This window comes from Puma concolor, chromosome B1, assembly GCF_028749965.1.
Source record: "Puma concolor isolate L17-30 chromosome B1, mPumCon1.1.hap2, whole genome shotgun sequence".
NCBI lineage: Eukaryota > Metazoa > Chordata > Mammalia > Carnivora > Felidae > Puma > Puma concolor.
The window spans coordinates 100,863,311-101,007,489 of record NC_141670.1 but is presented as its reverse complement, the minus strand read 5'-3'; the positions used below and the strand labels follow the sequence as shown (position 1 = coordinate 101,007,489).

General features: G+C 37.0%; 1 protein-coding gene and 1 long non-coding RNA gene across 4 annotated transcripts; one reads left to right on the top strand and one right to left on the bottom strand.

Annotated features, from left to right (window-relative positions):
* Positions 1-32,780: 32,780 nt before the first annotated feature.
* LOC147581773 (uncharacterized) lies at positions 32,781-100,589 on the top strand. Of its 2 annotated transcripts, XR_015249759.1 has the most exons (4): positions 32,781-32,990; positions 33,483-33,667; positions 34,590-34,634; positions 99,825-100,589. It is a non-coding gene; the product is annotated as an uncharacterized LOC147581773 (long non-coding RNA). The 2 variants fall into 2 exon arrangements; XR_015249758.1 differs by lacking the exon at positions 99,825-100,589 and having other exon boundaries at positions 34,590-34,882.
* Positions 100,590-107,003: 6,414 nt separating this feature from the next.
* Positions 107,004-140,108, bottom strand: ANKRD50 (ankyrin repeat domain 50). 2 transcript variants are annotated; one of them, XM_025921804.2, is made up of 5 exons: positions 139,973-140,108; positions 137,513-138,459; positions 117,183-117,412; positions 111,731-115,281; positions 107,004-110,129 (listed from the first exon to the last, which is right to left on the bottom strand). In XM_025921804.2, the coding sequence occupies exons 2-4, from the start codon at positions 138,022-138,024 to the stop codon at positions 111,734-111,736; spliced, it is 4,290 nt and encodes a 1,429-aa protein (XP_025777589.1). In that variant the 5' UTR covers positions 138,025-138,459; positions 139,973-140,108; the 3' UTR covers positions 107,004-110,129; positions 111,731-111,733. The 2 variants fall into 2 exon arrangements, with proteins under 2 accessions (XP_025777589.1, XP_086560390.1); XM_086704264.1 differs by lacking the exons at positions 137,513-138,459; positions 139,973-140,108 and adding an exon at positions 118,697-120,224.
* Positions 140,109-144,179: the final 4,071 nt, after the last annotated feature.

The following is a 144,179-nucleotide window of genomic DNA, read 5'->3' as shown; positions in this document are numbered from 1 at the left end:
GGCCCTATTCCAAGCAGTCTATACTCATTTACTCACTTAGTCCTCATAATCACCTAAGGAGTAGGAACGATTATTATCCCAATTTTACAGATAATGAATCTGAGTTGCAAGCGGTTAAAAAAAATCTGCCCGTGGTCAGACAAGAAACAACATTTGGAACCATATTTGAACCCAAGAAGTTCAGTTTCAGAGTTTGTGCTTTTGATCATAGCCTGTTCTGGAATCTAAAACCACATTGAATGTAGTTTATATTAGCATCCGTTGTGTGCACACGGGGAAAGGGCATGACAAACAAGAAATATGTAGAAGCTGGTGACAGAGTGCCATATTTCACTCTATTCCTCTTTGAAGTGGGAAACGAGGTCATCTTCCTCAGGTGGGAGAGGTGGGGAAATAGAGAACTGTTGAACTTGAGCAAGTACTTCAAGCAGTAAGAATAGCCACAGCATTGTATGCAGAAAGAACTACTTAGAAATACAGCTAAAATTTTAAACCTTACATTTCCAGTAGTCTAAGTCCATATTGTTATTGCTTGTTTCCCAGCAGATCTCAGAAATTGAGATACTAGAAAATATTTGTTTTGGTCCAGGGTTAACAATAAAATAGGATTTTACGATATTTTTGAAGGAGTGGCTAAAATTGTGGACTTTGTAGTATAGACTGATTAGCAAAAGAAAAATCCTGACAGAGAAAAAACAGAGCTCTGCTATTATATTTCTACCTTTTCTACCTATGAGAAATAGTCTGGAAATAGCAGAATAGTGTGATTAAGAAAGATCCTGAAGCCCTAGATTAATGGGAAGATGGTTATGAATGAATAGAGTTTCCATATGAATGTATGTTGCCTGTTCCAGAAAGTAAGACAAAATGAGAATCAGTTCATATCTGGAGTCTGACTGCTTGTGTTGAAATGCCAGTTCTTAGGAAAGTGGGAAAATTATTTTAACTCTCTGTGCCTGTGCTTCGCTATCCATAAAGTAAGGATGATAAGTGTAATCTATATGAGAATGTTACAAGAATTAACTGAGTTAAACCATGAAATGAACAGATGCCTTCCCAGAGTAAGTACTTAAATGCCCACTCCTACTACTAATATTGGTATTGTTATTATTATCATACCCTAATGTAGCAAAGATACAGAGTGTCTGGATGAAGAGTTCACTATACAAACAAAATCCTTAGTTTTGTTTCTTAAAAATATTTATTCAGAATCTGAATCCTTTAATATATTTTAAATACATTACTCAGGATTCCTGATTTCTGGGATCTTATAATTTGGAGTTGGAGAGGAACATACTTTATAATTTCGCTGAGTGAGTTTGTATGAGTAAATTTTAATCTTATATGTAATTTGTTGGTTGTGTCCCCAAATAGAAATACCAGTATATATTGCTGTAATTTTCAAAGTGTATAAAGTTTTTTTTTTTTTTTTTAAACAATCAGAAAGCACAGTGATCAGGTACCAAGTCTGATGAGACTGCCCAAGCAAATCTAATCCGAGTATTCTGGAATCTCTGTTCCATAACCACCAAAATGCCCTATGTCCTGAGAACTTTACCTGACTAATCCCCTCTTATCCTGGCCTTAACTAAAATCTGGGACTACCCAGATTTGTCAGAAACTTAATTAACCCCCAGGACAATTATGAAGACATGTATTAATGTGCAGTCTAGTAATGTTTGTGTTTGTTCATCCAAATTCCATAATATTAGTAGAATAGACAAATTCTTTATCTATTTGGCTGACTTTGTTTAAGTTGTGTAAAATAGTTAATGCTTATAATTGCAGAGTGGCTAAGACAGAAACCTGAAAGTGAATAGTAACAACAAAACCCATTATTGAATGTTTACAGTGTACCAGGTATTATTCAAAGTAATTTATATGTGTTGCCACCTATTAGTAAGCAGGTGTTACCCATTTTTCTCACCTTAAAAATGAGAAAGCTGAATCTGATAGAGAGTGTATAACCATCTATGGGCACACATCTAGGTAGAGGAAAGTGTGAGGATTCTAAAATGTGATTATAGTTACATCCCTTGGGGTAATCTTGTAGCATAAATTCCTGCTATTAAAATGGAACCCAAGCTATGATGTATTTTTGGTTTTACATTAAAATATGGGCGGTATAAAATCTGAACAAAAATTAATAACTTCTATTTTTTAATGACCTCACAAGTATCCCAACACAAAAAGTTTACTGCCTTTTGCTTTTGACAGACTTCTTACTATACCATAAATGACCTAAACCTTTTTTTCTTTGGATCAGATCATTAGGGTACATTCCACATGGAGTGTTTAAGACACAATCGGTTACCAAAATCTACCCATTTGCAGACTGTTTTTAAGGAGATATTTTGTAGGCAAATATTAAATGTCATCACTTTATCAGTCCTATCACTCTGGCAGAATTCTGGTCTATCAGTAGCCTAATCAGTAGGCTAACTCACTCCTCTCACGTGACAGACTTTTCTACATAGTCCTTACTAGAGGAGAATCAGTCCATCCTTAGTTAGAAGTAAAACTGTGCTCTCAGCAGCTACATGGATCCAAACTTAATTCTCTCTCACCCTATGGGTCCCTGACAGAATTATTTTATTATTTTATTAAACTTTCTGACTCTGTTTCGATAAATTATCTTCAGGAGCAGTTTTTCGTTTCCAAATTTAGCTGGTGTTGCAATGATTGCAAAGAGAAGCCTCCTTACTGAATTCTACAGTGCTTCAACCTTCATAAAACCAGACTACTTTTAAAAATCTAGGTTTCCATATCAATGCGTTGCCCTCCAGAAAATCGAGTTGCCAGTAAAACCAGATAAGCCAAATATCTTTATATCTGTGGTCATATATAGACCGTATTCCTGAATAGCAAGTTTCTTCTGTTTATTATGTAAAGTCAACACTTTAATCTTTATTTATTTATTTATTTATTTTGAGACAGAGAGATTGAGCCAGGGAGAGGGGCAGAGGGAAAGAGAGAGAGAGAGAGAGAGAGAGAGAGAGAGAGAGAGAGCAGAGAGAGGGAGAGGGAGAATCTTAAGCAAGCTCCATGCTCAGCCTGGAGCCTGACGCAGGGCTCCATCCCATGACCCTGGGATTGTGACTTGAGCCGATATCAAGAGTCATATGCTCAGCCAACGAAGCCACCCAGGCGTACCAAAACTCAACACTTTAAATAGTCATTAGAGGGGTGCTTGGGTGGCTCAGTCGATTGGACGTCCGACTTCAGCTCAGGTCATGATCTCGCGGTCCGTGAGTTCGAGACCCGCGTCGGGCTCTGGGCTGATGGCTCAGAGCCTGGAGCCTGCTTCCGATTCTGTGTCTCCCTCTCTCTCTGCCCCTCCCCCGTTCATGCTCTGTCTCCCTCTGTCTCAAAAATAAACGTTAAAAAAAATTTAAAATAAATAAATAAATAAATAGTCATTAGATTTCCTAAATGTGGTAAGTAAGCCTGTGACTGTTTAGGAGTTTCTCACGAATATCTAGACTTTAAACAAACAAGTTGAAGTAAATAAGCCAACTTTCAAACTTATACAATCTTTCTTACCGCTAATATCTGATGACATATGGGGAAATTGTTCATTCATTTGTAGGATCTTCATCCTTTTAAATAATAATTGGAAACATTTTTTATTTCCCTTTCTTGAGTTTTATTCTGTATTTGTTGATATGATAAAATTAATGGAGAATCCAAACCATAATAGTAATTAATGACTAAAATATAACGTGTATGAAAAGTTAGAATTAAAGTTCAACTGTCTTCCACTTTTTTTTAATTTTGTAAATGTTTATTCATTTTTGAGAGAGCACAAGTGGGGGTAGGAACAGAGAGAGAGGAGACACAGAACCCAAAGCAAGCTCCAGGCTCTGAGCTGTGGGCACAGAGCCCAATGCAGGGCTGGAACCCATGAACCATGACATCATGACCTGAGCCAAAGTCAGATGCTTAACTGACTGAGCCACCCAGGCGCCCCTACCTTTTGACAAAGTATAAATCCTCAAACCTCTCCTTTTTGACAAAATAGAAATTATCTTTATAAATATAATTTTATATTATAAAATATTTTAATATAAAATATATTATAAATAGAATAATATAAAACATGTTATAAAATATAATTTACATTATAAATATACTATGGGATATTATATTCAATAATAACCTAATAACCAATAGAAACAATTTGATATTGGATGCTATGAGTGTGAAATTTGGAAAAACTGCAATCAAGAATCTTTCTGTGTTTACTTATTTTTCAATAGAATTGACTTTGAGCCTGGAAAATACAATTCCTATGTACAGCTAATGAATATCAAATTAGCAGATGTTAGCATAGTGTGAAGAGGATGGGCAGTATACAATTGTTATTCCCATTATTGCTTTCTATAAAACTAGGAATCCAGTGATTCATAAAAGAAACAATTAATATGCTTATTAAATTATCAAAATAAAGAATTTTGTTTGAAAAACCTTTTAAGACGATAAAAAGATAACAACAACCTCTTCAATAAGTAATGGTAGGGAAACTGAACAGCTATATGCAAAAGAGGGACATTGAACCCCTTTCTTACACATAGACAAAAATAAACTCAAAATGAATTAAAGACCTAAATGTGAGACCTGAAACCACAAGACTCCTAGAAGGAAACACGCCGTCATTTCTCCTATATCTGCCAAAGCAACATTTCTCTAGATATGTTTCCTGAGGCAAGGGAAACAAAAGCAAAAATAAACTACTACACAAATAAAAGCTTTTGCAATTTGCAGTAAACCACTAATAAAACCAAAGAGAACCTACTGAATGGAAGAAGATATTTATAAATGATATACCCAATAAGGGGTTATTACCCAAAATATATTAAAAAGGTACACAACTTCAAAGCACACAAATAGTTCAATTAAAAATGGGCAGAGGACCTGAAGAGACATTTTTGCAAAGAAGACATACAGATGGCCAACAGAAACATGAAAAGATGCTCAACATCACTCATCATCAGAGAAACGTAAATCAAAACCACAAGGACGTATCACCTCCCACCTGTTAGAATAGCTGGAATCGAAAAGACAAGAACTGAATAGTGTTGGTGAGTATGCAGAGAAAAGGAATCTTCATGAACTGTTGATGGGAATGTAAATTAGCGTGGCCACTGTGGAAAACCTATGCAACTTACACAAAAAATTAAAACTAGAGACACCACATGATCCAGTAATTCCACTACTGAGTTATTTACCCCTCAAAAGTGAAAATGCTAATTCAAAAAGATATATGCATCCTTATGTTTGTTACACCATTATTTACAATAGCCAAGGTATGAAAGCAACCCAAGTGTCCATCGATCAATGAATGGATAAAGAAGATCAATGAATGGGTAAAGAAGATATCACATATCTATGTGTGTGTGTGAGTGTGTGTGTGTGTGTGTGTGTGTGTGTGAGTGTGAGAGAGAGAGAAAGAGGCTCTGCACTGACAGCACAGAGGTGACTTGGGATTCTCTCTCTGCTCTTCCCTTACTCTCTCTCTGTCTCTCTAAATAAATAAACTTTAAGCAATAAAATAAAAATTAAAAATTACAGAAGAAAAAGTGCAGGCCACAGGGTGGGAAAAAATATGTGAATCATTTATCCGATAAAGAATTTGTACCCAGAATAAAAAAAAAAAAGAGCCCTCAAATCTCAATAATGAGAGCAAAACAACAGAAACGTATAAAAATGGGTATAAAATTTGAAAGTCACTTCTCTAAGATTTGTCAATGGCAAATAGGCACATGAAAAGATCTGTAGCATTATTAGTCATTGAAGACATAAGTGAAAAACACAAGAAGATACCACTTATTAGAATGACGTGTGTGTGTGTGTGTGTGTGTGTTTGTGTGTGTGAAAAGGAAAGAAAGACACTGACAATACTAAATGTATTGGAAAAGATGAAAATGAAAAGATGAAAATCATTTCATTGTCGTTTGGAATTCAAAATGGTACAACCACTTTGGCAGTTTCTTTTAAAATTATCAAATTTTACCATTATCAAATGACCCAGTAATATTATTCTTCATTGTTTACTCAGTGAAATCAAAACTGATGTTCACAGTTTTGTATGTGAAAGTTTGTAGCAGATTTGTTCACAATTTCCCCACACTAGGAACAACCCAAATGTTCTTCAACTTGTGAGTGAATGAACAACCTCTGATACATCCATATCATGCCATGTCACTCAGCGGTAAAAAGGAACAAACTATGAATACATGCAACAGCATGGATGAATCTCAAATGCATACACTGAGGGAAAGAAGCCAAATTCAAAGGCTCCATGCTGTTTGAAAGCCTTTATATGACATTCTGGAAAAGGCCAACCTCTAATGACACAAAACTGATCACTAGTTGCCAGGGTCTGAAGGTAGGTGGCGGAGTCAGAGGGAAATTGTGGAGTGAACAGAATAATTCTTGTGTGCCTTGATTTTGGTGATGGTTACATGACTGTATGTATTTATCAAAACTCATGGAACTATACACTAAAAGGGTGATTTTAGTATATGTAAATTATACCTCAGTTTTTAAAAGTCAAATAAGACACCAGAATCACAACTACCAAACTCTCTAACACATTGGACAGTCTAAATAAATTTACAGAGTGCAATTTTTTTATTATCAAAATCTATTATTCCATTGCCTTCTATTATTTAAAACTAAAGAACATGCTTTGGTGAATCAAAACCAAAACCTTAGTCCTTTTTAAGGTGCTGAGACAAAAGCTGTTAATTTGCTTTAAATACTATTAATGTGATTATAAAAATGTTAATGAAATGTTATAAAAATGTTAAATAAATCTTTCATTGGATATAGTTTTTTTCATAATAAAACCTTTCAAAGGTTTACCTTTTGGGGGGTGCCTGGGTGACTAGGTCAGTTAAGCATTCGACTCTTGATCTTGGCTCAGATCATGATATCATAGTTCCTGGGATTCGAGCCCTGCATGGGGCTCTGTGTGGAGCCTGCTTTGGATTCCCTCCCTCTCTTGCTCTCTGCCTCTCCCCTGCTCATGCTCTGTCTCTCTTTCAAAATATATAAATAAATTTTTAAAAAGGTTTGCCTTTTTTAAAGTTTTGACTTAAATTCCAGTTAGTTGACATACGACGTTATATTAGTTTCAGGTGTACAATATACTGATTCAGCGCTTCCATACATCACCAATGCTCATCACAACAAATGCACTGTTTCACTCCCACCACCTAGTTCACCCATCCCCCCCACCTCCTGTCTGGTATCAAAAGTTTACCTTTTAAGGTAAAATTGACCCCCTGCCTAGAACCATTCCAAGCACAGGTTAGATGACACTTTGTTGGGATCCATTTTAGAGACCTGTCATCTCATAACAGTATGTAAACTAGATTTTCTTCCCCCAGTTCTCTTCTATACTTTTTTGGGATGATCCAAGCCAATGGCTATCTCAACCTGATGATCAAAGAGTTTCTTTAGAAATTTTTTAAAAAGGTATCTTTTCTTATACCAATAAAACCCACATTCTTTTGTGTTGCCTATTGTTTCACTGTGTGATGAAAATATCACAAAATGGCATTTGTATCACTTCTTTTAGTTAAAATAATTTAGACATGTAGAACTTTAATTATGTGGGGATAAAAATGGAGAAATTGAAGCAATATTTCAGATTAGACCTTTACTGAAACTTGGCATTTCTTTTCTATCCAGCACAAGTGACACTTCTAACCAATAGCCTTCACGTTTTTGTTTTTGTTTTTTTTTTTAACTTCTTACCAAGTATTCTGGTGTTGTTTAGACATAATGTAATTTAAAAAAATTAATAGATCATTTTCTGTAAACTTAGTGGAGAAAGTAATGCTTAATACAATTTCACTTATCTTTATGATCAAGATGGATTTCTCATGAAGAAGGTCAAGAAATTATGCTGTAGAATAAGAACTAGGTTTATGACCTTAGTTTCATCCTTTATCTATATTGAAAAAGGTGCTCAAGATCTGAGTCATGGGGCTTTCTCTCATTCCTAATAAACTTGAGCAGTGTTGTGAAAGGTATCAGTTGAATAGCCAGAAGAAAGCTGAGCCTGACAACTTTTTGTTTAGAAAAAAATAGCTCTTTTATGAATTACAGGAGAAATCTCACACACGTGTGCATGCACACACACACACACACACACACACACACACACCTCTTACAGAAAACTTCTGAGAGTTGAGTTGGGATGGCAATAAAGTACATTGGATATTTGGATCGATATTTTTTTCAGCTTTAAAATAGTACCAAATAACATCTATCCTTACACCTGCCAGCTTCAGGAGGAAAAAAAATGTGCATGCACAAGGCATATTTCTTGGGAGGAAAGAAAAAGCACAGCCCATGATTTGGATGCATAAAGGACCTTGTATGATGCATCATTCACTGAGAAAAATGGTGCACCCTCTATCCAGAGATTTCAAATAACCAAGCAGAAATTTAAGAGGACTGAAAAATAAAATGCCAGCTTAATGAAAATGGATAGGTAGATAAGTAAGTAGGTAGGTAGGTAGAGAAGAGGTAGGTTGATTGATTGATTGATTGATTGATTGTTAGATGACAGGAAAAGTAATTTGAGCCTATACATGTAAGTTTAAAATGTCTCATAAGTGATAGTTTTTCTTAAACAGCCAATTAACAACTGATACATATCAGAATAAAGTTGCTTCTGTGGTATCAGAAAGAATTTCTAGCTTTCTTCTTTTCTATAAGTTTCTTACACAGTATAAGCCAAAGAAAATTATACTGTTATTCTAGATACTAACCCAGCGTCTAAATAGCTCCATTCTCACAGCCTAAAGAACAGCAGGGAATACCTTAATGGAACATGGACTGCTTCCATGTATTCTGTCCTTTCTCTGAATCAAATCCTCTGTTTCATAATAAATAAGAGAATTTGTATGGCCATTGGTATGAAGAAATATTTTTGTTTGTGTTAGTCACAAGTATTTTTCCCTGAAGGAGAACTATCTCAAATAATCTCCTCTTTTTCCCTTGTTCAATGCTATATTCTCTTAATCTTTTCTGTTATTTTCATTGTTATAAAGACAGCAGAAGATGAAAAACCACTTCTGTAGAATCTATAGGATATATAGGAGACAAGGAATCTGGCTAACTCATCTTCAGTATTTCCTAAAGATATTCACCAAAAGTCTTGGAAATCTAATAGAAGTAGTAATCCTTGTACATTTATTTACATACATATATATATATTTGCTGGAATTACATCAACTCAGAATGGCTGTCCTGAGGATAGAAAACTAGATTGACAGTAAAGAAAAAAAAGTTTTTGAAAAAGAAAAATGAGGAAACTAAGTTTAATCAAGTAAAGGCATTTTATTAGATAGACCAGATCTTTCAACACATGGAGTATGTATGGGAAAACAAAATAATAAGGCAATCATTGATGGTAAAAAGTTTGGGAACCATGATTTAGAGGCAGGCCATCTTCCTCTTCCACAGAGGAAGTGTTAAGAGATGGTGTTTACAATGTTGAATAGAGATAAGAAATAGAACTTGAATCATCTACGCCTTTAAATCAACAGCTTTATGGAAAACTTTAGACTGTAGTATTATATTTTTAAAGGCTTATTGAAACATTACCTCAAATTTGATAATTTCAGCAAAGGGCTTAATTATTTTAGTTATTTCTAAAAAGTTTGAGGCTTTTGGGTATTTCAGTTGGTTGTACATGATACATTCAATACCATTTTGAAAGTTTTAGATAAGTTGGAAATGTCAATAATCAAATTATCTAAACTGTATTTTATGGAAAGTAAAATATGACATATTTGTATACATTTTATTCAGAAGTCTTGGATATATAGCCAGGATTCATACATCATATATTTTCTTTTACCTTCAAAAATAAATGCAATTAATATGCATAATTTCTTTGACAGTCAGGCTTTTTATTTTTTTAATTTTCTCAAACAAAAGCTATATCATATGATAGTAATATTTGTTAACGTCTTTATTGAGGTAACATTTACTTTCAATAAACTATTCATATTTAAAGTATAAACTATAAGTTTTGCTATATGTATGCCCTTGTGAAATTACCCCCACAATCAAAATAACAACTACACCCTACCATTCCCAAAGGTTTTCTCTTATGTTTTTGAAATCCCTCCCTCCCACTATTCCTTGTGCCCCATCATTCCTGAGCAACCATTGTTTGACTTAAGGGACAGATACATAATTTGCAAGACCCAATGCAAAATGAAAATATGAGATCCCTTATTTGAAAAGCAGAGAGAATTTTATTTTAAAGGTACAAAATTACAAAGCTTTTTCTTTTCATCCGTAATCTCTCTCATAGCTAGTCATGGTGTTTTTCATTTGCTATTTAATGGCTTTCTAAATAAAGAAAAAATAAACTTTAAAATTATTAGCATGAATTTTGCCATTTATCTTTATGTTATTCAAAGCCAATTCTAAATACAAATATATGAGCATTTAAATGATATACAAAATTATTACAATTACACCATTCATATTTAGTAGCTCATACATGCATATATATCTTGTTCCTACCAGAAGAGTGGAAATGGGGCACAAAATTTGCAGAATTATTTTTATCTCATGTCTTGATACATGAATGTTCTACCAGCATTGTTGACCTTCAGGTAAGGTTTGGTAAGGAAGGATTAAAAGGAAATGGAACTATGGGTTGCCTTGTCTTTCCTTTTCCTTCTGTGTCATCATTTTCTCCATAGTGTTGGCTAATATAAGAAAGTAATAGGAATAATAAAGGATATGATAGGGTTCCTTGATTGCTTGTGTTTCTTAGAATGTCATTGCCTGCTTTTTGCCTCTGGTCTTTTTTACAGTTTCTGTTTATCTTTTAAATATATTTAATTTTTTCTAGCTCCTTAAACATATAGAATATAATAATAATAGCTTTACTTTCCTTGTATATTTATTTTATCTTTTGTGTCATGTCTGAATCACTGTTGACGAATTGGTTTTCCTGTTCATTATAGATTGTGTTCCTCTAATACTTTGCATGCCAAGTGATTTTGATTGGATACCAGGCATCGTGAATTTCACCTTTTTAGGTGCAGGGTATTCTTGTATTTCTACAAATATTTTTTATATTTCTTGAGCTTTGTGGTGAGACCCAGTTATTTTAAAAGTCCGATCTCTTTGAGTCTTGCTTTTAAGTTTTGTTAGGTAAGGCGAGAGCTGAATTTATCCTAAGATTGAATTATCCCACTACTGAGGCAAGACCCTTCTTTGTACCAGAAGTGATATCTCTGAATTTTAAAGTCTGCTGCTCTGGCCCTGGCTGTTAGAACAGCCCTGGGAGAACTGCAGCTCCTGTTTCTGATCTCTGAGGTTCTGTCTTCATGAACTGTGTCCTGTCTGGTGTTCTGCCCTACAAACTCTAGGTAAAAGGGATCTATCTCCATTTGTCTTCAAATAAGGAGAACACCGAGCTCCTCCTGGGGTTTTCCTTCCTGAGCCTTGGTCTGGAAATTTGGTAGAAAGTTAGGACAATCATTTGTTTTCCAGCTCTCAGAAATCATTGCCCTTGTCTAACTGCTTAAATATCATTGTTTCATATATTTTTTTTCTGGATTTTTAGTTATTTCAGACAGAAGGTAAATCAAGTCCCTGCTACCTCATCTTGGCTAAAAGCAGAAGTTCAGGCAAATTTGACTGTTTACTTTATAGATACACTTTTTTGTTGTTTCTTAATTTCCTAATAAATATATGACTGTGAAAAATTATAGCTATTATGTCTTAAGCTTGTAGAAATTAACTGATTTATAACATCTTGAAATTTCAAGTTTATCATTTTTATTCTGTGTCTTGCTCTTCTTTGTTCAAAGTCCCCTAAGACCTTATTACTCCATATTATGTCCTGACTAAAAGCCTTGGGATTACTAGAGAACATGTGAGAAAGGCAAAATCTCAGCCTTTACTAATACCTACTGAATAAAAATCTTCATTTGAACAAGATCCTTAGGTTAAACATGTTGAATTTTAAGAAGCACTGCATTAATGGGGTACCTCTTCAGAAGGCACATAAATCTCATTTTTAGTTCCTTGATAAAGGAGTTCCTAGTCAAGGTTAAAGACTTTAACCTTGTACAACAGGGAACCCCTGTTGGAATCCAACCATTATGCATTTGCACTCCAGCTCTGACAATTTCTAGATGTGTACATTTGGATAAGGTAATTTATAGTCTCAGCTTCTTTATCCACAATGCAGAACTAATAACACCTACTTTATAGGAATACTATAAAATCAAATTAGATATTACATCTAATATCTGGCATATAATAACTTCCAAACAAATGGTAATTATGATTATTCTTAGATCATTATCCTGGAAGTTTCTGGAATGAAAGGGTCATGTCAAATTTTACTGAATTTCTCACAACACCTAAGAGAGTAGATACTTAATAAAGGTTGACTGATTGTAATGACATTTGAATATTTCTCTAGGTAATTAAGAGAAGAAATAGAAGTTAATTAAACTGCTTCTAATGAGTAGATTATATGCTTCACTGAGCAGTCATAATCATTGAAGGAGAAAATAGACTCTCTCTACTTCATTCATGTTTTAAGATAGAGTGTGTTCAACCTATTGATTTTCAATGTTCATCAAAACAACTTCACATGAATTTCTACCTATTTCTTATTCCATTTTAAGCAGCAAAGTCACCCTGCCTTAATAAAATGTTTTATTAAATACTCCAGCCAAACTTTAATTGAATGTGCAGTGACCTGCATTGTAGTGCCATAATTCACCTTGATTATATTGTCCGAGTGATTTTTTTGAAGGAAATGACCATCTAAATAAGAGAGAAAAAAAATTCACCCAAACACAGCATGATTCACTGTGCTGCTTTTTAAATACAAAGGTGAGGGCGCCTGGGTGGCTCAGTCGGTTGAGTGTCCAACTTCGGCTCAGGTCATGATCTCACAGTTGGTGAGTTCCAGCCCCCCACTGGCTCTGTGCTGACATCTCGGAGCCTGGAGCCTGCTTCGGATTCTGTGTCTCCCTCTCTCTCTGCCCCTCCCCCTCTCATGCTCTCTCTCTCTCTCTCTGTCTCTCTTAAAAATAAATATTCAAAAAAAAACTTTTAATAAAAAATAAATAAATACAAAGGTGATGTGACTGTCCTGAAATCTCTACAACATTAATTTAAAGACTTTTTTTCCCTAAACTTCCCCTCCATAACCAAATTTTGATAAAATATTAGAACTAATCTACCAGCACTCTGTCAGGTTGTCCCTCTTTTATGATATGTGAGACGCATTTTTGAAAGCTTATGAAAAATATGGTGTCATTAGACCACAGTGGACTGAAATGGTATTGCAACCACTTTAAGAGAATAATCTAACAAATGACCATTTTAGGTCAGTGGGGGGGGGGGGGAAAAACCTTCCTAAACATGATTCAAAAGCCATGTACAAAATAACATACAAGAAATAAAAATGATTTTGTAAATTAATTTAATCTTTAAAGACAAACACCATTATAAAACTACTTTAAGGTTATGACATACTTGTTTAATTGATATGTTATAAATAAAAATTATATCTTAGAATTGATGTTGAGAGTGTTTTCCTTCATCTGACAAGTTATAGGCTTTGAAAAGAAGATATGATATAGAATTTATTGACTTTAAAAGAATCAGTTGGCAAAATAATTAGTAACTACAGGTATACCTTGGAGATATCATAGGTTTGGTTCCGGACTACCACAATACAGCGAAAATTGCAATAAAGCGAGTCAAATGATTTTTTTGGTTTCCCCTGTCATATAAAAGTTATGTTTACATGCTATTAAATACAATAGCATTATGTCTAAGAAACAATGTACCCCCCTTAATTAAAAAATGTTTTATTGCCAAAAAATGCTAATCATCATCTGAGCTTTCAGTGAGTCATAATCTCTTTGATGGTGGAGTCTTGCCGCCATGTTAATGGCTGCTGACTGATCAGGGGAGTTGGTGGCCAAACCCTGGAGTGGCCATGGCAATGTCTTAAAATAAGACAACAATGAAGTTTGCTGCATTGGTTGACTCTTTTCATGAACAATTTCTTTATAACATGTGATACTGTTTGATAGCATTTTACCCACGGTAGAACTTCCTTCAAAATTCTCAAACCCTGTAGCTACTTTATCAGCTAAGTTTATGTAATATTCTAAATCTTTTGTTGTCATTTCAACAATTTTCAAGGCATCTTCCCCAGGAGTAGATTTCATCTCAAAAAATGACCCATGGATCATGTGACCCAAATGATTAAAATAAATAAGATTTTAGAGAAATAAATGTTGTTTGTATATAGCTCGTTGGATAAAAACATGGACCCAGAAGCCAGACTTCTCAGAGTTAATTCTGATACCTCTACCAATAAGCTTTTGGACCCAGGGCATTTTTAAAAAATTTTTCTGTGCCTTAGTTTGCTCATTTATAAAAACTGTGGTAATAGTAAGAGTACTTTTTTAATTTGGTGATGATTAGCAAAAGTACTTTGAACAATGTCTGAAACATAGCACATACCAGATAAATATTAGTGAATACTATTATTACAAATATTAAATTCTGCCTGAACTGAAAAAGATCACTGTTTTATTTCTAAGGACATACCTATGCTCCTTATGGTAATATCCATTAATGTTCCAATTGATAGTCTTAACTCTCAGTCATATATCAAAATATTTAACAATGCAATTAGAAATGAGGAAAGAATAATATAAAAGGTAGGCAGTTTGGTGGTGATTAAAAACACAGCTTTGGAAGTCTGACAGATTGTGAAATCGGGTCTATCATTCATTAGCATAATAGCTTTGGTCAATCTGTACTTCACTTTGTGAGCGTCAGTTCCCAAATTCAGAAAATGAAATTATTGGTAATTATCACAAAGAACTATTATGAAGATTTAGTTACAGAAATTTAGGCTTTTTGATACATAAAATCCAGAGTGTATTTAATTTCAGTTATATTTAGAATATAAATATTTGTTGGATTTGCCTTTTGTCCTCACAAGAAAATTCAACTATATTGTGTGAAGAATATATATACCCTAAAAATATCCAAGATTGCAAAGCAGCTTATATATAATGATAAATAAGTAGCACAGCCAAAAATGACACTTAGAAAAGTAGTTTATTTTGGCCTCAAAGGCTTTTATCTTGTTCATTTCTCTTCTTCCAGGTTCCCAGGTGCAGTAGTCCTCCCTTATCCACAGGGGGATATGTTCCAAGGCCCTCAGTGGATGCCTGAAACTATAGATAATCCCAAATCCTGCATGCACTGTTTTTTCATATATATATATATATATATATATATATATATATATATATATATATGACTGATCAGATATATATATATCTCCATGATAGAGTGCAATTTATAAATTAGACATAGTAAGAGATTAATAATAGCTGATAGTAAAATGGGAAAATTATAGTAATATGCTGCAATAAAAGCTGTGTGAATGTGGTCTCTCTCTCTCTCAAAATATCTTACTGTACTGTTCTCATCCTAATTCTTGTGATGATGTAAGAATGATGACATGAAGGAGGTGAGTGACCCAAATATGGTGATGTAGCATTAGGCTACTCTTGACCTTCTCAAGGTCAGGAGGAGGGACATATGCATCCAGACTATGGTAGACCATAGATAACTGATAACTGAGACCTTGGAAAATGAAACCACGGATAAGGGGGCGAGGAGGACTACTGTACTTCTTGGCCATCACTAGGAGATGGGAAGAGAATTTAGAAACACATACAGAAGAGAAAATCATCTGCAGTCCAGATTGCTCATTCTAATTATGTTTCTCCTTTACTGAAAGTTAAGTTCCCAACTACAAATAAGACACATAAGGTGTTGGTGTTAAAACTAAAAATTTTTAGGGGCGCCTGGGTGGCGCAGTCGGTTGAGCGTCCGACTTCAGCCGGGTCACGATCTAGCGGTCCGTGAGTTCGAGCCCCGCGTCAGGCTCTGGGCTGATGGCTCGGAGCCTGGAGTCTGTTTCCGATTCTGTGTCTCCCTCTCTCTCTGCCCCTCCCCCGTTCATGCTCTGTCTCTCTCTGTCCCAAAAATAAATAAACGTTGAAAAAAAAAAAACTAAAAATTTTTAAATACCGCATTACACTGCAGATAGATTCTTATAACAAGCAAACACAGAAAAGTCTTCGAGGGAGGATTGGGATACACGGCCACCTGAATGCAGATCCCTTTCCCTGTACTCCCAATTTCTCTGCATCGCCAAAGTCAGAATGCTGTTAGGGCCTATGGACTGTTGAGAAATAGGAGACTCTGAATTGGAAAGAGTTCTCCAGATGATAATTAGTAACTAGTATGGTGCTTTTGCCTTTATGGATGATTGAGACCTTATAGACCAGTTTTACAGGGATCCTAGACAGATACCAGAAAGAAGCACATCCTGAGAAGATCCAAGCTTTCTTGTCCCTTGTCCTGAGAGAGTATTAGAAGCCTGGGGAAGAATGATCCTTCTTCTAAGTAACCTAGCAGTAGCACTGGCAAGCTTCCGGCCCATACACTTCCGGCCCAAGATGGACTTATTTCAAATACCTGTGGGGCTCGTGCCATTAGAGTCTTCCAATAACCAGCCCTCATATTCGGTGGGTTAACAAAGGAAAAAACCCAGCCATTTAAGGAATCCCAGCAAACAGAATGATCACTCAGGGTTCAGTTAAGATATAGTCATCACATCAATTATTTTAACAGAAAATGTAAAATAAAGAATGGTTAATGATATGTAAAATCAATATGAATTAGGAAAGTGAAAGGCAAAGGTGATCAGGGAGGTAGCAACTACAGAGAGCAGGTGTTACCCTCAAGGCTGGGGGAGCAAAGGAAAGAACTTAGAAATATTGACACTTGGGACGCCTGGGTGGCTGAGTCCCTTAAGCCTCGGACTTGGACTCAGGTCATGATCTTGCCGTTGGTGGGTTTGAGGCCCGCAGCAGGCTCTGTGCTGACAGCTGAGAGCCTGGAGCCTACTTCAGATTCTGTGTCTCTGCCTCTCTCTCTGTCTCTCTCTCAAAAATAAATAACATTTAAAAAGTTTTTAAAAAGAAAAAAGAAATATTGACACTTGGAAGAGAGGCCCCATAGAGCTAAATTCAGCCCTCTGAGGGAGAAGCCCTGCTGGGTTAGTAGCGACATCTTTGAGGTGGAGCAGGTGTCACATGGGGCAGGGGCCCAGACTCCTGCGGAAGGCTGGCAGCTGTCTGCTGCTGGTGAATCTGAGCCATGGTGATAAGGCTGGTCTTGTCAGAGCTGGAAGACTACAAACAAGATCCAGCCACTGCTGTGGGTGAGCACAGCTGCTGTCAGGGTGAAGAAGCATTGCTAGGGCGGCACAGGAAAAAGAAACCCAGAAGGCAGCAGGAAGCCCACAGGAAGTAAACAGAAAATAACAAGTCTCTTCAACGCCAACTGCCTGTAGCCTCTCCCTCCCTCTCTCTTTCTCCCTCTCCCCCTTCTTACCCGCCCAGGAGTCACTGGGCAGTGGAGTCACCGTCCCTGCATCACAAAGCCAAAAGTAGAAGGGTAGTTTTCTTAGCTGCAATAACTTAATAACTGGCACAGTCTGACAAAAAATTGAAAACACACAAAAATAAAGTAGCAGGGAGAGACAAGTGGAGGTGGAAAATAATGGAAACAATAAGTCGATTCAAGGATAGGAAAATAAAATATCTTTCTAGAGATTGAAGAAATAATGAAAACACATGATTTTCTAACCAAATTAACAGGTGAGTTGAAAGGGAGCAGTCGCCACTGGGATCTAAATCAAATGAAATAAGTACCACAAAGCATAAAACACAGTAAAATAGATTGATATATGACCAAAACAAAGGAAACGTAAGAGATGTAAAGTAGAGATCCAAGAGAGCTAATGAAATAGGAATGTTAGGAGATTGTTAGGAGGAATAATAGGAGAAGAAATAATTAGACAAATAATAAAAGAAGGCGTACTTGATCTGAGGAACTCAGTTCTGCACACTCCAAGTTTCATTTAGTTCCATAGTCCACTGATAGTAAAACCCAGGGAGAAAAGTACTAAACTTAAGAAAAAAGGGGTCCCGGGTGGCTCAGTTGGTTAAGCATCCGACTTCAGCTCAGGTCATGATCTTGAGGTTTGTGAGTTCAAGCCCCACATCGGACTCTCTGCTGTCAGCTTGGAGCCCATTTCGGATCCTCTGCCTCCCTCTCTCTGCCCCTCCCCCACTCATTCATTTTCTCTCTCTCTCTCTCTCTCAAAAATAAACATTAAAAAAAAGAAAAATCTTACAAGTTTCCAGACCTATAGAAAAATTACCATCAAGAGAAAAAGAATGGGGAGGGGAGGAGGAGAGAGCGAGAGAGAGAAAGCGTGTGCATGCACTGGACTGGCATCAGAGTTCTCATCCAAAATATAGGAAGATGGAAGCTAGGAAGAGTAAGATCCTATCCGTTAATTATGAAGGAAAAGGACTGTAACTGAAATCAAATCAAATAATTGAAAAGTTAATATAAGCTCATTTCTTCATAATAAAAAATCTATGACAGATATAAACAAATTTATATAGATATAAATAAATATAAATATAAATATATATTATGCTTCAGCATCAAAAGCGTAAATAAACAAGATACAGTTATCTAACAGTAAATTATTTTAACTAAGGTGGATTCTCACAGACTAGTTGGAATTCAATTTTTCATAAGATAAGGAGTAAGAGAAAATCTAAGAAGGAAAACAAAAGCACGAATTATACCACAAAGGCTAGTGTTATATATTCTTAGTGTCTTCAGTGTATTAATATCACAAATGTTAAGAAAGGAAATCCTAGAATTTATAAAAATTAATGTTTATCAGAAATGGGTGAATCTTTTAATAACAGAAACTCTGAATTTAGAAAAATGTAGACAAACACTCTTACGTGAATATCTTCTTTTTAAATAAGAAATGGAAAACAATGCATATAGAGTCCCCATTTGGATGTAGAGCTATTTATATAAGCCTTTTTACAGCAAATATTCTCAGACTTAAAACCTCAGGATTAATCTCTAAATAAGCAAAATTTGAAGAGCATAAAATGAATCCTAGCATGTTTGACTCTTGCAAGGCCTTTTATGAGAAAACAGATTATCTTTGTCATCTGTTGTTTCCAGTTAATTTACAAGCTAAGTAGAAACCCTAACTGCTAATTCATCCTAAACAATTCTGGAATAAAAGCATGCCATTTGTATATAGTAGAACAATCATGAATCCAGGCCAAAAGATCTTCCTAGCAATGAAGACATAAATATAACTAATCACGGACAATGCAGAAGAACGAACCAAGCCATTTTTAAGAATGTGCCGAGATTGTGAACTTTATTTCAGATGCAAGATCTGCACCTCCCATGCCTTGCATTGTAGGTGCTCGTTAAAAGTTTGTTGCTGATAATAGGTTCTGGTTTTTTTTTCCCTTTTGTACTTGAGGACTTTGGTTAGCATCACATTCACTAGCTACAATATATTACCATTGAATATTTATCAAATTATTGAATGGAGGAAACAAGGATTCCAAAACCAAAATGATTGACTGACAATAAGAATCATGATTATTTTATGATTATGGATTATTAGGTGTCACTTTATGTTTTTATCTTGAGCCAGAAAAAATCAGATTTGTGTGTGTGTTTTCACTTTTCCCTTTGAATAATGACACCGAGCCCCAACCTCAGCTGTTGTTGTTGTTGTTGTTGTTGTTGTTGTGTTGTCGTCATCATCGTTATTGTTTCCTTCCCAGGTCTGTGAATGTTTTTAAGTAAGTTACTATTCTGTTTTACATTTTCCAATGTCTTTCTTATTTTGTTCACAATTGTTCAGTTGTCTAAACATGTGTAGAAACAGGAACCTGGGAACTAGGTTTTCCTGCTGTATTCAGGAACGTAAATACTTGGAAGGAAGAGACTATTCATTGACAATTGCTCGTTGCTGACTCCAGTATGCCAAGGAAAACATTGTCACTTTGTTTTTTGAAACGTTCTTGTATGAGGTTTGTTTGTTTTGTTATAAATGGTAAGGGATGCCTGTTTACTTAGAAAGATTGTGCACACACCCACAAAAATAATTCACAATTTTATTAATACAAAACTCAAGAAATTATATTTTTTCTTTAGATATTTTGTTTTTTTCAATAAAGAAAAAAAGCGTTACAAGTGGAGTTGAAAACTTTTGCATGCCTCACCTGCTTCCATTACCTTCCCTCCCTTCCAGAGTTTACCACAACCCCAAGATTCATGTGTCCCAATCCCATGCTTGTTTCTGTTAATTGTATGTTTTTCTGCATGAGGTTGTTTTTATTTGAGTATAGTTGATACAATATGTTACATTAGTTTTAAGTGTACAACTTAGTGATTTGATAAGTTTATATATTAAGTTATGTTCACCACAGGTGTAGCTACCATCTGTCCCATTGCATCACTATCACAGTTTCATTGACTGTATTTCTTGTGTTGTGCCTTTTATTCCTGTGACTTATTCATTCCATAACTGGAATCCTGTATCTCCCTCTCCCTCTCCCCTTCACACATTTTGTCCATCCCCAGATCCCCTCCCCCTGGCAACCATGAGTTTGATAGGTCTGATTCTGCTTCATTTGTTTATTCATTTTTGTAGATTCCATTCATGTGTAGAATTACATTGTATTTGTCTTTCTCCATATGACTTATTTTTGCTTAACATAATACCCTTTAGGTATATCCATGTTGCCTCAAATGGCACAGCCTCATCCTTTTTATGGCTGCATAATATTCCTCTGTGTGTGTGTGTGTGTGTGTGTGTGTGTGTGTGTGTGTAACACATTTTCCTTATCCATTGATCTATTGATGGATATTTAGGTTGCTTCCATACCTTGGCTACTGTAAATAATGCTGTGGTAAGCATGGGGTGCATAAATCTTTTCAAATTAGTGTTTCTGCTTTCTTTGGGTAAATACCCAGTAGTTGAATTATTGGATTATATGGTATTTCTATTTTTAACTTTTTGAGGGATCTCTATAATGTTTTCCACCATGACTATACCAATTTACATTCCCACCAACAGCGCATGAGACTTCCTTTTTCTCCTACTTGCCACTTGTTATTTCTTGTCATTTTGATTTTAGCCATTTTGACAGGTGTAAGATAGTATCTGATTGTTATTTTGATATGCATTTCCCTGATGATTAGTGATGCTGAGCATCTTTTCATGTTTCTGTGGGTCATCTGTAGGTCTTCCTTGTAAAAATGTCAATTCAGGTCCTCTGCCCATAGATTTTAAGTTAGGTTGTTTGTGCGTTTTTTGGTGTTCAGTTGTAGAAGTATCCAATATTTTGGATATTAATCCCTCATCAGATATACCATTTGCAAATATTTTCTCCCATTCAGTAGGTTGTCTCTTTGTTTTGTTGATGGTTTCCTTTGCTGTGCAAGAGCTTTTTATTTTGATGTAGTCCCAACAGTTTTTGTTCTTACCTTTGTTTCCCTTCCCTCAGGAGACATACCTAGTAACATTTTTCTAGGGCAATGTCAAAGAAATTACTGCCTATGTTTCCTTCTAGGAGTGTTATGGTTTTGTGTTTCACATTTAGGTCTTTAATCCATTTTGAGTTTATTTTTAAATTTGATATAAGAAGGTGGTTCAGGTTTATTCTTTTGCATGTCTCTGTCCAGTTTCCCCAGTACCATTTATTAAAGATACCGTCTTTTCTCCATTGTATATTCTTGCCTCCTTTGTCATAGGTTAATTGACCATATAATCGTGGGTTTATTTCTAGGGTCTCTATTCTTCTCCATTGATCTATTTGTCTATTTTTGTGCCAGTGCCATACGTTTTTGATTACTACAGATTTATAGTACATCTTGAAATATGGTATTGTGATACCTCCAGCTTTGTTCTCCTTTGTCGGGATTGTTTTTGCTATTCAGGGTCTTCTGTGGTTCCATATAAATTGTAGTACCATTTGCTCTAGATTTGTGAAAAATGCAGTTGGTATTTGGATAGAGATTGTATGGACTGTGTAAATTCCTTTGGGTAATATGAACACTTTAACAATATGAGCCCTTCCAGTTCATGAGTATGGAATATCTTTCCATTTTTTTGTGTCATCTTTAATTCCTTTCACCAGGGTTTTATAGTTTTTGGAACTGTTTTTAAATTATATGTGAAGTTTGGGGGAAAATAAATGAAAGACTAAGTAGCAAAGAGCTCTAATGCGAAAGCCATAGTTTCACTGAGCAGCTAAGCTGCATGTGTTATTTATAAGGTGCCCCGGGGCAAAATTGTGACAAGGAATTCCGTCTTTTCATTCTGTCTTTGTCTATTAGTTTCTTTTCTACATAGATTATATGTACCTACATGCTACCTGGAACAAGCCAAAGCAGTCAATAAAAATAAATCTTGATTACTAGATAATCCACCATTGTGAACAGTCTACCACTCGTATCTATCTTGGCCTGTAGCCTTGATATTCTTTTTACAGCTCTAGATCAGTGGAGGCTTCAGGCACATGGGATATGTGCTCGCTAGGCTTTTATTTGAATTTTTGCATGTATCGCCTTCATTTTTAAGACAATGAGAAAATACAAATAAGTGCAAATAATAAAATGAACAATAATTATACTTTGTTAATGTTACAAAATATGTCATTCCAGACTTATTTTTAAGGCCATGTATATACATACATGAATGAAGTATGAATAAATGATTAAATAAGAAATGAATGAATGAATAAATAACAAAGTGAGAATGTGTGTGTATGTGTGTGTGTGTGTGTGTGTGTGTGTGTGTACACACACCCCACCCCCTCACCTCTCCAGATGTTCACTCAAATGCCACATTATTAGTGAGGTGCTCTCTGGCTGCCATGCACACATACATGCACACAAACACTTTGTATCTCCTTTCTTGCTTTAGTTTTCTTCTTTGCACTCAAATCAGTATTTTTTCGAGGTGTCCATCTACCCCCCTCACCGCCACCAGATTTAAAGCTCCGTGAGTACAGGATTCTCATCTGTTTATTCAACCGCTATGCCCCAAAACTTAAACCAATGTATGGCATACAATGATTGTTCAGTTGTATAGTGAATGAGGGAATATAAAAGTCTGGTTGATTCACAACTAACCTTGAGTGCCAAGCATACTGAATTTAAAGTTCAAAGGAATTTTGTGTCTGTTTCCCTTAATGGTCTAAGAAAGAGTTGCGTTTGAAGCGAGTGTTTATTTATATATCTGAAAGGTGAGGGAAAGAGGAGTGAGGATCTCTGCCTTGAGGCAGATGTGCCTGCAGCGTTTGGGGGAAGACCCAGGTGGCCAGAGCTGCTCCAGCAGGGTTAGAAGGTGGTGGTAAGAGATGGAGGCAGAAGACAATAGGAGGCCCAGTCATGGAAGGCCTTAATGCACTGATAGAGATTTATTTAATGTGTGTGTGTATATATATATATATATATATGTGTGTATATATATAGTATATATATATATATGTGTATATATATAGTATATATATATATATATATATATATAGTATATATATATATATATATATATATGTATATATATATGTATAATATTTAGGAAAATTCTCCAATGTCAACTATTCCTTGCTTAAAAATACTTGAAACACTAAAGATTATAGAATGGCAAGTTCATTCTGAATCCCAAATAAACTTAAATTCTTGAACACAGACACATAGTCATTAAGAAGACTGTTACCTGTGAAGTAAAAGAACTTGTTCCTTAATTTTTGAAGCTATATTTCTGTAGATCTAATATTAAAGATGGATTTGAGTGGCATAGGATCTAAAACTTAGATTTGGAAAGTACTTTCCTAAAATGCGAACCTAAAACATTCTAACAATCCCAATACCACTTGGCATTTTGGGATGAAGGACAGGGAGGAGTCCTAGAGAAATCACCCTACAATCTTATGTCCTCAGTATTTTGCCACACTTAATTTTGAAGGCATTTTCTGGCATCCCTTTCAGATTCTTCCACATGCCATATTTACATTAACTACACTAAGAGACATAATTATAAGTCGTGGCTAATTTGTTTTTAAAAAGAAGAGAAAGAACCCACAACAAGAAGCATGTTAAAAATAACACTGAAAATATAATTTATGTATTAGACTTAAACCAGTTAGTGTCAAAATACAAGCTTCCATTCCTAAGCAAGTTTAAATCTACATCATTACAGTATGATATGATGTGTCTGAATAATAAAAGACTAAGCTTTCATAAGAAGTGACCCTTAAAAAATATATCTGTTTTTCTATGTGTGTTTTATTTAAGGAAAATGGTTAACTGCACTTGACCACTTTCTATCTATATGCAATTGCACTTACAAAAAAGATTCATCATTGATTATGCTCATTCTTAAATAAACCAGTCAATAGCGGGCCTGAAATTGACAGATGAATTTTCAGATATGGAAACAGAATAGTTTTACACCAGCGATACAAAACAAAAATACCCTAGCCATTAATGTTTGGAAAGTTGTTTGAGGTTTTGAAGTGTTTTTTTTTAATATCCTTCTTTTTTGTTTTATCATTTTTTAATGTTTCTTTATTTTTGAGACAGAGAGAGAGAGAGAGAGAGAGAGAGAGAGAGAGAGAATGCGTGGGGGAGGAGCAGAGAGAGAGAGACACACACAGAATCCGAAGCAGGCTCCAGGCTCTGAGCTTTCAGCACAGACCCCGACCCAGGGATCGAATTCACAAACTGTGAGATCAAGACCTGAGCCGAAGTCGAGCGCTAAACCTACTGAGCCACCCAGATGCCCCCGACTGCTTCTAAAATTATAGTGATGTCTATATGTGCGCACTTAATCAATGGAATCCCTGAAAAGTCTGGCTAACTGAAATTAGCTTATTATCAAAATGGGCCGATGAAACAATAATTATAACACTATCATGATTTTTTTTTATTCTTACATTAGATAATATAGAGTGTAGTTTTAGCCTCAGGAGTAGAATCCAGTGATTCATCTCTGACGTACAACACCCAGTGCTCATCCCAACAAGTGCCTTCCATCAACCATCTTCCCCACCTCCATCAACCCTCAGTTTGTTCTTTGTATTTAAAAATCTGCGGGCGCCTGGGTGGCGCAGTCGGTTAAACGTCCGACTTCAGCCAGGTCACGATCTCGCGCTCCGTGAGTTCGAGCCCCGCGTCGGGCTCTGGGCTGATGGCTCAGAGCCTGGAGCCTGTTTCCGATTCTGTGTCTCCCTCTCTCTCTGCCCCTCCCCCGTTCATGCTCTGTCTCTCCTTGTCCCAAAAATAAATAAACGTTGAAAAAAAAATAAAAATAAAAAAAATAAAAATCTCTTACGGTTTGCCCCCCTCTCTATTTTTATCTTATTTTTCTTTCTTTTCCACTATGATCATCTAAGTTTCTCATATTCCATATATGAGTGAAATCATGGGATATCTGTCTTTCATCTTTCTCCAGACTGACTTTTTTCACTTAGCATAATACTCTCCAGCTCCATCCATGTTGCTGCAAATGGCAAGATTTCATTCTTTTTCATCATTGAGTAGTATTCCAGTGTGTGTGTGTGTGTGTGTGTGTGTGTGTGTGTGTGAATACACATCTTCTTAATGCATTCAGCAGTTGATGGACATTTGTGCTCTTTCCAAAGTAGCTCTTTGGAGCTACTGTTGATAGCACTGCTATAAACATTAGGGTGCATGTTCTTCTTGAAATCAGCACTCCTGTTTCTTTTGGATAAATTCCTAGTAGAGCAGTTCCTGGGTCATAAGGTAGCTCTATTTTTAATTTTTTGAGGAACCTCCGTACTGTTTTCCAGAACAGTTGCACCAGTTTGCATTCCCACAAAAAGTGCAAGAGGGTTCCACTTTCTTTGCATCTTTGCCAACATCTGTTGTTTCCTGAGTTGTTAATTTTAGCCATTCTGACAGGAGTGAGGTGGTATCTCAGTGTGGTTTTGATTTGTATTTCCCTGATGATGAGCGAAGTTAAAGCATCTTTTCATGTGTCTGTTTGTGATCTGGATGTCTTCTTTGGAAAGTGTCTATTCATGTCTTCTGCCCATTTCTTCACTGGATCATTTGTTTCTGGGGTGTTGATTTTGATAAGTTCTTTATAAATTTTGGATACTAACCCTTTATCCAATATGTCATTTGCAAATATCTTCTCCCATTCCATCGTCTGCATTTTAGTTTTGTTGATTGTTTCCTTTGCTGTGTAGAAGCTTTTTATCTTGATGAGGTCCCAATAGTTCATTTTTTGCTTTTATTTCTCTTGCCTTCAGAGACATGTCAAGAAAGAAGTTGCTGCAGCTGAGATCAAAGAGGTTGCTACCTGTTTGCTCCTGTAGGATTTTGATGCTTTCCTTCTCACATTTAGATCTTTCATCCATTTGAATTTTTTTTGTGTGTGTGTATGATGTAGAAAGTGGTCCAGTTTCACTCTTCTGCATGGTACTGTCCCATTATCCCAGCACCATTTGCTAAAGAGACTGTCTTTTTTTCTATTGGATACTCTTTCCTGCTTTGTCGAAGATTAGTTGACCATATATTTGTGGGTCCATTTCTGTGTTCTCTATTCTATTCCATTGGTCTATGTGTCTGTTTTGTGCCAATACCATACTGTCTTGATGATTACAGCTTTGTAATACAGGTTCTGCTTTGGTTTTATTTTTCAACATTACTTTGGCTATTAGGAGTCTTTTGTGGTTCCATACAAATTTTAGGATTGTTTTTTCTAGCTCTGTGAAGAATGCTGGTGCTATTTTGATTGGGATTGCATTGAACGTGTAGATTGCTTTGGGAAGTATCAACATTTTAACAAAATTTGTTCTTCCAATCCATGAGCATGGAATGTTTTTCCATTTCTTTGTGTCTTCCTCAATATCTTTAATAAGCTTTCTATAGTTTTCAGTGTACAGATCTTTTACTTCTTTGGTTAGGTTCATTTGTAGGGATTTTAAGTTTTTTGATTCAACTGTGAATGGGATCAGTTCCCTGATATCTCTTTCTGTTGCTTCATTATTGGTGTATAGAAATGTGACCAAGTTTTGTACATTGATTTTATATCCTGTGACTTTACTGAATTCCTGTATTAGCTTGAGCAGTTTTTTGGTGGAGTCTTTGGGTACTCCATTTAGAGTACTATGTCATCTGGAAAGAGTGGAAGTTTGGCTTCTTATTTGCCAATTTGGATTCTATTTATGCCTTTATTTCATTTTTTTGTCTGATTGCTGAGGCTAGCACTTCCAACACTATGTTAAACAACAGTGGTGAGAGTGGACATCCCTGTCATGTTCCTGATCTCAGGGGGAAAGCTCTCAGTTTTTCCCCATTGAGGATGATATTAGCTGTGGGACTTTCATATATGGCTTTTATGATGTTAAGGTGTGTTCCTTCTATCCTAACTTTCTTGAAGGTTTTTATTAAGAAAGGATGCTGTATTTTGTCAAATGCCTTTTCTGCTTCTATTGACAGGATCATATGATTTTGATCCTTTCTTCTATTAATGTGATGTATTATGTTGATTGACTTGTGAATATTGAACCAGCCCTGCAGCCCAGGAATGAATCGCACTTGATCATGGTGAAAGTAATTCTTTTGATGTACTGTTGAATTCAGTTTGTTAATATCTTGCTGAGAATTTTTTCATCCATGTTCATCAGGGATATTGGTCTATAACTCTCCTTTTTAGTGGGGTCTTTAGTTTGGAAATCGAGGTAATGCTGGCTTCATAGAAAAAGTCTGGAAGCTTTCCTTCCATTTCTATTTTTTGGAACAGTTTGAGAAGAATAGATGTTAACTCTGCTTTAAATGTCTGGTAGAATTCCCCTGGGAAAACACCTGGCCCAGGACTCTTATTTGTCAGGAGATTTTTGATAACTGATTCAATTTCTTCACTGGTATTGAGTCTGCTCAAATTTTCTATTTCTTCCCATTTGAATTTTGGTAGTATGTGAGTGTCTAGTAATTTGTTCATTTCTTCCATACTGTCCAGTTTGTTGGCATATAATTTTTCATAGTATTCTATAATAATTGTTTGTATTTCTGTGGTGTTGGTTGTGATCTCTCTTCTTTAATTTGTGATTTTATCTATTTGTGACTTCTCCCTTTTCTTTTTGAGAAGTCTGGCTAGGGGGTTATCAATTTTGGTTATTCTTTCAAAACACCAGCTCTTGGATACATTGATCTGTTCTACTGATTTGTTGTTTGTTTGTTTTTGGATTCTATAGTGTTTATTTCTGCTGTAATCTTTATTATTTTTCTTCCATCTTTGGGCTTTCTTTGCTGCTATTTTTCTAGGTCCTTTAGGTGTGAGGTTTGGTTGTATATTTGGGACTTTTCTTACTTCTTGAGATAGGCCTGAATTGCAATGTATTTTCCTCTTAGGACTGCCTTTGCTGCATCCCAAAGGGTTTGGACTGTCATGTTTTCATTTGCATTTGTTGTCATATATTTTTTTTATTTTCTTCTTTAATTTCCTGGTTGAACCATTCATTCTTTAGTAGGATATTCTTTAACCTCCACATATTTGGGACTTTCCAGAATTTTTCTTGTGGTTGATTTCAAGTTTCATAGCATTGTGATCTGAAAATATGCATGGTATGGTCTCAATATTTTTATACTTGTTGCAGGATGTTTTGTGACCCAGTATGTGATCTGTTTGGAGAATGATTCACGTGCACTCGAGAAGAATGTGTTCTGCTGTATTAACATGAAAAATTATAAGTATATCTGTTAAATCCATCTGGTCCAATGTATCATTCAGAGCTGTTGTTTCCTTATTTATTTTCTGCCTAGATGGTCTGTGCATTGATGTAAGTGGAATATTAAAGTCCCATACAATCATGGCATTATTATCAATAAGTTTGCTTATGTTTGTGATTCATTGGTGTATATATATATATATATATATATATATATATACACACACATTTGGGTTCTTCCATGTTGGGGGCATAAACATTTACAATTGTTAGCTCTTCTTGATGGATAAACCCCTTAATTATGATATAATACCCTTTTCCCTCTTGTTACAGTCTTTGTTTTAAAATTGAGTTTGTGTGATATAATATGGCTACTCCAGCTTTCTTTTGACGTCTATTAGCATGATAGATGGTTCTCTATCCCCTCACTTTCAATCTGCAGGTGTCTTCTGGTCTAAAATGAGTCTCTTATAGGCTGCATATAGATGGATCTTGGGTTTTTATCTATTCTGATACCCTATATCTTTTGATTGGGGCATTAGTCCATTTACAATCAGAGTGATTATTGAAAGATACGAATTTAGTGTCATGGTGTTATCTGTAGGTTTTGTGCTTATGGTGACCTCTCTGGCCCTTTGTTGTCTTTGCTGCTTTCCAATCACAGAATCCCTTTTAGGATATCCTGCAGGGCTGGTTTAGTGGTCATGAACTCCTTTAGTTTTTATTTGTCTGGGAAAGCCTTTATCTCTCCTATTCTGAATGACAGCTTTGGTGGATAAAGGATTCTTGGCTGCATAATTTTCCTATTTAGCACATTGAATATTTCCTGCCATTCCCTTCTGGCCTGCCAAGTTTCAGTGGACAGGTCTGCTACTACCCTTATGTGTCTGCCTTTGTAGGTTATGGCCCATTTTTCCCTAGCTGCTTTCAGAATTCTTTTTTTTTTTTTTTTTTTTTTTTTTGCCAGTTTCACTATGACATGGCACGGTGTTGACCTGTTTTTTGTTGATTTTGAAGAGAGTTCTTTATTCCTCTTGGACTTGGATGCCTGTTTCCTTCCCTAGATTAAGGAAGTTCTCAGCTATAATTTGTTCAAATAAACCTTCTGCCCCTTCTCTTGCTTTTCTACTTCTGGATCTCCAATGATACAGATATTGTTTCATTTTATGGAATCACTTAGCTCTCTAATTCTCCCTTCATGGTCTAATATTTCCTTCCCCTATTTTTTTCCAGCTTCATCAGTTTCCATAATTATATCTTCTATTTTGCCTATTCTTTCCTCTGTTTCTTCCATCCTCATTGTCACTGTACCTAGTTTATTGTGCATCTCATTTATAACATATCTTACCTCATTGTGACTATTTCTTAGGACTTTCATCTCTGCAGCAATAGATTCTCTGCTGTCTTCTATGCTTTTTTCAAGCCCAGCTATTAGTCTCACCACTGTTATTCTAAATTCTTGTTCAGATATATTGTTTGAATCTGTTTTGAGCAATTCTCTGGCTGTCATTTCTTCCTGGAATTTCTTTTGAGGAGAATTCTTCCATTTTGTCATTTTGGCTAGGTTTCTGTCTCTTGCATGTTTTAAAAGCTTGTTATGTGTCCTGAACCTGTGGGTACTACTATATTAAAAAAGGGTCATACACTGTCCCAGGCCTGGCATTTCAGGAAGTGTTTTTGGAATGTGTTGCGTGCACTCTGTTGTTGCGTTTTGGCTGCTCTATCCCACTGGTCCGTCCTCTGCAAGGCTTCTCCTTGCTTGTTGTGGCGGAGTGTTTGGACCTTCCACCAGGTTGCTTTGATTTGTTCATTGATATAACCCTGGAAAAAAGGAAAGGGCAGGAGGGCAGCCTGATCTCATACAGGAGAAAAATGAAAGGGGAGAAAAGAAGACCAAGCAGAGAATCAAAAGAACTATACAGTTAGTACAGAGAGAGAGAAAGGAAAATAAAGAAGATACAGAAAAGATGTAAAAAGAATAGAGTAAAAATGCTTGCTTAAACAAACAAAGCAGAAAAAAAATATGTTTACCAAAAACAAATCAGAAACTATGAGCCTGATTCCAAAGGAAAAAAAGAACATAGAAAGAGAAAAGAAAAGGGAACAGAAGAGAAGAAGAGAAGAACAAAGAGACAAATAGACAAACAGAGGAACACAAAAACAGTTGTCTGTTGGTGCCTGGGACTGGTGGCAGCACTGGTCTGGAGGAGAGGCTGACTGCATTTTATCAGTCAGTCTCACTCCAGTAAACAAGCAGTTACCAGGCATGGAAGGGTGCGGTTTGGTGTAAGCAGGTCTCACCTCCACTGGGGCCTCCATCCTGTTCTCTGAAGCCCCACCATGTTGTTGTTGGGGAGAAAAATGGAGACACTCCAATCTCTCCTCCCAGACTGGGTGTCTCAAACCACACTGTTCATGCAGCCCTCAGAGAGTAGTGCAGGCAGTCAGCCTGCCCTACTCCACAGTCTCCTGCACCTTCTAGACACTTGGCTGGGATTCAAAACCCTATGTCTTAAGGGGCCTGCACCCTGTGGACCCTGTCCTGGTGTAGTGCCCCTCAGCCCTGCTGATAAAAAGCCTTTGGCTGGCTCCTGCAGGGTCATTTCTCCTTGAAGAGGCAATAAACCCTCTTCCCACAGTGCTCAAGGAAGGGGACTGTTCTCTCCCAGTGTGTCCCTGAGATTGCTACAGTGCCTCGGGGCAGAACCCTCCCCCACAGGCACACATGCAGGGCCAGCTCAGGTTAGAAGAAAGTCATGCACTTTGGGACCTCTGAGCTTCAGCTCCTAAGGCTGTTTGCAAAATAGAAACTGATACTGTCCATATTTCTTGTTCCATGGTCCAGAGTGGTTTTGCTTGATACTGAAGCCCTCTGTCTTTCTATTCCTTTTGCCTCTCCACAGAAGGGGTTCCCTCCCCTCCATGCCTACGCCATTTTCTCTCCCCCAGTTCACATACACGAAACCTCCATCCTGCCAAACTGTTCCCCTCCACCTGTGGAGATCTTTCTGCCACTCTGCAGATTGATTTCCTGGATGTTCCAAGTGATCTGACCTCAAAACACCTGGGTTTGAGGGACAAAGAAAATCCCAGTCCCCCTACTTCTCTGTTATTTTAACTCCTTCAACACTATCATGGTTTTTAAACAGCTGTACATAGTGCAGCATAAAGATGCATGTAGTTGTATGTAGTGAAAATGCATGTAAATTGTGTAGACAGCACAAGTGTCTTCTCCTTAAAAGAAATTAAAGTTCAGGGTTCTGAGTTCTTACAAGAAAACTAAAAATAACTTCATCTTTATCTTTAAAAAGAATTTAAGTAGGCCCCTTTTATTGTTTTCTCAGATCCATAATAAGGAACTCAGGGTATCAAATGATCAGTGAAAATGACCATTACATTAGTTAAAAGTTGGTATGTATTGGGGCGCCTGGGTGACTCAGTTGGTTAAGCGTCTGACTCTTGATTTCAGCTCAGGTTATGACCTCACAGTTTGTGATTTTGAGCCCTAACGGTACAGATCCTGCTTGGGATTCTCTCTCTCCTTGTCTCTCTGCCCCTCCCCTGCTCTCTCTCTCTCCCTCAAAATAAATAAATACACTTTTTAAAAAAAGTTGGTATGTGTAAAAATTTATAGACCATATGAAGGAAATTTTTAAGACAAACTAAATATTCTTAAGTGAAATGTAATGTCAATAAAGGCACGTGGCTGGAATTAAAATCTTTCAGGTTAAAAAGTAAAATGAAATTCAACTAAATAAAAGTGAAAGGCTCTTTCTTACCAGGACCCTCAAATGGATGGATGAGAACATTTTGTGTAAAAAGAAGCATTCTTAAAATTGTACATTTAGGAAGGCTGCTCTGTATGGATGTTGGGGCGACATAAGGCAGTAGCTCATGTTGAGCCAGGCCCCTCCCCCTCCGTATCCATCTGCACATCACCCACTGAGTAGTTGATATGGTGTTTGAATAATTTATATCAGCTCAAGAGTTAAACTTGACTGCTCTAAGGATAAATGTATTCCCTCACACACCCATCATTGATTCATTTAGGTATGAAAATGTGTACCAATTCTGACCAAAGAGATGTGAGGAAAAGTTTCCTGCAGATTTCTGGAAAGATTTTCCTCAAAGATAAAAATGGGAAGCTCCGCCCTTTCTCCACCGTCCACAAAGAATGAAGCCTAAACTCCAGTGCCACTGTTGACAATAACCATGAGGTCATTCAACCTTAGGAGAAAACCACATTGCTGGTAACCAAGTGAAAAGGTAAGAAGAGAATCCAGAATTGTTTATATTTGAGCTCCACAATGAACTAATCCTAAAGCCAGGCCTACTCCTGGAATACTAGTCATATGAGTTAAGAAGTGCCTTTTACTGTTTAAATCCATTTGATTTGCATATTTCTTGCATTTTCAGGCATGGTAACGGATAAAGGACTCAGTATATATTTGGCTCCAGGGTAGAACTAAGCATGAGCTGCCAGTACTACAACCCATAAGAAAGAAAGTCATAGTCATAGTTAAAAAAAAAAAATATATATATATATACATATATATATATATATATATATATATATATATATATATAGAATCTTTCAAATGAAGAATGTGAAGGCATATTTTCATTCTTCTCTGTAGACAGTCTTAGAAAGCCACTTAAAATGGCAGCTGCCATTTGATCCTTAAGTGACTAGGACCTCTGTGAGTACCTCCTACCTGGGATTTGGTATGCAGATTCAACCTCTAATCTGGATTACAGGGAGAATTTCACAGTGCGAATTTTGAACTCTGCTTGGGAACCTCTTTGAAGATCAGCCAGAAGATGATGGAAGTGCAAATAACATGCAGAAGCTCACGGCTGTCCTTTTGTAGTTCATGCTGAGCCGGCAGTCATTCTCCCAACGTGACAGAAGTCAGATTACCCTGAGCATCAGCCTTTTACAGGTTATTATGTTCTCATCTTCAGAATGCACTAATCCCCCCCTCTATTTTTTTCTGAATTTTACAGCAGGAAATGCTAAAATTATGATTTCCTTTTAAGAAGTATACATGAATCTTACTAAGAAGGAAGTTGGGGGGGTTTGTTTTTTTTTTATTTTGGGTAGCAACCAAAATAAATGGTTCTACAAGAGTCAACATTTTCTATTTTGTTTTGCGTTATGTACAGATGCTTGGTTATAATTTCTATTAAGTGTAAGTCTTATAATGGCTTTCTTTAAGGAAATATTGTACATTTTTTGGCCCAATTTGAACATAGGTTGCTTTTAGCATGAATAAAAATACACTTTTATTAATGCATGTTTAAGTGTTTTTATGAATACAAATTTTCTCAAAAATTGCTTCATTTCTAAAGCTGAGATTGTGTGAGTGCTGAAACCTATTGAGCAGTCACAGTGGACCATGCTTAGCAAGTGTAAATATAGAGTAATTTACATCTAATGAAATTAAAATGAATCATAATTAAATACAAGTCAAATTAAATTTTCGAGTAATTTCCATTACCAAGAGGAATGTCTTTTTTTACTTATACCCCATATTAAAAACCAAATTAGTCCCTTCAATGTATGCTATAAAACAGAAAACAACAATTTAAAAATCAATATTCTTGCTATTAATACAAACATCATGATAACAAATGATCCCCTTAAAATACAAAAACAAAAATTAACTATTTTTATAAGTAAAAATGACTTTGCACACACACTCAGGTTTCAGTGACAGAAAATGAACAGGTTTCTATTTGTACTTTCTTTTAAGAATCGATTATCAAAGACCAAATTGAACAAAAATTATTGTATGTAAGAAAAGTCAACTAAAGTATGTAATCACATTTGTTTCTGTTAAGCTTTTTTTTTTCTTCTCACAGCACAGAACATGGGACTTCATTAAATCTCAGCATTTACATATTCATGTAAGTAATTTTTTTCATTATGAGTTACTAGTTCATATCATCATCTTGTTTGGGGTGGAGGCAAGTGTCAGCTCTTTAAAGTACCTAGGCATTATCTCTCTTTCATTAAAATACATTTTTACAATTCTACATAATCAGTACTATTACCTCCAGTTCCATTAAATACCAGAAAAAAAAAAAACACCCGAAGAGCTACTTTGCATTGTAATATTTATTTCTAATGTACAAAAACACAGACTCTATATATATGAAAAATAAATATTAACCACAACCAATTTTATGTTTCCTCTTTTACTAATAATTAAAAGTAGCATTTTGCAGGGCCACCTGGGTGGCTCAGTTGGTTAAGCGTCCGACTTCGGCTCCGGTCATGATCTTGTGGTCCGTGAGTTCCAGCCCTGCATCAGGCTCTGTGCTGACAGCTCAGAGCCTGGAGCCTGTTTCAGATTCTGTGTCTCCCTATCTCTCTGCCCCTCCCCTGCTCATGCTCTGTCTCTCTCACTCTCAAAAATAAATAAACGTTAAAAAAAATTTTTTTTAAATAGTAGCATTGCATATCAAATCCATTTATCTTAAGAAAACTGAGATATATAGGTGAAATACAACGAAACAATCTACATTTTATAGGGCATTATTCATCATATTGTTAAAACGTATAAGAATAAAAACGATAATTTGGTTATACATGAAGCCAGTGTTAGTGTCCTGCTCTGAGTCTTGTTCTGCCAGGATTGGTTAAGGGTCTCACCCATCATTGATCACAGGGCCACCTACTCACCTGCATGGGGAAGAGCTGGAATATTCTCTAGCTGGAATATTCTCCAGGTGAAACAAATTACCTCATACTGCTGTCAAATCTCCATGTATCTCATTAATGCCACACACTCTCCAAATGACTGAAGCAGTTTAGAGTTGCGCACACACGTATTTCCAACCCCACAAACAAATCAAATGACTACTTAATTGTTAATTTTTTTTTTAAATCAAAAACATATGGGCACTATGGAGAAAATAGGCATAATTGAAAACATAAGAAAACATCAGCCATTTGTGGGGCTTATACCTTATTAGGTATATATTGGGATATACCTTATATTATATAAAGTATATTATATACATTATATTTATTATAATATATAATGTTTTATATATATTATATAAGGGGACATTTTGAAAAAAAAATAGGTGCTCAATAAGCATGCGAGAAGATGCTCAATCTCATTCTGTTAAGAAATAAGATAACCTTCCATATTAATGAAATTTTTAAACTTTATGAAATACAGTATTGGATGCACAGTTATGCATAAATGCATGTAATAAGTATACTCATTTCAAAATTTTTTTAAATAACAAAAAATGAGAGAAAGAAATTGGTTAAAATTTTTCCCTTCTTTCATTTCTGTTTCTTCTTTCCTGTACTGTAAAGCTTTCTTTTCTCTCATTCATCAAATATTTAGCAGAATGTTTATTCTGTGTGAGGTATAATGTAAACTCATAAGGAGTCCTTAAAAAATTTTACATAGTAGCCTATTTTTTTAAGTTTATTTATTTATTTTGAGAGAGAGACAGACAGCAAGAACAGGGGGGAGAGAGAGAGAGAGAGAGAGAGAGAGAGAGAGAGAGAGAGAGAGAATCCCAAGCACAGTCCCCGCTCAGTACAAAGCCGGACTCAGGCTTGATCCCGCAATACTGGGATCATGACCTGAACTGAAATCAAGAGTCGGATGCTTAACTGAATGAAGCACCCAGGTGACCCCCTTTTTTTTTTTAATTTTGAATTGTTTTTAATTTCAAAAAGATCACCTCAGCTGCAGTGTGATTAACAGATTTGAGGAAACTGATAATGATAAGAGGACAGAAATAATGGACATGGGCAGAGCAGTTATACAAAATCAAATCTCAGGATATTGTATAGATAATAAAAAGAATAAAATAGATAAAATACATATTTTTTTTTCAGGAAGGATAACAAAAATGTTCATATTAATTACTTTTAGTGAAAGGAAATACAAATTAAGGAAACTGGACAAAAGTAGATATTTTATTTCTTTTAGTTTCTGTATTGCTCACATTCTTATGATGGTTTATATAACTTACTTTTTTTGAGAGAGTATGTGCACACGCAGGTGGGGGAGGAGCCGAGAGAGTAGGAGAGAGAGAATCCTAAGCAGTCTCCACCACCAGTGGACTGTAGGGAGCTGGACGTGGGGCTCCATTCCACTTTCCTGGGATCATGACCTCATGACTTAGGCCTAAATCAAGAGTCAGACGCTTAACCAATCAACTGAGCCACACAGGTGCCCCTAAACTTTTACAATTTTTTAACAGAATTAACTAGTTTAAGATTACAGGCTATTTTGATTTTTTTAATGTAGTATAAATTAAAAGTAATTATAATTACCATTTAAAATGTTTTCTCCAATTTATGTTGTTCTTATAATTTGTCCCAAAATATTTTATAATTTTTTAAATGTTGTGATGCTCTTTTGTTAGGCTTCCTCTTCTTCTGTAAATTTATTTTCCCTAATAAATAAAGAATTAGGAAACACAGTTGGTGAGATATAATTTACACTAAAACAAAAAACAAAAGTAAAAAGCAGGAATTTTTATTTCAGTTCCCTTACAATTTATTGAGTTATCCATGTCTGCTGCCTATTTACCCTCAAAACAGGGCATATCTTTTTGCAAGAATTTGATTTTACACAGTCCCTATAGTTCCACACTTCAGACTCACATTCTGAGTTAATTTGCTTGCAAACAAGCCAAGATGATGCAATCAATATTTTTAGTGCGTTCTATTACACTCGAATAAAGAGGCTTGAAATGAGACGAACTGCCAAACCAAAGTGTCTTGTTTGGTAAAAGACAAATAAGAAAAGGCATAAGGCCATCTTCAAGAATCCTTGCAGACCATTAATGGGGTTGTTTTGGCTGTGTAAAATTAGTTTCATACAAGATTTGTCTTTTTGTGATTGGCTTATATAACTCAGTATAACATCTCAAGTTTCATCCATGTTGTAGCAAGTGTCAGAATTTCCTCCCTTCCTAAGGCTGAATAGTATTCCATTGAATGTATATACCACTCATATCCATTCATCTGCAGAAGGGCACTTGGGTCGCGTCCACTTTTTGGCCATTGCAAACGATGCTGCTATGAACGTGGGTGTGCAAGGATCTGTCCGAGTCCCTGCTTTCATTTCTTTTGGGTATAGGTCCAGCAGTGGAATTGCTGAATCATATGTCAACCCTGTGTTTAATTTTATGAGGAATGTGATGTTTAAAAAGATACATTTTGTGTTATGTTTTCTTTACCACAATAAAAAACAAAAGCAGGAACAATTAATTTCAGCTGGATGTAAAGATTCTTATCTCCCAGCAAGCCCACAGACTGTGCAGCAGAGAATCTCTGACAAGTCAAGCAGCCTGACTCTCCCCTTCACACACAATCCATACTGACTCTCCTGCGTCTGGACTTGTACATCTTTCAGTTCCCTGATCTTTACATTATACCCGTCTTCCCATCCCAACAGGATGTGTGTCCTAATGCAAAGCCAGCCACTTTTGGACATAGAAAGGGTCTTCAGACCCAAGTAGTTCATAGTGTTTTCTCAGATTCAAAATAGTTTAGAGGCCAGAAAACCTGGGTCCAATTTCTCCCTCTGCCATTTACCCAAATTGTAATTTTTTTTTTTTTATTCAGGGACACCTAGGTGGCTCAGTTGGTTAAGCGTCTGACTTCAGGTCACGATCTCCCGGTTCGGGAGTTTGAGCCCCGCATCGGGCTCTGAGCTGACCATCCAGAGCCTGGAGCCTGCTTTGAATTCTGTGTCTCCTGCTTTCTCTGTCCCTCCCCTGTTTGCACTCTGTCTTGTTCTCTCCCAAAAACAAATTAAAAACATTAAAAATAAAATAAATTTTTATTTACTGTTTGCTCATTTATTCATTTTTTAAAAAAATGTATTGAGCGTCACTCTGCCAGGCGGTAAAAATGCAAAGAGATTATGTCATAAATCCTCTGTCAAGAAGTTTATATAGTTACTTGGGCAAGAATAGCCACCTAATACCCTTCGCAGGGATAAAGTAAATAACTTTTTAAAAGTAATCCATGGAAAAGGGCTTTGTATATTCTCAAGCATTAAATGCATGAAGTGTTATTAGTATTACTCACACTGGCTCCCTGTTACACTTAGGATACTCTCAAATCCACATAAAAAAATTAGAGATTTTAACTGTAAAGTAAAAAAAAAAAAAAAAAAAAAAATACCATTCCTTCTATATACAGCAAAAAGAAAAACAATAAAAAGTTATGACAAGTAATGATATTTTTTAACATTAGAACTCTAGTCCAGTTTAAACATTTTGCTTATCCAAATTTTGTTTCCTTTCCATGAGCCCCATACTTGTATTTACCGATGACTTTCAAGGCATATTTACATAAAGAGAAGGTCTGCATAGCTTTCTCTACCTTTAATTAAAAAATGAAGGGGCGCCTGGGTGGCGCAGTCGGTTAAGCGTCTGACTTCAGCCAGGTCACGATCTCGCGGTCCGTGAGTTCGAGCCCCACGTCGGGCTCTGGGCTGATGGCTCAGAGCCTGGAGCCTGTTTCCGATTCTGTGTCTCCCTCTCTCTCTGCCCCTCCCCCGTTCATGCTCTGTCTCTCTCTGTCCCAAAAATAAAAATAAAACGTTGAAAAAAAAATTAAAAAAAAAAAAATGAAAATAGGGACACCTGGGTGGCTCGGGTGGTTAAGCATCTGACTTTGGTTCAGGTTATGATCTAACCTGATCTAATAGTTCTTGGGTTCGAGCCCTGCAGTGGTGCTGACATCTTAGAGCCTGAAGCCTGCTTCGGGTTCTGTGTCTCCCTCTCTCTGACCCTCCCCTGCTCACGCTCTGTCTCTCTGTCTCTCAAAAATAAATACTAGAAAAAAAATTTTTTAAATCAGAACAGCATTTAAATTTTTTTTTTTTTTAACGTTTTTATTTATTTTTGGGACAGAGAGAGACAGAGCATGAACGGGGGAGGGGCAGAGAGAGAGGGAGACACAGAATCGGAAACAGGCTCCAGGCTCCGAGCCGTCAGCCCAGAGCCCGACGCGGGGCTCGAACTCACGGAGCGCGAGATCGTGACCTGGCTGAAGTCGGACGCTTAACCGACTGCGCCACCCAGGCGCCCCCAGAACAGCATTTAAAAAACTAAGAGAGGAAATAATCCCTGCTTTACGAGGACATTTAACATGTGAGAAGAGGTCCTACAGGCAACCGTCTATGGGTATACCTTAAATGACCTAATACATCAAAGAGCCGAATAAATAGGGTGTGTTTAATGATAATAATGCTGATTCAATTAGCCATCATTTCTCATTCTTCATTAATTTCTGATAAATAAATTTTCTTGTCTCTTTTTTCTATTCAGTCTTAGGTTAAATGGGAATGCTACTTGCATGCTAATTATCAGCAGTTAGATGCCCCAGTTTTCTTAGTATCAGGTACTCCATTAACAATGTGAAAATAGAGGTGCCTGGGTGGCTCAGTGGGTTAAGCGTCCGACTGCAGCTCGGGTCATGATCTTGGGGTTTGTGAGTTTGAGCCCCATGTGGGGCTCTGTGCTGACAGTTGGGAGCCGGAGCCTGCTTTGGATTCTGTGTCTCCCTCTCTCTCTGCCACTCCCCCACTCATGCTCTGTCTCTCAAAAATAAATAATTTTTTTAAATGCAAAAATAAACCAGCACTGGTCTCTATTGAAGTGAAAGAAAACAAAAATATTTTATCCTGGTTACTACATTGTTAGCAAATAAAGATGCCTTGCCACTGAAAAAATTACAAGCCAGGATGAAACATTGTAACTAGTCAAACATTGGATCAGCTGGTAAGATAAGATGGGAAAGCAGTTGGGGAAAACCAAATGTCAGTAGCATCTTTCAACAGAGAAATTTAGAGAGGAATTTGCTACTTGGTTTCAGTTTCAGAAATTAACCAGGTTATTTGGAATGATCATCAGGATGTCTGTATTAAAAACAATAAAATGTGTATTAGTCATGACGAGTGTTAAAATGTATATTCATTCATTGAAAAAATGTTTCATGAGACTGGGAACTCAGGGAGGTTTCATAGAGAAAGGGATACACATATTGAGATGAAAGGAGAATTAACATTGGCAAAGTCAGAAGAGTGAGAGTGTGACAAGTATATACATAGTAGCAAGTACAATGCATGAGAAAAGCAAGAAGAGACATATTTTAGGAGGAATTCAGTATTTGAGTATTAAAGTTATATTAAAGCTGGAAAGGTATCAGAGCAGATCAAGGAGCTTGCACAGAGTGTATTATGCTGAGTGAAACAAGTCAGAGAAAGACAAATACCATATGATTTCAATCATATGTGGAATTTAAGAAACAAAACAGATGAATATAGGGGAAGAGAGGAAAATAAGATAAAAGAGTGGGAGGCAAACCATAAGAGGTTCTTAAGTACAGAGAACTGAGGGTTGCTGGAGGGGTGTTGGGGGAGGGGATGGGCTAAACGGGTGATGGGCATTAAGGAGGGTACTTGTTGGGATGAGCACTGGGTGTTATATGTAAGCGATGAATCACTAAATTCTACTCCTGAAACCAATATTACTCTATATGTTAGTAAATAGAATTTAAATAAAAACTTGAAACAAAACAAAAAGAGTATGCAATATCTAAGGAGTTTCAACTTCTTCCCGAAACAATACAAATGTCCCAAACATTTTAGCCCAGAATGGCTTCAAGGGTTACAAAAAGAGTAAGATGATAATTGTGTTCTTTCTAATGATTTTTGAAATGCACCTGCTAATCCAAAACCGGGAGCCCTAAATTGTGATAACATTTCAGTGTCCTGTGGAGGTGGTTGTGTCAGAGGTATTGTGTTTGGAAACTGAGTGTGTCTTTATCTCTAAAATAAAGAATTCGCATCAGAAAATAAGTCACTCCTCCCACCACATAGACAGGAAGAAACTGCAGGATGGAAAGAGAAGCCAGATACGCACTTATTAGAGCTGGTTACAAGAAAAGCCACGGAAAGGCGAAGATGTCTCTCCAGACATGTGTCTGACACGTGGTAGGTGTTTAATGAGTACTTGCTCACTGAACAGTGCAGTGGTACAGACTGTGGAAAGGGGAAATTACAGAGGAGAAGTCGAATGCCGTGTCATAGAGTGAGGTTGCAAACACTAAAGGAATGGTTTTACAAGGAGGAAGAATCGAAAAAGAGAAAGGAGTACTAAAAGACAGCTGGAGGGAAAGGAAATGTGTAATTGTGATTTATTCTTAGAGTAGCAAAGTCCTAGTAAAAAAAAAAAGAGAACACTGAGTAAATTTAAGAGAGGCTATAAACCAGCTGCAGTACACAGAAGGAAGCATGAAATAAAGCTGCATGGTACACAAGAGCCCTGAAGGGTAGGACTGGCTTCCCTGAAAACTTAGCAAGGAGGAATTGGTGTCTAAAATGAAGCAGATCTGAAAAATGTAATTATCTGTTTGGGTTTAATGTAAACGCATAGCAAGTCCGTTCTTCAGTTTTTCCATGAGGAGATTAAATAAATGTCAAATAACCAGTTTGGGTTGAAAGTCCAAACTTAAGAACCTTAATCAGACTGTGTCCCAAGTAGAAATATTTTAATCTGGATACACTTATAGGCAGACTGACTTCATATTTTATTATGAAGCACCCTAGCTCTACTACCCAAAGAGGCCACAAAGCCAGCCTGAGCAGTCAATATTGAGGCTGAGAATAAGGAACTCGCTTGCTTCCCACCTTATGCAGGTATAAGAACCACGAACAGACAACGACACTGACAGGAAGGATGGACGGAGAGGAGAAAACATTTTCTGAATAAGGATAATCCTTGAGAACTGTAAAACCTCATATTTCGATTTTTATAATATGGAAACCAGCTCTGTGTCTAAAATAAATTAGCAACCACCTAGATGACTTGTCGAATGGATTCCTTCTTTCCTTAGAATTTTTTACTATCTTCTTTTTAGGGAAATTCAAATATTAATGTTGTTATTGTTTCTATGATGATCCTTTGTCAACTAAGGTTTATCAAGCACATATTATAACTATGTGTTCATAAACTTTCATTACCTTATTTCATCTTTATAATTTTCACATAAAGTAAATATTAGTATTATTCCCATTTCAGCTGAGACAAAACTCCACTTCTATTAACCTCAGCACCCATATCATTAAATCTTATTTATGGACTACTTCCTTTTTGCTACTTACTTAACTTGCTCTCTTGCAAGAGGGATTGGATTGGATTTCATCGTTGTAATCATTGGAGGGCAAAGGCAAGGTGGCTGGACATAAATAGATTTATTGACCATCAACTTTGCACCAGACATCACATGGATGCTTTCCATACTGTATTTCACTTGATGTCAACAACAATCCAAGGAAATTACCAGAACTTACTATATTGCACAAGTAAGGAAACTGATTTTGTGAGTGTGTCAGTTGCTTCAGACCCATCAGTTACTAACGATGGAACTGAAATGTGAGGAAATACTTTACTCCAAATCCCGCTGGTAGAATTATTGATTTATGTATTTTCTCCCAAATTAATATTATATATATGTTTCTATCTAGTATTAAAATAAATATGTACTCCTTAATATTCTAAGTCTGTATACATTGATTAGATTTGCCTGTTTTTTAATGTTTTTCTCTAACTATGTTGGTGGATTTCCTCCATACCCTGAGACCATCTCATTCTCTATAGTTACCAGATACATTTATCTCTTTTACATCCTGTCTTGCTTTCTAAGAGTGACCAGAACAAGAAACTTCTTTTATACAAAGAAATGATACATTTGTAAAGAATTGACAAGACAAAGGACTGGAGGTAGTAAATCGTGAAGTAGTAACTAGGAAGATAAGGCTTAATTTTTTTTTAATATGAAATTTATTGTCTAATTGGTTTCCATATAACACCCAGTGCTCATCCCAACAGGTGGCCTCTTCAATGCCCATGACCCCCTTTCCCCTCCCTCCCATCCCCCATCAACCCTCAGTTTATTCTCAGTTTTTAAGAGTCTCTTATGTTTTGGCTCCCTCCCTAACCTTTTTTTTTTCTTCCCTTCCCCATGGTCTTCTGTTAAGTTTCTCAAGATCCACAGAAGAGTGAAAACGTGGTATCTGCTTTCTCTGTACAACTTATTTCACTTAGCATAACACTCTACAGTTCCATCCACGTTGCTACAAAAGGCCATATTTCATTCTTTCTCATTGCCAAGTAGTATTCCATTGTGTATATAAACCACAATGTCTTTATCCATTCATCAGTTAATGGACATTTAGGCTCTTTCCATAATTTGGCTATTGTTGAAGGTGCTGCTATAAACATTGGGGTACAAGTGCCCCTATGCATCAGCACTCCTGTATCCCTTGGGTAAATTCCTAGCAGTGCTATTGCTGGGTCATAGGGTAGGTCTATTTTTAATTTTTTGAGGAACCTCCACACTGCTTTCCAGAGCGGCTGCACCAATTTGCATTCCCACCAACAGTGCAAGAGGGTTCCCGTTTCTCCACATCCTCTCCAGCATCTATAGTCTCCTGCTTTGTTCATTTTAGCCACTCTGACGGGCGTGAAGTGATATCTCAGTGTGGTTTTGATTTGTATTTCCCTGATGATGAATGACGTTGAGCATCTTTTCATGTGCCTGTTGGCCATCTGGATATGTTTTTTAGAGAAGTGTCTATTCATGATCAGGCTTAATTTAACAGGGTTTATTTGTAGTGATGTCTTGGCCCCAAACACACCATCTCTGGTGAATGTATTCCTTCCTTTTCGTCCAGGGAGGATACCTCTCACATGACCCATTTCAGGACAGAGTAGGGAGGGAGGAAGGGCAGAAAGACCTTCCTGCTACTTCCATTTTCTCAGCTTCCTTCAGCTTAAGATATTCAATATGCCAAGGTGTCATATTTTGGGACCCTCAACACCAGCCTCCCTTCCCACACCTGTTCCTTCTTCCAGAAACCACAGCAAGGCACAGCACACAGTTCTGCTTTCTCCCTTAGTTCAGGACTGAACCTGGAATTTCCCCTCGGTGGCCCTTGGTAGCTTGCTGAATTCTTCCTATGGAACTGTGAGTATAACAAAGTTGTAAAACTCTTTCTTGATCTGCATCACCAAGCCTCACCCAAGGCAACATGGATAAAGCACCTGGCCTCTGTCCATTAGAAGCCAGAGGCAACCCTCCCTGCCACCAGTCATGACAATTAAAAATGTCTCCAGGCGAATGTTCCCTGTGCGGACAAAATTGCCCTCAGTGGAAAACCATGGGTTTAGAATATTCTCTATCAACCTCTGACCTTCAGTAGTGCTTTCCTGACATCCCTTATCTCAGCTCCTCCAACAATAGCTTAAGCACTTAATTTTCAATTAAACTTATTTCTGGCTTACACAGAATAGCTTCTGTTTTCCTAACCAAACGTGACAGAAATGTACATAACTGATATATATATATATACATACACATTTGCATATGAGCAATCCACAATGTATTTAATTTGGTCATATAAAATATTTAAATAAGAGTTAAAATTTCACATGCTTTATGATATAACCTATTCCTTTCCCACAGATAATTTTTTCAATAGAAAAGAATCCTTACTTTCAAAAGAATACTAATTTAATTTTTTCAGAAAAATACCCATCTTCTACAATTGATTGCACTTTGAAGGAAAATATGACCTATTTGGCAAGGTTATTTCTTGGGAGATAGCTACTGGCCTATATTTTTAGAATATGTGTATGCAAGAATTGGATTGTAATTTCCCAAAATGTGAAATATGAAAAAGCCAGCCAAAAATAAAAGTATTTGATGTGGTTGTGGTACAGACTATTTTTGACCATGGAGGCATATGTAAGACACATGAGAGAGAAAGTAGCATTTTCCCTTAATTGTCAATGGCCTAACTGGACTAGAGCCAAGAAGAAGTAAACAGAAAGAACTAAGGCTGCCATGCTTCCAACTGGGTCAGATCTATTTGACGTTAGATCTTACTGACAAAACAAACCAACAAACCAAAAGGGCCTCTTCTCACTTGCTCATTAATTTCACCTCTAGTGTAGTTTGATTAATCTTCTCACAGATAATAGTTTTAAAACTTTACTTATTAATACACTTGTGTAGCATAATGGGCTTTGAAATTCTCCAGTGAAGGGTATTATAGAGGCGCCAGGTAACAAGAGATACAGTATAAATCTTGACTGAATGTTTCAAAGTCTAGAATTTCATGCCTTTCTTCTCCCATCTGTGCTCTAATCCTGCCTCTGAGAAACAAAGCATTGGGGGCACTTCACAGTGTGGTGCAGAAAATATAAATAAAACTTAAAAAAAATCTCTTCTTCAGTAAGTCGGTACCCACTGAAGTCATGCCAGCCTATGAATTACAGTTTGCTGAGGCTTTAGAAATGAGGATAAAATTGCAGGATATTATATTCCATGTGAAATGAAGAAATGTTTCTCCTTGTACGTATGCCATATAACAAAACAATACTCTGACCTAAACTGATGTGTTTTCTGAAATACTCTGTTTCTCAGCCTCTGAGATCTTTCATCCATATTCATCAGTCCGTTGTGCAAAGTTTATAACATTCAAGCTATGGACTGAACACGCTACCAACCACAGTTCTGGGTGTGGTTCCAGCCTGACCCAGTAGCAGATACATTTCAAGTTTAAGAAACAGAAACAATTGTAGCATGTGAGAATTTACTCATTTCTTTTCTCCCCTGAACCTGTTAATAAATTAGTTGCTAAAGGTATGTTGTGGGTCTTACAGACTCTGAGCTGTGAATGATATAAAAACACCATAACATGAAATCTCTGCTAATAAACAATTTCTTGACCAAAAAAAAAAAAATGAAATTGTAAAGGTGTCGGATACATTTGGCTGAACATTATCTTTTCCTCTTTGTCTATCTGGACAATATGCTTTATGATAGGTCCCTTATAAATCTTTCATTCCTAGCCCTGTCAGTTAAGTTTTCCCTTTTCTGTGTTTCACTATATTCAGGAAATATTTACTGAGTCTCTACTATGTAACTGACTCTCTTCCTTGACTTTATTAAGAAAAATGAGACATAGTCCCTAATATAAAAGAACTTACACTTTAGGGTATCAAGAGTTGGCAGGATAATATTTTGAAATATCAGCCATGGCATTGTCCTCCTTCATGTAAGTCTGTGCCTTCCCCACAATACGGACATCATCTATTACATCAAAGAGGTGATGTTCCATCACAATCAGAAAAAAAAATACTATTTTTTTTGCAGACCAAGTTTCTTTTTTTTTTAATTTGAAATGTAATTAATATACAGTGTTAAATTAGTTTCAGGTGTACAATATAACGATTCAACAGTTCTATACATCACTTAGTGCTCATCACAGTTAAGTGTACTCTTAATCCCCTTGATCTGTTTCACCTATTCCCCTACTTACCTCTCCTCTGGCAACCACCAGTTTGTTATCTGTATTTAACAGTTTGGTTTTTTGTTTGTCTCTTTTTTTTTCACTGTTGTTTGTTTTGTTTCTCAAATTCCACATGAGTGAAATCATATGGTTTTTCTTTGTCTGACTTATTTCACTTAGCATTACACTCTCTAGGTCCATCCATATTGTTGCAAATGGCAAGATCTTATTCTTTTTTATGGCTGAGTAATACTCCAGTGTGTGTGTGTGTGTGTGTGTGTGTGTGTGTGTGTGTACCACATCCTCTTTACCTATTTATATACTGATGGACCCTTAGGTTGCTTCCATATCTTGGCTATTGTAAATAATGCTGCAGTAAACATAGGTGTGCATGAAAAAAAAATTTTAAACTGCCCCCCTCCCCACACACAAACACATAGGTATGCATGTATCTTTTTGAATTAATGTTTTTGGGGTTTAGGGATAATACCAGTAGTGGAATTCTTGGATCATATGGTAATTTTATTTTTGATCTTTTGAGGAACCTCCATACTGTTTTTCACAGTGACGCCAATTTGCATTCCCAGCAACAGTGCACAAGGATTTCTTTTTTTCTCCACATCCTTGCCAATAGTTGTTATTTCTTGTCTTTTTGACTCTAGCCATTCTGACAGGTATAAGGTGGTATTTCATTATGGTTTTGATTTGCATTTCCCTGATGATTAATGATGTTGAGTATCTTTCCATGTATTAAATCAGAAATCAGTATCAGAAAAAAAGATTTTAATATCAAATACCTAAGAAGTGTTGCAATATAAACAGCACAAAGGAAAGAAATTCCCTTTCTTTCCAGCCTAGGTAAAGTTTCCTGGAAGGGCTTTAGGAATAAATAGACATTGTGAGTCTCTGAGGAGGAGGAGGGCCTTACCCCTGTCTGCCCTAGAGCTCATGATGGAGTATACTCAGATTGTTTGGGGGGAAAAAGTGGGAGAAAGGGGCCCCTTTTCCCTTATTTAAATACAACTCAGTGAGGAGCAAGAACCAGGTTATCTTTCCACACTCTGATAGATAGTATGGTGGGAATCGTAAAGTACAAATAACCTACCTAGGACAGTCTACCATATTTTCTTTCACCCCCCACAGGATACAGGAAGAACCACTAAAAAAATAGTTTTTAGAAAAGTATAAATAAATCTGAAGTGGAGACAAATGGAAACATAGATACTCAATAATTAACCTTAGAGAAAACAGAAATGAGGAAAAAGAAGCAAAGACAGATAAAACAGATAGAAAATACCTAACAAATTGATAGATTTTAATCCAACTATATCCATAATCACATTGAGATGTGAGTGGTCTATAGAAGACATCAATCAGAATAGACAAATTGTTAGGTTGGATAAAGAAAATCAAGATCCAAATATAGGTTTTCTGCAGAAAACCCAATTTAAATACAAAATATAGAGATGTTGGAAGTAAAAGAATGTAAAAAGATGTACTAAGAGAAGGCAGGAATAGTAGTGTTAATGTTCTCATAGTCTTTAGAACAAGGCATACTACTAGGTATAAAGAAGGATATTCCATAATGTCAAGTAACCAAACAAGCATAAACATCCTAAACGTGCATGCCCCCAAGAACAGAATTTTAAAAACATAAAGCAATAACTGAAGGAATTAAAAAGAGAGAGACGATTCCATGGTTACAGTTGGAGATTTCTACACTTTTTTCTCAGAATCAATAAAATTGCTAAACAAAAATTTTGCAAGGATGTAAAACATCTGAATAAATCTATCAACCAAATTGAACAGACAATTGTGGAACACTCCACTCGATATCATTGGAATTAATGCTCAGTAAAACTGCACATGTAAATTAGCACTCACAAAGATCATATTCTGGGCCATAAAACAAACAGAGAAACGTAACAAATTTAAAAGAAGTAAGGGTATAATCTGGAACAAAACTGAATTTAAAAAGAAATCAGGTAACTGGAAAATCCCCCAAATATTTTGAAATTAAATAGTACATCCTTGGGGCTCCTGGATGGCTCAGTCGGTTGAGCATCCGACTTCGGCTCAGGTCATGATCTCACGGTTCATGGGTTGGAGCCCCGCGTCCGGCTCTGTGCTGAACACTTGCTCAGAGTCTGGAGCCTGCTTTGGATTCTGTGTCTTCTTCTCTGTCTGCCCCTCCCCTGCTCGCGCTCTGTTTCACTCTGTCTCTCAAAAATAAATAAATGTTAAAAAAAAATAGTACATCTTCTATAGCTAATGAGTCAAAGAGAAAGTCACACAAGACACAGGAAATTAGAAAATATCTCTAGTTGAATAAACATGAAAACTCAATACATCAAAGTTTATAAGATAAACTATAAATAAAGTAGTGCTTAAAGGGAAATTTATAGAATTGATTTCTTATATTAAAGAAAAGAATTAATAACCAAAACTTCTATTTTAAGAAATTGTAAAAAGGAGAGCAAATTAAACCAAATGAAATCAGGAGGGATATAATAAAGATAAAAACAAAAATAACAATAGAGAAAATCACTTAAATCAATAACTGTTTTTTTGAGAAGTTAATAATTTTGATAAACCTCTAGTCTGACAATTGTACAAAAAAGAGAAGACATAAATTACAACTATCAGGAATGAAAGAGGTGACATCACTAGATATTCTACAGATATTAAAACGTGAACAACACCATAGTAGTTTGCTAAAGCTGCCATAGCAAGACATCACAAATTGAGTGGCTTAAATAACAGAAGGTTATTGTCTCACAATTCTGGAGAGTAGAAGTTCAAGTTCAAGGTATCATCAAGGACTCATGTTCCTTCTGACGGTAGTAGAAAAAGGATCTGTTTCATGACTCTCTCTCTCCTAGTTTCATAGTTTCTTGGCTTGTGACACATAACTCCAATAACCTAACTTCACACGGTCATCTCCCTGTGTACATGCCTGTCCAAATTTCCTCTTTTTATAATACCAGACTTTTTGAAGTAAGGGCCTAACATACCCCAGAGTGACCTCATCTCAGCTACCTCTGCGAATAATCTGTATCCAAATAAGGTTACATTCTGAGGTACTGGAGATTAGGACTTTGCTATGGTTCCAATGGTTGTGCATCCCCCACCCAACCCCCACATTCATGTGGTGAAATCCCAACCTTCAAAAATGATGGTATTAGTAGGTGGGGTTACTGGAAGGAGCCTAAATCACGAGGGTGGAGCCCTCACGAATGGGATGAGTACTTTTATAACAGACCCCATAGAACTCCCTGGCCCCTTCCACCATGTGAGGACACAATAGAGAAGTCTGCAACCCAGAAGAAGGTCCTTACCTGGCCAGTCTGGCACCGACTTCCAGCCTCCAGAACAATAAGCAATACATTTCTCTTGTTTGCAGTATTTTTATAATAGCAGTCTGGATGGACCTTTAGGGACATAAACTTGTCCAAGATTTCTCAAGAAGAAATAGGTAACCTCAATAGTCTTATACCTTTTAAATAAATTGAACTTACTGAATTTGTAGTTAAAAAACTTTAGACAAAGAAAACTCCACACATGGTTAGCTGTGCTGTCAAAGTCTAACAAATATTTAAGGATGAAATAAAACCAATTCTACAAATTGTTCCAGTATAAAAAAGAAGAAACATTTTTCAACTCATTTTAATGAGTGAGTGTTACTCTGATGCCAAAACCAAGCAAAGACATAAGAAAAGAAAATTGCAGACCAACATTCCTCATGAACTTAAAAGCAACATTTTTCAAAATATGCTATTAAAAAACTCAATAATATATAAAAAGGATAATATATCATATCCAAATGAGGATTATTCTAAGAATTCAGTTTGTTCCACATTCTAAAGTGAATTGATACAATTTACCACATAGCAGGCTAAATAAGAAAAAAACATGAAATTCTATACTCAGGAATAGTGTTTTACAGAATTCAAGGTCTATTCATGACAAACATTCTCAGAAAACAAGTATGTGTATGCATTTTATATACATATATGTTTATATGTATTATTAAAATTCTAAAAACTTTGTAAAGAAACAATATCATAAATAAATGCACAAGAGATTTGCATACACCCCATAGAATATATGTGGGTAAAAAATAAGCACAGTGGTTATTAGGATGGTACAAATGTTAAGTCACAAAGAGATACCAGTATCCACCTAGAGAGTGGAGAGCTCATCAGGACGCAGAACAGTGAGAATTGGCTTATAATGCTGATGGTAAGGCAAAATGGCACTATTACTTTAGAAAACGGTTTGGCAATTTCTTATCAGGCTATACAAAAGTACCATATAACCCAGTAATCCCATTCCTAGGTGTTCACCACATAAACTGAAATCCTATGCCCACACCAAAGCCTGTACATAAGTGTGTGTAGTACAGCAGTTTTACTTATAATATCTCAACACATAAAACAAACCAAATGTGTCCCAACAGAGAATTAATAAACTATGGTATGTCTGCATAAATAAGTACTACTCAATAAGAAAAAAAAAATCCATATTGATATAGTCAGCAGTATGGATGAATAGCTCGTGCATTTTGCTAAGGCCACATACTATATGATTTCACAGTACATGACATCCTAAACAAGGTGAATCTATGAGAGCACAATGCATATTTGTCACCAGGGACAGTGGGGGCAGGGGGGCAGTGCAACCACAAAAAGGAACAAGGGAATGGCGGAGGGAGAGGATGGAGGAATGCTTCTAGATCATCTTGATTGTGGTGATGATGGTTACTTACACATGCATTTGCCAGACTCTGTAAAAATGTGCCCTAAGAACAGAAAACTTTACAATGTATCAGTTGTATCATAATTTTTAAATTAAAAATAAATTATTGGAACATATAGCCTGGGCATTCAGATTAGTCCTGTTCACAAAGAACTACCCCAATGTAGTCGCTGTACTCACTTGGTTTTTCACCAAACTCCTGGAAAGTAGACATTTAGTTTCATTAGTCTCCACACCCCAGCACCCAGTACGATGTCTGGCAAAAAAGCAAAGTTCTCAATAAAAGTCTGTCATGTCTTTAAGTCAAGTGGCTCAATTGACTGTTTTAAAGCTCAACCAACACATCTGATCGACTGATTCTATATAATCAATATCAGAAAAAATAATATTGATGCAAAATAAAAAGACACACTACACGTGGGTGAACAGCAGCCAACTATAAGAATCCCAAACGGCCTTCGATGAAACGTGTATTACTGGCATGAAGGATTTATTTAAAAAAGAAAAATCCTGCATCTGTGGGGACATAAGATTGATGTGATTAACAGTGAAGGTGGAAAAAAATGGCTGCAGCTCAAGTTGGGACTTGGGAGAAGGGAAATTGCATAACTTAACATAAATTATCAAGATCCTAGGAGGTCTACCTGAGTTTCTCTTATAGCTGCAAAGGAAAGAATCACTCAAACACAGAAAGGAAAAGCTGCTCTCCTGGGAAGGTGATAAGGAAGAGTCTGAAAAGCTCAAGCAGACTGATGCTCAATGAAAGGATTTTCAAAGGATTTTCATTCGAACCAGCTTAAGCACAATGGGGTCCAGTGAGGGTCTCCCTGCACCAGCTGCCCTCCTCCTTCTTAGCATGTTTGAAGTGCAGGGTTGTGCCTGGAGCCCAGGGCTTTGGGTACCCATTCAAGAACACATGCATTTTTCCATGCTCATTTGCTGGCAGAAATAAGAGCGATGTGAGTCAGTTCAGTCGATGTGAAGCACTTCAGTGTCTTTTTCTGGAACCACCGAAGAGAGACAGAGAAAAAAAAAAAAAAGATTCTACTTGATAGACATTCAATAAATTATTTGTTGCAGGAAGGAAGGAAGGAAGGAATTGATGAGTGAATGAATAAATGAACAGGGCCATGATTTGTGTCATTTGATGCTGAAAATAACAGAAGCCAGGAAATCAACAGTAATGATTAACTGGTACACAACAGCCTTTTAGAATTCAAACCCGGTCTCCCTTACTCCTCCTCATATACACGTGGATTTGCTGGGGATGTGCTCCATTAGCTTCTGTTTTTCGTTTCCAAATTCTAGATAGACTTGTTCTCAAGGAACTCTCTTCTGATACTCTCTCAATTCTCTGCATTTGTCTTTCTTTGCCATATATATATATATATATATATATATATATATATATATATATGTATATATATATATATATATTCTCTTCACACACCTTTTTAGAAAGAAGACTCATTCCTTCATGTGCCCGTAGGCTGCTCTTGTGTTTTATTCTTGTGAATAAACAATATAACACCCTTGATTTCTTGGTATTTCATTAGAGATTCTACCTACGATCTATGTGATAGCATTTTCATTCTTTCAGCTTTAAAATAAAATAGAAAGCAAAACATCTCCTTTTTCCTAATGTGCAAACTTGGGGCTCCCATTTCTTTTATCAAGAAGACGATAATGGATGATGACAGAATACATATATATGAAACTATTACCCAAAGGAAATTCCCTTTACCTCATTGTGAGGCACAGTTCTACCCATATGACTATGGCATTAAAACACAAATCATGGACTGAAATAAAGTCAATGCCTTTTTGAGACAAGCAGTAGAAATACATGGTAAGCTACATCAACCGACGTTGATGCCATCTAAACCTCAGTAAGTTAGAACTGCCCCTAATAGTGCTTGTGTTATTCACTCCTGGAAAATAGGACACCAGGAATGTCATGTAAAGCTAGTGAATAGAATGTATTTAGTTCCATTTTAATTTTATGTCTTTCTAGTTTGCATTATTTTCATAAGGAAGTACAGCCAAAATCCTATAGTACAATTTCAGAAGTTTGGTAGTATTTCATTCAGTTAACGATTCATCGTGGTCAACTCACAGCCTTCCTCTTCAATTCCCTTCCAGTGGAAAGTAAATGGAAATCTTTGACATATACTTACCCCACAGAGCTATCAAGACTTAATGGAAAATAAAAAAAGAACACTCTGAACTCTGAACTCAGTAATGTGTACTATAGAATGAGGAAAATATGTACAGTATTTAGGAGATTTTTTTTCTCCAAATATTTCAACTTACGGTTAGATGTTAGTTGAATCAGTTGCATTTCTAACTGATGGGTTGTACTATATGTAGATATTGGTGTTGCTAAACTTTAGTTTTTTGCACGATTTTTCATGTTCAGGTTCTCATTAAGTATTCAGCTAAAAAAAAAAAAAGGGAGACTCGGAGACCAAAAAAAAAAAAAAAAAAAAAGGATTGCTCAAGTCACACAGCTGGCAAGTGATAAATAACCAATTGTAACTGTTTCTTCTAAGTGTGTCCATCTTAAAAGTACTGAATGAAAAAAATTATCAGAATAATCTGAGGAATATGCTGATTTTAACATTGTCTGGCCTTTTATATGGTATATTTCATAAAAAGTGGCTTGGTGATTGGTGTTTACAGTGGAACAATGATTCAATATGTAAATAGGGCATGCAAGGTTACCCTTAGATCCAATTTTTATTTTTTTCCTGGTAAAGCATGCTTCTACATCTAGACTACTGATTAAAGAAGAACTCTGAAAGACTCTTGTGTTTGTGGGTTTGTTTAGCATATATTTTTTCCCTAAGGTTCATCCGCACTGGATCTTTGACCTGTTTTCTTGAAAATCTGGGAATTTTCTTCCAATATGACTTACCTCCACAGTGGAATAATCAGGCCCACTATTAATTTTCTGTTTTAATGTTTATTTATTTGGAGAGAGAGACAGAGAGCAGGAAAAGGGCAGGGAGAGGGGGAGACAGAGAATCCCAAGCTGATTCTGCGCTGTAAGCACAGAGCCCGACACAGGGCTTAATCTCATGACAGCGAGATCATGACCTAAGCTGATATCAAGAATGAGATGCTTAATTAGCTGAGCCACCCAGGCTCCCCAGACCTACTGTTTCTTTAAAAACATCACCTACAAGTCTGCAAAGAATTTTATTTATTTATCTATCTATTTATTTATTTATTTTAAGTTTATTAATTTTGAGACAAAGAGACCAGATCCAAGTGGGGGAAGGGCAGAGAGAGAGGGAGACACAGAATCTGAAGCAGGCTCCAGGCTCTGAGCTGTCAGCACAGAGCCCGATGTGGGGCTCAAACCCACGAACTGTGAGATCATGACCAGAGCCAAAGTTGAATGCTTATCCGACTGAGTCACCCAGGTGCCCCAAGAAGTTTATTTAATGGAGTTTTGCAAAATTGGGTCGTCCAATTCCCAAAGGGAGAAAACATTTCTGAATCTGAGGCTAGTAAACAAACTGAAATTCTTACAATTTCCAAAAAGTGATAGAGATGGCTTCTTGTTATATATTATGCTTAAACAATGAACAGTTCCCAATATATTTAATATGTATATCTGACAAAAGCTAATAGTATCTTATTTTGCTAAATATGAACAGCACAGTGGTTTAAAAGATTTAAGAGAGAATTTTGTGCCATCATTATTAAATGATGAAAAATCCTTACTCTGTCCATAATGCTTTGGATCAAATTCCTCTGTCATTTTATTGCCTCAAATTTTTAAGTTTGGCTATTGTAACGTTGATCATTTCTTGTTTGTTTGTTTTTTTTTTTTTTTCCCAACGTTTATTTATTTTTGGGACAGAGAGAGACAGAGCATGAACGGGGGAGGGGCAGAGAGAGAGGGAGACACAGAATCAGAAACAGGCTCCAGGCTCTGAGCCATCAGCCCAGAGCCTGACACGGGGCTCGAACTCACGGACCGCGAGATCGTGACCTGGCTGAAGTCGGACGCTTAACCGACTGCGCCACCCAGGCGCCCCGATCATTTCTTGTTTTTAATGCCACAAAGATTTGAGGGTTATTTTCACACTGCGTCTTCTCAGTGCTTCAGTCCCAGAAAAGTTAGGCATGTGCTAGTCTTAGAGTGAAGTTTACATTTAAAAAAAAAATGGATCCTTTAAACAACAAGAGCTGAACGAACTCCCAAATGACCAAAGCTGGAATAATTTGAGCAAGACAATGAAGAAGCATTGGGTTTTCATCCAAAGTGTAAAGTAAATAACCATGGGTTCCTACTGATATGAATAAATGATTGAATAAATGAATAAATGAGGGAGAAGATACTAATCTTCTGTGCAGAACTCCAAATAAATTGTACAGATACTTTACCTTAAAGGAGGTAGAACATCACTGTCTACTTCCTAAGCGCAGGCTTCTATCCAAAAGTAATTTCCATCCAAAGATGATAGTATGGAGAGTGGGGGAGAGAGTAACCTGACAGTGGAGAAACCTGACAAACACTACTTCAGCCATGAGGTAAAGATTAATGTTGGCCGTCAAAATCATGTTGGTAGTATGCATTCTTCATCTGAAATGATAAAAATGGCACTTTGCTCTGTGGGCTTCTTCCCCAAACCCAGTCTAATCACAAAAAAATCACAGATTAACGCAGTCTAATCACAAGAAAAACATTGGACAAATTCCAGTTGAAGAACATCCTCAATATTCTTGACCAGCACTCCTGACAACTATTAAGGTCATCAAAAATAAGGAAAGTCACAGCCTGTTACATCCTAAGGAAAAGCTGTCACAGTCTAAACCCACCCTAAGGAGACATGATAATGAAACAATGTGTATCTTGGATGGAATCCTGGAACAGAAAAATATATTTAAAAATAAGGAAATCTGAAGAAACTATAGAAGTTTATTAATAATTATAACCAGTATTGGTTTATTAATTATAACTATGCTAATGAAAAGGTTAATAATAGGTTAAACTGTGTATATGGAACTCTATTTTCTCAATTTTTCTTTAAATCTAAAAATGTTCTAAAAATAAAATCTATTAATTAAAAAAAATTGGGTCATTCAATTGTGTTAGGATAGTGAAACTAACAAAATACTTTAACCTCTGAGGAATTTGAAGTTAGAGTATTCCATACTGAAAAAAACCTTATCAGATGACAGAGTACTTGAAAATCACGTCCCTTTATAAATTTTTAAGATCTCGTTTATTATTTTAAATATCTTTATAAATATGTTTTTGTTTTATTTGTTGCAAGATTATAATAGAGCAACATCAAAGATTATTTTTAATGGAATGGAATGAATATCTCCTCCTCAAGACTTTTCTTTACATTACTTTTCCATGTTTCTTCCTGTCTTTGTTTATATGCATATATTACAAGGTTGCCTTAAGTTTAGAAATGTCTAGCTTGTTCACTTACATTATGCATTTTTCTTTTATATGTCCCTTATAATTATAAATTAGGTGGCTGAATAAGTTCTTTCCAGTTCATTTAAAAAGCAAATTCTTTTTGAAAACTTAGATGGAAACAAAATGAAATAGAAGAAAGGAGCATACTATCATTCAGGAGTGAATTGTATTTCATTTGACTCTTCAACATAAGAATGACTTCGTTTCTTTCTAAGTTATTTTTTTTCTTTTGTTTTTCCCTCGAGTTAAGCTATGTTAAGTTCATTTTCTAAATAACTGAGACTAAAAAAATGCAAAAGCTGTGATGGTTTTATTTACTATAGACATCAAAACATTTGTGGTCACGTGGAACTATAATTTTGCCACTCTACTAAATAAATTGTTAATCTCCAAAATATTCTTATATTATTAAATTGTAGAGAAAATGTGATTATAGTCAGCTTAGAAACGTAGTAAATAAAAAAAAAAGAAATGTAATAAATAAAATAAATGAATAAAACAGATAAAATATTAAAGGAAGCCAGAAATACATCTTCAAGTCTGTGCTTTAAAAAAAAATAATTGTACATTTATTCATATCTTATGATTTGGAAAATGCAGCCTCATGTGCAAATTTTAATTGGGATTATATACTATATTTCAATTCTTAATTTGCTTTCTCTGGTTTTGCCATACTATTTACATACCAGAAACTAAACATTGGTCAACTTCTGAATACTAGATACTTATTTATTTCAACATACAAACCAAAATATTTATTTTGCAGACCTTCTTTGCAAGGCAAAGTTTTTAATATGCAGCTTTTATACCAATATCGGATGCTTTTAGAATTTATTTTTTAAGCTTATTTATTTATTTTGAGAGGGAGAGTGCCCACATGTGCACAAGCTGAGGAGGGGCAGAGAGAGAGGAAATAAGAGAATCCCAAGCAGGCTCCACACTTTCGGTGCAGAGCCTGATGTGGGGCTCCATCTCATGAACCATGAGATTATGACCTGACTGAGCCACCCAGGAGCCTTGGATGCTTTTAGACTTTAAAGAGCATTATGTTTGAACCTTAAAACTTTTGTAATTTATCACCAAATTTTATGCTGCTGTTATTCAAGGACACTTTCACATAATCTTATAACCTTGCAGAATTCATTAACAAAATCATGCCATTTTTTAATATTATGTGTGAGGCCCTCTCATAAGAGTCTTTCTTTTTATTTATTTTTTATTTATTTATTTATTTTTTTTATAGGAACTCAGTGCTCTCTAATGCTGTATCTCATCACAGTGCATGTATATTCAGATTGGGTTCGTACCATCAAATACAAGAACAGAGCCTCATCCTTGTACGTGAGGGGACGTGGACTAGACAATCCCTTACTTTTCTTTTTTTTTTTTTTTTTTTTTTATTTATATATGAAATTTATTGTCAAATTGGTTTCCATACAACACCCAGTGCTCATCCCAAAAGGTGCCCTCCTCAGTACCCATCACCCACCCTCTCCTCCCTCCCACCCCCCATCAACCCTTAGTTTGTTCTCAGTTCTCAACAGTCTCTTATGCTTTGGCTCTCTCCCACTCTAACCTCTTTTTTTTTTTTTTTTGTTCCCCTCCCCCATGGGTTTCTCTTAAGTTTCTCAGGATCCACATAAGAGTGAAACCATATGGTATCTGTCTTTCTCTGTATGGCTTATTTCACTTAGCATCACACTCTCCAGTTCCATCCACGTTGCTACAAAAGGCCATATTTCATTTTTTCTCATTGCCACGTAGTACTCCATTGTGTATATAAACCACAATTTCTTTATCCATTCATCAGTTGATGGACATTTAGGCTCTTTCCATAATTTGGCTATTGTTGAGAGTGCTGCTATGAACATTGGGGTACAAGTGCCCCTATGCATCAGTACTCCTGTGTCCCTTGGATAAATTCCTAACAGTGCTATTGCTGGGTCATAGGGTAGGTCTATTTTTAATTTTCTGAGGAACCTCCACACTGCTTTCCAGAGCGGCTGCACCAATTTGCATTCCCACCAACAGTGCAAGAGGGTTCCCGTTTCTCCACATCCTCTCCAGCATCTATAGTCTCCTGATTTGTTCATTTTGGCCACTCTGACTGGCGTGAGGTGATATCTGAGTGTGGTTTTGATTTGTATTTCTCTGATAAGGAGCGACGCTGAACATCTTTTCATGTGCCTGTTGGCCATCCGGATGTCTTCTTTAGAGAAGTGTCTATTCATGTTTTCTGCCCATTTCTTCACTGGGTTATTTGCTTTTCGGGTGTGGAGTTTGGTGAGCTCTTTATAGATTTTGGATACTAGCCCTTTGTCCGATATGTCATTTGCAAATATCTTTTCCCATTCCGTTGGTTGCCTTTTAGTTTTGTCGGTTGTTTCCTTTGCTGTGCAGAAGCTTTTTATCTTCATTAGGTCCCAGTAATTCACTTTTGCTTTTAATTCCCTTGCCTTTGGGGATGTGTCGAGTAAGAGATTGCTACGGCTGAGGTCAGAGAGGTCTTTTCCTGCTTTCTCCTCTAAGGTTTTGATGGTTTCCTGTCTCACATTCAGGTCCTTTATCCATTTTGAGTTTATTTTTGTGAATGGTGTGAGAAAGTGGTCTAGTTTCAACCTTCTGCATGTTGCTGTCCAGTTCTCCCAGCACCATTTGTTAAAGAGACTGTCTTTTTTCCATTGGATGTTCTTTCCTGCTTTGTCAAAGATGAGTTGGCCATACGTTTGTGGGTCTAGTTCTGGGGTTTCTATTCTATTCCATTGGTCTATGTGTCTGTTTTTGTGCCAAGAGTCTTTCTTTTTATATATTATTCTTTTAAATCTTGCAACAACCTTGTAACACCAGTACTATTTTACAAATGAGAAAACTTAGGTAAAGAGGAACTAAGTAATTTGCCCAGATAATTATTAGACAAGCGATTTCATAACGAGCTGTGGGACTCAAAAGCTTACGCTTCATTACTTGACCAAAATTTAAACTTTGAATAATGTAAGCAGTTCTTTTAAATTATAAGACTTATAAAGAGGCCCTGAAAATGCCTGGGCCTTCAGAATTCCACAGATCATTGCCAAAGATGTTTTGTCTTTGTGCAACTGGTCAAAGAGTGAGTTTAATAATACGGTGCTAAATTCAGTCTCCCTGTTGGTCTGTCTCAGGGCACACAATCTCTACCTTCTTTTTGTTGTCTAAAGTCCTGCTGGTGACTTCTAACCTTGTCCCGGTGCTGCATTACTTCACTCACATGTTTGCAAACACATTAAATTTCCTTCCCCCTTTGTCTTTCTGCACACTGCTTGTACATATCTTCAATCAATCCTAACATCTCACAGAAATCTTGAAATTGAGCAACAGATAACATAAATCAGTCTGGAGACAGTTTATTACTGTAAATAAACTTGATCCTAGAAAAAAGAGGGAGCAAACTCTGAACTAAGTTAATGAGACAGTTTTTATAGAGACAAAACATGCACTTTTAAATTTCATTATATCACATGTCATATGATACAGCTGAATTTTTCCATATACATGCAACTCAAATTTTGATTAAAAATTTTAAAAGAACAGGGATGATGTCTTATTGATTAACCTGGAGTTGTTTGGGGTTTGTGGCTGGGCTAGTCCAGACAGATTTTGTAGCCAGTAGAGAGAATATATACTGTTTAGCCAGTTGAGCTACTTGTAAGCAAGTGACTGAGCCAGGAAAGGAAATTCTTTTTCTCTTTAAAAAAATGACTTTTGGGGCGCCTGGGTGGCTCAGTCGGTGAGCGTGTGGCTTCGGCTCAGGTCACGATCTCACGGTCCGTGAGTTTGAGCCCCGCGTCAGGCTCTGGGCTGACGGCTCAGAGCCTGGAGCCTGCTCCCGATTCTGTGTCTCCCTCTCTCTCTGCCCCTCCCCCATTCATGCTCTGTCTCTCTGTCTCAAAAATAAATAAACGTTAAAAAAAAATTTTTTTTAAATAAAAAATGACTTTTAAAATTGTGGGGGAGGGGTGGGAGAAATGTCTGAATTCCAAATATTTTTAGTTTCATATTTCATACTACATATCACAACATCTTTATTTTTACACCCAGCCTGCTAAAATCAGTTAAGGTATGAATCCAATATTAGCTGTGATTTCAGTCTTAACTGGGCTTCTCAACCCTACTCCAGTGCCTTCTACATGTCCCTGGACAGAGCTCCTGTTCCCCAGCAAAGTTATTCAAAAATTTAAAGTCTTTAGTCATGTTCCTTAATGAAATTCTTCTTGTTATAAGAGAAATGTAGGGTTTGACATTCATTGAGAAAATTAATGCTAAAGCATAAAATTCTTGTACCTTATCTAAAAACTGATTTTATCCTCACCGTTCTCAACCTGGTGCCCCCAGTCTCAGAGGAAGAAGGATAATATCACTCATTGATGGTCTCTGGGATCACTCCTGGCTTCCACCTCAGGGACCTGACTAAACCTAGTATATTTTCTCACTGTAGGATCCCACTCCCCTCTTCCATGTGAGATTTCCTCCCTCCATATATATAATTGCAGTCATGTGTCTCCTATTTTACCAGCTGTTTATACTTTGTCTCCAATTTGATCATTGGACCTCCATCTTTTGCCTTTACCACTCCAGTGAAATAATCCTGATCAAGTCATAAACGACGTCTTAGGAGTTAAAACCAAAGTGCTTTTCATAATTTATTGATCAGTGATATTTTGCACTGGTGATCAATCTTTTCTTGAAACTAACACCTCTCTGTGATTGGATGCTAGGAGTCTTCATTCATCCAAAAATGTTTTCTAAGCAAGGGACTGTCCTCAGCACTTGAAATGTATCAATGAACAGGATAGTTAAGGATCTCTGCTCATGTAGAGCTCATATTCCATTGGGAGAAGACAGAATCAATATATATAATGTATAAATAACTCTATAGTATTTTAGAAATTAATTTTTATAGGAAAAGCAATTAGTGGAGAGAAAAGGTATCAGAAGTATAAAGGATGGGATGAGTTGCAGCATTATATTTAGTGGCCAGTGTAGCCATTACTGAAAACGTGATATCTGAAAAAATTTGGAGGACATGAGAGAAGTATCCAAGAAGAAATGTGGAAGGAAGATCATTCTAGAAAAATGGACAAGCTAGACATAGACGCTAAGGAGCATGCTTGTGTGTTGAGGAATAACAAAGGCAGTGTAGCTGGAGTGGAATAAAACAATGGGAAAATCAGGGGAGGAAAGATCAAAGAGTGACAGGGGCCAGAGGATCTAGAACTTTTTTAGGCCATTGTAGAGACCATGGCTTTTCCTCTAAATGAGCAGAGGAGTGACATGATTTGACCTTGCCTTAAAAGGGCACTCAGACTATAATAAGAATAGATTATAGTGGGTAAAACCTATTTTAGTAATCCACTGAGAGATGACGGTGGCTTGAAAAGGATGGTCGCCATGGAGATGATGAGTGGTCAGATTCTGGCGTAAGCCATATCCCTGCACATAGATTTTAAGAGAAATCATGAGATCAAGCATGAACTGAAGGGTTTGGGCCCCAGCAATAGGAAGAACAGAGTGGCCATGATGAGGTGGTGAAAGCTTCAGACATAGAGTAGATTTGACAGAGAAGATCAAACCCTCCTTACATATCTCTGTGAATATGTAAAGTTGACATATCAATATATTGAATAAGCAGTTGCATATGAATCTGGAATAGAAAACATCATCTGAGCCAAAGATATGTATTTGGAATCATCAGCACATAGATGATATTACCTGGAGCTATATGAGCTGTATGAGACACCAAGGGAGAAATAGAGAAGAAAAGAAGACCAAGGATGGAACCCCAGGACGATGCAACATCATGTGTCAGTCAGAACAGGAGGAGGCAGCAAAGGAGACTGAATAGCAGCCAATGAGGTAAGAAGGAAAGCAAAAAGAATGAAGAGTCAGAATCCAAGAGAAGAAAGTGTGAAAAGGAGGAGTGAGTTAGAATCCTTGATTTCAGAGTTCCCCATCCATCTCTCTTGTCTGTCTTGTCTCTCAATACGACTTGATTGCGTTGACTGCCTTAGCAGCTAAATCACAATCTTGGCTCTTTGTGTTCTTGGGGACAACTAAAACCTTCAGATGTCTTCTTCATTTAAACAACTCTACACAGGTGGGGAGTGGCAGGTGGGTGAAGGTGGTCAAAAGGTACAAATTTCTAGTTATAAATAATTGTACATCCTGAGGAGGTAAGGCACAGCATGGTGATCATAGTTAACAATACTATATTGTGCATTCGAAAGTTGCTAAGAGAGTGGATCTTAAAAGTCTCATCACAAGAAAAAAATATCTGTAACTATGTGAAGTGATGGGTGTTGAAAACAGCTCGGTGATCTTTTCACAACATATACGTATATCAAATTATTATATTGTATGCCTAACACTACTACCATGTTAGATGTCAATTATATCTCAATAATAAAGAAAAAATCTTAAAAGCACTAATAATTTTCCTGTGCATACAAATAAAGTAACCACCTCTTCAAAAAGGAAATTCTACAGCCCACTTTCCTTTATTCAATTTTACATTATTTTAAAGTTTCAATATCAGGGTGCCTCAGTGGCTCAGTCGGTTAAGCACCTGATTCTTGGTTTTGGCTCAGGTCATGTTCTCACAGTTTCATGAATTTGAGCCCCATGTCAGGTTCTGTGCTGGCAATGCAGAGCCTGCTTGGGATTCTATCTCCCTCTCTCACTGTCTCTCACCCGTACACGCTGTCTCTGTCTCTCTCAAAATAAATAAATAAACTTAAAATAAAAAATTTCAATATCAAACTTAATATCTATCAATATTGTTTATCACTTGTTATTACATTATTATATTTTTATGTATATTGACAATGTAGTGCTGAAAACCAGGAACATTGGAAATCCTGGAAGTGGAGGGGCGCTAAAAGCATCCACAAATGCAAATGTTAATTGCCATATTCCTAGGGTCTAAGACTTTTTTTTTATAATTTTGACTTTTCAAAATCAGTGTCTTGCAATTCATATGTGTGTGTTTGATATGATAATTAGATATGATCCAACAAAAGCTGTTTTCAAATTGACGGTGTATCTTAAGCTAAATTAGTGGTACCGTAGATGAAAAAATTCTCTATTTTCTCTCAAGGGACAGTAAAAATAATGGCTAAAATTTATTAAACCTCAAGTGCTATCCATGCTCCATAACTAACAGTTGCGCTCATTTAATGCTAAATACAACCTTATGAAGTAGGGAATGTGGTTTCACCAATTTTATATATGAGACCTGAAGCTTCAAGAAGTTAAGTTACATCCCCAAGAGTATATAATTAGTAAGCATCAAAGGGAAACATTTGCCCAGATTTGACAACTCTGTACTCTCAGCTGCCATGTGATCTAAAGCACAAAGACTAAAAACCCTTATAGGGACATTCATAATCATAAAGAGAGAAGCACTAATGTGTACTTTGTGACATCAAATTTCCAATTGATCGTGTGTAATAATGTCTTAACATTACATTGTCAATTTCCCTTAAAATTTTATGGACCTCGAGAGAGATCATATTTTTCCCTTTGTCCCTCTAAAACTTTTTCATCTATCTACTTCTGTGGAATACGAATTTTAAATGTAGGGTTTGATTTATATATTTGTAATTGCTTTATTTTATACATACATAGATACATATATAGATGAATTTTCATATTCTAGTTATTCTCAAAAGAGCTCTCAAGGCTCATTCTCATGTAAGTACAGCATATATTTACTGCCCACCTTTATTCTTCAGCAATTTCAACTTTAGTGTAATAACTTTTATGATTCCGTGGCATAATATAAATCAAAGCCTTCAAATGGAAATCATTTTCTGTTCAGTACTGTGAATTTTGTTGCAAAATTATTGATAATTTTGTTATAAACATAAAGTTATCGTGATTTCCCTTTAGTATTCGATAAGCTGCAATTTGGTGCCTTTGAGTTTGTGATTGTGGGGTACACACCAGCCAGAGTAAGTTTCCTCAGAATACTAGGCTAATACAGTTTTAGATGGCAGATCCAAAGAGATTATAGCATACCTCAAATTCTCATTGAAAAGCAGAAAGTAGCCTGTGTTTACATTTTTATTACCTGGCATTTACCTTCTAATTACAGTTACCAGTTATCATATTTATGGTAATTTAAAAGAAATGTGGCTTTTTTGCCCAATGGCTCAAATATTCTACATCATTTAATGGAAAAATTGCTACCCAAGGCATAGAGAAAGAAATGGGTATATTTATAGTGAAGTTTTTCTCTTCATCTAGATTTTTAATTATGGGGTTGTGGATGATATTGTGGGAATAACCTCAAGCGGTTACTAAGAATAAGAATGCAAAACTTACTGGTTATTCAAATATGTCAAGCCCTTTCATTTGGAAATACAGATGAAAACTGTAGGAATTAGATTATTCAACAGTTATCCATCCAGTTTTGTTTAGAAAAATAGTCCGAGAGTGACAAGAAAAAGTTGTTTTTCCTTTTTCCCCAAATTTAATTAAATTCTTTTCAGGTATTGCAATATTTTTACTTAAAATATTGTTAAATAGACATCTTTATACCTTAAGGAAGTTATTATGAATAAACTCAATAAAGTCTAGGATTAAAAAAAAATTAATGTTTATTTTTGAGACAAAGACAGAGCATAAGCAGGGGAGGGGCAGACAGAGAGGGAGACACAGAATCTAAAGCAGGCTCCAGGCTCTGAGCTGTCAGCACAGAGCCCGAGTGGGGCTCGAATGCACGAACCGTGAGATCGTGACCTGAGCCAAGGTCGGACGCTTAACCGACAGAGCCACCCAGGCGCCTCTAAGATCTAGGATTTTTAATGATCTTTAATCTTTGGACTCAGAAGTTCAGAGATAATTGAAAAGAGAAAATTAGATGGAATTTCCTTAGAAACAGCAAAAATAAACATCATTGACTCTACCATTGTGCCAGTTACAGATCTAAGAAAGCATATTTACTCTTTAGATACACATTCACTTGAGAATATAATAATTACCAAACTGGAATTCACCACATAGAGCCCCAAACCCTTTAGTCACTAGGAAGTTTTATTGAAAACAGCCAACCATGACTAGTTAAAAACTTTTCTGGGGTCATGAATGATGAATCAGCCTCCAGTTTTATTAGTATACTTTATATTATGATTCTTTTTTAACTTACACTAAAGATTCTATAATTGATTCACATTGAGGTGAAATTTTTATTTTACAAGTTGTGTTAGCATACTTTGAATATTTTAATATTTCACTGAATAAATGAAGGTCAATGTAAAATATTTAAAAAAGCAGTCCTAAGATTAATCCAAATTTTAGTTCTCTGTCAAAATGGTCTATTTATTTCTACCTGTATCAGGTAAGATTAGAGTCAGCTGTGAGGGACAGAAAGCACAAAACAGCAGCAGCTTAAACAAGATAGATGTTTGTTTTTGGGTGTAAGCATTCCTGACCCACCACTACCAGGACAGAAGGCACTTTACATCTCCTTGCTTCTTGTTCTCAAATGGTTCCATTTCATGGTCCAAGATAGTTGCTCAAACCCCGGCAATCAAATTTTATTACAGCCAGCAGAAAAGGAAAAGAGACAAAGAAAGACATGCCTCTTTCATTTAAGGGCACTTCCTAGAATTTGCCCACAATTTCTGTTTACATTCCATGTAAGACAATTGTCACATGTTGATATTTACCTGAGGATCAATGATGGTGGAAAATGTATTATTTATTCTAGACGGTCCTGTGCTCAGCTAAAAATGAGTGCTAAAACCAAAGAGAGGGAGAACAAATGTTAGGTAACAGCCCGCAATATCAGCCATATAAGCTTTTGGCTTGTTAGCTCTATGTCTGTGGCACATCCGTGGCAAATAATCCCCCATTTCAAGAGGGATCTATTATTCAGAAGTACATGTTAATTACATGACATTGTCTACATGCTTATCCCTTCGAAAACAGGCCCAGTTGATGTAATGGAAATGATTTTTTTCCATACAGAAATTGTCTTGAGTTTATTTTAGCAACAGTAGTGTCACATGACTCTATAGAGCATGAACATATGCCCCTGAATAACAGTGGGTTGTGTAAGTGAGTGACCGTGAGTTTACACCATGTCCTCCTGATGTTCTGCTTATGACTAGTTACATGTCTGCTTAAATAACCAGTGATCTTACACTTTATTATATATTTCATCAAGTTGCATAATATTGAATTGACATTTGGTAAATAAATAATTGTAGAAGTTTCCCAGTAGACATGTTCATAGGGTTGCCTGACACCTAGGAAATTGACTCTTTCTCAGGTATAATTAGCCTTGTTATAAGCAGGTCAGTTGTTCCACACTGCATCCAGAATCAACACATCCGAATCCAGCCACTTCTCAAAAGTCTCTACTGATAGCCACCATCATCTCTTACCTGGATTGTTAATTAAGCCTCTAACTGGTGTCAGTGCTTCGGTCTATTTTTTCACACAATAATGAGAGCTAGACTTGTAAAACATAAATCAGATCCCTTCTTGGCTCAAAACCATCTGAATAAGAGTAAACGGTCAAGCCCTCATTTGGGCCTCTAAGTCCCCACAGGATCTGTTACCACCACTTCAACCCACACTGTCCCATTAACTGTCTGGCTCTGTCCTCTATTTCCTTCCTCTGCATCTTTCTGCTACAACCAAGAAAGACTTCGTGGAGTATGTCAAACACATCAAGCATGCTTCTATCTTTGTCCCTTTGCACGTTTTCCCTTCTGACTAGCATGACTTTCTTCCAGTTGTTTGTGTCTCAAACCATTATTTCTTTCAGTTCTCCACTCAAATGACACCTTACATGAGAGGTCTTTCCTTGTCATGCTAAATAAGAAGGTAAGTCCCTACCCAAGACACTGTACTCCCCTCACCTTTTTTCACTTTGCTCTAGAGCAGATATCATCATAGAGCATGCTACATATCGCTTTGCTGACTGATTCGTTTATGGTTGTATTTCCACTAGAATGTAAGCTCCATGAGGGCACAGACTTTGTTTGATGCACTGTTGTATCTAGAACAGTGCCTGATACGCACTGCTGCTTAAAAACAAAGAGATATTAAATTAAAAAATTAATGTACATCCTAGAGTTCTTTCAAAGTCCTTGAAAGGGCACAGTCTGATTCTACTTATCAGCATCTTCAATGAAGAGATAAAAACATACAAGGCTCATGGTGCCTGGGTGGCTCAGTCAGTTAAGCGTCTGGCTCTTGGTTTTGGCTCAGGTCATGATCTCATGGTTTGTAAGTTCAAGACCTGCATGGGGCTCTGTTCTGACAGCATGCAGCCTGCTTAGGATTTTCTCTCTCCCTCTTTCTCTGCCTTCCCCTGCTCTCTCTCTCTCTCTCTCTCTCTCTCTCAAAATAAATAAATAAATGTAAAAAAATAAAAATAAAAATATCCCAGGCCTTCTTCACCATTTGTTTTAGGAGCATTAGTGGGTGCTTCAAGAAGACAATTAAGAAATAGAAACTCCAGACTCATCAAGTTGTATCCATTAAATACACATAGCCTTTTGTATGTTAATCATACCTCAATAAAGTACTCTTTAAAAATCACAATATAGTATCCTGTTTTATACACAAGGGCTAGAAAAATTATAATTCCATAATAAGTACTTTTTCCATAAAGGACTACTGACAAAGAATATAGTTATGTAAATTCTGTAGCTGTAGGTGTAAAAAAATCTAAATAGAAAATCCTAAAATATTTATTGAAATATAAATGAGAAAAATAGAATAAATTAAAAAATGGAATAAATATGGAATATGGACTAAATGGAATACATATCTGTTGAAATTATTTTTGGTATTTTTTTTATAGTTTGTGCTTTAGAATATAATTTAACTCTTTAGGAATAGTAGTGAATTTTGGATTTTTTTTTTTTGTGCCACATACAGGTCTAGATTCTATTAACATTCAGATAATTATGTCTTAGTGCCAACTACTGTATGCCATTTAAATAAAAATAAGCTAAACTATGAATTGATAAAGTAGCTAATGGTATTATGAAAAAAATCTGAAGTATATGTTATGATAGCTAGGTATAGTCACAATTTAAAAAGTATCCAAAAACGTTGGTTAAATCATTCTATGTTAAGAAGGAAGGAATGTTCAAATTATAATGATAGGCCCTTTGCTTTATCTTATTCAACAAAATTTAGATGAGTTTGTAGTTGAAATTCTCACTAAACTTGGAGATAATGCATGTAATAATGGCTGACGTTTCTATTGCTCCTTCCATGCTTGGTGCTATCCTTTACTTTAGTTGATCTCTTATTAGACTTCTTATTAGATAGCATTAAATGTGGGAAAACAATCTCAGCTAGGTTAACTACACTACCCAACCTCGTGTAACCAGTAAGCAGCAAGGTTGAGGGCAGAATCCTGTTTGATTAGACTCCACAAAACACGCTTGTAACCACTACTCCAGGATGCTGCTTATGGGAGGTAATAGCTCACCCTGAAAGCACAGGTTGAGAAAGAAATAGAAGCAAGATTCAAAGCTTGCATCATAGTCTATAAAGCATATTGAGTTAGGAAACTTGGGTTCAGCCCTGGCTCCATCAGTAACAAAGCATGATCTTAGTTCACTTGGATCTTCAGTTCTAAAAAATAGGATGATCATATTAAATAAGGTCAATTAAATATTCTCTAATATCTTCTGTCTGAACAGTTATATGAATTATTGCTTTTAAAAAATTATGTGCGGGGTTATCTGTCTGGCTCGGTCAGTGGAGCATGTGATCCTGGATCTAGGGGTTGTAAGTTTGAGGCTCATGTTGGGCGTAGAGATTACTTAAAAATAAAATCTCTAAAAAAATAAATAAATAAAAGGTTATGTGCAATGCATAATAAAGTGACCTATATTGGAAAAGAAATCTGAATGGTTACATAATCACATGTTTAATATGAGTCAATTGACTATAATCTGGTTGCTCAAAAGCAATAAATCTTTAGAGTTCATGAATATTTGGAGAATATCTAGAAAACAGGGAATGATAGTCCCAATGAATTGTGCATGGCTCAGTCAGTGTTTTCAGTACCCATTAAATTCTGAACCTAATCAAATTGGTGATCTATGTAATATATTGAGTTGAAATTTCAGGAACCATGTCAGGATACAGGATTTGGGTGGGACTGGTCCAGAAGTATGAAGGTATGATGGTTAATTTTATGGGTTGACTTGATTGGGTCACAGCGTGCCCAGATATTTGACTAAACATTATTTCTGGTGTGTCTTTGAGGATGTTTCCAGATAAGATTACCATTTGAATTGGTGTACTCTATAGAGTGGATTACCCTCCTCAGTGTGGATGGGCTTCATCTAATCTGTTGAGGGCCTAAATAGAAGGAAAAGCAGAGGAAGGGGAATGTATCTCTGCCATTGCGCTTGAGCTGGGACATCAGTCTTGGTCTTCTCCTGCCCTAGGATTGAGACTTATGACATCAGGTGCCCTGTTCTCAGACCTTTGGACCTGGATTGGAACTATACCACAACTTTCCTAGATTTTCAGCTTATAGACATCAGATTGTGGGAATTCCCAACCTCTATAAATGCATGAACCAATTTCTCATAGTAAATCTCTTAGATAGAAAGATGGTAGATAGATACTGATTCCGTTTCTTTGGAGACTCTGACTGACAGAAGGAAGTCAGTAAAGTGAAACTATAGATTAGATCTGGCATTCAAAAAAGGTTTCATCCACGAGGATGAAGACTTTACAAACCCAGAGTCAGTCTTCTCTTTCCCACCAGAGCCATGCCTGGAACAGAAAAGTACACGAATACAAGACTCGATAATTCAAAATGTAAAAAGAAGGAAGAAAAGAAGGGAAAGGAGGAAAGGAAACGGAGATGAGGGGAGAGGAAGAAGAGGGGGAAAAGGAGGGGCTAAAATGAACAATAAAGAATAATTGCCTAGGGAAGAAAAGAAAGGAGAAGAGAGGAGAGGAGAGGAGACAAGAGAAGAGAAGAGAAAAAAGAAAAGAAAAAGTAGTAGTAGGTTTGGCAGATAGCTTGGCACATGTAGTGTGCTTTGGCTATAGAACAATATTTGCCAGAGAAAGCACCTTGCCTGAAGAGAAATGCTAAGGGAAAGCCAATGGTCTAAGAGAAAGGAAATTTTTTCATAAGTGTCAGTGCAGATTATTCCAAAATTTTCTGTGACATATAGGCTATGTAGATATATAGATATGTTTTTCATATACATATGTTTTTCCAATAGCAAACTTCATTGCCAAGAAAATAAAATATTCTTTGCATGCAAGAGACACAAAGTTGCACACTCTTCTTTAAACATATGTCAGGGAATACATTGGACTAGGAGATTGTGACAGGCTTCTCAGATTTGTTTCTCCCTTTCGAAAAAAAAATATTGACATGACTTATGCTACCTTGTGTGGTCTGACACACAGAACAGCCTTGCATTTGTTAGCACTTGCACTGGGCAAGTGGGTAGAGTCACTCAGCATAGTTACCCTAAGGCTGAGCCCAGATGGCGTTCTCTGAGAAGAGCTCTGCAGGAGTTTCACAAGCTGCACATTTATCGCCTCTCCTTGGGTCAGGAACAAAACCTTGAAAGGTCCTCCACCGACTATATCTCCTGGAACTCTCCAATAACATCACTCCCACCCCACCCCCATCGCTTCCTTTTTCCTGCAAAGAAATCTGTTTAAGTTACCAGCACTCGGTCTTTTTCCGAAACTCCAATCTGGAAAGTCTTTTCTTTTTGTCTCTCTCAGCCTCCATCATCCCCCTTTTCATTCAGTATTTAACTCTAGAAAATTTTGCCAACTCATTCCACAAGACCTGGATCACTCAAAATGTTCACTGCTCTAACATAAATCGGCAGTCTGGATGATGTTATTTTGTCATTTGGGATACATCACACTAAAATTGTTCTTGTTCTCTTTGTGCTTTTTCTTAGGCAAAATCTCATAACAGAAAGAATAACTCTTATGCTTTCTTTTTAACTCTTCTCTTTCCTTAATTAACATCCCAACACACACACACACACACACACACACACGCACACACCCAGGCACACACATTTTGTCTGATTAGGATTTTTATTCAGGGAGAATGAATAAATAAGCACATAAGATTATCACAAATTCCCACATTCTTTTCTATACCTGAGATTGTGTTCACTTCAATATAGAATTACTCTCCAATATCAAGAAGATGTTGAAAGAATATGCCATGTGACATGCTTATCAGAATCAAAAAAGCGAGGCACCTGAGTGGCTCAGTCGGTTAAGATCAGCTCAGGTCACAATCTCATGGTTCATGAGTTCAAGCCTTGCATCAGGTTCCATGCTGACGGTGTGGAGCCTGCTTGGGGTTCTCTCTGTCCCTCTCTCTCTCTGCCTCTCTCCTGCTTGCCGTCTCTCTCACTCTCTCAAATATAAATAAATAAATAAACAAACTTTAAAAAAAAGAATTATAAAAGTACATTGGAAAAATAAGGGCTACTATTTTCTTCATTTCTCGGGAAATTGGATACTTCCTATATAAGAGTAACAAAATCATATACCTCATAGAGACACCAAAAGAAGTATTTTGCCTTCTCCCTAAAGTACCTGATGAGAAGTTGTCTCCATTTAGTCATGTCATCTCAAACTCTATTAGTGGATTGGAGATTCTGGTCATTATATGCACACAATGTAATTAATATCACATAAAATGGGTAAAGAAATTAAGTTTTCTCAAAATTCATTGTCTAAAATGGAAAATTTATAAAAATAGTTTAAGGAGCATTTCTACTTTGTGAGCATTTTCAAATGGTTAATTTCTCCAATAAGTGATAAATAGGGCCTAAAACAAATCAAGAAAATGTCCCACATTTATATAGATGTTAAGTATAGGACCTGAGCTTCAAACCTGTTCTTTTTACTCCATGCCCAAAGCTCTCCATAATAATCACAGATGCTTCAAAAGAAAACAGAGATATATTTTCATGACACAACCCAAACAGTATGCTGTGGTTTTGTTGCTTAAACAAGGATGTGATGAGATGATTAGAGAAGTGTCATATACAGACAGGCTGATATTAAATAAACAAATCCAGAATGTGAAAAAGTCAAACGTAGAAAAAGAAAAAAAAAAATCTCAGTCAGAAAGACCCAGGCTTGGAAAAGAAATCAGAATGGTGTTGCACATCAGTCTAAAAGGTGATGCCATCCGTCCCATCTTAGGAAATGAGAGGTACAGAGGATTAAACACAAAGATGCTTCTCTCCTACCACAGTTTCCATTCCTGCCAGACCCCCAGGCCTGTGTTTATCACTGACAGCCGGCACTGACGGACTTGGCTGCCTCTGAAGACGGTTGACATAGCACTACAGACAGTCCCCAGCTTACAATGGTTCAGCTTACGCTTTTTCAAATTTCACAGTGGTGCGAAAGTGATACGGATTCAGTAGAGACCTTAACTTCAAACTTAGAATTCTGATGCTTTCTTGAGCTAGCCATCCGTGGTAGGATGCTCTGTCGTGATGCTGGGCAGCAGTAGCGATTCCGACAGGAAACAACGAGCACGCTCACGACAGTTCTGTGCCCATACAACCATTTCAGTTTCAGGACAGCATTTGATAAATTACATGAGATATTCAACACTTTCTGACAAAGTGGGTGTAGTGTTAGATGATTTTGCCCAGCTGTGGGCTAGTCTAAGTATTCTCAGCATGTTTAAGGGAGGCTGGGTTAAGCCATGATGCTCTATAGGTTAGATGTGTTAAACACATTTTCAACACGATATTTTCAGCTTATTATGGGTTTATTGGGACGTAAGTCCAAGAAGATCTACACTTGCTAAATTTACATTCTTTGTTTGCCCTAAAGAGATGGCAGAGATAATTCCCAGAGTGGTTCCATATTTCTCACTTTCTCTAAAGCCTTGATAAACTGTGTCTCATAATATTTTTAGGTTTTTCTTGTCCTCACTGGGAACTCAATGCAAATATTCTTCATAGAGAGTGACTGAGAGATAGAAGATGAAGTTCAGGAACATGGTTGGGTAAAATATATGTTGTCAGGGGTGTGAGCATAGACAGGGGCGGGCACAGAATTATTTAACGACCCTACAAACAAGTAAGCTTATTTTTTTAATATTTTTTAATGTTTATTTATTTTTGAGAGAGAGAGAGAGAGGGAGAGAACAAGCCAGGAAGGGGCAGAGAGAGAGAGAGAGGGAGACAAAGAATCAAAAGCAGGCTCCCAGGCTCTGAGATTTCAGCACAGAGCCCGACACGGGGCTCAAACCCACAAACTGTGAGATCATGACTTGAGCCAAAGTTGGACACTTAACTGACTGAGCCACCTAGGCACCCCCAAACTAATAATTTTAAACATCTAAAGTAGTAGAAGTAGAAAGGAATCAACCTTTTCTCTATTTTTCTGAGGAATCTTGGCTCCAAATTTGGACACCCCATTCAGCAAAAGGAAGGCCTGCAGGTAAACAGACCCAGCTTCCTCTGGAAATAGATGATTGACTATTGTTACTAGACCATAGCCGTTGGGGGAAAAGAAGGCTGAGAGGACCTCTTCCCACTGTCAGTCTCCCTGAGGACAGCGATGGTGAATAAGAAATCCTTAACACTCTTCCAGCAATGATTAGTATTCCAACAATGATTTAGCAACTTTTATAGATTGAGGTCTGGGAAGCTGCCAGGCTCGTTCATCTCGTAATCAGCTCTGGATATGTGGATGTGGAGGAGGCTCCCATAAGCCCAGGTAAGCACTTTTTATGTATCTTAAGAACAGATTGACATAAAGTGGTTTTCAAGTGGTCTCGTTCATCATTCTTCACTCTTCCCAGCTTCCTGTGGTGCATAATATGATCCCACCTGGATCGTATCATTGCCTCTAATTGTTCCACTCCCCAAACCCCTGGCTCAAATGGGCCACTCAGACTCCACCTTCCTCTGCTTTTACGTGCTTGTCCAACCACACCCAGCATGAGCATCACATGAGAACTGAGTCCTCCAGCTTTTTCATACTCTTCTTTCTCTCCACACGCTTCCTTCTTCCTCTTGTAGCACAGGGTCCATCACACTGTTTCTTGACCATATCCTAAGGTCTTCCTACGTGATCAGATATGTCTAATTTTTTTTTTTTTTTATTTAATAGCCTCTGGATTTTTAGTCTTGCTTAAGAAGTTCAACATCATCTCTGATTTGCACCTGTAGTTTCCTAGATGTCCTCACAAAACTTTTATTCTGTTAATTTTACCCTTCCCACTTTAACTCCTCTGAAACCTATCTTCATGTCTTTAAGGTAAAGGCTAATATTCTTTTCATCCAGATGGAAATTTACTTTTGCAGACACTCATTATAACATAACAAACCCTTTCCCAATGAATTTAACTGCCACATTAAGTTCTCATGTATTTTTGGATCTAATATTGGTCTTTGTATTATATTTTACTAAAGCTATTTGTCTACTACCATGTGAATACCATATTGATCCATTTATAATTGCTCTCTTGTATCTTCTAAGTCTAGGAAAACATGTCTTTCTATGTTATGGTTTCTCAAAATGTTCTCGGCTGAACTTTGGTGTCTGTTCTCCAGGTAAATTTTAAGATTGTTTTATCCAGTTTTATCCACACGTACACAAAACACATATTATCAGGATTCCAATTAATAGTTCCTTAAAGATATGTCTCTGTTCTGAGAAAGTTACATTTTGTAATTTTAAATCATTCTATCTAGAACAGAAGTCTTTCCATTATGCCTACTCAAAGACATGGCTCCTTTTCCTCCCCTGCTGTTTCCTGAATCATTAGTTTTTCCTCCTTTTGAGCATTATTCCCATCAAGATAAAAATATTTTACTTATGTGGTGTGGTAACTAAAGAAGATCACCATAAAGGCACTAAGGGGGATTGCTTTTTTCTCTGCTTTCTTCTTTAAAAAAAAAAAAAATATATATATATATATAACCCCTCCAAGGGTTTTATTTTCCCTATATCTACAATTTCTTTGCCCCCTTTCACTCTAAACCTCACTCCAATAAGATTTTGTTCCCGATACCATTTCATGGACACATTTTATTTCAGGTTCACCAATGATCTGCAAGTCGCTAAGTCCAATAGCTTCGTTCACCTTTTCTTGCCTTGTCATCAATACTCGACACGTCTGATCATGCTTCACACTTTCATTGGCTTTCACTACAACATATTCAGATGAATTTTCTCCTTTGCTGCTTCATTTTTAGCTCTCTAACCTCTGAGAGCAATATGGCTCATTCCATGAGTCTCTTCGTATCTAAATATTCCTCCCTTCCTTAGTGATCTCATGTTTGAGATGGTGACCGTAAACACTATGTATATTATAAAGATTTCCAAATTTTTATACCTCTGGCATGTAACCAAGTTCATGGGTGTGTATCTAATTACCTCATGGCCTCTCTACCTAAATATCTAATAATATCTCATATTTATCAACCTTACTAAATTCTCCTGTTTCTACAAATCTGATCATGAGAACCCATGGCAATCGAAACTTCCATTTTTTGAATCCTGCTTACCTCTCCAGGCTTAGCACTCCATAATTCAGCCAAAGCTGTTACTCTAAAATGACATGTCCTCCTTTATCACTTCCATGTGTTGGATCTTCCCCCACCTCTCAACTCCGTCGCTAGCAGCCATTCATCTGATTAATGTCTCCCTTCCTCAAATTCTAGTATCATTTATTTTGTGTTTCTTGCTTGCCATATTCTGTCTTCAATACAAGTGGTCTGTTTTGTTGAGATGGTCTAAGAACTCTCGCGGGACATGAAAAGGAACTCTATCTTTTTAGATTTTTAACACACATACCGCAGGGGTTTGAAAGTAGCAGTTGCTTAACGAAATTGAGTTCCGGGGATTTTTATTAATAGTACAGAAATATTTGTCTCATTTATATAAACAATAAAGACAAGTTGTTTAGAAAAAGGTAATTTTATTTACACATTTCAATGACCTACACCGAAGCTATAGAAATCAATTTTATTAGAAGCAGAGAAGAGATATCTATATTGTTTAACATTATTATCATAGATCACAGCATAAATTATGTTTAAAATTCTGACAGTTGCCCATCCTATCTTAGTTAATATCACCAATGGTACATCACAGTGTAGTTTGTCTGGCATGTTTCTAATACAAATAGTGATGTAATAAATTATTTAAGAAAACATTTGGTCAGGTAAGTCACTGTATTATAATGATACTGAGAATTATAGATAGCCCTAAAATTACAACTTTTCACTATGAACCAGTATGTTTTGGAATATGCGAAGCTTCTGTCTGAACAGATACCACTGAATGGGACCCAAGGCACTTTTTGAAAGCATATATTCACTTTCTCATCTGTGTTGTCTCCTTTTCAGCTACTTTTTTTCCATACACTTTATTAATCTTGCCTCCTTCCTCTTCTCCCTTTCTAAACTTTGGCTTGAGCAGAACACGTGTGAACTGCTTCAGTGCCCCTGTACGAGCTCAGTGTCAGAAGTTGCTGACAAACAATTTAAGTGTCCATTGTCTGGACCGTCTTTCATTGTTCTGTTTGACACCTACCTGACAACTATCAATAAAGTGTCCCAGCTATTAAAATTCAAATTTAATAACTAAAAAAGTTCAGTAAATGGATGATTCTAGATTTATTCAGTGTTCTTATTAACTGCAAGTGAGAGAATTCCTGAAATTCTCTTTATCCTTTTTTATAATGAAGATTAGTTTACTTTGTTGTCTTAGGAAGTATATTATATTGGATAAAACGGACTCTTTTTTGAGAGTCTAGTATTAATATTCAGGGCATGTATATCACATTATTATATAATAAAGAAAACAGTGGATTGGAAAAGTTTTCTAAATAGACAGTGCCATTGAAAAATGCTCTGGGAGTTTTTAATGGACATTTTTAAAGTAAACTTTTGAAAAAAGCTGTTTTTTTGTGTGTGGTACCTCATTTTTTTAAGGAAAAAAAATGACACTAATTAAAGGTTCCAGTTAGATGGGTTAAAGTTAATCAGGATTGACTACACTTGAACTAAAATTCTTAAAATGACACACATAAACTTGGTTAACTTTTCTTTTGAGGCCACATATTGCATTAAAGTCAGTGGTTAAATAACCAATCCATGAAAAAATGACAGTTTCCTTTTGCCAACATTATTTTAATTGTAAGTTCCAGTTTCTTCAGCATTTTTTTGTTTGCTGATTTGTAACCAACTTATGTAGCACCTTGGTTTGCTGTTCCAGGTACTGTGTTGGTTTTCCTTCTTGTCCATAATTAAATTCAAGTAAATATAGCCCCCAGCTTACATCTTATAATAAGTAGTTAAGTGTTTGAAATTTTCCGTTAGTCATGTTTCTGTATTTTAAAATTTTAATGTAAAGTGTTGGGCTACCAGTTCATATCTTAAAAGTCTAATTTAGCACATGGCATATGTAATGTGAATTCAAATCCTTTTATCAATTATTACATCTTTCACTTTATGTTGTATAAGTAATTTCAGCTTCAAGAGGAAAAATTCCAATCCTGGTTTTATTTTACATAAATGCAACTTACATCTTCCAAGTTTTCTTTTTCTTTGCTCAATATAGACCCAATCCCCATGTATTTAAACAAACTGGTTAAGGAAGCTGTTTTGAGTTTCTCTTTATTTGATTCGGCTGTGTATTTCTTTGGTGTAAAACATGCCTTCCTAAGGGAGAATAGCTTTCTCTTCTCTGCAAGTGAAATGAATCACTCACTAAACAGTGACATAAAAATATGGATTAAGTGTTTAGTTAACCTATGTGACAAAGTGATGTAAGTCCACCGTGGCTGAGGCCAATGAAACGGAAGGATGGCTCCCTGAAAAAGATCTATCATCTGCCTCCGACTCAGGTTGATTGTTCCCTGGCACCATATGAAAATAAAAACTCCCAAGGAGGGGTTGGTGTGTGTACCAAATAACACATACCAGTCATTTGGCATGTTAGTTATAATTGCAAAATCACAGACCTAACCTCTAGAGTTTCTGGTTAGAATACCTGGAGTAAGGTACAGTTAACACCACTTCAATAACTTTGTTACTTCCCACTATGTCTACTGCATTTGACTCTGAAGCAGATGATACATGGGCCAGACCCTGAGAAAAAAATACACTAGACCCCATGCTTCTGTGTTGCAATCTTTTTCTGCCATTCTGGTTAAAATTGTCAACTAGTACCAAGTTCATACAATTCAAACTAATCTTTTCCCCGTCCTATTTATTACATCAAAGCAAAAAGTTGGGTAACCCAGAGGTTGGGGAATTCAGTGCTGTGGTAGAATAACATCTTGAAGTATTAATCAACATGTATCCCTTATATTTTATGCTACCCTGTGACCCTCTGGCATTAGGGAAGCGAAATTATAGAGCATCTATCAACTGCTGCAAGAAATGTACTCAAAGAATCAAAGAACAGCCTGCTGAGGACCAAAAGCCTACATTTTCATGGGCAAAATCTAGCCAACAAGGGAAACCCAAGGCAAAAACATACTAGACTACTCAAGTGAAATTTCACTGCTTCTGTCCCCTTCTCTCTCATCTTTCCCAACCTCAAGATGAAAAGTAACTCCAAAAAATTGGGGGAAGAAGTGAGTGAGAAAGAGTTGTAGACATGAATAGATATAGTGGGATCTGAGGTAGAGATATCCATGCTCTGCTGAAGAAAGTCTTGAAGGACAGAGAACTCCAAATATTTTGAGGGCAACATGTGTAGAGGGAAGCTTTGCCTCATTTTTCCTGATGGAGATAAAGAAAAGGAAAAGTCCTCAGAGTAAGTCTGGATTCAAATATGTCCAGAAAGCCTCTCGCAATTTCCTTATGCTAGGAGTAGATGGTTTCCTTTTTCTCTAGTAATCAGGAAGGGGTGAAGAGGTGTATGAAGCCTCACAGAGTTTCTGTGGTCTCAGCATACACAAGAAGAACAGCATGATTCCTGTGCACCCAGGAGAGGCCCAAGCATTAACTGAGTCCTAACATGACCATGGAGCCACCGGCCAAGATTCCAGGGTGTCACGGAAGCAATCTGCATGGGCAAACACACACCGACCAGACTGAACAAGGCTGCTTCAGAAGATGCCAGGGAGGGAAGACGGCAGCTACCCAGAACAGATGCCGTCCTTGGTCACCTGGCACTCTGCAAGCTCCTTGAAATATTACAGATACAACCGAGAAAAGAAGGAGTGAGTAATTTTTTAGGTGGGTGGAAGGATAGTCACCTAGTGTAATTCGGATTTATGTTAGACATATCAGTTGGGGAAAGTATTTCAAAAATTTATTTCTTAAACATCTGAGTTTTGGGCTGAAATGAAAACTTATTATAAAAATTCAAACTATACCCGTGACAGTACATTTTAAATGAAGACAGATGATTAAAGCCTTTAACTATCCCCCTTCAACCCTGGATGAGCAATGCTTTTAGTCCATAAGCCTCTTTATGAGAGCACTTGTACTTGCCATGCTGTCCGTACAGTCTGTCTTCCAGCCGAGGACTGTATTTATGGCTCAAACACATTAGGAGCTAGAGAAATAGGTTCTCTTCTTGGCTTTGGATGACACATTGCCTCCCTCACTACTTCTGTGAGTGCCATCAAGTGCTGGTGCTCAAGAACCTGTTTTTTTACCCCTTATTTCCTCCTATTTTTAGATCTTTCTCAAAGACACTTTTATTAGCCTTTAATTCATTCCTGACTCTCTTTGTTCCGAGTTTTTGTTTTGTAATAACCAGTGGTAAAATCCATTTTGCCCTCACATTTTCACCAGAGCTTACTTCCATCTTTCATCATTCCCCTTCTTTCCAAGCAGCATGCTTGTATATGTTACTCTTCAATCTAATATTCATGTGGCTAGTATATATGTATATGTGTATGCATATGTATATGTATATCACATTATATATCCAAAGGTGACTGTAACAAGACCTCCTGCCCTTTATGCTCTTCTGTAATATGACTTCTCTACATATCCATGGAGAAGTAGAGTGCATTCCTGTACCCTTTAAATCCTGGGACTGCTTTGACTAATAGAATGTCACAGAAGTGACATCGTTTCTCTTCTGGGGGAAGACTTTAACTGGCATGACAGCTTCTGCTTCTTGCTTCTCAGAAGCCGGTTGCCACAAGAAGTGAAACTCTTTTTCTGTGGTATCTCAGCTACCTGGAGATGCCTTGGAGGATAAAATATTGTAAGAAGAGACCAAGAGGCCAAGGAGAACAGGGACTCCAGACATATAAACATCTTGGATGTTCTTCTTGACATAAGAAGCCATCTTGGATATCTATCCATCAAACCTGCACAATATATAAGAGACTCCAAGAGATACCTACCCATTAAGCCCAGGCAACCAACACAACCATTGAGAGATAATGCTTCATTGTTGTTTCAGATCATTCAACTTTGAGGTGATTTGTTATGCAGTCATAGATAACAGAAACAAAAGACAACCATCATTTGCCATATTAGTTTTTCATTGTGAGTGAAAGCAGGGAAGGCATTTCCTGAGGAAGTAATGATTGAAGTAGTTATGAAAGAGAAATAGCAGCTAACTCACAGAATCAAGGAGGAAAAAGAATCTCAGATATTAAGGGAAAGAAAGCCATTTGACTGGAGTAAAGAGAGCAAGAGAAAACATGGTGAGATGCTAGTCGAGTCCATGGCCACATGCCCTTCAAGTTCTGGCACTTCCAAAAAGAAACCGTTCTATCCCATGATGTTCTTTTCCTTTCTCCATGGGCTATTGTCATTCCACTCATTTAGAATGTATTGATATGCTTTCTTGGGAAAATCAGTATGCAGTTATGCTGCAATCATGTTAACTCAATATCCAATGTGTGTATATCACTAAAGTGTAAACTGAAAATTATATTTTCTTGTATAAAAATGGTGTATATATAATATGTGTAACTATGTTATGGATATATTGGGTTTTCAATACATGTTAAATGTATATTTTATGAATGTTGATGAAATGAGATATGTTTTCTAAGCATGATATATATCACTTGTCCTTCAAAGGCTAAATCTCTTTGCACTACAACAGAACTATTCAAAACTCTCCTTAAAGTCAGCAGGAAGCTTAAAAAAAAAATGACCCAGATATCATTTGGCAGCTTCACTAAGTTGCGGTGAATTAGTCATCAACTCTTTAAATCACTCCAGTTTTGCCACAATGTGGAGACTCACAGTTTGCAAATTGTCAAAATATTATAACCAAATTTTATCTGAATACACATCTACTTTGATGACATTTTTTAAAAATAAAGCTTCACAAATTGGGCATAAAAGACATCAGATCTCCCTCAGGTCTGAGGAGTAGAGTGATGGGGATGGGGAATGCAGAATTGGTGACAACAAGCCTTCTGAATGAACACAGAAGTTTTTACCTGTAGGTTTTGCTCCATGACTAGACTCTTGTGTCCTTGACTCTATCCTGCCATTTGTTTCTCATCCTTGTGATCACTGATGAGAACTTCACAGCAGGATGGACCCAGAGTGACCAGAGAAAGGTTTGACTCCATTTTCTTCCACGTACCTAAGCAAAAACTTGAGAAATGAAGAAAACAGAACTGGGTGAGAATGAGAAAAGATTTAAAAGAAGAGGCAAAAGGAAAAAAATGTATTGTCCACATTTTTTCTTCAGTAAGAACTTCATAAACATTCACGTAAGTGACATTTTTGTCACTAACATGTTTCGATCTGGATTGCTTTCAATGGGAAAACATAAATAATTAAAGATGAACATAGTTCTGCAAATATTCTAATGGTAATTATATCTAAAGGTAATTCCTAGCCTTCTCAGTGTTAGGAGAGAAGAAATAATCAATGGATATGAATAAATTAATAAAATTATCAGTAAGCTTTTTTTTTAAGAAGTCTAAACAATAAGTGGCTCTTTGACTTTTGTAATCCAATATACAAATACATTTTCAGATCTATATCTTTGGGCCAAATTGTTATAATGCCAAAGGATTTAGAAAATGCAGAGGTTATTTTATTGACCTAATATTTCTGTTTTTCTAAAGTGTGACATTCAAAGTTACCAGTCTGTTTGGAATTAATAATTTCATAGAGAGATGCTAGAGGACATTTAGGCCGAAGCAACAATAGCGCTTCAGTATATGAAAGGTTTATCACAGAAATTTAATTATTGCTTGATTTGTGGTTCTATATTTAATAAAAAAGAGAATTGACTCATCTTAATTTCATGTCTAATCTCTTAAAATATATAGTATATATATATGCATAGTATATATAAATATCATATATAATATACACACACACACATACACACACACACACACACACACTTTCTTTGTGTTTTTAATTTTTTTTAACGTTTATTTATTTTTGAGACAGAGAGAGACAGAGAGAGACAGAGCATGAATGGGGGAGGGTCAGAGAGAGGGAGACACAGAATCTGAAACAGGCTCCAGGCTCTGAGCTGTCAGCACAGACCCCGACGCGGCGCTCGAACTCACGGACCGTGAGATCATGACCTGAGCCGAAGTCGGCTGCCCAACCGACTGAGCCACCCAAGCGCCCCTCTTTGTGTTTTTATATATTATATTTATCCGTACTGCTTTACTCGGTGTAAGCTCACTTTTATTAAAGATGTCTAAACACAATTATGAGAGATTCTGATTTTCAGAAATGAATATACAAAAATTCACTTTACACATGTGTTCTGAAGAAGCTTTATGGGTAATTTTTGAACAACCTCCCCCTTGGTTATACAGTGTAACAGAACCAATTCTTACCACTCCACTGAAAGTACTCCCTTGCACAGATCGTTGCCTCTGTGCTCATAAAAAGGAATCCTAAATATTCCTAAAACAACTTGTTTTCTTCTAAGGAGACACACGGAAGGGTTTTGTTTGCTTTGTTGGCATTGTTTTAGTATCCTTAGGAGAGCACAAAGAGCAGGTGTTGGTTGGCTCTACTTAATGCTTGAAGGAACTGAAATTTAACAAAATTAAAAGACTTCTGTTGTCAAAGGAAAAAAATCAGAGGCGCAAAGCCACCTCCTGGAAGATCTACTTGCTCTGTGTCAGGTCCGGTATTAAATTCCACCCCTCCATAAGACTTGGCTGTCGACACCTCTTAAGTCTATGCAGCATTAAGCTAAGTATTCTAACTTCTCACTTCTCAACTTCTCAACTGCAGAATGATTGCCACCTAGTTGATATCTCTTTGTGCGTTGGTATAGAGGTTATATGTGAAGTTATATATCACCATATATATATATATATATATATATATATATGTATGTATGTGAGGTTATATATGACCTTACTTTTTCAAAACCAGAACTTTTAGCAGTCTAGATTTGTGGTAAGAGCTATCTATATTGCCTGGTTATAATAGACACACATGAAAATCAAAGAAAATATTCAAAACTGTAAGCATAAGCAGATAATCGTCTTTCTCACATAAAACTATTTTTTGCAGGTCTTCATAGGTATATATAACTGTCTTTGGGTTACTTAGGTATTTTTATCAAGTGTTTCCTAGTGGCAAATAAACACTACATGCCTAAATTAGAGCCCAGAAATAACTGCACAAGCCTAGGGGGGTGGTGCAAGTGCATTTTCAACACAATCTGCTCTCTAATTATAAGGTCCAGCTTAGTCGATGTATCTTGAAACATAATTAATTATGATTTGTTTAAACACTGCTTAAAATACATTATTCTTGATTTCCTAAGAGCTGGATTACAGGGAAAATTTTAATTTTAAAACTAGTAGTGTTTATAAACATCTTAGTATAATTTGCATTATATTGCATTAAAGTTAATGCAATAATTATAAAGTTATCAGCAATTGCCCACATGCAATTTTAAAAGGAAAACATCATACAATATAAAGGGGTATAAATTACAGGAAAGAAAAAATATTTTTATATCAAATCGACTCATAATGAAAACATTCTTATTTAGATAAAAGAATCCAAATGTTGTTCACATCAAAAATTCTGGTCATAGGGACGCCTGGGTGGCTCAGTCGGTTAAACGTCCGACTTCGGCTCAGGTCATGATCTCGCGGTTCGTGAGTTCAAGCCCCGCATCGGGCTCTGTGCTGACAGCTCAGAGCCTGGAGCCTGTTTCAGATTCTGTGTCTCCCTCTCTCTCTCTGACCCTCCCCCGTTCATGCTCTGTCTCTCTGTCTCAAAAATAAATAAATGTTAAAAAAAAATCTGGTCATAATTTGCATATTTATTGTGGTAATGTAAAATTTACCATCTTAGCCATTTCTAAGACTACAGTTCAGTAGTGTGAAGTATGTTCCCATTGTACAACCAATCTCTGCAACTTGTTCATCTTGCAGAATCGAAGTTCTATACCCGTTGAACAACTCCCAGTTTCCCTAATCTCCCCTCCCCATCAAGCTCTTGGCAACCACCATTTTACTTTCTGTTTATGAATCTGGCTACTCTAGATACCTCATGTAAGTGCAGTCATATAGTATTTGTCTTTCTGTGACTGGCTTATTTTACTTGGCATGATGTCCACAAGGTTAACCCATGTTGTAGCATACATACGAATTTCCTTCTTTTTTGAAGCTAAATAATATATTACATTCTGTTTATCCTTTCATCTGCTGATGACCTCTGGGGTTATTTCCACCGATTAGCTCTTGTGACCAGTGCCACTATGAACATGGGTATACAAATATCTCTTCAAGATTCTACTTTCAATTCTTTTGGATATTTACCCACAAATGGAATTGCTGGATCATAATGGTAATCTTATTTTTAATCATTTCAGGAACCACCATACTATTTTCCATAGTAACTGTGCCATTTTACATTCCCACTGACACAAAGTTTCCAGTTTCTCTGCATCCTCAACAACGCTTCTTTTCTGTATTTTTGATAATAGCCACCACAGTGGGTGTGAAGTGATACCTTATTATGGTCTTGATTTGAATTTCCTTAATGGCTAGTGATGTTGAACATCGTTCCACATGTTTGTTGGCAATTTGTACACCATCTTTGGAGAAATGTCTGCTCAAGTCCTCTACCTAGAGGTAATTTTTTTTAACAGTCTCATGTATTTGCTACCTTTTCTAAATAAAAGGTTTGTTGGTTTGTCTGTTTTAAATCAGGGTTAATAAGATTCAATATTAGACGAGAGGAAATTTGTGAAATAGTTCTCAGGAAATTTTGTCTTGTTTTGCCTTCTAGTTTGTCTTCAGACTTCACCAGTTCATAAGAGAAAAGAAAAAGAATTGTGCATTGGTCATTTAGTTGAATTTGCTGAAAACAAGTTCTGACCTAGGTTTGACTTGATGAGGAAATTCTTGTACCCTCAGCCAGAAATGTTTACAAAGGTGGATCAACAGTGGCAGTAACACCACAGGCTAGAATACTTTTAGGACCCAGCAGAGGGCCCCACCAGCCCTGAGGCTGTGGTCTTTTGAAGACCAGTAGTGGTTTCAGAGAGTCCCGAAGTTGCCGAGTTTCAAAGCCAGAATCTCTCACGGGCCTTAACTGTATTTCTAAAGAGCAGTCTTTGTTGCTCTTGACCTCCCTGCCTGGTAATTTTCTAGGCTTTTGTTACAGTCACTTGAGCAGGATACTGCCTGGTTCTTCTCCTTTGGAAGTATTAGTCTCAATCCTCTTCACACATTCTAATTTCTGCTCTTGCTTCCTTGTCCTTGGTCCCTCTAACCAAGCGTCCTCAGCTTAAGCATAACTGATGATTTTTCTTCTCATTCTCAGGTACATTACCTACATCCAGCTGCACAAAACTAGTCCTTTTTTTCTGGCAATCTCACCCTTTTATTTTTCAAAGCTATTATTTTCTCTACTTAACCTTGAATTTTTAATTACTGCTCACATTGTACCCTACCTTCCTTGTCAAAGTTGAGGGTGAGCCAATCTCAATTCTTCCCTGGGAAGAGAAGTCCTTCTCTAGTGACAGCTTTATGTGATTCGAAGATTGCCAACCTCTGAAAGAAGCTGATCTACAAACAGAAGAGGGATGGTCAGGAGGGCGTCAAGTTCCAAGTTTAGTGACCCCTTAGGTCAAGCTGCATCTTGCCCTTCAATGGCTAAGCAATCCAGCTTTTCAATAAAATCCTCTCTTTGCCAGAAAGAATTTAAATGGATTTCTATTATTTGCAAACCAAAAGATTCAAAATGAATATATTTATCTCCTGTGGCCACTGAATCCCCCTCCCTTTATGAGATCCTAAATCTGGCCTGGTCGGGACTTAGCTTTCCTTTGTTTGGCTGGCATGACCTTTCTACAAGACTTTACTGAAAATATATGAAGCAAATATACTACCATTGTCCTGTGAGAATTTCTCCTAGGTAGTAGGTTTTCAAAGATACTTCAAGATTTAATAATTTTTCCTTTAAGAAGGCATTTAAAACAAAAATTGTCCCTCTATTACCCAGGTTAGAAGGCCTTACACCTATATGTACTTGTGTTTTCTTTTCTTTTTTTTCTTTTTTTAAGTGTTTATTTATTTTTGAGAGAGCGAGAGCATATGAACACAGGGGAGGGGCAGAGAGAGAGGGAGACACAGAAAGTGAAGCAGGTTCCAGGCTCTGAGCCGACAGGACAGAGCCTGACACAGGACTTGAACCCACAAACTGCGAGATATGACCTGAGCCAAAGTCGGATGCTTAACTGACTGAGCCACCCAGGCGCCCCTGTACTTGCATTTTCTGATGAAGCATCTATGAACATCAGTCTTGCCCTCTTGGCCTCTTGGCTAAATAGCAAGTTCATTTAGGTTTGGTATGAGTGCACCTGTCTCATCTTTTTCCAGGCCCTACAACGTTGATTTGAATTTGGACTTTGATCAAAGAGGACTTATGTACAAATGAGCTCAGGGCATTACAGGTAAATATACAAGAGCATTCTTAATGTAATGGTTTCAGGACTGTAGGATGGGAATGGGTTTGGGGCACAGGAGCCATTTTGGTTCATTATTAATTTTATGATGAATGTCCATCTGTGAGGGGTAGGGCAGACTGAAGCCCAGTGCTGTAATCAGTCATATATGAATGTAAATCGAAATGTGAAGTTTGTAATGAGTCTACAACCAGGGACTTTTAGCAGCTCACGTCACAGAACTCCAATCTCACAGCCTAGCCCATGTCCTGATTCTGATGTAAGGAGATAGTTCAAATATTCCATGAGAAATACACCTCTGTACATGTTCAGAAAATCCTTTGTGTTCTTTGCTCCCATGAAGGGTGATCCAAAATGGACAAAAAAAAAAAAAAAAAAAAAACCAAAACATAAACAAAAAAAACAGGGCAACACCTCTACTCATAAACTAATCATTACTTTACACCTCAGTCTGTTCATGCCTGCTTCAGGCAAATTTCCATGAGAATTCTAAATGTTTTGATTGCTCAATAAACCACTGACAAAATGCAAGGGGCCTGAGCAGCCATAGCAGGCCTCCCCAAGCATGAATTCCCAAAACCTACTTATTTGCCAGCAGATGCAATCTTCTGATCTCCAAAGTTACATTTGCTTGGAGCCCAGCCTTTGTTTAGATCAATTAAAGTGCCCTGGGCAAAATGCATGTCTCTTGCTTTTATGTACTTTTCCCTCTGAGTTGCCTGCAATGCATTTATTATAAAGAGAAATTTACCAATATGAAAAAGCTCATTTGGGAGATTAAAAACAAGGCTATTTGGTTCTAGAAATTCAAATTTCCTCTCACCTTTTTATTCACAAATTGGAAGTATCATCAGAACCTTCTTTGGGAGGAGGAGGATATGTTCTTGAATCCTATGTCAATTGCTAACTGAAACATACTATTTCATAGTAAAGGAGATACATGCATGTTTTGGAAAAAAGAGGCTGTTTAAAGAATCTGGGTGTTCCTATTTTGACTGAACTTCTTTAGGGAACATATGCCTATTCCAGTCTTATCAAAATTAGAGAGGGTTTTGAAACTCTTTGTTGGGACTTGGTGCCATGTGAAGGGTAGCTATGGAGCTCAAGTTTAACCTGGAATTAAAAATAGAAGTGACGGGTTAACCTTAGGGATCCATTGATCATATAGCTTTGCAAAAGGTTAAGAAATGTCAGTTACAGGACAGAAAATACAAGGCAACATTGCCACCACAGCCCAGCGTTATAGGGAGGCTAAGCTAAACAAAATGCAAACAGATGGCCAACTACTATCAGTAAGTGAAATATCTCTTACAATATTAGAATATGGATTTCAAATTTTCTCTCTTATTATAGCCTGCTTGTTTTCTTCTTTGTAAATGTTCGAGATTTCATGTGACCTTGTTATTGGGAATATACTGGAATTTATGACTACTCAAATTTAATTCTGAAGATTTTAATTTTATCAAAATTTAGAAATATTACATTGAGTCTCCCGAATTAAAAATTACCAGTCTTTTAAATCTAGATCTAATATCTCTTGTAAAATATTTTCATATAATCCCATGAAGAGCTAGAAGAACAGGAATTATTATTTCTAATTTATAAATGATAAAGCAGTGTCTCAGGAATCAATATGGAACAAAGAACAGCAAAGCAGAGATAACTTTTCAGGTCTCCTGGAAACTCAGTGCTCTTTCCAACATAACACAAGCCATTAAAAAAAAATCTCCAAATATCATACTAGCAGTGAAACAGTTTCTATAGAAACATATGAAATGAAATTTTGTTGTTTTAGTTTTTGAACATTACATTAACATTGATGCCGAAGATAAATTTGCCAAGAATAAAGCTTACATGTAGGTGCGAGAGACTTTCCAACTTAGCATTTGAATCCTTACTGGATGGAATTTATGTTTCATGGCAACAGACATATCTCAATCCCATTAATCCTTAAGTTTTACTAAAAGGTAACAGTACCATATTTATCCTTGCTAATTGATGGATCTCTGTGAAAAGGTAGGAACACAGTTTGCTGTTGTCATAGTTTTAATGAATCAGTTGTGGATTGTTTTTATAGGTGTTTTGTTGTTTTGCTTTCTCATTTTGCTTAGATGAGGGCTTTAAGTTTGTATCAAGATCCTGCTTCGAAATCAGTTTATATATAGGGGAGCCTGGGTGGCTCAGTCAGTTAAGTATCTGACTCTTGGTTTCAGCTCCAGTCATGATCTCGTTGGGCTCTGTGCTGAGAGCATGGAACCTGCTAGGGATTCTCTCTCTCCCTCTCTCTGCCCCTCCCCTGCACACACGCACTCTCACTCTCTCTCTCACAAATAAATAAATAAACTTAAAAAAAAATCAGTCTGAGCACCTCGGTGGCTCAGTCGGTTAAGCGACAGACTTCGGCTCAGATCATGATCTCGCGGTTTATGGGTTTGAGCCCCGCGTCTGGCTCTGGGCTGACGGCTCAGAGCCTGGAGCCTGCTTCAGATTCTGTGTCCTCTTCTTTCTCTCTGCCCCTCCTCCACTAACACTCTATCTCTCTGTCTCTCTCTCTCAAAAATAAATAAACATTAAAAAAATTTTAACAAAAATAAAAAAAAAATCAGTTTATATATAATAGCTTATCATATTTTCAACTTAGTTCTTTCCTATACTCAAAGATAACCAAATGCCTATGGCAATGGTTCCTCTCTTTATACATTCAAAGTCATGCTGACAACGAAGCAGATTCTCACTTTCTGAACCTTGCTGAGAATCCTCATGGATGATTTCCTGACTACTGAAAGTCTCTGCATACAAATTTCAGAAAAGAAAAAGAAACTCATATGATCATCTGGCCCTTCTTTTACTTCCACTGATGCATCATCAGGTTTGGTCATCTTTGCCCATCTCATAACAAAGAGATAATAAGAGATAATAATTAAGAAATCATTTCTTTTCAAATCTTCCCTATAGGCAGATCTTCTCCATCAAAATCATATAACTTTTTATTTTTTTAATATTTTCTAAGTATTGTTACCTTTAACTTAAATTCTTCCTATTACAAAGATCATTCATTAATATTAAACATTGTTTTGAATGTGAGTTAAGACCTTTTTTCTTCTTCTATATGTAAGTATAAAACTATTTAACTATTTAACATTTTCCTGACAGTGTAACTATTTAACATTTTCCTGATAGCTATACTGGAAATAAAATTTTAAATTTAATTAAAAAAATTTCTTTATTGATTTTATGAATTGGGAAATAATACTGAGTCACCCTTCACCTTTTATTTCCCATATTTTCCAGTCTCAGTTTCTGTGACTCATCCATAGACCTTATATTGTCACCTGTTTCTTCAGCTTTTCCTTCTACTTAATATTCGGTAATGAAAAGACAAAATCTTGGCGTTGTGTTTTCACTTATTTTTTTGACAATGAACAAGTTACTTAAGCTCTCTAACATGATTTTCGTAATTGATAAAATATGCATAGTAAAGCTTACTTCATAAAATTTTGTAAGGATTAAGTGCAAAGTAATTGTATACGATGCATTTAGCACAGTGCATGTAAGCACGTGGTAGATAGTATACTCTCTGTAGCTCCTAAGCAGAGGAGAGGAGCATGGGGAAGGTCTATAACTTATGAGCTATTTCTCTGTAGAAAAGGAAGGAAGGAAGGAAGGAAGGAAGGAAGGAAGGAAAGAAGGAAGGAAGGACCACTAAATTAGCCTTTACCACAATTCATGGATTCCAAGGAAAGGATTTTCTCCCCACGCTGGTCAGTTCACAAATGCTGTCTGTCTTTTAACTATCCACTGCAATGGTGTTAGCAGGGATGGACAGTGTTTTTGGTTTTGCCTACTGGCCTCATCCTAAGTAGGCTATTTCTTTGCAAACGTATACTCTGATTGCTTTACACCCCTATGTTCCGCCTGCTGTTCTCATTTCCCCAATTCCAGAACTGATGTTACTATTCTTCAAATTGAGGGCACCCTGGGGATGGAAACCTGCAGGGAAGCAGAATGAACTTAATCCCATTGTTAGTTTCTATTCTAAACTGCTCAGCAAGCAAAGAGCAACTCCTTACAGAATGTGTTGCTCCTGAGAGTGAAAGGGTAATGAACTGTAAAACCAGATGGCTCAGTCCCCTAAAGCCATTACAGGGTTAACTTCCCACAAACATGGGAGCAGGGAGGGTGCCACCTCCTGCCGATCATCTCCTCACATCCCCAGTATAACTACCCGGTTCTTAAAAGAAGTCTCCTTTTATTGGGGAAAAAGAAAATGTTCAAATTTGTTAAGATGAACAAGCAAGAACACAACTTCTCAATTCAATGTTGTAGAAAACTGAGAGAGACTGTTTACATTTCCTCCCGGTAATTCCAAAGAGTTGATACTGTAATGTGGGAAGCTAGATGGAAGTTCTTGCCTGTGGGTTGGGAGAGCACAAATGCAGGTCAGTCTTTCAACAGTGAGCTCTGTGAGAAGCTCCATGCCAGGGTTCCTCTTTTTCTTTCTTTTTTCTTTTTTTCTTTTAATTTTTTTTTTGATGTTTATTTATTTTTGAGACAGAGAGACACAGCATGAATGAGGGAGGGTCAGAGAGAGAGGGAGACGCAGAATCCCAAGCAGGCTCCAGGCTCTGGGCTGTCAGCAAAAAGCCTGACCCGGGGCTCAAACTAACAGACCTTGAGATCATGACCTGAGCCGAAGTCGGAAGCTCAACCGACTGAGCCACTCAGGTGCCCTGGGTTCCTCTTTTTCTTATGACCTTTCTGTCTATAATTTGATGTAAAGAATTCATAGGGCTATATGGCCCCTGTAAAAGGCTAATGACAACTGCATATGCACATCAAGGGAAGGTTCTTCTCATGAAAAAAATTAGAGCTTTTACTACAAATAAAAGAATACTGAAATCCTAGCCCTGGTCCTGTCCCTTTCTCTCCATTCTAGTTTTTAAATAATTTTTTTACGGACAATGACAGGGACCACATGTGGTATTATTGGTCAATGTATTTTTTTTTTAAGTTTATTTATTCTGAAAGAGTGAACAAGTGGGAGAGGAGCAGAGAGAGAGGGAGAGAAAGAATCCCAAGCAGGTTCTTCATTGTCAGTGTGGAGCCCAAGGTGGGGCTCGAACTCATTAACTGTAAGATAGAGACCTGAGCTGAAGTCAGATGCTTAACTGACTTAGCCACCCAGGCACCCCTGGTCAATGTAGTTCGAAGGACATCTCTTTTTCTCAAAACTTAGTGGAAAGTGCCTTCATCCAATAAAGGTAAGATGAGAAGGAGAAGCCAGCATTGTTCATTTGACCCACATTACAATTTTTATTGTCCTTCAGCTTCTTTTTTTTCAAATTGTAATATGTGAGAAATCAAATACAACTACAAATCTTTCAACACTATTTTCATTACAGATTGTTCTCAAATATGGCTATTTTGCTTATGACATGAAATTTCAGAAAACTCTTCCAGAAATTCATTTGTGAGACCAAATGCCATCCCTTTGATATCTAGTTTCTACAAGGCACACACAGTCTTTATGGGAAATCCCAAATAAATCACAGGTTCCCACTGGAGGACATAACTCACAGTTTCATTTTCCTAAGTAGAATATTTCAGAGTATTTATTAGTCTTTGAAGAGAAAGCTTGTTGGTAATGTTAATTTGGCTTTTAATTTGCTTTTATCTATTTCTTATTTACTGCTGCTTACCTTCATTACTAACGGGGTAGGCATCAGGTATAAAATTTTATGCTACCTCTAGTTGCTAAATCCAAGCATGTAGCTATATCCACTACACTTAATCCTGATTACTAAGGAAGAAAAAAAAAGTCTGCACCCAAAACCCCATTTAGCTGTTTTCACGGAATTAACTTGCCCCAAGAAATCTATGAGCCAGCAATCAGTCAGCATTTTGCGAAGGAATGTGCTATTCATTTAAACTAGCAACCTACACTGAACATCCATGGGCTGTGTCTATGGTCTTAGTCATAATACCAGAGAAAAGCAGAACAGCTCGTGTGACGCAAGAGTTAAGTCGGAGCTATTCACGCTAAAGCAGATCAATGACAAGAGTTCTAAATGAATGAAGAAGGAATAGTTATTTGATTGAAGTCAGTTAACGTAGAGTATCATTTGCTAAACTTAGCAAGTCAGGTGGGAAAAAAAGGCAACTGGCACCTGTCCCGTGCCTCAACAGGTGTGTTACGTGAGTCAGCTCCTTTAATCTTCACCACCTTGCAGCGAAGGCATTATTATCTCCATTTTGTGAAAAGGAAACTGAAGCTAGCAGGGGTGAAGTCATTTGCTGGGAAATGGTAGATGTTGGATATGAAATGAACTCTGACTAAAAGAGTTTACACCTTATCCGTGGCCTGCTGCCCAGGCAGGAAACCTGTCTGGCATCCTTCACTAATTCATGGGGCTGCAAACAGGGCACACTGAAGAGGTGCTGTACTGGGTCATCGTGGGGTAGTTCCAGCTGGTGGACAAATCGACAAATGGGCCCACTTAATGTACAGGGGAGAAGATTGAATGGGCCCCTAATGAATAAACAATATTTTAAAATATTGACCTGGAAAATGAGTATTAAATTATCCCATTTCGTTGGCCTTTCTTTTTGAATTGGGAATACATTCAGTTGGTAAATAAATAAGAGCTGTCCAGTGTTAAGTGGGCATCTACCTTGGCCCCGAGGGCCCGGTGCCCATCTTCTTCCTCCCATATGTGAACTGTTGTTTATGCAGGTCTTACTGCCATCATTCTTATGCAAAAGGTAGCATAAGATACACATCGTTGGGCACCAAGCTTTTTTCCCATGACAACATGTGGTGGGGCTTTCTCAGTGTTAGTGCCTGGTGAAGCTTCCCCACTCGCATTTGCCAGTTGTACTGCTGCAATGCATAGGTACACAAGGATGTATTTAATGAGTCTCCTTCCTATTGATGGACATGCTTTTCAAATTTCTTGCCATCTCAATTTTTGTTTCTTTACCGTGTGTCCATTTTTGTCTCTTTCAGTGAATTAACTTGTACCTTCTTCGTTTCAAACATGTCCAGGCCGATCTGTAGGTAAACTCTCCAAGTGGGATTTCCAGATCAAAGAGAAAATGAATTTGCGATTTTATTACCTAGCAAGTAAATCGCTTCCAGAGGAATTGTAGCAGCCTGTATGCCCTTTTGCAGTGTAGGAGCATGCCTGTTCTCTCGTGGACTTTCAGAAAAGAAGTTTTTAAACAATCAGATTTGGGGATCTTTGTCTGATAGACATTTCTGATAGACAAAAATGTCATTTTTGTATACCTCTTCCACTGTATGTTGCCCTTGGTTGTTGTTTGCATATGTGAAAACTGCTGGAAATACGTGTTGATTGTATACCTCACTGCTTTATTGAAATCTTTAGTTGCTTATGGTGGTTTTTCTGGTGATTCACTGGGACTTTTCCAAGTATATGATGACAGTGTCTGCACAGAGTGATAGTGTCACCTTTCTTTACAAACTCAATCCTTGTTTTTTTTTTCTTTTCTAATTGTAATGGCTACTAACTTCAGAACAATGTTAAATAATAATGGTGATAATGAATTTTCTTGATTTAACCTTGACGTCAGTCGGCTGTATCTCCTCTTCTTTATTAAGCACAAAATGATTTTTTTGCTGAGGAGTAAATTGTATCCTGTTTCTATAGTGTTTTTATCAAGAACTATTGTTGTGATTCATTAAATGTCTTTTGAGAATCCATGAAGGATATATATATTTCTCTTTAGGTATGTAATTAAAAGAACTGCTATATTAATAGCTTTCCCAATATTCAACTGTGCTTGAATTCCAGGAGTAACCCACTGGTCATGATAAAATATTTTTTAATGTAGTGTTGGCTTCTGGTTGCTGATATTCAGGGTTTTTTTTAATAAAAAATGATAAGCTAATTAGGTCTATGGGTCCATTATTTTCTTTTTCATGTCATTTTTGCCATGTTTTGTACCAATTTACACAGGAAGTCCTCATTTTGCACTGTAGTGTGAAACTGTAAAAATGACCATGCCCCCTAAAACCATGCAAAGGGGTCTTAATAACCTTTGAAATCTGGGCAGACGTTTCCCAGCAGCACCCATAGTTGTGCTGTTTCACCAAATAACGTTAATCAATTCATGCCAACTCCTAAGACAATGAAACCAACTTTTACCGGCAGTCAAGTTCAGTCTCCTCATAATCACTGTATATAGTTTCAACCATAGTGGCTTCCTGTCCTCAGCACATTTTAACTAAAAGATGTTGAAACAACTTTGGTTTGCTTTTTTTATATTTAAGAAACTTTGCTGACATGGTTTGCACTGTAACTTCATGGAGACTTGGATCTCACCTTATCTTTGCTTTGCTGTTGCTATGTTTCCTTTTTTTTTAATTTTAGAGAGAAAGAGGCAGGTGGGGGAGGGGTAGATGGAAAGAAGAGAGAGAGAGAGAGAATCCCAAACTGCAGAGCCCGAAGTGGGGCTTGATCCCATGACCCTGGGGTCATGACCTGAATGGAAATCAAGAGTCAGACTCTCAACTGATGAGCCATACAGGCACCCCTGTTGCTCCTTTTAAATCTTCTCTTGTATCCAATTCTACTGCAGCATCATCAATTGTCATGTCTTTGCTACACTTAAACCTTTGTTGGCCAATTTCCTCTTTCAATATTCCATTCTTGTAAAACGATACATGGGTTTGTCATTGGGAAAACAAGAAACAACACGATCTCATGTTTTGCTCTCTGTGCGTAAAGCGAATGACAGATACTCAATGACCCGTCACCAATAGACTTTGAAAGAGGTGACATGATGGACACTGGTCATAATTCACATCTGTTATGTACACAGTGATTTGTGGACAGAAAGCCAGCAGTGAAGTGTTTACTTTATGCAATTACTCATGGTTAATACATCATGGTTACTGAAATTTGAACCCTGTTGTTGAGGGACTAGTGTTATTTAACAAAACTATAATAACAAGTTCATGCATTATGAAGATTGCATACAAAGTGTCTGAAAAGTGGTTTTTTCCACAGTGTTTTAGAACAGTTTTAAAGACATTCAAATTTTCAGCCCTGTCTCAGAATTCTCCGGTAAAATGATCTATTCTTGCTTCTTTTTTTTTTTTTTTCCTGCCCCAAGATAGCTATATTTCTTCTGTGGAAATAAGATGTTTAGAGTTTTAAAAATCTTATCTGGGGTCAGTAGTGGTCAATTATATTTTCTAAGAAAATGATCATTTTTCTTCAAGGTTTTCAAATTTATCTGAGTAGCATGAAATAGATAGATCTCAATGTATGCACCAAATAAGGTGGGTTACCTCAGGTTGATCTTTCACCTTAAAAAAGTATGTTTTTGCTTCATTCTTCTGTTATCTGAGTTCTGCTGCTATCGGGCCGTCTTGCTGTCCCCCTTCCCCTGAAACAATATTTGCTGCCCTTCATCCCAAGAAGCTTAGAAGGTACTCTTACCTGATCACAGCACACCCTCCCCTTTTATTTGAATCTGTGGATTATGTCTGTCTTCTGATTTCACTGAAAGTGAGGCATACAGGTTTTATTAATGTCCATCTTGTTAGTCTTGCATAAAATCCAGAAAGACAAAGAGAAATTCTACCTTGCCTTCATGTTTATACTAGAAGTAGTCACTGGCTTTTCAACACAAAGCTAAACAATTCTTTTTTGATATGTACATTTGGCTCAGTAAAGTTGGAGTTCTTAAAACTAAATTACTTGTGAATTCTTTTGTCATGGTAGCTGCCAGGGGCTTGGTTTGTGGGAAAAGTGTGATTATTAAGGGAGAGTTTGATAATGTGGTTTTTGGGGGATGATGGAACTGTTCTGTATCCTGATTGTAGCAGTGGTTATATAAATCCATGTCTGTGATAAAATTTCAGAGAACTATTAAAAAATGAAAAAAAAAAAAAAAAAAACCACGGGGAATACAAATAAGGCCTGTGGGTTTTTTTTTTTTTTTTTAAGTATTTTTCAAAGTCAGTTTCCTGGTTTTAGTAAGTGTACTATGATTATGTAATATCACTGGGAGAATCCAGGTGAAGAGTACACAAAAACCCTAAATCATTTTTGCAAGTAAAATAAAAAGTTTGCTCACATTTGAGCAAATTTTTGCTCTAATTCTTAGATCTATTTCTTCCTATAGAAACTTAGACCTTTCAGATATTTAGATATACCACAAATAGGTAGTAAGAAACCCAATAATATTGTTTAGTCTATGCACATTCAAGACTCAAATGTGTTTCATTATGTCATGGTTGTATTTTCATATAACATGGTTACTTTCACTTGAAAAATTGGATAAAAAATTTCTCAAAACTGGGATATGTATGACTGATTTCTATGCTGATCTTCAATGGGAAAACAGAGGCATCTCTGTTCAGTAGTGTGATAGGTTAAAGAAGGAAATATGATCCACTTTTCTTTGAAATAATCAAATTTCACTGTGCATTCTCTTATGGGGAAAGAAGAATGTCAGAATAATTAATACAAAAAGTGAAATGTAAAATCTTAGAGGTTGATGTGGGAAACCTGGGAATGGGAAACCATTCTGCTTGGATTAAGATCTGTCACATGATTGAGATTAATTTTTCTGTGTCAGTTCATTAAAGGAGGAAGTTGAACTAGATGGCCCAAGGCAGCACTTTACAAAGTGTGGCCAGTTTTCAGATAATACTGAGAAGCTGCTAAGGTGGCTGGCTGGGTTTGGAAAGCCACCAATCCAAGATAAATTTTACATCAGAAATGATTGTTTTAAGCAGGACTGTAACACTATCCATTGCAGAAATAGTGATATCCCTATCTGACAACCGATTGAAAAAGTGAGAGTTCTTAAACCAACTCGTAAATTCATTTTCAGACCTTAGGGAAATAGTTTTTCTTAATTATAATTGCTTTTTATCCATTGGAAATTCTGGATCACCTTCAATCTTTATTCTTAAACATTCCCCTATGAGTATATTTGACTGAAATATATCTTAAATAGCAGCTTTAGTGCCATGAAGTCAAAATTTTCTTTGAGATTTTCTGAAGTACATCATTATCATGAAGGAATTCATTACTCAAGATCTGAATAGGGTCACTACAAAAAAAAAAAGGAGGAAATACTTCTGATAAAGCCTCTATTTGACTTTATAAATAATAACACATTTCTTTATTGTAAGCTTTATTTTATATTCTCTCTAGCTTTTCATTTAGTTTAAAAATGACTGACCAATGTTTTTCTTTCCCTTAAAATATATCTTTTAAATTGTTTACCACCTCCATGGGGTAACTACTTGAAGTTTTTACTCTCTTTTCAATCTATATTGGCATGTACTTCAGTAAAAAAGGGAAAAAAATATTTTTCTTTAATGCTAATTAAAGACTCCTTTTTTTTTTTTCCTTAACACTAGTTCTTACCCTGAAGCCATTGACATGTTTTTAAACTATTCCTCGGAATATTCCTGAGAGACACATTACAGGAGAACCAAATACAGGCAGATGACTAGGGGGACATTGCCCACACTTGCCCCTCTTCTCTCACAAAGGTTAAGGGTGTCACTCTGGGCACTGTCATCGCCGCCCTGTGACAAGGGCTGGAACCTACAATGACTGAGTTTGGTTTCTTTTCTTCCAGGAAGTACCTGTGAGTTTGGACAGAGAAGATGCCTATATCAGACAGAGTAAGGTTTGATGGGGTAAATATTTAGCATGTGGCCAAGCATGATGTGGCCACAGTGGGCTTCTCCCTTCTCCTGAAAGGCCTCGACACTACTAAGACAGTAGTAGGGTCGAGGCTAAGAAAGGCCTCGACACTACTCTGGGAATACCAAAGGACAGCTTGTTGAGTGAAGTGTAAGTATCCAGTCACTAAGGCAGTGACATGAAGCTGATCTCTTGATTGAGTCCCAAACAGCTCTGCCTGATCTCCACATGTTCTCTCATCTTCTTCATAAATACATTTATATAATTCTTCAAGTTCCACCAAATAGACGGAGACACACACTGACAAAAAGATCCATCCAGTTCTTGGTGTTGTCAGCCTGCCCATCACATTCCAGCAACAAACGACCTTCGGGGTCTGAGGACACCTCCCAACAGTAGCACCAGCTTCGCTGCCTTGTTCCCTCTGAACCTACAAAGCCTAAAGCTCTCAGCTTATTTTACCCTCTAGTCCCTTCGAACTTGAGTTCTAATGTCTTGGCCATTGGTTTCTCTCTTCATTTGATTTGAATCATACATGCAACTATCAATGTCTCTTTGTCCCCCTCAACTCATCCTCTGACCTTGTTGGTAGACAACTCCCCATGAATCCCTCATGTTTCTGCCCATCTTGTGACATCATTTGTCTGGAATATCTTTTCGAGGATGTTTGTGTAGCAAATAGCCTTGGAAATATAGTATTTCCCCTCAGTGCAGAGGGCAGATTTCTTTGCCGTCTAAGATAAACACAATGGCTTTCTCCCGAACAAAGTTTGGGCAAGTCTGCTAGCGGCACTTTAATAAGATGGAGGGTCCTAGGCTCATAGTTCCTTAGTTGTGCAGGTAGGGTCCTCCTGGGTCTGCTTCTGCATCATTCCCATAGAGCCTGGGGCAAGGAGAACCGATGCAAATGCGAAGCCCATGATGCCTGCTGTTCTATGAGTAATAAATGTCTTTGTCCCTGACCTAAAGTCTTGTGTCTTCTGCTCGTGTCTATGAAACTGCGGCATGCTGACTTGTGAGCTTGTAAGTGGGGTGAAGTGTGTGATGTTACAGTTCTCGATATGCTTCAGTTGACATAAGCACTGTGGCTAGCATTTTCTAGCTGGGGTTTCCTAGCATTTGTGTCCTTTTCCTAATTTCACCCTGATTCCCTCTTCAGAATTCTGTATTCCCTATTGGATGCTATCTGAGGAATATAATTTGATGTTCTGTCCTCTCCCACCTAAGAGATGGGAGCATAACCCAAGCTAAACTTGCTGAAACTTAAACAGAATGACAGAAACAATGAAAACAATTAGCATTCTTTATCCCAGCTCCCTAAACAAATACTTCCTGCTATTTCTGAATATCCTTTTCCTAAAATCTATACATAACCTGAACTCTGCCTGTGTCCTAACCAGTTTTGTGACACTTCCCATGAATTTTGTGAATTTCTAATATTTGCCACATACATTTCCTTTGGCTTGAGTTACTTCTGTCTCCTTCAACCAAAGATTTCTAGAATAAGCAGCCTGGGTCTAGCACCCTGGAAGTCATAATGTGTTTCATATGTGTGCGGATTGCCTTTTCACACAAGATGGTTACCCTTCACTACAGTTTGGGATTTGGAAACAAGACAATATTAGACACATAAATAAAAAGAATAAAGGACTCTAAATTTCTAGATTTTGTAGATCTTTTCTCTGTCTACAAACTTATTTCAAAGCATTAATTTAGTATCTACTGAGCACCTCCTTTATACAAAAACTGCTAGGAATATGGCAGTGAACAAAAGAGAAAACGTCTCTTTCCTCATAGAGTTTACTATCTTATTCTATTCTATATCCTATTTTTACTCTTTCTTTAAAAAGAGGCTGTTAAAATATAAATCCCTTGTGGGCATAAACCTCGTGTGTTTTTTTGTTTATCACTTTTATTGGTGACTAGTTATTAAGTGTCCGACAAATATTTACTGACTAAATACACAAATCTCACTTCCAATGAGAAGTTGCTAACACTGAAACATCTGCATTTTTGGTCACAAATAATTGCCCAAGACAAAGACTAAGAGCATTAGAACCCAAAGGGATGAAGGGGTAAATAAAGTTCTCTTTGTATTTAAATGAGGGCAATTTAAAGGTCTTAAGTTAGTACCAGTTTGACAAATTCTCAACGTCTGATGGACACTGAAAGCCATTCTTTATTAAATAAGAATTTGCTAGAAACTAAATATGATTACTATTAAAGAGAACAAATAATAAGTATGAGAAATGCAAATAATAAAATAAATGGCATTTTTTTGCACAAATCAAATGAAATAGAATTCAGAACTTTAAGGCAAAACCATAGTCTTCATTAATTAGTTCCTACAATCTCATCTTGCTTTCTCTTTTAGAGCCTCTATTTTTGTTTTAAGATCATATCTTCATTTGTCTTTCATTCTGGTACTCATTTTTTAACTTTTATGTCATCAGTTTTATTTCATTTTTAGTGGGCTTTTTTTTCCTCACACGTCCAACTGTTTTTATTGCAGCTTTCTATTAAAATCTACATCAAATGAATTATTACCAGGTCTCAGATCAGACGTGTGTTATTGTACCAGGAGAACTTCTGGTGGATTCTTAGAGAAAGGGTCAGGGAGTGACGTATCTGTGATGTGGAGCAGGGCTGACAGCCTACACTTCCCTTGTTGCTTCCCTGAAAACCACTGATAAAAGGTTTGCTACATAATTAAAGGACAAATGGATACGTTTTCTCGATTTTAGTGACAATTACTAAGTTCTTCTTAAAAGAATAAACTGAATTCAACTTAGCTGTCTCTGGTTACAAAGAGGTCAGGCCAGGCTATCAGCTAAAAGCAATCCAACAGTCAGCCACATATGTTCTAATAAATGTTGAATAATTGGCTTGTTTTTCTGTTATATTCAATACACGCTAAGTGAATGGAACAGATGGGAAAGCAGTGATAAGAGAATACATACTATTTTTTACTGAGTTTGATCACTCTTAGAGCTTGGGTAAGCTCAGTATGTTTTAACAAGTGGACCAAAATAGCAGAATTTAAATATTTCTCCCACAGCTGTTTCTGAATGAAAAGAAAGTGCCATGAAAGGAATAGTAACTGAATACTTACTATGTATGAGCTAACCCAAAAGATACAAAGATGAGTAAGACTCAATTCCTGTCTGAAAGAGGATTGCAGTGGGAGAAAAGGAGACAATATGTTTCACATAATGCAGAAAAAGAACCATAAAAGTATGAAATACGACAGTAATTTAAAAAGCACTTCTCTATGGTTGGGAGACTGGGACAAAGATCAATGTGAGCGGAGAAACAGCTCTGGAGGAGCATAGAGGGTTCTAGCAAAAGCAACTGAGTCTGTGGGGATTGGGGAGCAGAGGGTTTGGTGTGTGTCCAGTGGCAGGTGGGGGCGGGGGAAGGGAGTGGTAGCAGAAATGGAGGCAGCAGCAGCAGCAGCAGCAGCAGGAAAGACAGGTGAGAGAGAGTCTGTGCAAGGCTTTCTGTGCCATTCTATAAGACATGATAGATCTGGACGGTTTCCAGGAGCAAACCGTCCTCAGAGCAACGTTCTCAAAAGATCACTGGCGCCTACCTGAAGGACAGACCGCTGAGGAGACAGACTGAAGGCTGGCTGGAGTCTGTGACCAGAAGAGGGCCATGCTTTAAGAGATCCATCTCAGTTTGCATAGCTGACTTGTGAGCTTGTGAGAAGGCACAACACAGAGGAGAGGAGTGCTGGAGGGACTTCTGGCAGACCAGGTGAGGCCCTAAACAATGATGGTAGAGACAGGCACAAGAATAAGAATGTCTAGAGAGTTAAGAGTTAGAGTCCCCCGTTAAGGACTGCTTCCTGAGGCACCATGACTCTGCCGTGCATTTTCTAACCCATGTTTTAATTTTTTTTTTTTTAATTTTTTTTTCAACGTTTATTTTTGGGACAGAGAGAGACAGAGCATGAACAGGGGAGGGGCAGAGAGAGAGGGAGACACAGAATTGGAAACAGGCTCCAGGCTCTGAGCCATCAGCCCAGAGTCTGACGCGGGGCTCGAACTCACGGACCGCGAGATCGTGACCTGGCTGAAGTCGGACGCTTAACCGACTGCGCCACCCAGGCGCCCCCTAACCCATGTTTTAACAGGAATTCTTTAAAAGACTGTGGAGCGGGCCACTCGTCTCTTCACAATTTATTTTTGGGAAAGCAAAAGAGAACAAAACATTAGTCCATGCAAAGTTAAATTAACTTATTTTTTCCTGAAGGACGTCTCAGAGATGTGAATATGATAATATGCGTGTTGACTGCTCAAGAGAGGAGACTAGCACACGGCATTTGGGAAGCCTAGTAGAGCATTAAAATCTGTTTTAGACCTGGCCACACATTTTGGGAGCCAAGTGAGGTAACGTTACCTTGGAGTTTTAAACCTACGTGCCTGAGAGAGTCATGTGGGAAGTAGAAGCCCTCTTAGTGATTCAGCTGGGATGGGTATTTGGTTTTCTAATCAAACTATTGATTATTTAAAATTTCAGTCCCAACGCGTTGTATTTTAACTTAAAACGTATAGCAGGGCATCCCTTGGTGAATTTCTTGAGGAAGGACCAGAGGCTTTTCTGCCCAGAAGGGCTCCCTCGGGATTTTCATGTCCAATTCCATGTCTAAGCCATACCCATACAGCTCGTCTACAATATCCGATGTCAGTTTCTTTAAAGTAGAATGGAAAACTCTATTCACAGAAGAACAGAGCTGATATTTAGGTAAGAAAGTTGATGGCTATCGGTTTGGATATACTGAACATACAGTGTCTTTAAAATACACCTGTGGCTTATTCAGAAATGCATAAATTGCCTTTCCATAGGAGAATTAATCACAATTACAACATTTAAAAAAATATTTTTTAAATGTTTTATTTATTTTTGAGACAGAGAGAGACAGCATGAGCAGGGGAGGGTCAGAGAGAGAGGGAGACACAGAATCTGAAGCAGGCTCCAGGCTCTGAGCCATCAGCCCAGAGCCTGATGCAGGGCTCGAACTTACAGGTCATGAGATCATGACCTGAGCTGAAGTCAGACAATTAACCGACTGAGCCACCCAGGCGCCCCAGTAAGAGCATTTTTTTTTTTAATGTATACAAGTGTTTGTGCTTGTTGTGTCTACCTACTAAAATGTACTAATGGAGTTATTAAATTACAATCAAATCTCATAAAATCAAATGGTCTCATTTAACCTCTACCTTCACAATAAATATTATTTTCAGACACAGGAGGTTTATATTTAGATACGTGGTTATGGCCTAGATCTTGGTCAGGGTGATGGTCAAATAGATATGTTCGGTTTGTAAAAAATTATAGGACCATACCTTAAGATTTGCATATTTTCCTGTATAGGTTATCATTTAGTGTAAGTTTACAAACAAAATGGGAGGAATGTACATCAATTCTTTTGGGACCTATCATTAGATCACATTTCAACAAGTAGACCAAAAATAAGTAAAAGCTGTAAGTAAAACTTCTTCTAAACATTGCAAATATATTCATCTATGAATGTGTTTCTTGTTATCTAAATTTTGTCAGTATGGGTAATGATCGTGTACATTTAAGACTAGTAATCTAGGGGCACCTGGGTGTCTCCGTCGGTTAAATGTCTGACTCTTGGTTTCAGCTTAGGTCATGATCCCAACAGTTCCTGGGTTCAAACCCTGTGTAGGACTCTGCACTGACAGTGAGGAGTCTGCTTGGGGTTCTCTCTCCCTCTCTCTCTGCCCCTCCTTTTGTGCTCTCTCTCAAATATAAATTAACATTAAAAAGGAAACACTTAAAAAGAAGGAGTATATGTAAATATGCAGTAAGTTTCAAATGACTCCATTGTAATACTGGATAATTTTAATTTTACTATACTAGCAAGACGGGTAAGCAAGAGGCCCTATTCTGAAACAGGATTTAAAAAAAAATTTTTTTTTTAATGTTTTTATTTACTTTTGAGACAGAGAGAGACAGAGCATGAGCAGGGGAGAGAGAGGCAGAGAGAGAGGGAGACACAGAATCTGAAGCAGGCTCCAGACTCTGAGCTGTCAGCACAGAGCCCAACACGGGGCTCGAACTCACAGATTGAGACCATGACCTGAGCCGAAGTTGGACGCCTAACCGACTGAGCCACCCAGGCGCCCCATCCTGAAATAAGATTTAGTGCATGTATTTGCTTGATAATTGAAAATTTCCCCCAAATCCAGGAATCTAAGCCTTCAGAGTGTATATCACTATTAGTTGGAATCCTTCCAACTACTAGGGCAAAGGAATGGAAACCTTAGTCATTGCCAAGTTCTCACAGTGTATGTCTTTGGACCACCAGCTAGAAAACTCCATAAAAGTTTTAGTCAACCAGTCTGTTTTGAAATGCTTCTACGTTCATCACCCATTTGTGTTTAAGCATTGTTATTAAAAAGTTGAGTTAGATTCTTATTAATACAACACATTTAGAAAGAATGTATGGTAATTACTGCAAAACTCTATAATTATCATAAAATTGACAGATAATACCTAGCTGGCCTTTTCAGAAACCTCTCTTTCGAATAATATACTGTATGTATTTACACACACGCTCATACATGTACAGGATGTTGTGTTCTGGTAGGAAAAGCAGAACATGAAGCGATTCAACTTTACTGAGTGAAGAATACATAAAATTTATTTAGAAAACGAATGACCACACTTGCAATAAACTCCAAAATATCAAGTGTGAGATGGCCATACTGTTCTGATGATCACGGAGCACGCATGCACACAACTGATCAGGTTATGCAACCTCAGAGTCATGAAGCCAGACATGGGGAGGTTCAGCAGTTACATGGTGATCAGTCGGCGGGGGGGGGGAGAACACCAGGTCCTTACAGAAACTTTTCAGAGACATAAAATCTAGATCTTTTTGGTTTTCTACCTTCCTCTGTGAAGTTTTTACATCTTAGTTTTTTTCTTTTTTGGTAGAATGTTCCCAAATTCATTTTCTCCGTACTCCGTATTTATTTAAAATAAGCTAACAACTTAAAAGTAATAGTTGTTTCTACTGTAAACATGTCATGCACGTTCTGGTGGTTCAAGGGTAAAATTAAAACAAGATATCCTCTAGAGAGCAAATATATTTATTATGCACTTTCATATACATAGGGATTTTTGCTTAATATAATACAAGGAATAAAATAAAACTTTTACAATGTGAAATTCAATGTACATTTTAGGCTATTTACATACCCCAAACCAAGGAAACAATAAAAAGAAACCATTTGTCTGCAACTACATTTGCTGAGAAGTGTAAATGGAGCAACATTAAGCAAAACGAACATTCGCATAGCCAAACAATAATGAGAAAACTACTCCTGTTTCTAAGTAGTGACTTGTTTTTGGTAAGGACTCCAGTAGGGGTGGGGAGTGAGGAAGGAGGACAAAAGATACGGGCATCACCTTGCAGTACGTGGAGTGCCAGTCACTTTTCCTTCCAAAACCTTTCCTACACACATTCAGATTTTAATTTTTCATTACTGTTGTTGTTTTTGTTTTTTTTTTTTGTTTGTTTTTTTTTAAATCGCTTCCCTTATTATCAACTCATGACTTTTAGGGAATGGGCACAGGCGGAATGTTAAAAAGTTATAAGCACACGGCATCATATGCGTGTAGTGACGTCAGGTGATTTACAAAATTGAAGCATTTTGATGTTTAAAATAGCTCTTTAGGCATTTTAAGTTGGGGGGACTAGTTTTTACTCTTTTTAATGAAGCAAAAGCTGTTTTCAGTCATGCTGTTAAATCCCCAAAGAAACAAGTAGGCAAAGCAGGGTATCTCCAGCACTCTTATCATCCTTATCCTAACTAAAAACCTCTTCTGTCCTATTCCAAAACACAATGAATATAAAAACACCCAGAGGATTATTTACTTTTGAAAATCATATTTTTCCAACAGGTTCTCTTCCTACCAACTGTTTCAAGTGTACATAATATGGATACGAAAACATTTAGCTCTTTGAAAAACATAAATCCCTTATGTAATGAGTCATATCTTTGCCCTTTGGCCACAAGGTGCATTTTTGTAAAAAACAATAAAATTAAATAAATACAATTCCAATAATTCAAGGTTAATAGAAAAACTGGCAGCTTTCAGGGTTCTCTTTCTAAAGAAAAATACACCTAATAAGAAATTAGAGCTTCATCTTCTACAGTAATGTAAATGTACTGTATTTGAGATATGAGTAACATTGGTTCTAATAATAGTATGTATTCATATTTATCAATAGAATCATTAACACTTTTAAGGCTACTTTGCAAGAGTCCTATTAAGTGTATTTAATAAATGTCCCATAGGGACAAAAATTCAATACTTGAAACATTCACATTCGAGTTATCAATATTGCCATGTCACCTTGATATTGATTGACCTTATCTCCTATTCCTGATTATGACTATGACACAAACAGAATGTGTTTTGATGACTTTAAAAAATAAAAACAAAAGCCTCACACGAAGATTCAAGTGAGACACTTATCACAACTAATCACACGTTTCTATTCCTGTGAACAATGTATCCCATGTACCCTTCGTGTATGAAGAGGACAGTACTGACCTCTGTTATTAACTAAGACGTTTTCTAAAGGTTGTTTTTCCGGTAGTGGCAATGTTGTTGTGCTGAATCTCCAAATTCTCTTTCCTCATTTCTCTTTCTTATCAATAGCACATGGGAAACAGAATTTCTGGGCTTTCTAAAATTCACAAGGCTTATTCAAAGATCAGACTCAGAACCATGGCTTCTTAACAATAAATCCCAGCCTTTCCGGACATACACACGGCCCATCTAAGCCAGCTCCACTGGTTTAGTCCATCAAGAAGGCCAGGCCGTGGGTCCGATGGTCATCTGAGCCAGTCAACTTTGTGTTCCTTGTCACAGACTTCACCTTTAACCCTGCCATCCAGTTATCCTGTGAGCCAATTGTCCAAAGAAGAAAACAGGAAAGAGTATGTGGACAGAAAAGTGCAAATCCATCACTATCGTTTACCAAGTACCAGTAAAAAAAATACACACGTGCTATGACTGACAGGTTAATGGCGTCATCTGTGAAGGACGGCACATATTACACATTCATCAAAAATATTTATCCAATTAACCACTAAAATGGATTCCGCTGATTTTTGAGTTGGGGCTACTTGGGTCATGCAGTGATTTATAAGATAGAAAGGACTGAGAGAAAAGCCAGCATTAAAATCGACACTGGTAAATTATATTGTACTTAACTGGACAGTTGAGGTAAGTGTAGTCGATGAATTGTTCAGGGATCAAAAATCTACCCTCAGACAGGTGCATCTCCCTCTACGTACACACGCCCTGAGGCATGGCTTTGTCCCTGAGAATTTTTATGCCTCAGAAATGATAGTCTGTCTTCTTGGAGGTGGAATGACAAGCGAGTGGAAGGTGAAATTGCGTCCCAGTGAATGAAACAGAACTTTGTTCTGCCTATAGTGTGTTTTTTCCTCTATCTCTCTCCCTTTCATCCTTTCCTCTCTTTTTCTTTTTTTCATCTTTAGCCAGAGACCAGGAAGATTCTACTGGGAAATCCATATTTAAACTACCTAGAGCAGCTCCCTAAAATACTAGGATTATTTTCAAAAAATCTGTCAAGAAACCATTTTTCACTTCAGTGTGGCATTAAATAGAAACACATTTTCAACCAATGCCGAAGGTGTACTGAACATAAAATAGTTGCATGATTTATTTTATTGAGCAACATTTTTAAAGATACAAGAAACAAGCCATACACTACAACGATGCAAATGTGAAACAATATGCTTAAGTTTCATTTGCCACAAAAAGAAAAAAATAAAATAAATACAAAGGACACTGCCTTTTCGTATATATTTGATCATGGCACATGCACATTTATCAAATCTTAACTTAAAATACTTTACGCAAATTTTTTTTTCAGCTTTTATCAGGGAACTGCAGTATACATCTGCATTTTTTTCAAAAAAGTGCTTATTCTTATGTAGTGAATACAAAGCACACAAAATGAAATTTTTTAAGCACAGAGGGTTACATGGAGAAGGCAGCCTTACTATTTAGGCACATGACAGTAATTAAGGTAACTGTACTGCAGATATCACATTCTTCACTTTTTTTTTTTCAGCAAATCAACAGGCATTTTATGTTTTCATCCAGTAGCTGAAGAACCACTCCAATCACAATGTCTTCTGTTTCACAGAATAGGAAACTAATGCAAAAGTTAAAAAAAAAATTAATGTCTACATTATACTTATTATATAACTACATATAGTTTTAAGACCCTATATAATTATATATATTTATGTATTTACTATATAAAACATAAAGTGGACACATCTATTAGAGATTCATTATTTAATTTACAATCACTTTTAAAGAATCCACAAAATGTTTACCTTCATTAATGTGTTTTACTGTGTAATATATATGTATACTTTGCCTTTACAAAGTAAAGCACAAGATAGCACAAGAGTTAGAGGGTTGTACCATCAGAACTAAGTATTTTTAAAATAAGTCACATTGGAGAATGAACTAACTACTTTATACAAATTATTTCGGAATGAGATTTGACCAGTCATCCATCGATTCAGATTGAATGGTGTTTACTATTAGAAAGCACAGGAAATTTACAATTTATAATAATGTTTCACCTAAAATACCCCTAAAATATATCTCCAAAGACAAAAAAAAGAAAGCAAGAAAGAAAGCAAGAAAGAAAGAAAGAAAGGAAAAACAAACCAGAAAGACAAGGGATATTTCAGTTTGCTAAAGAGTACATTTTTTTTAAAGAATGAAAAATGATTAAGCAAAGTGGGATAAATATACTTGTAGTATAAAATAGCAAAGATTCCTAATGAAACCATTGGATTTATCTCTAATGAGAGAGATGTGCTTCTGAAAAAGTATCTATTATATAAAATTATGTATATATTTTCTTACTAAATTCCCCTATGTAATTAGTGAAGTGTCCATTGTGGTGGAAAGAAAAAAAAAAGTTTGTATTTAAATCTGATTTTATTTTGAGGTTTAAACATGTAATTCTTATGTGTAAATATAGTGGGCTCTAAATACCCTCTTGTGCATACATCCAACTTAACATCTTTCCTCACCTCTTCTTGGTGTGTGCAAATTTTATTTGGAAGATTCTTAAGAGATCTGCCATAGTAAAAATTACCTTTAGCTGATTAAATCTTTGACTTCTTCCAGGGTGAAAAAGGAAGGAAATTAACACTGACTACCTATCTACTAAGCACTACATATACTATCTTATTCAAACCAAAAAGTGAGTATTACAGAAATGGTCCTCTCCTCTCCTTCTATTGCCACCAAAGAATTTCTAAGAAGGGAAATGACTATGTAAGAAGAAATTCTTACTGAGATTCATAAGTAGTATATTCATTCATCCATTCACCTACTCAATACATTTTTACTGAAAAACTAATATAGGTCCAAACAGTATTCCAAGTACATGGAATATAGCAGAGAACAAACAGATAAAAACCCCTACCTTCACAGAACTTATATTTTAGTTGGGAAGAGACAAATAATAAACATAATAATAAATATATAACGTATGTGAAATAATAAGTTCTTTGGATAACAAAAAAAACCAGGAAAGGCAAAAAGAGAATGCTGGTGGTGTGGGGAAATTCAAATTCACAAGGGCACTAAGGGAAGGTGCTGCTGAGAGGATGTCATCTGAACTGATTAGGCGAGGGAACTGGCCACATGACTATTAGGGAAAAGAGTATCCTCAGTAGAGGGAACCATACTTTTGATATTTTATTCTTTATGTTGATGAAATGTTACCTTTTATAATGGTGTTTCCTTTTTATAGTTGAAGCTAGGGTCAGAACCCTCGATCTGAAGCTTCAGGGCTTGTTTAAGGCTTAACTCCGTCTCTGAGGAAGGATATCCCTCTAACACTTCCTGATGCCCTCTGTCTTGTATTGTCCGTGGGACTGAAACCCTACCAAGAAAAACCTGGTTGCTCTGAAGATGATAATTGGGATTTGTCATTATTCCATTTCTCTTCTTCTGCTCCCCACTTTGTTGATGAATAAGAAATTGCTGTTGAGATCGACCAATTTCTTGCTGAGTTGAAGGTACCATAATTTTGCACTGAGATTCTGCTGGCGTCTGTTTAGGGGGTGCATTAGTACCAGATTTGGCTGTAGGTCCTCTTTTATCAAACTGAGTCATTTCATACTCTAAAACCTTTGGCTGTGAAGAATTATTTTGTTTAGCCTTTTTTCCAGCTGCCCCCGATTTGCTGGAATTTTCTGACTTCCCCCCTTTATTTGTTTTAGTTGACTTCAAACTGGGTTTTACTTGACTCCACTCAAATTCACTACTCGGTGAATTATGGCTCTGTCCCAGGGACTGTGTTGTGGAAGACGGGGAAACGATGGACTGTCGACTTCTACTGCGCGGCAATGAATGCTGCTGAATTTGTTCTGTAAATGACAGGTTATGAAAGCTATCAATTGGCACTGTTTGGGCTGTTGCTGTAGATGAAGTAGTTCTCAAAGATGAGTTTTTTGAGCTTTTCAGGGAATTATTTGACAATGACGACTTCTGACGATCGACTGTAGAATCTGGAGATTCCGAAGGAGAACTGAATGCATGAGCTGGCCCATTAGGTAAACCACGCAGTGAAGGCTGCACATCCCCTCCACCAGTACTGCCAGAACTATTTGATTTAATTGTTAATGACTGCATTTTTGAAGACGCCGATTGTAGAGGTTTTTGCTCCATTGTATGAACAGGAGACGGGGAACAGCCATTCAAAGTAGATGCACCATATTTTTCTAATAATTTAATTATTTGAGAATGTCCGTTTTTGGCTGCAACCCGCATAGCAGTGCGTCCAAATTGATCGGCATGGTTTGGATCAGCACCGTGCTCTAACAAAACCTGCACAACATCAATGTGCCCTTCCTGGGCTGCAATACAGAGGGCAGTCGCACCTTGATTGCACGTATGGTCAACTATGGCACCATGCTCAATCAGAAGCTGAACCACTTTTACGTGGCCCTGCCAAGCTGCAGACTGCAAGGCAGACCGCTTTTCATTGTCTGCAGCGTTGATGTCAGCATGGTAGGTTATCAGAACCTGCACCATTTCCAAATGGCCTTGCCAGCAGGAAACATGAAGTGCTGTCCTTCCTTCGGCATCGCTTGCTTCTACATTTGCACCGTTTTCTAAAAAATACTCAGCCATCGTAAGCTGGTTTTCTAAGGCCAAAATATAAAGTGTAGGCCTACCATCAGCATCTTTGTAGTTAACGTCAGCTCCGTGGCTAAAAAGTAATTCAACAATGTCCCTATGCCCTTCTAACGCAGCAACACGCAGCGCATTTCTTCCATCATAACCTCTCTGATCAACGTTGGATTTATTTTCCAATAAGATTTGAACACAATCATAATGACCCTCTTGCGAAGCTAGTATGAAAGGTATTCGTCCATCGTTATCGATCTCATTTGTTCTAGCACCTTGTTCAATAAGTGCTTCACATATTAATCTGTGACCTTCAAAAGCTGCCATATGCAAAGGTGTCCATCCAGCATCATCTCTGTGATTTTCATCTAACCCTCTATCCAGTAAGGTACGTACTACCTCCACATTTCCTTGGGCTGAAGCTATGCTGAGGACTGTCCTGCCCTCACTGTCAATGCTATCCACTGCTGCACCCCAAAACAAAAGTGTGTTTACAACTGACGCATGGCCCATAGAAGCTGCTGCTAGGAGGGGTGTGCGACCGTTGTTATCTGTATGGTCTACATCTGCTCCCCCTTCTAGAAGCAAGTCAACCACATCGACATGTCCTTCATAAGCAGCTACCAGCAACGGAGTCATGCCATCTTTATCACAATGATCTACTTCAGCACCTCGGTCAATTAAAAGACTGACAACCGATGCATGTCCTTTACTTGCAGGCACACAAAGTGCAGCTACAGAGAGAGCGGTCCTGCCGTCGACATCCTCATGATTCACTTCTGCTCCGTGGTCCAGCAGGTGTTCCACAATTTCTCTATGTCCCATGTAGGCTGCTGCTATCAATGCAGTTCGACCTTCATTATCAGCTTTGTTGACTTCAGCACCATGTTGTAGCAAATTCAGTACAATATCCTCGTGACCTCCCCACGCTGCTGCTCTCAAGGCTGTTCGGCTATCAGCATCTGCACAATCCACTTTTACGCCAGCATAAAGTAGTGCAGAAACTACCTCCGTATGGCCACCCCAAGCAGCAGATCTTAATGCTGTCCAACCATCTTGATCAGTATGATTAATGTTTGCTCCACACCCGATCAAACAATTAACCACCTTGGTATGTCCTTGTCTAGCAGCTAGGGTAAGTGGTGTATGTCCATGAGCATCTTCTATCTCTAAATCTGCTCCCCTGGAGACAAGTAAATTCACGACATCAAGATTGCCACTGTATGCAGCATTAGCCAATAATGTTCTCCCATTTGAATCACATTGATTTACTGAAGCTCCATTATCTAATAATGTCCGAATGGAATCCTCTCTTTCTAAGGCTTGTCGGACTATGCATGATGTGCGGTCATCTTCACTGTTGACGTGCGCACCAGCTTTAACCAACAGCTGTAGCACTTCTTGTTCCTTGGGTATTAAAGTAGACAGAGAATCTCTGACAGGTGTACCATTCCATATCATCCAGAGAGCTAACTCAGCTGTCTCTAACTGCAAGTTTGAATTAATTAAATGCAATGCAAATTCTTGTGCTTCCAATGGTGTTAAATTCTTGGCTTGACAGGTATAACTCATAGCCAACATTCTGTGTCCTTCTGCTGCATTACATAAATACTTCTGAGTGCAGTGTTTCACATCCAGAAGCCACTCTGCAAAACTATAGTGAAACAGTATTTTAGTATTTCCTAGTCCATCAACAAGAAGTTTGGAGAGGACATCTAACTTACGTTGAAAGTCTTCCAAGGTTAATGACATATTTTTAGTCCAGACTGCATGATACAATTCTGTTATGGTCAAAGGCCGGCAGGCTGCAAGAATCACATTCAAAATGGGCTGGACTTTTGCAAACTGTTTTCTTACAAAAAGTCTCTGACACAGCCAGAGATACAGACCATTAAGAGTTCCTGGGATGTCACGAATCTCTCTTAACATAATGAAATTTTCTACAACTCCGTCTAGAACTCGTTCTAGATAAAGAAAGCATCCACTGCTTTTAATGTGAAGTTGATTTAACATCTCTGCAGTTTCTTTAGTGAGATGTTGTCGCAAAGCTTCTTCTTGATCTAAACGATGAAGGATGTACTGCTGAACATCCTTAACGATGTATGCCTTCCGAAGGTCATCTAAACTTATTTTTCGAAAACCTACAGAGAGAAAAAAGTCGGTGTCATCAGTTGAAAATGATCACAGAAGTTGCCATATATTCAAAGAGGATATCTTCAATACATAATAAACTAATAAGCAAATAAATAGATAACGAATCAATTAATACCAATAAATTAACACCTATGAGTATACAAATCAGTTCTCTTTTCCCTCTGTAAACACATTAAAGGTAGATAAATTATTTCATTTTTCTGTCTACGAATGCAACTGTTTCTTATTCTTTTAGTGGCTCAGAGCTCCGCTCAACTTTAGTGATAAGGGGTACTAAACTCAGCATTAGGACAGTCTTACATGCGTATCCATAAAAGCACCTTGGTGAGATTTTCTGAAGTCCCAAATGACCAGGAAAAAAAGTTGCCAGACAAAACCAACAATACTTGTTTGTTTTTATAAGCTGATTTTTTCACATGAAAAATGTATATATTTCCATCCACATACCTGAATATACGCTAGCTTTACTTATGGGACTGAATATTTACATCCAATTAGAGTATCACCTGTCACTGCCTTTAAATTACCACTGTAAATGTACTTTCATAAATAATACATATAAAATGCTTATGATTTGGAAAACAAAGCTCTTTCACCTCTAAATGCTTTATAATATGAATTTAGATAGAATAAATTTTTTTAAATGCTTATTGATTTTTGAGAGAGACATGCACACATGGAGGCGGGACAGAGAGAGGGACAGAGAGAGTCCCAAGCACACTTTGTGCTGTCAATGCAGAGCCCGATGCAGGGCTTGAACCCATGAATCATGAGACCATGCCCTGAGCAGAAATCAAGAGTCTGACACTTAAGTGACTGAGCCATCCAGGTGCTCCTGGATAGAATAAATTATAAAGTTCATCATTCATGATAGTTATCTGTTCATTTAAACAGAACTAAGAATATCTGTTAATCAGTAATCTGAATATCCTGAGTTAAAGTTACTGAAAATAATTGCTTTTTTAAAATTGCAACTTCTAAACCCTATACATGTAATTCCCTTAGTATGAATACGCACAATTTAATACATTGGTATCACAACACTTTTAGCCATTTTTTTTTTATAAGAAAAGGCTGAAAAATGCTCAAAATTTTTAGGGGAATAAAAACATGATTTACTGAAATGTTGGACCATGTGTCTGTGGAACCACTTTTGTATTCTTACTGAAAATATTTCTTAGGGATGGAACTTCTCAGTGCTGGTGACAGAATGCAGTGATAGGATGTGTGCCAATATTATAAACTGATGTTCACTGCAATTATTTATTATCCTGAAGAATCTGTGAGAACAGGGACTAGTTCTGTTAAATCCTCAGATATGAGTAGATGAAACTTACTTAGAGCCAGTAAAACTCTTAATGTTCCTTCCCTGTAGTGATACACTCGCAAATTCAATTCTGAATACATACATTTCAATTCAAAACCCATATATTTCAACTTAAAACATTAGCAAAAAGCAGAAAGAAATGTATAGGACATATACAAGGAAAACTGAAAAAAGATCTAAGAAAAAAAGTTGAATAAAGAAAAAATATGCTATGTTCATGGATGGAAAGAAAGTGTATATTTCAAACTTCTCCTAAATTAAAAGTTTTAACCAAACTTAATAATTCTTTGGTTTATATCATTAATAGTTCCAATTTTTAAAAGTATGCTATTAAAGTCAATCTAGAGGAATAAAGGTAAAAATATGATTTAGAATAATAACATTGGTGACAAAGAGGGCTGGGAAATAACTGAACAACAACAACAACAAAAAAAATAGAAATACTAAATCGATGTGGCATTTGCACCAAATGCCAACAGATAGTTTAGAAGACATGACACACGGTTTAGAAACAGATTATTAACACACAGAAAGTACACACAAGGCATTAATTACACTTACCAGTAAACATTTTAGTAACAGCCTTACTCTGTTTTCGGGCAGAACACAGAAGCAATAGCCATGGTGGAAAGAACTCATGGTGACCAGCTAAGAGCTCCGCGACAGTTCCAGATAAGCTGGTAGATGTTTGTTCACCTTCGGTAATGTTACACCCTTCATCCACAGAGTCAACAAGTAGATACAGGCTTTGTTGGGGAGGCTTCATTCCCAAAAGAGGGAGTAGAACACACCTGTAAAATACATCTGTATGAGCATTCTCAATATTACTGGCTACAATGTTATTAAGACTTATCATTCAAATATTAATAATATAGATTATAAATGTTTTAAGAAGAAATAAATTTAGGCTTTAGAATAAAAATATTGTGTAAGTTTCAGTTCCTTACTTTAAGAATACTAGTCCCAAATAGTTCACATTTTCAGTAACAAAATTTTCCACAATAAAGGGTGTGCATGAGTGTGTGTGTGTCTATGTGTGTATTAGTAAGTCAGCATAATTAAGGGGAAGGATAGTAGGAACTTTAGGAAACTAGATTTCAATACTCCTTTCCTGATTTTTTAAATCACCAATAAAAAGCTTGAGTTGCTTATAACCAAGTTAAAATGTGTTGCAAAGGAAAAAGAAAACAACTTTGGGGATCACTTTAATAAAAAGAAAATACCAAGGGTCCTACAGAATTTAGAAATGTTTTATCATCATTTCTCTTACAAAATGACTGCAGACTATACTAGCTTGTCACATATACATTTTATTTTAAAAGATCGTATAAAGATAAATTACTATAACCTAGGTCCCATTTGATATATGTTCAAATTTCAATGTAAAGAGCAAATTACTAGGTTTAATTCCACAGAACAATGCATTTCCTACTCAAAATTTACAGAGCAATTGAATATAACTGTTTCATAACTGAAACAATGCTCATTCATTTTCTTCAAATGTTTACTTGAGCATGTCATGTGGTGAATAGGCACTGAAAAATACAATAGTGAAAAGGGCATGATCCATACAGTTATGAATACCAAAAATTTACAGATAATCCTTTCTACAACTCTCTTCTTAAACTTTCAATCCCATAGCAACCATGATCGTTTTTATCACCTCGTCCTACCAACATTTCTTTATAAATGTCTCTCAAACCCACCTCAGTCTGTAACATCATTTCTCTCACCTGGACTGCCACAATCACTTGTATGTTCTGTATGTTACATGTTTCCAACCACTTCCCCAGAGTTCCTGCTGCAGCCAAAGCAACCTTTTTAGAATATTACTCCAGCCACACTAGCCTTCTTTCAATAACTTTTATTAGATACAATTACACAAGGACCTTTTCATTAGCAGTTTTCTCTGCCAGAAATGTGCTTCTTTTCTCTCTTCATGTAATTAACTCCTCCTTAATCTTTAATTGTAAGCTTGAGAGTCACTTTCCAAAGGTTGAATCCCTATAGTATGCTTTCATTGTATTAAATATTTCTCTTTCGTAGCAGTGTCAAATTTGCAATGTTATACTTACTAATTTAATGCCATTAATTTTTATTTCTTCCTTTATACTGTGAGCATCAAGACACAAGGACTATGTCAGTTTTGCTCATGAATGTACCCCAGGACTTAGCATAGTGCTGTGCCCATAGTAGATCCTAAATGAAGACTTGACATTGTTGTACTCTAGAATGGAAAACAAATAACTTCAATGCAGTATACTCAGTGCTATGATAAAAAGCAGTAAAATTACTAATGTGGTAGATAAGAAATGACCAACTCAAGACGGGTAGACAGGAAAGGCAGAGAATGTCAGAGAAATATTCAAATATTAGGTGCTCAAGATGAGTTAAGTTTTGAAGAAACAGTTATTCTCCAGGAACTGGGAAAATTTTACAATAAACTGTAATAAAAGGAAAGCAGAGCAATCTTGGCAGCAGGAATATACTAAATTTGGGAAAACAATTTATTGTACCTTATTGTACATATTTCCTCTATCATGAGAACAAAGAAGTTTGATGAAAAACAAGTACTACAGTAATATATATACTATAGTATATAATATACTAATGTTCTATATAATCACTACCACTTGATAAATAACACACAATGCTGTGGGAGTACACAGAACCTACTTTTGATAGGGATGGGAGTTGGCGGGAGGGAAGCCAAATAAACAAGCTTAGCCAACAGAAAGAGCTAGGGTAAAGACAACACATAGGACAAAAAAAAAAAAAATCTAGTTTAGGCAACAGCACATTTATCTTGAAGAAAAGAAAGACTTGTGAACAAAGTCTGGAAGAGAAGAGTTAGGAAAATGAGTAAATACTGTGTTTTATAAACGTTATTATGAAATTTGGGCTATGACCTAAGGGTACTAAGGAGTCAACTGAAATATTTTAGACAGGAAATTGATACATTTATATCTCTGTTTAGAAAGATAACTGGCTACATTTGAAGGAAAGCCTGAAGCAGGTAAGTAGAAGAAAAGAGTGAGATCGGAGGCCACTGCTTATAAAAAACGGTGGGGCAAGGGGAGAAGCAGGGGGACCACTTCTAACTTTAATTCAGTGTTTTATATGCTTTAAGTACTTTACATACCAATTAACTCATTTTATTCTCACATAAACTTAAGATGAGTACTATCATAATACCAATTTCCAGATAAGGAAATCAAGGCACATGAAGATAAGTCATTTATCCAAAGTTAAAGAAAGGAACTCAAGTCCAAGCTGTGACTCCAGAACTTATGTAAGGATGGACCCTTCATCCTGGTTTGCCTAGGACTTTCCAAGTTTTAAGCATGGAGTCCTAGAAACTAGCTGCCCTTCATCCCCACTCCCCACCCCCAGTCCTGGGCAAACCAAGGCAGTCAGTCACATTAGTCTACACTCTTATCTACTAGGATCTACTGATTATACTTACAGCAAATATTATAACAGAGTTGAGGGAAATCTGGTGGGTGAAATTGATGATTTTATTGCTTTTGCTTACTCTGGGTTGTTTGTTTTTCTTTGCTTAGTTTCTTAGAAACTAATTGTTTCACACTTTTCTTCTTTTTTTAGTTTTTGTTTAATGTTTGTTTATTTTTGACAGAGAGAGAGTGAGCGCAAATGGGGGAGGGGCAGAAAGAGAGGGGAAGACACAGAATCCGAAGCAGGCTCCAGGCTCTGAGCTATCAGCACAGAGCCCAATGCAGGACACAATCAAACTCACAAACCATGAAATCATGACCTGAGCCAAAGTCCAATGCTGAACTGACTGAGCCACCCAGGTGCCCCTCACACTTTCCTTCTAATAGTAATCCCTTAATGTTATGAATTCCCTACTATTTCCAATACCATTTGGTTCAAAATAATTTCCCTTTGATTCCTTCTTTAAATTATAGGTTATTTAGAAGTGGGTTGTACAGCTTTCAAATATCTGGGGATTTCTTGGTTTTTTTTATGTTATTGTGTTATCATTATTCAATTCAACTATGATGAGATAACATACTCTGTATAACTTACATACCCTTCAATTTATTAAGATTTGTTTTGTGGCCCAGAATATATCTATCTTACTAAATGGTTTATGGGCACTTGAAAAGAATGTGTACTGTCTGCTATTGTTGGGTAGACTGTTCTACCAATGTCAGTTAGGTCAGTTTGGTGATAGTGTTTTTCAACTGTTCTATGTACTCGCTGATCTGCTGTTTATTTGCTCTATCATTATTGAAAGGGGAGTGTTAAAATATCAGAACATAAATGTGGCTTGTCTATGTGCTCTTGTAATTCTATCAGTTTTTGATATGTTGAAGCTTTGTTATTATAGGAATAAACAATTATTATGATTGTTATATCCTTGAGAAATTGACCCCTATGTCATTACAAAAGATCCTCTTTTATCCTGGTAATATTCTTTTCTTCAGAATTCACATCACCTGACATTAATGTAGCTATACAAGTCTTTTCTTTTGATCAGGGTTACCATGGTATGTATTTTCTCATTCTTTTTCATTTAACTATGTGTCTCTTTATATACAAGGTATATTTGTTGTGGCCAACATATAGTTAGATCTCATATTTTTATCAGACAAACTCATTTAATTAGGATATTTACCATTTACATTTAATGTCATTATTGATATAGTTCAGTTTAAACCTACCTTGTTCTTATACATATCATTTTGCAATGTGTTAAGCTGCAATGTTTTGCAATGTGTATATCCGTAAGATATATTACTAGGATTACAGTTGCTAGGTTAAGGGCATATCTGTGTATACTTTGGTAGTAACTGACAAAATACTCTCCTTAAAAATTATATAAATATACATTCCCAACAGCTGTGTAAGAATGCCTATTTACTTCTTCCACAGATACATAAAAATGGCACCATTATAGTTTTAATTTACATTTGTTTCTCATGAGCCTATCACATTTACATATGTCTAGGAGTCATATTTCTTTTTTTCTTCAAAATGTGTCTTTATATCCTTTTACCCATTTTACAAAAGATTATCAATTTTTTCTTTTCTTGGTACTCTTTAGTATAGAGAAAATACATTGTTGTTAATTTTTCCACCATTTGTTATTTTCATTTTTGACTTTTTAAGGTTTTTTTGGCATGCAGTTTCTTTTTTTTAATTTTTATGTACATCAAAATTAATTTTTTTTCTCTTATGACTTTTGAATTTTATGTCACATTTTTGAAGGGCCTTCCCAACACTCAGCTTAAAAAACATTTCCTCATGTTTTCTTCAAAACTTTGAACGTTTAATTTTATTATTTATTTACTTATTTATTTATTCTAATGTTTATTTATTTCTGAGACAGAGAGAGACACAGCATGCGCAGGGGAGGGGCAGAGACAGAGGGAGACACAGAATCAGAAGCAGGTTTCAGGCTCCAGCTGCCAGCACAGAGCCCGACGTGGGGCTCGAATCTGCAAACCACGAGATCGTGACCTGAGCCGAAGTTGGTCACTCAACCAACTGAGCCTCCCAGGTGCCCCTAATTTTATTTTTTAAATCAAATTAATTTTGGCATAAAGATGTGAAATATGGTTCCTAAACATTTTTTTTTCCCCACATGGCTCCACAGTTATCCCAAAACTATTTATGAAATTATCTTTCTCCTAGTGATTGGAAATATCTCTTTTCACAGAGTAAGCTTTCATATACATTTTGGGCATGTTTCATCTCCTCCTGTTGTCTCGCCATCTCTTCTCCAAGCACTTTTATTTCTGCTTCATGCAATTGTTTAACTCAGGCAATTGCTTATTAATTACATTTTCATTTAAGGCAATATATTTGGCCACAGATTTCTTTTTGTTCCAGGGCAACATTTTTCTGGTGAGTGTTTCCTGTGTTCCTTCCTCCTTTTGTTCTTGAGATACATTTTTATATATCTACGACAGCTCTTCAATAAGATTAAGTTCCCTCTGGACCAGCAATTGCAAGTTAGTGTATCCAAGGTCCAGGCTTGTAAGAATTCTCCTTATGACTCAGAGCTATAAGCATGAAAAATTTCTTTGAGCTTCTACTTCTCCCCAGCCAATTAAGATCAGAAGCTGTGGGGATATATATAAGGCAGGATTTCTCACCACAAACCCCTCCTGGACTACCCCCCAAATGTTTGACTCCTTCTTCCCTGCCTTCTTTGTTCTTCCTTTCTGCCTAATTGGGTCCAGGGGAACTTCCAGCATAAGTCTGTAACCTGTCTCCATGGTTCAAAAAAAGAGCCTTTATACTCTTGATGATATTCAGAGTACACACTTATTTTGAAGAATGAATGTTCTGCCAGTTTTGTCTGCATCTCAATTTGATATTAACTTCCACATTTTATTGAGGTTTGGTTTATAGTTCTCTCATTGTTTTACTTTCTTGTTTTTGTGCTATTTTCCATGCCTTACTCAGTCATACTATAAGTCAGAAGCCAATCTATGGCTTTAAAAATGTTGAGATATTTTTTCTAGCCCTGACCTCACCCTAAACTCAAAAGTAAAAATCTCCCAAACTGTCTGCTATCTATCTCTGTGTGTATGCCCCATAGGCGTCTCAAATTTAGTATGTTTAAAGACGTATCCTTTTTCAATTTACCCCCAAAATAAGTTCTTCCCCACCTGACTTCCCCATGTCATTTAATGTATCTCATCATCCCCTAGTTTCTTAGGCCAAAATCTTAGGATCCATTCCTGAATCCTCCCATTTGTTCCAGCCACATGACTCTCCTTTCAGTTTTGTTTTGTTTTGTTTTGTTTTGAAGCCAATGTATTTGGTACTCCCTCCTACTAGAATTCCCCCAGGCAAAATTTCTTATCCTTTATGTTTCAACACAAAGTTTAATCCTGAAAGGCACCTTCCGAATCACCATGTCTTTTTTTTTTTTTAATTTTTTTTTTTTTTTAACGTTTATTTATTTTTGAGACACAGAGAGACAGAGCATGAACGGGGGAGGGTCAGAGAGAGGGAGACACAGAGTTGGAAACAGGCTCCAGGCTCTGAGCTGTCAGCACAGACCCCGACACGGGGCTCAAACTCACGGACCGCGAGATCATGACCTGAGCCGAAGTCGGCCGCTTAACCGACTGAGCCACCCAGGCGCCCCCCGAATCACCATGTCTTAAGAAGCCTTTATCATCACTTACTGCTGTTACTCTAAAGACTCCATCTGACTGTTTTCTTTGTAGCATTTATCCCATTCTCAAATTAACTTATTGTATTATTTGTGTGATGTTGTAAGGCTAAAGTGAAGCTCTTCCAACTCCATACCTCCTCCCCTAGGACGTGGCTCTCTCCTCCTGCCACACTAGCTACTCTTCTTCACAGCTTCCCAACCTTTCAATTTTGAAATATATGTCAATATTTGTATCTTGGATCTTCTTCCATTCACTTTTTACGTAAGTTTATTAATACCCTGAAACCAAATTTATATACACAGTCAGCACCTCTTTTCTTCATCCAGACTTGTGAGTCTAACTTCTTACTCCACTTCTCTGCTTAGTTGTCTAATCTTGAACATATTAAAACCTAAACTTCAGACCTCTAATCCTCATCTTGCTCCTACCTTAGTCTTCTTCTTTCCAGTAAAGAGCAATCCTATCCTTTCAGTTTCTCAGGCCAAAAATTTTAGAATCATCCTTTAATCCTTTTTTTCCTTTTCATACTTCACATCCAATGTGCTACCAGCTAAATCTTAAAAATAATCAACCACTTGACCCAAGTCCAAGCACCATTGCCTCTTACCTCCATTACTGCACTGGCCAGGTACTGATTCCCTTGTTTCCACCTTCAACCCAATTCTCAAAAAGTAAACAGTTAAACCAGATGATGTTACTACTCTGTTTGAAAGACCTGATGTCTTCCAATCTACTGAAAGTAAAAATAAATGTGCTTACAATAGCCTCGAAGTGCATACATTGTATGAATCCTATTTCTCTACCTGTCTCCTACACATACTCCTTTGTTCACTCTGTTCTAGCCACACAGGCTCTCCAAAAAAAAAAATCCTGTTTTTTTCTTGGATTATATTAAGCCAACTCCCACCTCAGGACTTTTCACTTAGTACTTCCTCAGTCTGGAAATTCTTGTCAGAAACTTCCTTCACAATATCTTAATCTCTCCTATATAAAATAATAATTCTTCTCCCACAACCTACCCAGTACATCACTACTCTCCTCTTTACTCTAGCTTGATCTTCCATACAGTATTTATTGCCAATAGATATGCTATATATTGTTAACATTTTATTTTCTACCAGCCACGTACTCCAACCCTCAAAATGTAAGCTCAATAAACACGTTTGACATTTCCATTTTTACTTACTAACATATACCAGTATGGCATCTGGTACATTCCTAGCATCAATATATAATTGATAAATGAATGAATGAATGAATAGACCAATGTAAAAGAACTCAGAAATACATATGTATGTATGTGTATCTCACAGTGGTATTATAGATTAATAGTGAAACACATGCCACTCAACAAATGCCAGTAGAACAACCAAGTAGAGAACGCGTTTTTAAATATTAAGACCCAAAAAAGGTAAAACATAAAGGAAATAACTAAAAAATACTCACTCTTTACATTTCAAAACAAAATTTTCAGACAAAATGACAAGTGCCAAAGGATCAAAGATTTTTTTTTTTTTTTAATTTTTTTTTTTTCAACGTTTATTTATTTTTGGGACAGAGAGAGACAGAGCATGAACGGGGGAGGGGCAGAGAGAGAGGGAGACACAGAATCGGAAACAGGCTCCAGGCTCTGAGCCATCAGCCCAGAGCCCGACGCGGGGCTCGAACTCACGGACCGCAAGATCGTGACCTGGCTGAAGTCGGACGCTTAACCGACTGCGCCACCCAGGCGCCCCAAAGATGTTTAAAATAGTAAGTTATCATTTCACATTCGCTTTCTAAAACACAAAGAATAATGACAATACAGCACCTGTTGGTGATCTACACACATCTATGAGGACAAACTGATACAATGTCAAAGCTTTAGTGCTATCTCACAGAGCTGAAGATGAATATACATACCCTATGATTCCAAATTTCACTTCTAACTATGCAATTTGGAGTTACCCTTTGCTACTTTCCTCCTAGTATATGTCCAAGAGAGTATCCAAGAATGTTCTTAGCAGCACTGTGGTTTTTTGTTTGTTTGCTTGTTTTAGAGAATGGGGGGGGGGGGGAGGAGAGGGGCACAGGGGAAAAAGAGAATCTTAAGCAAGCTTCGAGCTCAGCACAGAGACTATCTTGGAACTCAACCCCATGACTCTGGGATCGCGATCTGAGTGGATATCAAGAGTCAGACGCTCAACTGACTGAGCTACCCAGGAGCCCAGCAATACTGTTTCATAAAAGTTAAAATGCTAAATACATCTTAAATGAGTATCAACATGACAACAACAAGTGAATTATACAGACTGGAATTATATATTATATAGTAGTGAAGATGAATCATATAGAACATGTAACAACATGAACAATGTAAAAAAAAAAAATGTTACACGGAAAACATTACAGAATACTGCTAGCAACACAACACCATTTATATAGAACAGTGGTTTTCAAAGTGTGGTGTGAGGGTCCCTAAGGGTATCCTATACCCTAGAGCATTTCAGAGTCAGAATAAAACTAAGATGTGATTTGCTTTTTCATTGTAGTTCTCTCTCAAGGATAGAGTGGAGTTTTCCAGAGGCTGCATTCAAAAGCAGAGATGATAATCCAATATATTAAGCCTAATATTAAAAAGATTTGAAAAAAAGGTAAAACAATGTTCTTCTTTTAACTTTGTGTATTCTTTTTGTTTTTTTTTTTGACAATATTAATTCTGTCATTAAAATGTTACTTACGTTCATATGTAATGAATTTATTATTAAATATTTATTAATACATTATTTTAAAATTTTATTAGTTCAAATTTCAATTTTTTTAAATGTTTATTTATATTTGAGAGAGAGAGAGAGGGAGAGAAAGACAGCGCGTGAGCAGAGGAGGGACAGAGAGAGCCGGAGACAAAACCTGAAGTAGGCTCCAGGCTGAGCTGTCAGCACAGAGCCCCAAAGTGGGGTTTGAACTCAAGAGTTGTGAGATCATGACCTGAGCCGAAGTAGACGCTTAACTGAATGAGCCACTCAGCCTCCATAAGAGGGGTCATCTTATGGGTGTGAGTAGGTCAAATTTAGCAAGGGATACCAGGGAAGATTCAAATGTAGTTTTTTTTTTTTAATGTTTAATTATTCATTTTGAGACAGAGAGGGAGTCTGTGCAGGGGGAGGGGCAGATAGGGAGAGAGAATCTCAAGCAGGATCCAGTTCTGTCAGCGCTGAGCCCAACAAGGGGCTCGATCTCACAAATTGTGAGATCATTACCTGAGCCGACATCAAGAGTTGTATGCTTAACTGAACCACCCAATGTCCCCTAAGATTTTATTTTTAAGTAATCGCTACACCCAACGTAGAAATTGAACCTACAACCCTGATATCTAGAGTGGCAGGCTCAACTGAGCCACCCAGGCACCCTTATTTTTTCTTTAAAACAAAATAGTAAATCTAGATTTAAAGTAAATATAGCAAAATAGGTAGGTAGATGCATATTTGTTTTCTTATTTTATTTATTTTCCTGTATAAATGATAAACTTCAGGGATAGGAACAATCATTTTCTCAAATTCTTTTTCTGCAACCATTTCTTGTACTTGGTGTCATTAATTTTTATGTTTCAATTCCTGTGAAGTCTATGGTGTGCGAGTTGTTTCTCTCGCTATAGTAGCAATTAATAAACATCATAACTGAGATTTAAGCTACAAACATTTTTTCTCTTTTCTAATGAATATAAATTTTAAATGATAATCTCAGAAAGATTTATAGGAATGAAACTATGAAACACAGAAGAAACTAGGGATTTATAGAAGATAGGCAAAATGTGACCTCATGATTCACATCATAGAATATAAATCAGATGCCGCTAAAAAGTTTTCCATTTTATAAAAATTAATTTTAGCATGCATTGTAAGAAACAACAAACAAAATAAAAAAATACTGGTTCAAATGGATCTCTGTCATTAATAAGTATATAATCTATATGTATAAATCACTCTGCAGAAAAACATGTACTATTTCAAACGGAATGTGGTTAGAGCAACACAAATTATAAATGTGACCAAATTTATGATGTTTTTTAATTAAAACATAGTTGTTCCCTCAATTCAAGAAATAGTTACTGTCTTCTATAGTCTATGTTCTGGAGATAAAAAGGGACCAAGTCAGGTAGGTAGTCTGCTCATTCCAGTAGGTAGGCAGAAAGTCAAAGTAAACACATGAAGCAAAGTAACTTCAGATCATGCTAGACACTGAAAATTAAGAAATAAAGAAAACAAAGTGGGAGGATCTGATTTAAGAAACTGACTGGGTGGGGAGATGTCTCAAAGACTTGATGGAAAGGAAAGGTTCTCTGAGGAGGTAATATTAAGGCTGGCACCTAAGTGATACCAGACAAGTAGCCATATAACAATCTGCTGGCTGGAATGTCACCTATTTCAAAACATGATAAGGGTAATGATGTGGATGCAGAACAATGAGCAAGGATGAAAGTGATACAAGCTGAGGTCAAAGGGTAGGCAAAGACTGGACCATGTAAAGCTTAGATTTTATTCTTAAGGTAGTCAGAAGCCATTGGCAGGTTTTAAGCAGGTAACTAATATGACCTGATACTTTAACACTTTGTAAAGATAAGAGGGACAATAATAGCAACAGGAAGACCATTTTGGGAGGCGACTGCAGCAAGCTAGGCAAGAAAGAATAGGAGTAGCAGCAATGGGGATGCAGAGAAGTGAAGGTACTTTTATCACTGAAATAAAACAAAAGTAGCTAATGGATTGAGTGTAGTGAATGAGTGAAACTGAGGAATCAATGATGATTCCTAAATTTTTGAAGAAAATTACGGGTTTCGATATGAAATATTATTTCCTTACTTTTTTTTATTGTTAGCAATTTTTACAACAGTGGTATATCATTGGTTCCACATCTCTCTCATCTTTTTTTTTTTTTAATTTTTTTTAACGTTTATTTATTTTTGAGACAGAGAGAGACAGAGCATGAACGGCGGAGGGTCAGAGAGAGAGAGGGAGACACAGAATCTGAAACAGGCTCCAGGCTCCGAGCTGTCAGCACAGAGCCCGACGCGGGGCTTGAACTCACGAACCGTGAGATCGTGACCTGAGCCGAAGTCGGACGCTTAACCGACTGAGCCACCCAGGTGCCCCTCTCTCATCTTCTTGAGCCAAGAAGCTAACCAAGGATGTCATTCTCATGGTGATGCTAGAAGCAAAGAGGATAAGCCCAACTAGTTGTGCACATCTTAAGCCTCTGTTTGGATCCTGTCTACTGACATCCCACCGGCCAAAGCAAATGACATGGTTGACCCAAACAGAAAAAGGCAGAGAAGTATACTTCTCCTCTAGTAGAAGGACTTCCAATATCATATGGCAAAGAGCAAGAATACACGGAGAGATGAAGAACAAAAACAAATAATTCAATCTACCACAGTTTCCATGTATTCAAATCATGAGTCATAACTGTAAAAGGTCAGTAGTTTCTGGAAAGCTCCAAATCGTTCTTCTAGATAGCCACAAGTAACGTATAATTAGTTCTCTTAATTAATACTTATTTTTATTAAGCAATTACATGAGCATTTAAAATCCTATCTTTTTACCAATGATTATACTTAACTATACACATATACAGTAGAAAAAAATAACATTAGAATATTTCTGAGATTAGAATAACATGAAAGACGAATTGATTTAAAATTTAAGACAATTATATATAGTATGGTCAAAGATAACTAGAACAACCGTAGGGTAAACAGGCAACCAATCAGAATATATTTCAAAGATATATTTTTTTAATTTTTTTAATGTTTATTTATTTTTGAGAGAGAGACAGACAGACAGAGTGCAAGTAGGGAAGCGGTGGAGAGAGAGAAAGGGAGACAGAGAATCCAAAGCAGGCTCCAGGTTCCAGGCTCTGTGCTGTCAGCACAGAGCCCAATGCGAGGCTCGAACTCATGGACCGTGAGATCATGACCTGAGCTGAAGTCAGAAGCTTAACAGACTGAGCCACCCAGGCACCCAAAGATATTTTTATTTTTTTAATGTAAGCTCTATGCCCAACATGGGGCTCGAACTCACAACCTCGAGATCAAGAGTTGCATGCTCTACCAACTAAGCCAGCCAGGCACCCTTTAAGATATTTTTAATGGCAGAAAAGTATTTACTTATTTTACTTCATAAAACCAAACCACTTTACCATATAGAAACCATCTTATTTCATAATTTTTTTAAAAAAACAGCAAAAATGCTGAAAAAAAAAAACTGAAAAAAAAAAACCTGTAACATAAATAACAAAAAAAAAAATCTATATCCTTATTATATATATGAAGTTCTTACTAAACCCTAAGAAAAATAAGAATATTCTTACTTCTCATATCTCCTAAAGACTTTAACATTCTCTCATATGCTTAAAATGTTTCTTGAAACAATAAATGAACTTATGTGTTCTAATCAAGTTTTGGAAACACGAAACATACTTTAAAAGAACAAAATGAAATTATCCAGACCTTTCAATAGAGGTAGGCAGAGAAATCAGAATTTGTTGTATAAGTTATCACAGTCCTCAGAGGAAGGACCTAAAGAAAGCACTGTTTTACTATGGTAAAACTGGCCAACTATGAACAAAAGGAATTAGAAGATAGAGAGGCTAAAATTACTTCTAGGAGTAGATAAATAATATTCTAGATTAGGTAAAAGATTCAAGAAACATTCCAAGAAAAGGATTAAATGCTTTAGAATAAACTAATATAAGAGAAAATAATCAAAGCAAACTCTAGAAACAAGCCTAGGGCAGTGCTTCTTAAACTTCAATGTGCACAGGATTCACTCACTTAGGAAATGGGCTAAAAGGCAGACTGAGATTCAACAGACCTCAGATTCTGCATTTCTAATAACCTCCAAAAGTAATGTTGATAATGTTGATCTTAAGATCACACTTTTAAGCAGAGTCTAGGAAACAAGAATTAAGAAATAACTTAGATAAAGAGTCACTTTTCCCAGATTTCCAAAAAATGATCAGGCTTCAGATTATATGCTTTTATCCTGTATCCTTCCATCTTGGCACTTGTTAAGCCTGCATTTCTACATTTATTTTTGTGATTATTTGTTCAATGTACTTCCCTCTTGCCCCTACCACTTAACTGTTTGGCTTACAACTTTAGCCCTGACACTGACCACTTATCTGGCACAGAGCAGGTGCGGAATATGTTTCAGAAATAAATGAGTGAGCCAATGAATAGAAATGCTGAAAGAGATGCTGATTTGAAAAACACAGCAAGGTTAGTGAAGAACACTCCAGTGAAAAGATACATGTTGATCAGGGCGAGGATAAAAGCTGTTGACGCAGATTTGATTGCTATCACATTAGATATGTTGGTGCAGATTCGATTGCTATCATACTAGATATGAACGCTGGTAGCCATGTAAATAAATAAAATTATTGAAGGAATATGTATAAAGAGAGAAGATCTAAGTAAGCTTCGATGGACAAACACCAAGAGAGTACCTAGAGGGAGAGAGACCAAAGAACATAGAGGATTTTGAAAGGAAGAAATTACAGATAATGAAAAAAGTTCTAGAATGTATCATCTAAGGCTAAGATAGAGTGAGCAATGAGTTCAGAAGCTACTCTGCACAAACATCTTTCTGTGAATATACACATATAGAAGTCAGACTTCAGTAAGTTAAGAAATGAGGTGACACATAAGTAGTAGGACTTGTGTACACAAATTAGAGATGATATGAAGATCTGGTAGGAAATAAAAAAAAAATACACTTTTTGTCAGAGTACTAGGAAACACGTTTGTGTTTGAAAATGCCAGTAGCAGCTAGGCTGGCACATATGAACAGGTAAAGTGGTCGTGGAATAGAATAACAGAGTTGGGGGGATGAATCAAATTAGGGCATGTAGGCCCCAGCTGAAGACAGCAGCTAACATGGCTCCACGAGATTACTGATTCAAGAGAATGAGAACCTAATTTTGTCAAAATTTCCACTTTTTTTCCGAGAAAAACCAGAAATCTGGATGTGTGTATGAAATTTCCTGAATTGGGTAAAAGTATTCAACCTGTAGGGAATAACTTTACTCTCTCTGGTCTAAAACAAAACAAAACAAAACAAAATAAAACAAAACAAAACAAAACAAAACACAGAGTTACTAAGAAGTAAATGGAAGAATGGCCAAGCAGAACTAAAAATGTGACTGAAATTAAATAACATAAATATGCAGGAATATGTTATGCCATTATAGCATAAGTGATTAAAGGTTGAGGAACGGTTCAGCAAATTTTATGGAGGAGCAACAGGAACCAAAGGAAGCAGCACTTGGATATGAAGCATAAAAAAGAACCCATCAAGGGTAGAAACAAAAGGTTTTAGGAAGGGAAAGTGGGAGGTCCTGAATGAATGGCAGTCCATCTTAAAGTAAAAATAACATGGTCAAAAGTTGGAAACAACAATTTGGTGAAAAATGACTATGTTAGACTAAAAGAAATGTAGAATTTTGATTTTGAAAATTACATTAATTCATTTATTTCATTTAAAATGTGAACTGCAAAGACACTTTACAAGATCTTTTAATCTGGTAATATTGAAGAATGGATAATGATGGCTATCTTAAATAGTACTAGTTATACCAGACAGACGATGGAAAGGGAATATTTTGCCTTGAAAATACCCCACAAAGGAGGGTAAAAAGGAAGCACACGTTCCAATCTCATTCTGTTCTTAGTCCCTTTGTTGAGTCAGCCAAAAATACTTGCAGCCAGTTGAGACAGAAGATAGACATCTGGCCACTTAAAACTATCTGGACCAATGCCATATTCATACATGCTAAAGAGTACACATGGCAGGTTAATAAATTAATAATCACTATACCAGTCTGGTCTACACTGAAAACTGACCTAAACGATATAACATTTCAATTCCCTTCCTTATGCAAGAGCTTCAGCTATCCTTCAATTAGGTTCAAACATATTCTAGATAGGTAAGTAGCTTTATTCCCTCATTCAAATGATAATCATTTAGCACTTACTACATGCAAAGTGCTGTTCAAAGAACTATGGTAAATATAAAAAAATTAATCAGTCATGAATAACGTCATGAAGAGCACATGCCTAATAGAAGAGATAACAGAAGATATATGCATAAATAACTAAAGAAGCTAAAAATCTAAAGAGATACAACTGAAAAACTATAAATGTTCAAAGAGAAGGAAATAAAAAAATCAGAAAGAAGATTCAACCACTTGAGGGTTCCTATTTGACATAAAACACAAATGTCAGTTTGGTCTTCCAGTTTCCGATTCTTTTCTTAACAAGCTACTCTCACTTAACAAGCCTTTCACTACCAACACAACTTTTTTTTGGCTAAACTCTCAAAGTTTAGAGTCAGTTACCTAATTCTTCATCACAATTTTATTCCACTTACGCATTACAAAGAACAAAATCTTTTCACTCAAATCTGGAAAATTGACATCACACATAGAAAACTAATAACCTGGTCTGGCAGATTTTTAACTAGAAATAAAAATTAGAGAATAGTGTCTACCAGAAGCAAAAATTTGTATTTCCCAGTTCCACATCCATTTAAATCTCCAAGAAGATCCATGGGTGCAATAACTATGATAGTAAGATTCAGAAAGGAGTTTCTAGTTAAATGAAATAATCATGTTCAGTTGTGCTTCTAAACCAGTCACAAGATCTGAAACTACTCCACTCCTTCTCACTTTCCCTAAACTTAGATGCCTTCATACTTCTGTCAAAAATAACTGGGATTTGGCTTACATTTATATGACTACCAGGAAACTCTAACACAAACTCTAGAAAATACACAAAATATACAAAGTTTTGCAATAAGAGTGTGAAGGGAAAGGCAGAAGGAAAGAAATCAGACTTTGGTTTTCAGGTAAAAATGTTAATTGTCATCAATTAGACCATCTTAGTTCCACCAACAGAAATGAGAAAAAAAAAAAAAATCTAAACAGTAACAATAGCTTTGCACTTTAACTAATCAAGATAGAAAAATGGAAAAGGGAAAAAAAGAAATTAATAGGTCTTCATTCATCATTCCCTTTAGCAGATCATATAATTCCTTACACTAGTCTTAAAACATTTATGTGTTGCATGAACACTGTAACAAGCATTTATCCCAAATATTATTTCTCTTTATAGAAATAAGATAAATATTATAATAAGAATTTAAGCTCCATGAAGGCAGGGTATTTTGTCTGTTCAACTCACTGATTTATCTACAACTGAACTGAACACACAGAAGGTTCTCAATAAATATCTCCAGCTCAACTGTGTTTAAAACACAAAAGGCTCTCAAATATTTGCTGTAAGAATTAATGAAAGTCAGAATAAATTTTGTGACTACTATGTCTAAGAATTGTGATATCATGTCAGAGGGGAAAGAAAGTAGCAGCATTTAACTAGATTAAAATGACATTCCTCTCATTTTTCTTATCATAGAGAAAAAGTGATTTCAATACACCAGCAATTAACAAGTTACCACGTAGGTATATGATTTCATGTAAGAAGTTTTTTTCTGGCACTACGTATTCTATCTAGTATCATTAAACATAAAAACTAGGTAAATAATTAGGAAGTAAAACTGAAGAAACGTTTATAAAATGCATTCATTACGGAATCACTTCTCTGCAATTTCCCCAACTTTGTTCATCTGTCAAGAACTAAGATTTCTCTTTATCAATTTTCTATTACTATTAAATTGTTTTACAAATGAATATATGAAACCATTAATATTATCAAGTGTTAGACAGATGTTAAAAAAGTAATAAAGTGGGTTTTGAATTTTTTTTCAAAAGCAAAAAAAGATTTTACTTCTCTTTGTTTATATTTCATCTCCCATCATATCACTTTGATCTCTGTCTCTCTCAAAATATTATAACTTCTTGAAAGCAATGATTATCTACCTGTTGAATTACATTTCTCCCTGCCTACACAAAATAGATTCCTATTAAAATTCTCTAAGGCCTTATTTAACAAAAATCAATCACAAATAGAACCTACTGTAATAGAACCTACAATAAAATCTTGGCTATCCAAAAGTAAAGGCTTAGATTATCTAATGCCATAGACGATGCAAAAATATTTCTCTTTAACTGTATTGTATTCTCATACTTGCATTTGACTATGGTTATATGAAAGCTTCAGAGTCTTAGAGGAAATGTACTCTATGAATTATCAGAAACAGTTGTTACAGTATCAGAGTTACCTAATTTATTTAATGATTAACTACTTTAATGATGAAGAAAGAAAGTAACCCAGGCTTTTGAAAGATCCAGAAGGAGATTAAGATCACCAAAATGGTCCAAAAAGAAAGGCTGTGCTTCCTCTACCAAAGTACAGCCTGGGAATACAAAGTGGTTAGCTCTTTCTGTCAATCAGAAAATCAGCACCGGTGTGGTTTTCACATATAGCTCTAATTGCTTCTCATTTCTCTTCAATTATTTGATAACTAAAGTTTACACAGGAAAAAACAAAACAAAACAGGACCATCTCAGTAGATGGACCTTTTTCAGGAAAACCTATGATACCATACAGAAAGGTCTGCTTAAGATCAGAATATAGCAAAAATGTACAATTAGACATGGATTTAAATATTTAAAGGCATTAGAAATTTACATATAAATTTCAATAAAATAAAATGTATAATTACCGAATTTAGTCGGACTAAGTTTAACGTAGTTAGCTAAGCTCTTTGAAACTGATTTTCTAAGGTGTTAAATCCAAGTAACTTCTAAGAAATGAAATTATAAGAAATGAAAATTCAGCTCTTCAACTAGTGACAGTATCTTCAGAAAAAGTAGGAAGTCAATAGGAAAAGAGCCGCTTATGCCCAGAGACTTTTAAGTCTCTTAAAAGGTAAAGTTTTATATATTGAAGACTACGTTATTGAATAAACACATTCCATATTTAAAACTGTCCACTGAAGCCAGTATCTCCTATTTGTGCACCAGTTATCACCTAACGGATTTCCTTCTTATTTAAAAATGATTGAATAGTTTTAACCCTGATGTTGGTGGCTAAGAGCAAAAAATAAGAGATTTGCCCTGAATTTTACTGGACTGCACTTAAACATTAAAAAATCTGCAAGAATAGCACACCTCTCAAAGACGCATCTCTTTGGCTGACTTTTTTTTTTTTTTTTAAATGTTTTTATTTATTTCTCTTTGGCTGACTTTAATATACCCCTCCCACGTTTGAATTCCATACCACTATCCATAAAGATCATTCCAGACTACTACTCTGTCACTTATATGGGCAATCTGAAAACTCCACTCAAATCACAACTGTGACACACCCCCCTGTCCTCCACAAATTCTAATCTACTCTCCCCCTCTAGTCCTTCAAAGAATTTCTATGATTACAAACCTGTATACATGCACACATTCTTCAAATCCCAGCTCTGCCTGCCACATACAAGACTGTAACCTTGGACAAGTTACAAAGCTTTCTGTGTCTCAGTTTCCTCATCCATGAAATGGGAATAATAACAGTACCTACCTCATAGGATTGCGATGAAAATGAAATAAGTTAATATTCGTAAATCTTTTAGAACACTGACACATAGCGTTTGCTATTATTGTTAATATTTTCAACACCACTTAAAACTTACGTTTTCATACCATTAAATCTGAAGACATCATAAAAACAAATATCACTCATTTCACAGCAATTCAAATCCTACTCAAAAGACTCCTAGAGACACACAGAGAGACAGACACATACAGCCACATATACACACACGTATGCTAACTTCCATCGCACAGTACACCTACATCTTTGGGGAACAAACTTCCACCTGCTAAGAGCTACTTACTGTGTAGAAATAAAAGTATACACAAAATGAGTAATTCAAGCAGCAGTGAGTCAATAGCAAGCACAAAAATAACAATCTGCCTGCTTCTTTTAACAAGCAGAGGGTTGAAAGGCAAAAAATTATTTTCAAGGCATCATGTCTTCTTGAATACACTTTGAATCTGCAACAACTCTGAAAAGCAACTTACTCCCCTCCTAGACCACTCCATTTACCAAAGGAAAAATGCTTAATTGAGGTTAGAAAAAAAGTTGTTTTTCATATCACTCACTAAAAGTAGTAAAATTATGCCAGATTTTCATTATTTTATAAATACCACATATTTAAAAGTACTACTTAACTTTTTGTTTACTCGATAGGGGAATAAATCCCAAACATAGATTTTCTTCAGATTCTCAATGGCCAATGATCTCTTTCAAAAATAACTTGAAGAAAGACTACTCTAAGCAAAAAAGATTAGATTCTACGCTGAGAGTTCCTCTAAATTCAGCACCATTTATAATATGCCTTCCCTGAAAATGCAGCCCATTTTCCAAGCAGCTAAATGGTTTTTTCTACCATAAGAAATATCCCTTACCAATTATAGATAATACTAGAAAAATAAATAAGTAAATAAGCAATTGTCCTAAGTTTGAAATAAAAATTAAGTTTCTGTTTCATATTCTGTTATTGAAGAAGTAAAAGAAAAGACATACTTTTAATTCATATCCTGTGCAACATTCAAAGCTTAAATTTTGTTTTTGATACTCAAAGTAACACGTGTATTTACAACTACAGATTATCCCCAAATGCACAGTCGTACAGGTACCCCACAAAATTTAAACAGACAAAAAACTAAAACAAACAAACAAAAAACCTAGAAAACACGTTAATTTTTGCTTAGAAACCAGAATCATGGCATTCTTATTGTTACCTTTTAAATGCTTCAGCTGGGTTCCTTTCACATTCTCCAGGCTGTAACAGGCTTTGGACTGCTGGATCCCTTAGCTTGTCCTCATATCCTTGGAGTAGTCCACTGCGGCAGATCTGGGCAACTAGACCTCTAATAAACCCTCCAACACACAAAGTATCAGAGTCCTGGGCTTTGCAGAAATGAAAGGCCAAAGCCTGGCGATGTAAACCTCTCTGCAAGCTCGTAGGTGAACTTGGCCACAACAGCTCAGTACATAGGGCTGTCTTGCCACTGCCAGGCCCTCCTACCAACAGCACACCCCAGGCAGCTCCTTTTCCAGAGACAACACTAGCATTATTCCCAGAATTCATTACAAGGGATGGTGTGTTGACAGCACTATTGCAGCAGTTAGTTTTCTCCTGGAGGCAATGCTGAAGCTTGTGGAAAACCCACTCCCTACAGTAAAACTGCTTCCCCTGCAGTAAACTCGTTTGAGCCATTTTGCAGACTTTCTCTTCCCAAGGATTAGTCATAATAGGTTTCTTATCTTCAACATTTGCTAGATCCTGGATACGTCAACACAGGTCTTTACATCCATTAGGACATAACTTGCATATTAAGTTGACTCTGAATGATACAGTAACCAGTTACAGTAAGACTCAACAGCCAGAGATGCCATTTGCCAATCGAATGTGCATGACTTTATTTAGCTCTTTACTCTTGATTATCAGCAGAAAATATATTAGTTTAATTGTTGAACTGGTGGAAAATTGCCTGGTTCCAAAGCGTGGCAATACTTTTCCTAAATCTTGATGGGTCACATAACTCCATGGTTATATCTGGAGTTTATGTGATTGTGGATGTTTCAAGTGTGCAGATGAGACAATACATCTGGAAAACTAAAGATAATGCCCAATCTTTCAATGTGTACAAAATGCTTCTCCAGATTCCAAGTGTTAATTCTGTATCTGAAAATTAGATGCAGAAAAGATGTCCATTACAGTAAATGCCATCAAAGCGATCCCACGTATACGGTTGATAGGTAGCTCTGTATTTCTTGTTGAAGGATAGTCACTCAAAGTACTAGACCTTGCCATTTTCAGGCATCTGGGCAACTGCCAGGGAGGGAACTGTTTTAGATTAGGGTCTTTTATGTGGCAGAAAGGACAGGCCACTGTTAACACATCCTTAATCCAAAGTATTGATAAAATGCCATTTTGTTGGAGTGTTGATTCTTAATGAACCTGTTCACAGGTTCCTAGCTTTAAGATATCTGGGAAATCAACAATTTCTACAAGTAACTAAAATAAAACAAAAATATCTTAGTGCATAATATTATATGTTAAGAGCTTACTTACTTAAAAGCTTACAAAAGGATATAATTTCCCAGTTAAAATAATCTCAAAAACCCATATACTTTAAGAAAATCCATATACTTCATCTTTGGCACTTTAAAAAAGTTGGACAATTACCCCCAGAATCATAATTCCACTTTCCTTTCTGTATTTTACTTTGTCTACGGTTATGCTTCCCAAGCAGCTACATTTTAATCCAGTTACCCTGGATTTTTTAAAAAGGCTTTATGCACACACAGTAACATCCTTAACTCTAGCCAAAAAGGTCTTTCCGACAAGCTTGGTAGAACAGCGCCAGTTAAAGGAAGCTCTATTAAATTGCACAGTCCAGCCAGTCAAGGACTCTGTTTACTCGACTAGTCACACTTCTTTGTTGATAGTTTGCAAAATCTAGGGGATGATTACTATGGTTGCGGCTGGATGGGAATGGGTTAAAAAAAAAATAGAGGGGGAGGATGGGAATAATCTTAACACGAATGATAAAGCCAAATACAAGTACAACGTGAATCCTTCCTTCCTCTGCGCCAAAGATAAATGTTTCGGATGGGGGTGAGGAATGGAATCTACTACTGTGGCCGGAGAAAAGGCTGCCGGGGAGAATTCCTTCCGAGACAGAAAAGGGATAAGGAGTAGAATGCTTCAGGGCTGGTGGGTGTTTGCCTACAGTTCCGGCCTCTAGTTTCAGCTGATAGACAAAAGGAACTCCGGGATTCCCAGAGACGGGAACCACCTTCGGTTTGAGCAGCCTCAAGGAGCCACAGGGGGGCCACCTCGGAGAGGCCACGGACGGAGGTGCAGCCTCCACACCGAGGTCTTCCCTTCCAGAAGGCTGGGAACGCCCCAACACCCCGCCCCGCCCCGAGATTTTGGGGTGTGTCTTTTGGAGGGGGAGGGGGTGCCCGACGCCCTTGCCAATCCCAGATGAGGGGTCGCCTTCCAGTAGGCGCCCAGTTCTGCGCCCCCACCCCTCGCGCCGTTCCCGCCCCCACCGGACCCACGGCGGAACGAAGGGGACGGAGACTGCAAAGGGTGGGTGGGTGAGTCAGCCTCGAGCCCAGCCACAGCCCCCGAGCTTCCGACCTGAGAAGGGGCCTCGCTTCTACCGCCGATGCCGCCCCTCGGTTACCTCGGCCCCAGCCGCCGCCGTGGCCGCCGCCGCCGCTGCGGACTCTAAGCCTCAGACACTTGCTCCTCTGAGAATCCGCGGCCGCCAGCGCTCTCGGGACTCCAACTGCAGCCTCCTCCTCCTCCCGGCCTGGGGCACGCTCTCAGCTCCGGATCCTCCTGTTGGCCCCCGGCAACTGCCAGTTCCAGCTGCCCCAGCAGCCTCGGTCGTGCGCCTCCCAACCCCCACCAGCCAACCGCCGCCGCCGCCGCCGTCAGGGCAGTGACTGTCTCAGGCAGCCCGGGACTCGGCCGGCTCCGCCCCGCCCCACTCCGTGGCCCCGCCCTCCAGCCCAGGCCCCGCCCCCACCCGACCGCTCGGCCTTTCTTCGCCCGCCGGCTCCTCCCCTTACTCCTCCCCTCCCCCTGCGCGCCGGCCCGTCGCCGCCGGTGCCTGGGCGTGTGCGGGCGCCTGGACCCGCTGCCCGCCTCGCGGGGGAACCTTTCTGGGGGTGGCTTTCGGGTCCCGCCTTTGTGGGGGGAGGAGAAAGGGGCGGGGGCTGCGTTCTCACGTCCCCGAGCTCACGCGAGTCGCTGCCCCCACCCACCCCGTCACCACTCGGCCCCGAGCCTTTCTTTGTCTTTCAGGCCGAGGACTCGCTGGCTTTGGGGGCCATATCCGCTCCTACGAAGGGCAGTTGAGCTGGGAGAGTTGCCCCTTGCCGCCTTCTTAACCCCCTTGTTCCAAAGACCACTCCAGACCCGTCCTGTTCTTCAGTCGTCTGGGTTCCCTTTCAATCCATTAAATTCCGGTGATGCTTTTACTTTCTCAGCCTGAGACTGAGAGAAGCAAGGAAAGGACTGGGAAGAATATTGTAAGAATAAAAAATAGTGGGGCTGTAGCGCGACATTCCCATCGGCCTCATGAAAAGGACGTGGCCTCCACCAGGTGGAGGTTGAAAGCAGTCATGAATCGGTCTCAGGCTCCTGTCCTTCTGGACACTTGGATGACCCGCAGAGGCCACTCTAAGGGAAAGAGTCCATGGTCGAGGTCAGACTGTAGAATCAGATAAACTGTCCTAGAGGGCCTGACTACAGGCAGTTACTGTTAAACAAGACAGGCCAGTTGTTTGCACTCACTTGGACCTGGGTTATTTAGATTCCAGGTTTCTGCTGGGAAGGTAAATGTACTGTCATCTGACAGAGTAGAAAATGTGCTATCTTTATTATTTTATTATTTATGCTAAAGCCATGAGTTCTCCATCTCCCGTTCTCCATTAATTTCAATGTTTATTTCCTAAATGTTAAACCAGCCTCCCATCTGGTTTTTCTGGAATTGCCAAGTACAGCTATCCCACTTAACTAGAAAAGCATATAACCAAATAGATTGTACTTGTGCTTACCCTTCCGTTCTGTTTATTACTAGCCTATCCCTGGCATTTGAAGCTTGTTTATCTTAACATTTAATTCATTCTTTTGTGACTTCTGAGATTCTTTTCCAAAACACAAGCAAAAAAGGCAGAAGATATAAATTCTCCAGAATTAGAGAGATGAAAATTGATTTTTTTAAAAAACTACAAGTTTGATTTACATTTGCTTAAGCAATTTTAATTACCACTTAGCTTTTTTGCCATGCAGCTTTATAGTCATTGACTCCTTCAATGACATTTCATGGCTGTAATATTACATGTTTAGAGAAAAAATTTAAATAAGTATGTACATTAAACTATCATTTCCATTAAGCTATTTGCTAATACAATAATTAAAATAATTTCTGCCCAATAGAGAAGTTACAGAAACTTAGTTTAGTGGGCTTATTTTTTTAATGATAACTAACCATCTCAGAATGCTGGTTGAAATAGCATCAGCGATAACTGAGCTTTAATTAACCTTCAGACTCATTTAGAATTTTTTTGCTTTAAAGTTTATTTCACATTCCAGTTTTATGGCTTTTGGCTTTTCATAATAGAAAAATTCCTGAAGAGCAGGGTCTTTGCCCTACACAGCCTTGCATTCCCAGCACTTAGCAAGGTTCCCTACATGTGAAGCCTGTCTGTTCTTTCATTCTGACAATTACTTATTTATACCATTCCAATGTACCTGGCATTATGCTGTGCTTAGTGGTAGGTTATACACAATTGTGGCAGGATGAACACAGTTTCTTAAAGTCTGGGGGTGTTGTTGAAGGGCAAAGGAAAGTTGGGTTTACTTTAGCCTTCCTTTCTTTTCAGAATATCCATTTATCTCCCCAATTTTTGGTATGAAGCAATGATGTTTTCTGTTTCTTCCACCTCCTCTAGACCGTATTTCTGCCTTCAAATCTCTCTCACCAAAATCCTGAAATCTCCATTTTTTTGGGAAAAAAACACATATTCATGTATATTAGACATGTATTTAGACATATATTAGACATGTGTACATGTATATATCTAATATGTGTCAGAGAATCCCAAGCAGGATTTGGGATTTGTCAGTGCAGAGGCTGACCTGGAGCTTGATCTCACAAACTGAGAGATCATGACCTGAACCAAAAGCAAGTGTTGGACACTTAACCAACTGAGCTACCCAGGCACCCCAATGACTTTTTTTTTTTAATTTTCTCTGTAAGTGCTGAGGTACCTAGTAAGTTTAAAGCAAACTCTAATAAATAAAATATATTCTCAATTTAAAAATCTTTATGTTGAAATGTGCAAAGTTTTCAACCCAAATCTTTCACAGAATCTTTTAACCTCACTCAAAGTAACATCATTCAAGAAACATTTTTACAAGACAAAGCTCATCATGTACATTGTCTTTATGTTTATTTTGATAGTTTCAACTAAATTTAGATACTGCAAAATTATAGGTCTTCTCAATTTTTGATTTATTTATTTTGATTTACTTGTTTTGAGAGAGAGAGAGAGAGTGTGCACACATGCCCGGGGGAGGGGTAGAGAGAGAGGGAGAGAGAGAATCCCAAGCAGTCTCTGTGCTATCAGCGTGGAGCCCAATTCTGGCTCAATCTCATGAACTGAGAAATCACGACCTGGGCCCAAATCAAGAGTGGGATACTTACCTGACTGAGCCCCCGGGGTGCCCCAAGGTCTTCTCAGTTTTGATCCACTGGATACAAAATAGAATTTTATTCAGTCAAAAACAGAAGGTCTATGAAAATATTCTCCTCACAAGTTGATTGAGGTGTTCCAAAGCACAATTATAAATTTGGAAACTGGGTCTTTGATAATATCTGTAATCTGTCTCTCTCTCTCTCTCTCTCTCTCTCTCTCTCTCTCTCTCTCTCTTTTTTTTTTTTTAACATTTACTCATTTTTGAGAGACAGAGCCAGAGCAGGGGAGGGGCAGAGAGAGGGAGACACAGAATCTGAAGCAGACTCCAGGCTCTGAGCTGTCAGTACAGAGCCCGATGTGGGACTTGGAGATCTCCAAGAACTGTGAGATCATGACCTGAGCCAGAAGTCGGATGCTTAACTGACTGAGCCACCCAGACACCTCTGTGCTCTTCGGTTCCTTCTTTGATTGGTAGAAGTATATTTCAACATCCTATTTGCAACTTTTGTTTTCAATAATTAACAATATCTAGAAGTTGCAAAAGTCTAATATTTTAATTTTAGAGTTATGACGATTTTAAATGAAATGCTATGAATATTCAAAGGATTAGTTTTAGTCCTCTAGTTTAACTAATGTAGGTCATTCAGGTTTGTTGACAAAGTAATTCTTTAAATAAACATCGCTGGCGATCTTCAGACAATGCCACAAATTTAAAGAACTCTGTTTACTGCCCCAAACATTGAGCTTATTTGCTATATGCCGTACTACGGAGTAACTCAGTCTCTATTTCACATATTTCAGCTATACCTTACCTTTAGTTTTCCACATTTACCACTGATTCTCACAAGTGGCAGCCTGGTGAGTTCATGCATGTCAAAGCAGCAGCTGCAGCAGGCCAGAGCACATCTGACTGGTGTACCAAAATGCCTGGTAGGATCAGCAAGCTTGAAAGTTTCTCTATTACAAAGACTGAGAGTTGGCTGTACCTAGCCTCCCATATCAAACTGTATTTTTTTCCCCCATCTGGTATCCTGCACACTATCCTTGAAAGGAAGGGGTTAGTTCCGTTGCATCAGGAAAGAGTCCGGAAAAGAGTTATTGCTGGCAGTCTTTCAAATTTTACCACAAATTTAAAGAACTCTGTCCACTGCTAATAATGCATCTCACGCACTATGAAACAAG

Bases quoted from the DNA above. Each gene is read 5' to 3' on its own strand.
- ANKRD50 (XM_025921804.2), bottom strand. From the start codon at position 138,024: ATGACTAATCCTTGGGAAGAGAAAGTCTGCAAAATGGCTCAAACGAGT. The intron at 117,413-137,512 runs GTAACAATAAGA...TGTATTTTACAG, and splicing joins CCAGCTGAAGCATTTAAAAG to GTGTGTTCTACTCCCTCTTT. The intron at 115,282-117,182 runs GTAAGTGTAATT...TTCTCTCTGTAG, and splicing joins TGTTACTAAAATGTTTACTG to GTTTTCGAAAAATAAGTTTA.